A 122,327-nucleotide genomic window follows, 5' to 3' on the forward strand; every position below is an offset into this window, starting at 1 on the left:
TCGCAAAAGCCAGAGAAGATTCCAGATCAAAGCAAGGGAACATGTCTAAGGAGTAGGCAAAATTGGTCAATTAGGGTAAATTAGACTTTTATAAATTTGGTGATATGCTCCTCTAGAATTTGTCAGATCCAAGGGGTGATTTTGAAAGAACTGTGGTTTCAGACTATAAATGAATGTGACAGTCTTTAAGACAGAAATAATATTATAGCATGCTAATGTGGCAGGATCACAACGGACCTTCCTTCCAAGAGGGAGAACTTGGGATTTGACCGGGAATTTTAAAAAGGAGCAATAATGCAGTAGGAGAGAGTAGGAGAGTAGGAAACACAAAAAAATGTCTTTGTGTCTGGGGGTGGTGGTGGGGTTAGGAGTATTGATCTGTGAGAGCAAAGGAGAGCCACGCGAGACAGACCTGGAGGTTGGGAAAGTGCACAGATTTTCCCATGTTTTATGATGCACTCAAATACACAGAGCAAAGTTTTCTACAGATGCCTTTATTGACATTTTACCAAAGATCAAGAAAATGCCATTTACCCATATCCAGGAATGTTATTTTTTAACTCTCCCCATACATTCCATGAGTCCCTGCCTCCTGCTTGTCCTCCCACCAAAGGCCTCTTGTCATGGTGATGGAAGAAGGCAGAAAACAGGAGATGGTTGGAGAAAAGACCAATGTCATCAAGGAGGGAAACAAAAGACAATCTGGATATGTAATCAGCAGATTTAGAATTAAAACAGGATTAGAAAATTCTCTCTCTCTGAAAAAGAGGACAGTTTAATGGGGGTGTGGAATTGGCAGGGAGAGTTTGTACCATGACTGGAGACTCTGGAGCAGACACATACACAGCTTTTGGGAGATGAAGACTTTTCCTGGGAAGGACACGTTCACTTCTAGTAAAACGAAGCACAGGCCATTTCCATGTAATATTTGGGACGGTAGCTGAATCTGGTGCCTACATGCACAAAACAAGACAGTATCTGGCCCCAACCATAGGGCTGAACTTCGCCTCTGGCATGTGGTGCAAGTCAACACCTGAATGAGTGCATCATTAAAAGAACCTTGTCTCCTAAACAGCCCAGGCTCTGGAGACACAGGGAGGCCAATGGCTTAAATTCCTAGGGTTATGGGCTTATTTAGGAAGTTTGCATTTCAGCAACCCAATCAAGAGACTGCAAGACAAGGCAGTGGCTAAAAATATTTGGATCATCAACCAAACATTTTAGAGGGAATTCTGTTGACTTTTGTTAAGAGAAACGAAGGCTTTCTGTGGAACATGTGGCTATGGAGAGGAAAAAGGGAGTAACTTTTTGCCCTTTTGCTAAGCCACACAGAGCCCCGTGAGCTGCAGTGCCTCATGCGCGTTCAGAGTATCTCAGTGCAGTGATTTTTGTGCAGAAATTTCTTTGAATAATATTAGTTATCAACTATATAAACATTGTTGGCTTATCAGAATCCTGAATTTGTGGGGAAGACGTTTAAGACCCCAATCTTGTACCCTACGTGTGTATCCTCCTAACTGGAGCCCCCAGGTCTCAGGGAGAAGTCCCCAGAGGCCGGGAGGGTGTCACTGTTGCCATCAGGGCTCAAATACTGAAATTTAGGAACACATAAAGAATTCCTGTGAAAGAGAAGGAACGGAGCTAGGAAGATAGGGCCATTTGAGGAACATCAGTGTTGTCTAAGTACCTATTTGTGTGAACCAGCTCGCAGAAAGTGAGTGTTTCTGGTAGTCTTCAAAGAAGAAACGGGTGCTAATTTATAAGCAGTTGAAGCCAGGTGACCAGAACTTTAGGGCGTGCGGCCTTGCCTGAGGAGCAGGAGTGGCCAAAATCAGCATAAAATGTGCAAAGCGGGCTGTCATGTAATAATACCCTGCATAGGCAGAGAGGCCTTTGGTCAGCTCCTCAAGTCCTCCTAGACTTACGCTCCGTGCGCACCAGCCTCTGCCGCCAGCTGTGGCCCTGAACTTTGGACTCTTCTCTGGCCTAGCCCGCCCTTGGCTGGGGTGCTCGGGCCTGGCCCTAGCGGCGGGGCCGTCCAGGGTGGACTGAGTCTCCAGGACTCGGGGACCACCAGGCTCACCATGCAATGAAACTGTTTCTGGAGTTTTCCTGTCCCTGCTTTCCCTCCCGAGTCCCGGGCCAGGCTGCGTCCAGTGGGCACCGAGGACGCCCAGAATTGTTGGTAATCTGGGCGTAGGCCAGGCATGGGCTTGGAGGTCACCGGGTCCAGCAGAGGCAGCGGCCTCTGTGCCACGCATGCACACACACCTCTGTTCCGTGTGTCCACATACACACGTCTGTGCACACACCTGCTCTCCATACATGCACAGCCCCACACACAGTCAGCCCTTTATGTGCACAGACACTCGTGCACACAAGCGGCCCCTTCCCTCCGTGCATACAGGCGCGCACACAGCTGGCTGTCTCTCCTTTGTGAGAGAGAGCTCAAGCACACACCCGGCCCCGCTATTCGCACACACACTCCTGGACACACTAGTCCGTGCTCCCCCCTACACACATGCACACAGCCGGCACTCTCTGCTCCCTGCACACACATCCTGACACACCCGGCCCCCCACCTGCTGCCCCATGTGCACACACACTAGTGCACACACCAGTCCCCGCCCCCTCACATGCACACACACTAGTGCGCACACTACTCGCTCCCCTACGTGCACACACCAGTCGCCGCTCCCCCACGTGCACACACACTCGTGCACATAGCCGACCCCGCTCCCCCATGTACACACACACTCTTGCACACAGCCGGCCACCTCTCTCTCCAGACACACCGTCACAGACGCGCACAAACGCGGCCCCTTGGCCTCCGAGCGCACGCCGCGCGCGCTCACTGCCCGTCCCGGCGCAGGCCCCGGTTCCATCTCCGCACGCGCACGCGCACACGCGGACACGCGCGCACGGCCCCTCCCCGCCCTCCCAGGGCGCGCAGCACTGGCGGGAGGAGCGGGAGACCGAGGAGCTGCAGAAGAGGAGGAGGAGGGCGCCGAAGGCGCGAAAAGGCGCGCAGGCGCGCTGCGGGGCCCGCCGCCGCCCACGTCACCGCGCCGCGCGCACGTCACGCCGGCCCGACGCTCGGCCAGGGTGAGCCCCGCGTCCCGGCGCCGCTCGGCCCAGGGCAGGGACCCCGCCACGGCCGGGACCGCCCGGCCCGGCCCCCGCCCGCGCCTCCCTGCGCCGCCCCGCGCCCCGCACCGCGCCCTTTCCGCGTCCCCGCCCGCGCGGCCGGACCGGGCAGCCAGGTGCGGGCGGGCAGGGGATGCCGCGGGAGCCGCGGGCGGGGGCCGGGGGTGCGGGCGGGACCCCCGGCCACCCCATCCTGTGCCCCGGCCGCGTGTAGGCGCCGCGCGGCCCCGACCCGCGGTCTCCCGCGCCCTCCCGCGCCCCGCGCGCTCCTGTGCCTCGGGGACCCCGCGCGCTCGGCGCTGGTGGGGGCTCCCCAGGTGACCGCGGGGCGGGGGTCCCGGGCCTGGCCCTCCTGGCCGATAGCAGCGCCCGCGCCCCGCGCCGGAGGTGGGGCCAGGGCCAGGGTCGGCCGGAGCGCGCAGGGCGGGGGAGGGGATGCCGCCCCACGGCGGCCCGCGGGGACCCGGTTCCGGCGCGCGCGGGAGGCGCCTCGTGCGGAGGCGGCCCGAGGCCTAGTGACAGGCGCGCGGCGCGGACCCCGGAAGCCCACCTGTCAGAGTTACCGGTCAGCCAGGCGGGCGCCGCCGGGGTCTGGGGTGGACGCCGCGAGCCTGCACGTTGCGCCGGGACCCTGGGGCTGCGCCCAGGTGGGTGGTGGGGCCCCCCCTGCAGCGGCGGGAGGGAGGCGCTGCGCCCTGGCTGCCGGGGCTCAGCCCCACCCTCGGCCGCTGGGCGGGCCGTCGGGGACCTGGGGGTCGTGGTGGTGACCCTGCGGGCCCGCGGGCCACTTTTGCGCAGGGGGCATTTCCGTCTGACGAGGCGACTTAAAATCCTGAGTGTGGGAGTCGGTTTGGCCAGCTCCGCTCTCAGGATGGAGGGTGCCTTTGGGAAGGAAGGTCCACGTTTCCTTTGAGATGTGTTATTTTTTCAACTTCTTTTTTCATTCTTACTTATTTATTGTTTTTCCTTCCTTTTTTTTTTTTTTACCAGAAAAATCATTTTTCTTCTCTGGGAAGGTGAACATTTGTAGCATTTATTTCCCGGATCTGGTAACATGGCAAAAGATGTAAGTATGTTTGCTTCATGCTGCACACGAATGTTTGCCTCGCACTAAATTCTTTGTAGTTTTCTGCCTTTATTTCAGAATGACAACGCATAAGCTACAGTAGTGTTTATTTTCAGACTTTTAAAGCATCTGAAGCGGGATGAAGGTGAAAGATGGAAGGATCTGATCTCTGAAACTGCGCTCACCACCCCCAAGTTGTGGCCTTGGATACCACACTGTGCAGTTGGGTGGTGATGGGGTGGTGCCTTCTGACTTTCTCCTTATCTTTACCGACTGTGTTAATTGCTAATTTTGAATAAACTCCTTATTAAATTGAGGTGGAGGGTGTTGCAGCACCGCAGCGAATCCTCCATTTCTTGGGGGCTTCCACATAAGATCCTGGACGGGGGCCAGGCTTAGGTCTCAGACTGTAGCCACCTGCTGGCACCTGTCTTTCTATAGAGGAAGTTAATTCCACTTGGGTGGACCAAGAGCTAAGCAATTGTTTTGGCCACTTTTTTTTCTCAGAAGGGTGAGATTTGGTGGTTTATGAAATCTGGTAAGAAATGCTACTTAGCCTGCTTAATATTTGTCATGAAACTATAGAATATTTTGAATAATTTTTTAAACTTGTGTGGGGATCGAGGCTTTTAAGGCCAGAAATGTACTCTATTTTATTGGCGTGTGGTTCTTTACCATGCTTGGTAATGCTGGTCACTGAAGCAAGCTGGATTCCTTAGTGTTTCCCATCACGCATTGCTCTGTAACTGTGAGTGAAAGGGGTTGTTGATACAGCTGTAGCGAAAATGCATCCGGAGTGTGGAACCCTCTCCATCGACGCAGAGGTTTCAGTGGTCCCTGTGAGTCCTTGTGGGGCGTCTGCCCTCCCTGACCTGTGACCACCTACGTCACACGGTGTCCCTGGCTTCAAGCACTGGGATGTGCTTTAGAGAGGGCATATGAGCACACAGGTGGACCCAATGTGGGTTTTTGAAGTCATATCTGGGTGTGCTGCGAGGCTACTTTTATCCTATCCACTGTGCTTGTCCGTACCATGCCCTGACCTCATGCGTGCATGCACTCAGAATGCCAGATGTGGCCATGTGCTCAGCGCGCAGCCGTGTTCATTACGTCTCCTCACAGTGAGGAGCTGGGCCCAGGGCCTCGGTTAGAGCACGCTTCTGGTGTTGTGTGGTTTCCTGTGTGGTTTCCTCAAATGGTTCTCAAACACGCTTTGATACATAATGGGTGGTGTCACCGGGGCCCTCATTCATTCCCCCTTGATTTCATTGGCACTGTATGTGAACAGCATGTAGTGTGAGGCTGGGGGTCGGGGGCATACAGAAAGGTGATCCGACTCTGCGGGACTCCAAATGCTCTATCCAGTTTTGGCATTTGAGACGCGGCATTTGTCAGGGGCTGCATAGGCACAGGGCCTGGGGGCTTACCTTGCGCTCAGGGGTTATGATCTGAGTTGGGGGCTGGCGCTGGGAGGAGAATAGGATTCTATAGCTGGTGAGGCCTTCCCTGCTCAAAGTCTGGGAGTGGTCAGGAGTGCTGGGTCTGGCTGGAAAGGGAGATTGTGGACAAGTCAAGGAATTTGATGTTTTCTCTAGCTCTTTTTCTTTTGAGACAGAGTCTTGCGCTGTCTCCCAAGCTGGAGTGCAGTGGCGCGATCTTGGCCCACTGCAGCCTCTGCCTCCTGGATTTAAGCAATCCTCTCGTCTCAGCCTCCCAGGAAGCTAGGATTACAGGCGTGTGCCACCATGCCTGGCAAATTTTTTTGTGTTATTAGTAGAGATGGGGTTTCACCACGTTGGTCAGGCTGGTCTTGAACTCCTGACCTCAACAATCCACCCACCTTACAGGCGTGAGCCACAGTGCCCAGCCTAGCTAACTCTTTTAAGTAGAGGTGTGACATTTGAGTTTTGAAAAGATAATGTTGGCAGCTTTTGCAGAAGGGAACATAGATCACCAGTTAGGGTTTTTTTTTTTTTTTTGGAGACAGTTTTGCTCTTGTTGCCCAGGCTAGAGTACAATGGCGTGACCTCGGCTCACTGTGACCTTAGCCTCCCGGGTTCAAGCGATTCTCCTCCTCTGCCTCCCAAATAGCTGGGATTACAGGCGCACCACCACATCCAGCTAATTTTTTGTTAGTAGACATTGGGTTTCACCATGTTGGCCAGGCTGGTCTTGAACCCCTGACCACAGGTGATCCGCCCACCTCAGACTCCCAAAGTGCTGGGATTGCAGGCATGAGCCACTGTGTCCAGCCCACCAGTTAGGTTTTTAAAGCACTGGTACTGCAGTAAAACCATAGGTATGTGCCAAAAGCCCTTATTCGAGGGGAAAGCTGTGCCACTCCAGCTTCTCAGAGCCCTGGGGCCTCTGTAGAGGGCCATGAGGTGCCACAGGATGCAGGGAGCTGGAACTAGTCCCTGGTAGTCACCATGGAGGAGAAGAAACAAGGACACCCAAGACCTGAGACTGGAAAGTTCTGGAGAGAACACTAGAGAAAAACAACTCGGGAGCTTCCAACCTCAAGTAGGGCACAGGGAGACAAGCAGGTGGGAAAAGGCCACAAATGGCTCCATGTGAGTTAGGGGCAGAAAGAAGAGGATGAAGTCAGTCCTCTGGGGGTGTCATCTTTGAACAGCAGTTGAGAGGCAGTGAGTGTGAAGGTCTGTATAGCAAGGAGCTACACAGAAGGGAGGAGAGAGGTACTCTGAGAGTTTGCAGAGTGGGTAGGAAATGACTGAGGAGTGGTGAGGAGAGTGATCAGTGATGGTACAGTAGGTGCAGAGTGAGTGGTGGTGGACTTGATGGAGAGTGAGTGTGGTGGTGCTGGAGTGGGTGGAGAGTGAGTGAGTGGTGATGGTGTTGTAGGTGAAGAGTGAGTGGTGATGGTGTTGTAGGTGGAGAGTGAGTGGTGATGGTGTTGTAGGTGGAGAGTGAGTGGTGATGGTAGATTGGATGGAGAGTGAGTGTGGTAGACTGGAGGAGAGTGAGTGGTGATGGTGTTGTGGGTGGAGAGAGAGTGATGGTGATGGCGGAATGGGTGGTGAGTGAGTGGTGATGGTGTGACTAGAGAGTGAGTGGTGATGGTGGTAGGTTGGGGGAGAGAGAGTGTGGTGGTGGTGGAGTGGGTGGAGAGTGAGTGGTGATGGTGGAGTGGGTGGAGAGTGAGTGGTGATGGTGTTGTAGGTGGAGAGTGAGTGGTGATGGTGGTAGACTGGGGGAGAATAAGTGGTGATGATGGTGGAGTGGGTGGAGTGGAGAGTGAGTGGTGATTGTAGATTGGAGGGAGAGTGAGTCGTGATGGTGGAGTTGGTAGAGAGTGAGTGTGATTATGGTGTTGTGGGTGGAGAGTGAGTGTTGGTAGTGTTGTGAGTGGAGAGAGTGGTGATGGTGTTGTAGGTGGAGAGTGAGTGGTGATGGTGGAGCTGGTAGAGAGTGAGTGTGGTGATGGTATTGTGGGTGGAGAGTGAGTGGCGGTGCTGGAGTGGGTGATATAGGGTCACAGGAGGAGGAAACAGCCTGGAAGGTGGCTGCCTTTGATGTTCCTTGAGCGGGCGCAGCTGGAGAAATGGTGAGAAGGATTAGGTTTCTGCTCTCTTGCTCAGGGACTTGTTTTTTATTTTATTTTATTTATTTGAATTAAAATGGTAAATTCTAATGGAATATTTCTCTTTATACTCTGTTGAGTGGGAGAATGTGGAGAACAGGAGTCAGCTGTCCGATGGCGACCTGGCTGGCGCCGGGAACCTGAGGCCTGGTCTTGCCCAGCAGGAGTGCTGGCATAGCATGGGCCACTTACAGAAATTTATTATCAAGATTATGGGCTGCCCTTGGCAATTTGGGGAGGATTTCCTTGCTGTGGGGACTGTCTGTTTCCATGCCTGGCCCACCCAGTCTGTGATAGCCTCAGGTGCAGTCCGGTCTTAAGTTTGGAGACACTCGGGGAGGTCCATACAGACTTTGAGTTTTTGAACTGCCCTTGAAATGTCTCAGGCCCTCCCCCTCAGGGCCCAGAGAGGCTGTCCTCCCGTTCCTGAGCAGGGTGGCTGTGACCCGCGGATCTATGGGGTCACATGGCAGGTAATGGTGGTGCTCAGAACCGTCTTCAGATTTAGTCTTGGAAGACACTTTGGCGCCTCCTGTAGAGTCGGATAGGCCCTTGTCACGAGTCACTGCAGCTGCAGGGCCTCAAGTTGTTCTAGAGCTGGGCTGGCAGGGCCCTTGGCTGAGGGAGTATAGCCTGGCACTGGCATCTTGGCCTGCAGCCAAGTTTCCTGTCTGCCCAGGCAGCACGACCCTTGGGATCAGGCAGAGCTGTGCCTCTCCCCTCTTGACCTTGGAAGATCCTGCCCTCACACACGATTGTCCAGTGTCGTGAAGGTTTGTAAGTGGGAAGGCGGGCAGATGATGAATTCATCAGACATTACAGGGATGCTTTTGCTGTAAGACATTGGGGTGTAGCCAGTGTGGGGCTGTTTCTGGGGTCCTGTTTGTCTCTCCAAGCTCCTCCTGCTTTTGGTAAAGATGCAGAGAATCTGAACTTGGGTTGGGCGGGGACTCGGGCCTGGTCAGCTGCCTGTGCAGAGAAAGTGGCTGTGGACATCACTGCCCAGCATTCACTTGCCTTGGTTGTGAAAGCCGTTCTGTGGTGCCTGTTTGTGTCCTGTGAGTTTATGGAGAAATCCTGAAATTGAAAGCTGGGGACCAAAGAGAACTGTGTGCCTCTCACCATGGAGGCTTTTGAGTGATGCTGTCATGAGGCCCTGCTAATGTCAAGAGGGGACCAATGAGCTCCTCGAAGGGTCTACCACCAGGTGTCCTTTTACAGACTTGGACGATGAAGTTCAGGCCTGAAGAGGTGGACCTGATGCAGCAACAAACTGCTGTTTCCTTCAGTGTTTGAAGAAGTGAGTTCTGGGAACAGGATTCAGCAACTCAGGCCTTGTTTTGTCCTCATAAAGAAACAACTTTACATTTGAGGTTAAGAAGGTTGTCAGTTTAGCCCCCTCAGGTTTAAGTATTGAAGAAATCTGTGATGACATGCTTGTTTTTACAACAGTCTTTTCATATTTCAGGATTTTTTTTCCTACATAGGATGAGGTTAGATTAATTCTGAAGAGGTATTAAAAATTAGAAAATTATAGGTTAATTAAAAGTTTTGCCCCTGCCGGTTGCAGTGGCTCACACCTGTAATCCAGGAGGTGGGCAGATCATCTGAGGTCAGGAGTTCAAGAGCAGTCTGGCCAACGTGGCAAAACCCTGTCTCTACTAAACATATAAAAATTAGCCAGGCGTGGTGGTAGGCGCCTGTAATCCCAGCTACTCGGGAGTCTGAGAAGGAGAATTACTTGAACCCGGGAGGCGGAGGTTGCAGTGAGCCGAGATGACACCACCATTGCACTCCAGCCTGGGCAACAAGAGCAAGACTTCATCTCAAAAAAAAGAAAAGTTTTGCCCCTAAAACGTGCTTTGAAAGAGGTATTATAGGAACATCTGGTATAAAATTCGAAAGATAAAAAGAATATCTTTTTTTTTTTTTTTTTTTTTTTTGAGACGGAGTCTCGCTCTGTAGCCCAGGCTGGAGTGCAGTGGCCGGATCTCAGCTCACTGCAAGCTCCGCCTCCCGGGTTCACGCCATTCTCCAGCCTCAGCCTCCCGAGTAGCTGGGACTACAGGCGCCCGCCACCTCGCCCGGCTAGTTTTTTGTATTTCTTAGTAGAGTCGGGGTTTCACCGTGTTATCCAGGATGATCTCGATCTCCTGACCTCGTGATCCACCCGTCTCGGCCTCCCAAAGTGCTGAGATTACAGGCTTGAGCCACCGCGCCCGGCCAAAAAGAATATCTTAATCAGCTCTTTGTTAGCTTTTTACTTTTGGTATTTGGAAAAAATCTCTGGAGTTCATTGTGTAAGAATTAGAAACCTCACCTTTGGTGCACAGCTTAGTTTGCAGTAGAACTGTTAGGTGCTCTTCAGGGGATGTTAAAAACTTTTCACTCTTGGTATTTACATTAAAAACTATTTTGTTGTAGAACAATGAGAAAATCCAGATTTGCAGTTGATATTTAGCTTGACTTACAGTGTGGCTTTCTGCTGTTTGTCGTAAGGGACTAGATTTGTCAAGTTTTGCTCAGAGAGGAGGCCTAGCAGCAGTGGGTGGCTTAGACCACACGTGGGGATGGATCTGCAGGGGGAAGGGCGGTGTCAGCATTGGCTGAATTAGAGGCTGAATTAGATGACCCCTCATCCCCCAGTTGTCTTCTTACTCAGATGATTCTGGTTGTTCGGGTACTGGCCATGCACTGCTGTCTGTATCTTTGTGCGTGGTGCAGGCCTGGAAAAGCGTCCACCCTTTGCACTTTTTTCCCAGCTGGCTGAGATTCCCACAGCATCCTGACTCTGCTTCTGGGCTCCTGTGCAGACGCAGACTATGGCTTTTAAGTTGTTGCACAGGTCATGGGCTCTGTTCACATGTGCTGCAGGTCATTTTGAGACTCAAGGATGAAGAGTTGTATCTGCCTCTTCCTGTCAGTCTTTTGTGTGAATCCTGTTTTTTGTTTTGAGACGGAGTTTCACTCTTATTGCCCAGGCTGGAGTGCAATGGTGTGATCTTGGCTCACCGCAACCTCTGCCTCCTGGGTTCAAGCGATTCTCCTACCTCAGCCTCCCAAGTAGCTGGGATTACAGGCATGCGCCACCATACCCTGCTAAGTTTTTTTATTTTTAGTAGAGATGGGGTTTCTCCATGTTGGTCAGGCTGATCTCGAACTTCCGACCTTGGGTGATCCACCTGCCTCGGCCTCCCAGAGTGCTGGAATTACAGGCGTGAGCCACCACGCCCAGCCATAAATCCTGTTTTTCCATGGTCCAGTGTCTAAGAGATTCTGGTCTGATGAATGAAACCCTTGTGTGTCCTCTGTGGCTTTGAGATACAGTGTCTTTTAACACAGGTGCTTGCCCTGTGCACCCTGGTGTGCCATTCAATAACATCGCGTCACTGGGGTCTGAGGAAAAGAGGCAGTGTGATCTGCTCCAGTGGATGGGGAAGCAGGAAAGGGTCGGAAACCCGAATGGATCAGCCCAGAATCCAGCATTGCCAACGCGTCCCTGGCCCTCCCCTCCTGCCCAGGTGACAGGTGTGGTGTGTGCTGGTCCTCAGCCCTGCCCAGGAGACAGTTGTGGTGTGTGCAGGTCCTTAGCCTTGTCCAGGTGACAGATGTGGTGTACATGGGTCCTTAGCTGTGCCCAGGTGACAGGTGTGGTGTCTGTGGGTCCTCAGCTATGCCCAGGTGACAGGTATGCTGTGCGCTGGTCCTCAGCCCTTCCCTGGTGACAGGTGTGGTGTGTGCTGGTCCTCAGCCATGCCCAGGTGACAGGTGTGGTGTACACGGGTCCTTAGCTGTGCCCAGGTGACAGGTGTGTTGTGTGCTGGTTCTCAGCCCTTCCCTGGTGACAGGTGTGGTGTGTGCGGGTCCTCACCCTACCCAGGTGGCAGGTGTCCTGTGCGCTGGTCCTCAGCCATGCCCAGGTGACAGGTGTGGTGTGTGTGGGTCCTCACCCTGCCCAGGTGACTGATGTGGTGTGCGCAGGTCCTCAGCCGTGCCCAGGTGACAGGTGTCCTGTGCGCTGGTCCTCAGCTGTGCCCAGGCTTGGGCTGTGGGTGCCGCCCATTCCTAGTGGACATGGAATCCTTGTGTTACTGAGTGACCTGCCTGTGCCGGTTGCTGTACCAGCGAGCTTTTCTGTCGCAGTTGCTTTTTAATAGTATCCATTAAGTAGACTTTTCACAAGAAAAGAATATGACTTACTAAAAAAAGTTCGAGCAATATTTCTTCTGATTGTAAGAGTAATCTTAGTTGCAGAAAATTTAAAAAAATTCTAGGAAAGCAAAAAGAAGAAAAGTTATGTTCATATGTGAGCTGAACTGTTAGGATTTTATAGCGTATGCCTGTTGGATTCCTATTTAGCTGTGTGTGATAAAACAGCTTTTCCAAGATGGGAACGTACTGTACCTTCTGTTTCTAATCTTTTTACCTCAGTATATTGTCAGTGTTTTCTCTGGTCAGTTATTTTTTTCTACCATGTTTTTAGCAGCTATACGTTTATTTGGTACGTTGGGGAGTTGTAGATGGTCAGTTACTGAAAACGTGGATTAACCTGGGAAATAATTTTAAAAAGATGCTGTACCTAAACACTTCATTTTACATTCAAACAAATGTGCATCTGGTCCCCAAATCTCTTGCCTCTGGACTGAACTCCTCTTCTTGGAGAATGGGGCCACCCCTTCGAGCCACACCCAGCACCTTACCGGGTTTTGATTTCTGTAGATTGAGTGGAGAACGTAAAAGACATCTCAGGACACGGAGTGCAGCCTCCGGGGTTGTTTGCAGTTTTCCCAGGATGCTGATAACAGAGCCGCTGGTGTAAAGGGGTGTCTGGAATGAGCAAGGCTGAGTCTGAGACACATGCAGATCTGTCCAAAGAGTCCTTTCGGCCTGGCGCTGTATGGGAGAGGTGGCGGACTTAGGAGAGCTCTTCCTGCTGCTTGCATGTGCCTCAGTAGTTACCCACTGCCCTGTGGTTGGGGATTCTAGTGGTTTCCAGTTAAATCTTCTCAAATTTGCACAAATCCAGGATGAGTTTTAGGATGAACTGCTGGAGGTGAAATTGCCTGTGTGCGTGTATGTCTGCGAGTACAAATGGTCTTTGAGACGTGCTGTCAGGCTTTTTAGCTGCTGTGTAGTCATTTACTTCCCCTCCTCGAGAGTATTAATGGCTCGGAGTAATTTGTATGGGACTTACTTTAGACTGCTGTTTCTTTTGCCTTTAAGAAAAATCAGGGTTTGAATGAAAATATCTCATGTCACCACTGTTGATAGAATCCGAATTATATTTTGCAGGGAAGCAGGATGAAGAGGGAGATGACCGTGGTGGGAGTTCAGCCTCTGACTTTGTTTTCATGCCTGAGTTTGAGGTCATACCTCTTACCTAGTTATTGACTCTTGGAAGCCATTCCTGCTTTAGGGCATCCTTTGACTCCCGGAGTCGTTTTTAAGTTTAGAGGCCTTATCTGGAATGATGCAGCATGGAGGACAGATGTCTGCCTCAGCGTCATCCAGCTAGCCCGAATTGAGCTGTCTGTGGACGAGGGGTTCCTCTCGCTTTGGGAGACCCCGGGTGTCCCCTCCCCCAGCACGGCCAGGTTGGGGAGGAGGAGTCACACATTCAACAGCTCAGGGGGTGTGCAGCCACAGAACTGGAAACTCTGGTCTGTGGGCTCCGTGTCTGGGAGCTCTGCAGGCCGGCGGTGCAGTCGGCTAGCCACGATGACTTTTGCCTGGACTTAACCTCTTTTTTCTCTAACAAATGGAAAAGGAGTTCCCATTGGAGTGGCCGAACCAAATCCTGTTCTGGGGTGGAAGGGGATGAAGGTGGTCAGCATCGAGGGTGATGTTGATGCCCATTCGTGTCCTCAGTGTCTGTCCCATCCCAGGCCGTGGTTCCAGTGGCATTTATCACACGTGGATGCTGATCCTGGAAGCCATGCTTCGTGTTTTTGGGCATTGGTTCCCTGGAGCCCCGTTTTTGCTCACTGTTGAGACAGAAAGGCTGCTGGTGAGGAGGCTGTGCATCCCCTCACCCCAACCTGTCCTGAGCTTGCCTGACAGTGCCTCCTTGTGGGTGGGCATCAAACCCCGCACCTGAGTCTGCTGTGGCTCTGGTGCCTGCCCATGGTCAGGGTGGGTGTCCTGGGCCCTCCGGACACCCCGTCTGGCCAGGGTTGCTGCTCCGTGCTGACCCCAGGCCACCCTGGAGGAGTGTTTCTGAGAGTGCCAGTGGCTCACTCTGTCCTTGGATGACTTGGTTTTTGTTAAAATGGAAATTTAAATTCTTTCTAAAAGAGAAAAGAGTTTAATGTAAAAACTTTTCCAGAGGAGAAATTAGATGAACATATTGTTACTTTTAAAGTTAGCTGATACGATAAGTAAACAGATGAACGGAGATGGTCTCCACCTCCCACAGGCTGGCAGTATACTTGGTCGAGGGCTACGGGGCGGCTCTTCCCTGAGGCCCCAGGCCTGGACCCCGTCGCGCTGTCCGGCAGCGTGTGCTGCGTTTCCCTGGGGAGCATTTTCCTACCGGGCCTGTGTGACGTGTTGTGGAGGAAGCTGTGTGAGGCAGGGGTTCCAGGGGCCTGCACGGCTGGACCTTGCTAGCCCTGGGACCTCAGGTGGGGACTCCTGGCCTCTGTGTGCTCGCCTATCCCATGTGGGTGGCCAGCCACCCTCCCTAACAGGGCAGTGAGGGAGAAAGGAGGGCGTCAGCTGCTGGCCCCGTCCTGGCTGAACTTGGGTGGATGCAAAGGAGTGAACTTAAGGCTTTGACGAAATTAGGAGCACCTCATAGGCCTGGGCTCGGGGTCAGACCTTCTCCCAGCCACAAGGGACTGGTCTGATCAGAGCTGGAGGGACGGCCATTGCCGCGTGCCCAGTGTGAGGGCTCTGAGCTCAGGAGCCAGCAGCCAGGCACGCTGGGGACTCTGTGGCCCCTGCCTCTGACCCAGTGTTGCACAGAGGGGCCCTGGCTTGCCCTGGGCACTGTTGAGAATGATTGAGGGGGTGGCGGTTGGCCAGATACAGGAGAGGTGGAGTCTACGAGGGAGCAGGCCTCTCCTGCAGGCTGCGGCTTCCGGGAGGGCTGCGGGCATGAGGTGTTTGAACACAGCAGTGACTTCATAAGAAAAGAGAGCGGAGCTGCTGACATTTCAGGTGAGTCGTTGTCAAGAGTGTGGAATCCAACTGTGCTGGGAGCCACTTGCTGGTCCCTGGCCAAGTCCCTGTCTGGTCCCTCTACTCCCCACCACCCCAGCCCTGGAAAACCTCGCCTGCCAGGTTCATACTGCACGACCCAGTGCAGCCTGCCCCAAAGACAGCCGGAGGCAGGATGCAAGCACCTGTTTAACGGCTGTGGAACTCATGTATGGGTTTTCCAGGCGGTTTTGCATTTGTGCCTATTGTAGACAGGAGCATCTTTTGCTGTTTTTCTGCTGGAAAAGCAGGCTTTAGAGTGGTGGCTGAAAGTCTGATTATAGATCATATAGATTAGAGCAGCCTCTGCTGGGAGAGGGATGCTGGGTTCCTGCCTTCCAGGTGTCTGCTCGCGAGTGGATGGGCCCCACCCTCTGTGCTTGCTGGGGCTTCAGAATCCATTGGTTTCCTGAAGGTTCTGGTGCCCCCTGAAGCACAGCCCCACCTCCCCAACCTGCCCCTCCTGTGACTCGCGTTGTGTGTGAACTTACCTCCTTGCTCTTCAGCTTCCCTGCCTGGTGGCTCCAGGCTGTGCCCTGAGGACCTGGGGTTTGTGTTGCCCACTTGGGTGGAATCTGCACCCCCCTTTCCTCTTCATTTAAGTTGCGTGGGGCCGGGAGGAGGCGTTCTCTGCCCCTGCATGGCTTGCACTGTGGCTCTGGCTGCCGTCCGTCTGCCCGCTCGGGGATGCCAACTTCCTCTGACTCTTTCTTAGAGTGACATTGGGCCCCACCTTCGCCTGCAGCTCAGCACCTAGGCGTGCGGTTTTTCCCTTAATTTAGGGGATGAAATTGCTTTATTGCTTTGTTTAGTTATGACAATGGAAAGATTATTTAAAAACAGTGGTGCAGAAAGGTATCAGAAAGTAAGCAGCCATCTGAAATGACAGTCATGGGGGCTCTGCTGTTAAGGCTTTTTGGTGATTGTTTTTGGGGATAACCTAGATGTGTGTGTTGAAACACACATGTACAGTATGGAATTTTAAGTAAATGAACTCACGTTTTGTTCACTGCTAATTTTTACTCAACAGTTTGTCCTACGTTTTTTTTTTCACATCAGTAAATATAAGCAGAGATAATTCTAAAAAGTTTGTGGAACATTTCAGACACACACAAAAGAGAGAGATTGTGCTGCTGCCTCATCCCTGTCACGGACCTGGGTGACTCCCTGCCTGGCCAGGGTGATTATTAAGTAGTTATTAAATACTCTGACATGTGTCTCTGAGAGATAGTCATTCACTCTTATTGTCACATGGGCAGCATTTAGATTTCTCAAGTTGTCTCAAATTTGGAAAGTTTGTTTGTATTGGAGCCTCGCCCCCTTTCCGCAGCTGCTGGAGTCTGGTCTCGTCGATGCACCCTCACTTACTACACCCTGTTGATGCGCTGCCCTGGCTGAGTGTTCATCCTTCAAAACCTTACCCTCAACGGTGTTGGGGCCTTTGGGAGTGACTAGGATTGATTGAGGGCATGAGGGTGTAGCCCCTCTGCCCGTTGGATCAGCGTCCTTATAAGCCAGTCCCCAGGGCGAGCCTGCCCTTTTCCCGCCTTATGAGGCCCAAGGAGGAGGTGGTAGGTACAGCCTGGAAGCTGGCTCTGCCCTGACCTCCCACTTCCACCTCCAGGACTGCGAGAGAGAATCCTTGCACTTAGGGCTCCAGGACCGTGAGAGAGAACCCAGGACTGTGAGAGAGAACCCTTGCAGGTAGGATAGGGCTCCAGGATCACGAGAGAGAACCCAGGACTGTGAAAGAGAACCCTTGTACTTAGGGCTTCAGGACTGCCAGAGAGAATCCTTGTATGTAGGACTCCAGAACTGTGAGGGAGAACCCTTGCACTTAGGGCTTCAGGACTGCCAGAGAGAATCCTTGTATGTAGGACTCCAGAACCGTGAGGGAGAACCCTTGCACTTAGGGCTTCAGGACTGCGAGAGAATCCTTGTGCTTAGGGCTCCGGGACTACAAGATACAACCCTCACACGTAGGGCTCCAGGACTGCAAGGGAGAACCCTCACATGTAGGGCTCCAGGACTGCAAGTGAGAACCCAGAATCATGAGAGAGAATCCTTGCATGTAGGGCTCTGGACCATGAGAGAGAAGCTTTGCACATAGGGCTCCAGGACCGCGATAGAGAACCCAGGACCGTGAGAGAGAATCCTTGCCCGTAGGGCTCCAGGACTGCAAGAGAGAACCCAGAACCGTGAGACAGAATCCTTGCCCGTAGGGCTCCAGGACCATGAGAGAGAACCCTCGCACGTGGGGCTCCAGGACCGTGATAGAGAACCCAGTACCGTGAGAGAGAACCCTTGCATGTGGGGCTCCAAGACCGTGAGAGAGAACCCTTGCACGTAGGGCTCCAGGACCGTGAGAGAGAATCCAGTACCGTGAGAGAGAACCCTTGCACGTAGGGCTCCAGGACCATGAGAGAGAACCCAGTACCGTGAGAGAGAACCCTTGCATGTGGGGCTCCAAGACCATGAGAGAGAACCCTTGCACGTAGGGCTCCAGGACCGTGAGAGAGAACCCAGTACCGTGAGAGAGAACCCTCGCACGTGGGGCTCCAGGACCGTGATAGAGAACCCAGTACCGTGAGAGAGAACCCTTGCATGTGGGGCTCCAAGACCGTGAGAGAGAACCCTTGCACGTAGGGCTCCAGGACCGTGAGAGAGAGCCCTCACATGTAGGGCTGCAGGATTGTGAGAGAGAACCCAGAACCATGAGAGAGAATCCTTGCACATAGGGCTCCGGGACCATGACAGAGAACCTTCCCACGTAGGGCTCCAGGACCGCAATAGAGAACTCAGGACTGCAAGAGAGAACCCAGGACCCAGGACTGTGAGAGAAAATCCTTGCATGTAGGGCTCCAGGACCATGAGAGAAGGAACCCAGGACTGTGAGACGGAACCCTTCCACGTAGGGCTCCAGGACCGCGAGAGAGAACCCAGGACTGCAGGAGAGAACCTTTGGACCTACGGCTCCAGGACCGTGAGAGAGAACCCTCGCACGTAGGGCTCCTGGACCGCGCGAGAGAGCCCAGGACTGCGGGAGAGAACCTTTGGACCTACGGCTCCAGGACCGTGAGAGAGAACCCTCGCACGTAGGGCTGCAGGCTGTGGTGTTTGGTGGCGGAGTCTGAAAGGACTAAGACATGGCTCACATGTTTATTTGGGTTGCTTGCAGCACTTTGTCTTTATCTAAGCAGGTGTGTGATAAATGCACTGGCTGGGTTAGGCTTCCAAGTACCCTCCTAATGGGTTCTTGGAAGTACAGCTGCCCAGGTAGGGATTGAGGACTGGGCAGAGGACCTGGGCGCTGCCAGCCACGGCATCTCTGCCAGCCCAGGAGTGCACGTTTTTGTTTGCATTTCTCAGAGCACTACTGGGATAGCTGGAACGTCTTGTCTTACGTTTGTTAACAGCTTTGCGTCTTGTGTATTTTTCTATTAGGTGTTTGTCTTTTAATCAACTTCTGATTCTTATCCAAGAACAAAGTTTGAGTCTCCATTTCGGTAAAGTTTTTCTTTACCTTCAGAAAAATTAGGATGTTTGTGAAAATTTTAGTTTTGCAAATATATACCTTGCATGTAGATTTGATCTTAGGGGTTATATGTTTTTAAAATTTGTTATTATCAATGAGTGTTTTTATCCATTGTATTTTCTTTCTTTCTTCTTTTTTTTTTTTTGAAACAGTCTCGCTCTGTCATCCAGGCTTGAGTGCAGTGGCGCTATCTCGGCTCACTGCAAGCTCTGCCTCCTGGGTTCATGCCATTCACCTGCCTCAGCCTCCCGAGTAGCTGGTACTACAGGTGCCCGCCACCACGCCTGGCTAATTTTTTGTATTTTTTAGTAGAGACGGGGTTTCACCGTATTAGCCAAGATGGTCTCGATCTCCTGACCTTGTGATCTGCCCGTCTTGGCCTCCCAAAGTGCTGGGATTAGAGGTGTGAGCCATCATGCCTGGCCACCCATTGTATTTTCTAACTGGTTATTATTGCTTATAAAGGTCTGCTTTTTCTAGTATACTTTTTTCTTAATTTTTTTCATTTTTTTTCTATTTTTATTTTTTATTTCCATAGGTTTTTGGAGAACAGGTGGTATTTGGTTACATGAATAAGTTCTTTAGTGGTGATTTTTGAGATTTTGGTGCACCCATCACCCAAGCAGTGTACACTGAACCCAATTTGTAGTCTTTTATTCCTCACCCCCTTCCCACCCTTTCCCCCAAGTCCCCAAAGTCCATTGTATCATTCTTATGCCTTTGCATGCTCACAGCTTAACTCCCATTACTTTTGTTTTTATGTTTTCTTTACTCTGCTTGATATTTTCTAGCATTCTTATGACTTAAAAAAACTTTAGTGAGGCTGGGCGTGGTGGCTCATGCCTGTAATCCCAGCGCTTTGGGAGGCCGAGGCGGGTGGATCACGAGGTCAGGAGTTGAAGACCAGCCTGGCCAAGATGGTGAAACTCCGTCTACTAAACATACAAAAAATTAGCCAGATGTGGTGGCAGGCGCCTGTAATCCCAGCTACTCAGGAGGCTGAGGCAGGAGAATCGCTTGAACTCTGAGGTTGGAGGTTGCAGTGAGCTGAGATTGCGCCCCTGTACTCTAGCCTGGGTGACAGAGTGAGACTCTGTCTCAAAAAAAAAAAAAAAAAAACCTCAGTGAATAATAATATATAAAGTGCAAGAAAACCTAAAGAATGATAACATACCTACTATAAAATATACAGATGTGAAGTATACAGCTAAATGGATTTTAAACATCACACACACTATGTCACCACTGCCCAGATGGCAACACAGCCATCCAGGAGCCTCCCACATGCGCCTACGGCAGTCCCCCTGCCATGATTCTCCTCCTGTGCTGGAGTCCAGCAGTGAGAAGTCAGCTCTGCCGCCAGCCACAGTGCCTTGTGCTAAGGATACCGCTACCGCTGCAGATGCATTCTCAGGAACGGACGTTCGCTGTGTCCTGTTTTTGGCAGTTGTAGTTATGACCATCTATAGCTGTGAACATCTTGCATGGTCTTTGGCGCACGTCTGTGCGTGTCTGTGGAGGATTTGCATGGTTTGGCCCTGTGGGGTCGCTGAGCTGGGGGCAGACCCAAGGGGGCTTGCTCCTGTGCCCACAGCTGTTGGGCAGCAGGGCGTGATGGCTCCTGGGGTGCTGGGCGCCTGTGGCCTCCACCTGCATTCCTGGCGCCCGAGGGTGCTGTGTGTCGCTTCTGCTCCCGGGCTGCAGAAGGGCCTCTTTGTCTTGATGCGGAGTGGCGTCTCCAGTCCACGCGCAGGAGTTGGGCTGTCTGTCTGTCTCTTTGTTCTGACTTGCAGGGCTGCTTCTCTGCTCTGGGTGTGGTCCAGCCTCAGGTCTGCATGTTGCAGGCATGTCCTCCCTGGCTGCGGCACTCTTGATTTTTTTTTTTAAATGGCTCCCTTTGATGAGGAGACTTTCACTGCCCTTTTCTCTTTCCTTGGGTGCAAATGGTACAATTCTTTGGCCTTTTTAACATCATCGTGTTTGCTTCTTACGTTTTTCTTTATTTTCCCTCCTGCTACCTCTGCTCCAAACCGGATAGTTGATCTCACTGTCTAATGTGCAGTTATTGTATTTTCTGCTCTGGAACTTTCTTTTGGTTTCTTTTATAGGTTTTAGTTCTTTGCTAAAATGGTCAAACCTGAGTTTTAATTTCTTGAGCGTCTGATCAGTTACTCTGGTGATTTCACCCCCATCCCTGTGGGTCTGGCTCTCTAGTGATTTCACCCCCATCCCTGTGGGTCTGGCTCTCTGGTGATTTCACCCCCATCCCTGCGGGTCTGGCTCTCTGGTGATTTCACCCCCATCCCTGTGGGTCTGGCCCCGTGCTCTTGGTTTTTGGTCACGACTTGCCCTCTTGTCCTGTGGCCTGTTGGGCATTTATATCAGAGTCTGTGGAGGAAGTGCAGGGCCCTTCTCAGCAGCTGGGCCGCAGATGGTGGCGACGGATCCCTCGGGTCTTGGTGTCTGGGCTTCCTGCTGGGTGAGGGTCTGGCTCTTTGAGTTTCCAGGTCTTTCTTCTCAAGGTGTGGCCCTTGGGAGGTCCCAACCCCAGTATGGGGGCTTTGCTTGGAGCCTTCTTCCGGGGGGCCTCAGCACTGGCCCTGCCTGCCCTGGTCATGGGTTCTCTGATTGCATTAGACAGATTCAAAGGATTTAAACACATTTCTTTTTTTTTTTAATTAATTTATTTTTTTATTATACTTTAAGTTCTAGGGTACATGTGTACAATATGCAGGTTTGTTACGTATGTATACATGTGCCATGTTGGTGTGCTACACCCATTAACTCGTCATTACATTAGGTATATCTCCTGATGCTGTCCCTCCGCCCTCCCCCCACCCCACGACAGGCCCCGGTGTGTGATGTTCCCTTTCCTGTGTCCAAGTGATTGCATTGTTCAGTTCCCACCTATGAGGGAGAACATGCGGTGTTTGGTTTTCTGTTCTTGTGATAGTTTGCTGAGAATGATGGTTTCCAGCTGCATCCATGTCCCTACAAAGGACATGAACTCATCCTTTTTTATGGCTGCATAGTATTCCATGGTGTATATGTGCCACATTTGCTTAATCCAGTCTATCATTGATGGACATTTGGGTTGGTTCCAAGTCTTTGCTATTGTGAATAGTGCCGCAAAAAACATACGTGTGCATGTGTCTTTATAGCAGCATGATTTATACTCCTTTGGGTATATACCCAGTAATGGGATGGCTGGGCCAAGTGGTATTTCTAGTTCTAGATCCTTGAGGAATCGCCACACTGTCGTCCACAATGGTTGAACTAGTTTACAGTCCCACCAACAGTGTAAAAGTGTTCCTGTTTCTCCACATCCTCTCCAGCACCTGTTGTTTCCTGACTTTTTAATGATTGCCATTCTAACTGGTGTGAGATGGTATCTCATTGTGGTTTTGATTTGCATTTCTCTAATGGCGAGTGATGATGAGCATTTTTTCATGTGTCTGTTGGCTGCATAAAAGTCTTCTTTTGAGAAGTGTCTGTTCATATCCTTCGCCTACTTTTCGACGGGGTTGTTTGTTTTTTTCTTGTAAATTTGTTTGAGTTCTTTGTAGGTTCTGGATATTAGCCCTTTGTCAGATGAGTAGATTGCAAAAATTTTCTCCCATTCTGTAGGTTGCCTGTTCACCCTGATGGTAGTTTCTTTTGCTGTGCAGAAGCTCTTTAGTTTAATTAGATCCCATTTGTCAATTTTGGCTTTTGTTGCCATTGCTTTTGGTGTTTTAGACATGAAGTCCTTTCCCATGCCTATGTCCTGAATGGTATTGCCCAGGTTTTCCTCTAGGATTTTTATGTAAACACATTTCTTCTGTAATTGTTTCTGTAGCAGGCTTGATCTGAGGCTCCTGTCCTGCCATTTCCAGACACGGCAGCTCCTGTCCTGCTCTTCCCACTTGATGCTTTTACTCGGAGCGTGTTCGTGAGATGAGCCTTCACACTGTCCCAGATCTTCTTCAGACGCGAGGTTCTTTTCTGCCGCATCCCTGCTCTGTGGTGGCACCGTGTCCTCTTCCCGGACGTGGGGAGGTGTTGGCCTCTGTAGCTGAGAAAGGCTGGGCATGGCGGTCACCCAGCGTGTCCTGTCTGGACTTAGGATCTTGAACCAGCAGCGTCTGTTGCCTCCCAGTGCCTGTTAGAAGCCCAGGTCCCCTGTCCAGCCTGTCCCAGGTGGCCCTGGCCTGTGGTGCCCTGAGTTGGTCCCGGCAGGACCACTTTCAGATTAACTCGCCCGGCTGCTGGTGAGAACACGCTCCTTGTGGGCTGCTGATAGGAACACGCTCCTTGTGGGTTGTTGGTGGGGTTGTGTTCTTGTGCTTTGCCATTTGGACCCCAGTGTAGGGCAGCTCGCTGGTGGCTTCCTCAGGGTAAGCCAGCAAGGTCAGAGTCAGTCTCTTGAGGCAACCCTCACCCTCACCAGGCTCTGGTGCTTGGTGGGAGTAGGTCAGGGCAGCCCACGCAGGGTCCCCTGCAGGACCAGGGTACCAGAAGGAGTGGCTGGGGCTGCCAGAGGTTTTCCCTGAGCTCTGGGGTTGTGTTTGTTCCCAGGTGTGCTCTCCAGGGCCCAGGAGGGCTCCTGGGAGCTCCAGGCTGGGTCCCAGCCCCAGCCCCAGAGAAAGGTCTTGTGGCCAGGTGGGCGGAAGGTGCCAGCTGTTTGTGATGGGCAACCCAACAGCCAAAAGGAAGGAGCAGAGAGAGTTCTCTGCAGGAGTTAAGGGAGGAGCAGATGGAGTTACCCGCAGGAGTCAAGCGGGGAGCGTACGGAGTTACCCACAGGAGTTGAGGGAGGATCGGACGGAGTTACCCGCAGGAGTCGAGGGGGGAGCGGATGGAGTTCTCCGCAAAAGTTGAGGGAAGAGCAGATGGAGTTACCCGCAGGAGTTGAGGGAGGAGCGGACGGAGTTACCCGCAGGAGTCGAGTGGGGAGTGGACAGAGTTACCTGCAGGAGTTGAGGGAGGAGCAGATGGAGTTACCCACAGGAGTCGAGTGGGGAGCAGACGGAGTTACCCGCCTGAGTCGAGGGAGGAGCGGACGGAGTTCTCCGGAGGAGTTGAGGGAGGAGCGGACGGAGTTACCCGCAGGAGTTGAGGGGGGAGTGGATGGAGTTACCCGCAGGAGTTGAGGGAGGAGTGGACGGAGTTCTGCACAGAAGTTGAGGGAGGAGCAGACGGAGTTACCCGCAGGAGTCGGGGGGGAGTGGATGGAGTTACCTGCAGGAGTTGAGGGAGGAGCGGACGGAGTTACCCGCAGGAGTCGAGTGGGGAGCAGACGGAGTTACCCGCCTGAGTCGAGGGAGGAGTGGACGGAGTTCTCCTCAGGAGTCGAGGGGGGAGCGGACGGAGTTCTGCGCAGAAGTTGAGGGAGGAGCAGACGGAGTTACCCGCAGGAGTTGAGGGAGGAGCAGACGGAGTTACCCGCAGGAGTCGAGGGGGGAGTGGATGGAGTTACCCGCAGGAGTTGAGGGGGGAGCGGACGGAGTTACCCGCAGGAGTCGAGTGGGGAGCGGACGGAGTTCTGCGCAGAAGTTGAGGGAGGAGCAGACGGAGTTACCCGCAGGAGTTGAGGGAGGAGCGGACGGAGTTACCCGCAGGAGTCGAGTGGGGAGTGGATGGAGTTACCCGCAGGAGTTGAGGGAGGAGCGGATGGAGTTACCCGCAGGAGTCGAGTGGGGAGCAGACGGAGTTACCCGCCTGAGTTGAGGGAGGAGCGGACGGAGTTCTCCGCAGGAGTTGAGGGAGGAGCAGACGGAGTTACCCGCAGGAGTCGAGGGGGGAGCGGACGGAGTTCTGCGCAGAAGTTGAGGGAGGAGCAGACGGAGTTACCCCCAGGAGTTGAGGGAGGAGCGGATGGAGTTACCCGCAGGAGTTGAGGGGGGAGTGGACGGAGTTACCTGCAGGAGTGGAGGGAGGAGCAGATGGAGTTACCCACAGGAGTCAAGGGGGGAGCAGACGGAGTTACCTGCAGGAGTTGAGGGAGGAGCAGACGGAGTTCTCCGCACAAGTCAAGGGAGGAGCAGAGAGAGTTCTCTGCAGGAGTCCTGTGCTGGGACCAGGAGGGCCCTGGTAGCAGGCAGCCCATCCTGGCTGCTGTTTACAGAGTGGCCTCTTCCCTAGGTCTCTTCATTCATTACACAGTTTAATGTGCAGTGAAGTGTTTTCTGCCCTGGAGTCTGGCGTGGACCACTCCAGTCCTCAGGGGGATCCCTCAGTGCAGCTGGGTCACTTTCTTCTTGCCTCTGCTTACTTTTGAAATTAAGATTGTTTCTTGACACTTTTTTGGCTGTTGTGAAGGCAGAGCTGAGTGGCTGTGATAGAGACTGGATGACCCTCAAGCCTGAATCATTTGCTGGGTCCCCCCTGAGAAGTATGTGGCCCTGGTGTCCCTCTCTCCAGCCCTCCCCTGGGCCTGGCTTGTGAACCTGTGATGTCGGGACTGCAGGGCCCCTGCTGGGCCGTTTTCTTACCAGGCAAAATTCCTGCTTCACAGAGTTGATGCCAGGGCCGTCAAATCTTTTGTCTTCCCTGGGCCACATTGCAAGAAGAAGAATTGTCTTGGGCCACATAAAGTAGAATAACACTAACAATAGCTGAGCTAAAAAAACTCATAAAATTTGCAAATTTGTGTTGGGCTGCATTCAAAGGTGTCTCGGGCCACGTACAGCCTGCAGGCCACGGCTCAGATAAGCCTGGTTTACACTTTAGTGGGGAGCCGTTAGCAATGGAAATGGTAAATTGTTCAGTAGATTAGAAAGTACAGAGAAGAGCGGGGCAGAGAGGGGTGAGACGGTGCGGGGTCCGGCATGTGCCCCACCTGGCTGCTGTGTGCCACTGGCTGACCCCTCACTGGCTGTGTGGGGGAGCGTCCTCTTCACGCCCGCACACCCTCCTGGGTCTCTGGGGCTTGTGTGTCGAGTGTAGGGGAGCGTCCTCTTCACGCCCTTGCATCCTCCTGGGTCTCTAGGGCTTGTGTATCGCCAGGGAATTAGCCCCCTGGACACACCCTGGTGGGTGCTGGCTGGCAGGGAAGGAGGCGATGAGGGCCCGGGCAGCACCTCCATCCGGGCCAGGCGAGTGCAGCTCCAGGTTGTGAGAACCGTGGTCACCTGTGTGTTTTAAAGATGACGGCAGTGATAGGCCCCCTTTTAGGCCTGGAACGGAAGTTAGTCCCATTCGTAGACCCTGTCACAAAGTGGGCACTGGTGAGGTTTATTAAACGATGTCATCTTAAATAATTCTCGTTTTCAGTTGGTTCAGCTTTTTCTAGCAGCATGGCGTGTTTTGGGAACGTGTGTTTTGCTGTTATTGCTGCTACTCACAGTACGGTTTTATCTAATGTAAGACAAGAGAATAATCAACTGTTATCTCCATTAACTATAAACACAAATATAGTTGAACACAGTTTTTCTAATAGAAATTAAGGTTAGTTTTAGCCAAGGGGCACCTTTGCTGTTGGCTTATATGTGAATGTGTTTAGCACCTTGAGGTGTCCCTACTGGGAGGTAGGGCTGCATCTTGAGTATAAAGATTTAACAGGAAAATAAGTCCAGTGCACATGTCTTAAAATTTCAGCAGTATGTTAAACTAATAGCAATTTCAGCAGTATGTTAAACACAGGAAGCTGGGCCAGGCGTGGTAGCTTACGCCTGCTTGAGCCCAGGGGTTCGAGACCAGCCTGGGCAACATAATGAGACCTCGAAGAAATACTAGCCCGGCATGGGGTGCGTGCCTGTCCTAGCTGCTTCGGAGGCTGATGTGGGAGGATGGCTTGAGCCCAGAAGGTCAAGCCTGCAGTGAACTGAGGTCTTACCACTGCACCCCCGCATGGGTGACAGAGTAAGAGCCTGTCTCCAAAAAAAAAAGTCAAATGAAACCGTTTGTGTTTTGGTGCTTTTTATTGAGTTCCTGTGGGTCACAGCCCATGAGAAATGTAAGGAGGACCCACATGAGGGTCTTTCCTACAGCTCCTTACATACTCAAGCTGTTAGTTGTGGTTTTGTAGTATCTACTAAATATCAACCCATAGGAATGACTTCATATTAAACAATCACAGAGGCTATACTTGGGTGTGTCTTAGTCAGTTCTAAAGTGTCAGTGGAGACCCAGACTCACACCCACACTCCTCAAGACAGGACACAGGACAGGAGAGGCTGTGGCCTTGGATCCTGCGTGGCTCACGTGCGGTTGCTTATTCAGGTGCTGGCTTTGACATGGGAGCTAGCAAGGCCACAGCTGGCCCCTGGTCTGGAGAGTGGGGACTTGGGTGCCAAGGCCACTTTGCCATTGCCCAGCAGGCCAGTGTGCACCCGTGTGCATCCTGTTGACACGAACACTGAGCGGACCGACCCCGGCCGGTGTTCCTGTTAACAAGTCCCGTTTAGCAGCCAGCATTTATAGCCAGCCTGGGACCTGCCTGCCTGGCGGGACCCCGGTGGTTCTGTGTCCTAGGAGCCTCTCTTAGTTCCGGGCCAACCAGGACGGGTCGTTACCCCACATACAGGGTTCTCAGTGTTCACACGCTATGCTGGGGGTCTGGTGCTGTTGTCTCGGGCAGGAGCGGAGGCTGAGGGTCTGCATGTTTACGGCCCTGCGTGGGCCCTGTCCCGGGAGCGAGGTGGAGCCCACGTGGGGAGGTTGTGGTCTCCAGGTGGGCAGCAGCGAGTCATGAACCTCAAGCTCTTGGTAGGTTTTTGTCGGGATGTGGCTGGCTGAGCTTCCTCGTGGCTGCGTGCAGCCTCAGCGGGTGGCTGCGTGCAGCCTCAGCGGGGCATTGTGTTTGATGACAAATGGGATTTAAATCATGGCATCGTCACTGTCTTTTTCAGGGACAATGCTGCACTTAGTTCTTGTGACTCTTCCTGTTGTCAGCCAAGGGGGTCGTCATAACGATCTTCCCTGTCCTTGGGGGTCACCTTCCAGGAAGGGGGGTGTCAGAGAGTGAGTGCAGCTTTGAAAGGCTGATGCTGAGGGTGTGGCATGTGGGATCCCGTTCTTCAGACGACAGTGCCAGTGAGCTTTCCGTGTGGAGCTAAGTTTGCGCAGGGTTCAAGATCCCTTCGAAAATAAATTCAGTGACGACCTGGTTGATGAAAATAATCACTTTTTTTTAATGTTCTAGAGAAAACTCTTTAACTGCTGTGTTATCTATTGCTGTGAAACAGATGAATGTAGTGGCTTAAAACAATACGCTCTCTTACCCCCACACAATGGCTGTGGGCCCGGAGTTTGGGAGTGGCTCGGTTGGGTGCTTCTGTCCTGGAGTCTCACGCAGTTGCAGTTGAGACGTTGCCCAGCTCTGCAGACCTCAAGACCAAGGTCTGGGAGTTAGCAGGAGGAGCCCTCAGCACCACGACCACCTCAGGGCCTCTTGAGTATCCTCACACCATGGCACCAGCTTTCGCAAGAGGACAGGGAGTGACCTAGCTTCAGAAGTTGCCCCTTATTTCCATCCTCCTGGGGGTCGGGTCACAGAAGTCAGTTCAGGGAGAAAGTGGCGCAATGTTGAGTGTCCGCAGGGGATCCTGTGGGAAGGTGGTGCAGTGGTGGGTGTCCGCAGGGGAGCCGGTAGGAGATGGTGCGGTGGTGGGTGTCCGCAGGGGAGCCAGTAGGAGATGGTGCGGTGGTGGGTGTCCGCAGGGGATCCTGTGGGAAGGTGGTGCGGTGGTGAGTGTCCGCAGGGGAGCCGGTAGGAGATGGTGCGGTGGTGAGTGTCTGCATGGGATCCTGTTGGGAAGGCGGTGCGGTGGTGGGTGTCCGCAGGGGATCCTGTGGGAAGGTGGTGCGGTGGTGGGTGTCCGCAGGGGATCCTGTGGGAAGGTGTTGCGGTGGTGAGTGTCCGCAGGGGAGCCAGTAGGAGATGGTGCGGTGGTGAGTGTCTGCATGGGATCCTGTTGGGAAGGCGGTGCGGTGGGGAGTGTCTGCCGGGGAGCCCGTTGGAAAGGCGGTGTGGTGGTGGATATCTGCAGGAGGGCCCATTGGAAAGGCAGCACAGTGGTGGGTATTTGCAGGAGAGCTTGTCCTGGTTGCTTGGGCTGCCGTCACAAGAATACTGTGACCATGAATCGGGCAGCTTGGAAACAACAGGAATCGGCTGCTCACGGCTCGGGAGCCTAGGAGTCCACTATCGAGGCCCTGGTAGGTTTGGTGTCTGGTGAGAGCCGCTGCTTGGCTGGTAAGTAGCGTCTTCTTGCCGTGCCCTCACCTGGTGGAAGGGCCAGGGAGCCCCTTTATCAGGGCACAGATTCCATCTGGGAGGCTGTGCCTTCATGGCCCAGTCACTTCGAAATACCATCCCAAGCAGGATTAGGAGGGCCGCACATGAAGACGCCGCAGAGCCTTCCTGGAGGCTGTGTGCCCCAGCCCCGCCGTCAGCCACCTGCTCCCCCTCACGTCTCCCCAGTTCACCCTCCTCCAGTGCTGGTTTGTAGAACATTTGTGTGAGTTCTTCAGATGATCTGTGAACAGAGGCAGTCTAGGTGGTGGTTTTGTTTTCTAGTCTCCTTTATAGAAAGGAGAGTTTGCATTTCCCTTGTGATTTTGACACACATTGTATTATGAAATATTTTCAGTGTTTGTCAAACTCAGTGTGGAGTAAGCGCATCCCATCAAGATAGGCACTTACAGGCAGCCACAGGAACCCACTGTGTGGTTTCCTTTTAGGTCAGATTTCCTGTCTTACAGCCTCATGTTCCTAGTTGGAAATTAAGGTTGAGACTGTAGCCTCTGTAGCCAGGTGTGCGTTTGTTCTCCGCCAGCTCTGGAGAGGTCTGCTTAGAGGCCCTGCGGCCCCAGAAGTCGTGCCTCTGAGTCTGTGGTTCTTGGCTGCAGGTGGCTTTGCAGTGTCCGGGGATGATTCCGGTTGTCCCACGCGGGGTGAAGGCTGAGGATGCCACCAAACACCCTGCAGGGAGGCTGGCCCCTGGCAGAGCCGTGCAGGTGGCAGCGTCAGCACTGCTGCTGAGACAGCGCAGGGCGTCATTCATGGCCCCTGCCTCCTGGGCCCAGAGCTTCTCCAGGAGAAAGCTGAGGAAAGGGGCCAGCTGTGAGCTGCGGGTGCTTGCCAGGGATCTGGCGACACCTGAGCACGTGGCCGGTGGAACCAGCAGGCCGAGGCTGTGGATTTTGAAGTGCTATCAGCCGTTTCTACTTTCAGAAGCATGAGTTGCATAAAGAAGGGGAATGAAAGGGTTTTTCCTGGAGCAAAACGATGCTTGTGGCAGACCCAGTTGGACCCACAGATGATGCCACGCTTGTGTCGGCAGTGTGACTCCGGCCCACATGTGGGCCTTGTTCTCTCCTCACTGGCTGCCGTCACTGTGTGCTCCGCATCCGTGCAGTTACCCCAGAGCTTTATGTCACAACGTTGAGGCTGGTGGAGAAAGACTGGCCCCTTCACCCCATCTCAGTATTCCTGGAAGGGCCGCCTGGGTCCACAGCCTGGCCCGTTAACTCCCTGGGCAGCTGCTGGGGAGGAGGAAGCACTGCCCGGAAGGAGGGGCTGTGCTGGTGGGTGGCCGTGACGGGGCAGTGGTCTCTTGGACCTGGGTTTCCTGGGCGTGGGCTACTCAGGGATTGCTGAGTTCCTGTCCCAGCCGGGGCTGACCACCACGTCAATGGGGCAGAGTGAGAAACATCCAGGCCACCTGTGCCCCAGCCCCCGCGGCTGCCGAGGTCTCCCCGGGCAGGGCCAGTTGGCGTTCTTGCAGGGCCTGTGTTGGTGCACGTGAGGATGTTTTCTGTGAGCAGCGGCAGAACGTTTACGGACACGAGCGTCGTGGTGGCCGGGCCAGGCCCGTGTCTGAGTGCACGGTGGCCCTAGGGCTCCTCTGTTGAGGCCAGACTTGCCAGCGTTTCATGGAGGCCGCAGGCAGCCACTGCTCCTGGGGGTCTTCCACACGCCCTGCAGGCATGAGGAGGAGCAGCCCCCGCTCTGTCTCTGCCCATTGGACTGTCCCCACCAACAGAAAAAAGGTGCTGTGCCATCCTGCGCAGTGCGTGCCCTGCACCAGTCCCTGGCCCTACACTTCTTAGCAGGTGTTCATTTGTTCATCCTGGTGAGGGAGGGCGATAGACAGGGACAGTGGTACAAAACAGCTTCAGAGCCCAAACCATGGTTGCCACATGCCAGGGCTGGGAGCGCAGACGCCACGCAGGGGAAGTGGGCACAGCCCTGGCTGTGTAGCGGGGAGGGCAGTCGTCCTCCACAACTGGGACTTGCTCCATCAGACCCCTGGCAGGGCTTCCTCCAGCTCCACGTACCCGGGGCTGGAGCACGCTCCACTCCCACACAGACGCTCCACTCCCACACAGACGCTCCACTCCCACACAGATGCTGGAGCTGGGCTCAAGCCTGACCAGCCCTGACCGAGGCCCTTGCCTCCTGGCCTCACCCACTAGGCCTTAACCTCTTGGCTGTAACTTCCTGGCCTTACTCACCTGGCTGTTCTCTCCTGGCTGACCCACCTTGTGTTTAACTTCTCAGTCTTACCTAGTTTGCTTTCACCTCCTTGGTCATAGTCACCTGACCTTACCTACTTTGCTGTAGTGTTTTGACCTTCATCTCCTGTGGGTTCTGGCCCTCCATAGCCGCTTGGCCGTGTGTACCTGGCTCAACCACCTGTCCACACCCACTCGCCTTTTTCTAACTGGCCGTACCCTCCTGCCCTTTCTCTCCCAGGCTTAACGTCTCGGCCTTACCAACCTGGCCTGGATGGTATTGCCCTCATGGTGACCAGGACATCTGGCATCTCACACCTGTAACACACTAATGGGTGCCAGCACAAAGCCATGCACGCCGACCTTCAGGCACCATCGTTGACCATGGGTCATGCTTTTCCTGTCGTGCGTTTGCGCCGGCGTAGCCCTCCGCGGGCCCGTCTGGTGTCGTGCGTTTGCGCCGGCGTAGCCCTCTGCGGGCCTGTCTGGTGTCGTGCGTTTGTGCCGGCGTAGCCCTCTGCGGGCCTGTCTGGTGTCGTGCGTTTGTGCGGGCGTAGCCCTCTGCGGGCCTGTCTGGTGTCGTGCGTTTGCGCCGGCGTAGCCCTCTGCGGGCCTGTCTGGTGTCGTGCGTTTGTGCCGGCGTAGCCCTCTGCCGGCCTGTCTGGTGTCGTGCGTTTGCGCCGGCGTAGCCCTCTGCCGGCCTGTCTGGTGTCGTGCGTTTGCGCCGGCGTAGCCCTCTGCGGGCCTGTCTGGTGTCGTGCGTTTGCGCGGGCGTAGCCCTCTGCGGGCCTGTCTGGTGTCGTGCGTTTGCGCCGGCGTAGCCCTCTGCGGGCCTGTCTGGTGTCGTGCGTTTGCGCCGGCGTAGCCCTCTGCCGGCCTGTCTGGTGTCGTGCGTTTGCGCCGGCGTAGCCCTCTGCCGGCCTGTCTGGTGTCGTGCGTTTGCGCCGGCGTAGCCCTCTGCGGGCCTGTCTGGTGTCGTGCGTTTGTGCCGGCGTAGCCCTCTGCGGGCCTGTCTGGTGCTGCATCAGGTTGGTGGCCTCAGAGGCGCCTCCTGGGTGTGGTCAGGTTCTTGCCCCATGGCTCTTTTCCTTAGATTGCATCACAAGCTGTCTTTGGGCCCTGGGCGTGGTGGAGCCTGGATCCCAGCCCCTTGGTGTGGCCAGTGTGATGCAGCCCCTTCTGCACATCCCACCTCACCTGGCTCTGTGTGCAGGGGGTCACTGGGTCGTCCACCCACCGCCCAGCAAGTCCCACAGCCAAGGCTGGGATGGTGCCTGCTGCACAGCCAGACTCAGAAAGTGCGGTTGGACCCGGTTTGAACGTCTGTCGTTCCTGTCTTTTTTTTAGCCTCCTAGGACGTGAACTTGCCACCGTCCTCAAGCTTACGGGCAGCCCTGGCTTTCCTCATCTTCTGTGGGGAAGGGGGTTGTGAAGATGCCCAGGAAATTGTCCGGTGGTCTTGCAGGGGTCGTCTTGCTGGGCTTTTAGTCTTGGCTGCCTGGCTTGTACCTGGGCTGCCTCCCCATGTCCCCTGACTTACCTGGGTGGCACCATGGGGTCATGGCGTCTCCTTGTTCCCGTGGTGTTGTCTATAGAAGGGTGCATTCGAGTGCCTTTACTCTCAGTGAAGACAGCAACCCCCATCGCCACACCGCAGCCCCACTGCCTGAGGTGCGTGGCCTCCTCGGACCCTGGGTACTCAAGCGTGCTGCCATGTGTGTGCTCATGCTCAGGCTGCCATGCCTGGGCTGCCAGCACGCCACTCCCAGAGGCCGCCCCTCCAAGACCTCCTCTTGGGATGGCCTTTCCTTCGCAGAGCCCAGCCCCTGGGGACTGACATTTTGTTGGGACTAGGAAGAGAATGAAACATTTCATGACTTTTCTGGAGAAGCAGGATGAGGTTGACAATTCTGATAGGAGTCCCCCTTAATGTTTCTTGCTGTGTGGCTGTACCGTTAGGTGTGTGTTACTGCCGTATAGCTGGACCATTAGGTGTGTGCCCCTGCTGTGGCTATACCGTCACCTGTGTGCCCCTGCTGTGGCTGTGCCATCACACGTGTGTTCTTGCTGTGTGGCTATACTGTCACACGTGTGCCCCTCTGTATGGCTGTACCATCATGCATGTGTGTCCAGCTGTGTGGCTGCACCATCACGCGTGTGCCCCCGCTGTGTGGCTGCGCCATCACGCCTGTGCCCCTGCTGTGTGGCTGTACTCTTATCTGTGCCGCCTTTCGTTTAACATTCTATTGTGAACGTTTTCCTCATTACAGTCGTGATTTTTCAAGACTGTGTGGATTTTGTAAGTCGTGGCTAATTCCTGGTGGACGGTGCTGTTTTGGCCCTGCAGGTGCCATGGTGATAGCAACATTCCTTCTCCGGGCCTGGCGTTCTCCGGGGTGTTCCTGGAGTTGCTTAACTGTGGCCCTTCTGCCTTTTTACGACGTTATTTGATAGAACCCTTGAGGGTGGTTTTAGACACCCCTAGTTTTGTAGCCCTTTTAGCTGTTGTATTTATTATTGTTTTGTTGCTTTCTGCAGGCCGGTCTAATTGAAGCCAACGGAGAACTCAAGGTCTTCATAGACCAGAACCTTAGTCCCGGAAAAGGTAAGGGCACCTGTTCTGGACACACTTGTGTTGATGAATGCGTGAAGCTTCACGTGTTTATGAAGCTGTTGACGTTGAAGCCTCTTGCTAATGATGGCATCTCCTGCACGGGCACCTTTGTGCTCTGAGAATCCAGGAGGGTGGGCGTAGGGGCCTTCTAATATTTAGAACACAGCCTGCACACACACACCAGAAGCTTTGTGGATTTTGAATTCTAAGGTGTGTATACTATTTGCAAACATTTAGAAAAAGGTAGAATAATGTAAAGAAGAAATAAAGACAATTTGTTTTCCCGCCACCCAAAGATAATGACGTCTCAGCAGTGGTGTGGGCTCTTCCAGAAGCCAGACTCACCTGTGCTGTTTGAGGAAAGATGGGTGTACCATGGTGCACACCTCCTGCGAAGCAAGCACTTGCCACGTTTAACGCTTCGCATGTGTATTTTACTAGCTCTTGAGGAAAAGCCATTTTTCTTGTCTTGAGGAATCCAGGGGAGGAAGTCAGCTGGAGAGGTTGAAGCCGCCTCTTCCGGGTCCCACGGTTGGCAGTTTCCATTTTACACCTTGGAGTGGTGCTGTGGTTTACATTCATGAAGGTGTGTGTGCTCACCAGGTAAACTCCTTACCTGTGCTGGGTTAGGACACACCACTTAGAAGCTTTGATGTGCGGTGCTTGGCCCCTCGTGAGAGGTTGTGCTGTGTGGAGCTGGGAGTGCGTGCAGGGCGGTTCATTGTGGTTTGTTGTGATATTGCTGGGAGACAAGCTTGTGGAAGAGCTTGCTTTGTCCTCAGACGTTTCTGCCTGCAGAACCTAGTGGGCCCACTGAGTGCTCTGGTCGCGACATGCATGCACTTGGTTGCGTCAGCCCAGGGAGGAGCCTAGAGGCCTGGATGCGTTTCCGTTTTAGATTCCTAGAAGGAACTTTCTGATTTTTCTTTTCTTTTTTTTTTTTTGAGACGGAGTCTCGCTCTGTCTCCCAGGCTGGAGCGCAGTGGCCGGATCTCAGCTCACTGCAAGCTCCGCCTCCCGGGGTCCCACCATTCTCCTGCCTCAGCCTCCCGAGTAGCTGGGATTACAGGCGCCGCCACCTCGCCCGGCTAGTTTTTTGTATTTTTTAGTAGAGACGGGGTTTCACCGTGTTAGCCAGGATGGTCTCGAACTCCTGACCTCGTGATCCGCCCGTCTCGGCCTCCCAAAGTGCTGGGATTACAGGCTTGAGCCACCGCGCCCGGCCTTCTGATTTTTCTAATTATTCCCATATATAAAATGAGCTTTTTTTACTCTTAACATTGAGACCCTTGTAAGTGACCTCTCAGTGCTTGCCGTGGCTCTGGGGCGTGGGATTGTGGTGACCAGGCCACCAGCTCTCTGCTGAGGCTTGACCCTGCTGCCCGTCCCTTTCTGTCCAGTGCTGGTGCGGGTGCCCATGGTGCCATCTGCCTCCAACCCCTACGTGCTGCGGAGCCAGGTCCAGGTGTCTCCTTGGGGCCCGTCCCTAGGTCCTACTCTGGTCTCTTCCTTGGGAGAACTTGGCCTTGTGACCTGAGCCAGCCTGCAGCCTCCCCAGCCTCCTGCTGCCTGTGGGCCCTGCCAGAGGAAGGTGGTGGGACTGGCCCTGCTCTTCTGCTGACACAGGTCCTTCCCTGCTGCTTTTCTAGGAATAGGGAGCAAATCTGCGCAGCCCTTTTAGGATTATTTATGAGCTTTTTGTCTTGATCATTTGAGGATTCACAGATTGCTCGAGAGAAGTATAGTTTTAGTGTAACTAATTGAACACTTAAAAGTGCACAAGTTGCAGGCATGACATTTTCTGTTCAAGTGATAAAGCAGAAATAACAATGAAAAATTCACCATTTTCACCATTTTATGCTTGAAATGATGAAGTCTGTTACTATGGTGTTGAATTTGAATTCCTCTTGTTAGGTTACATGCAGTCAGCTTTCTTACCACATGTGGGCTGTCTCCTTTTCCATTCTTACTCACAAATCTGTGCTTAAATCTGTAACAGGTTTAATGGAGCTGAAGAGTTGAATTGCTGGGATTAGGAGGGAACATACTCTGGCATTTGTGGCATAGCTGAAAATGTTCTGGTTTTGACCCGGCTCGCGGCAGGGCCATGCGTTTCCCGTCTGCTTGCCCCACGTGCCCCGGCCCCTGATCCCCCCGAGGTGAGCCTTGGGATGGTCAGTTCTTTCCCCGGATCGTCGGCAGCGGCTCTTGGGCCTCCCCTCCCCTCACCTGGTGTTGATTCCACCACACACGTGGAGCTTTTGTTGTTGTTGTTGTTTTTGAGATGGAGTCTCACTCTGTCGCCCGGGCTGGAGTGCAGTGGTGTGATCTCGGCTCACTGCAACCTCCGCCTCCCGGATTCAAGTGATTCTCCTGCCTCAACCTCCTGAGTAGCTGGGATTACAGGTGCCCACCACCATATCCAGCTAATTTTGTGTTTTTAGTAGAGATGGGGTTTCACCATGTTGGTCAGGCTGGTCTCCAACTCCTGACCTCATGATCCGCTCGCCTCAGCCTCCCAAAGTGCTAGGATTACAGGCGTGAGCGACTGCACCTGGCCACACGTGGTTATTTTAAATTTGCTTTTGCGTCAGTGACATGTTCATGTTTTAAAGTTTTGAAGTATGAAAAGGTGCAGAGAGACCTGGCCACACGTGGTTATTTTAAATTTGCTTTTGCGTCAGTGACATGTTCATGTTTTAAAATTTTGAAGTGTGAAAAGGTGCAGAGAGGTTTCCTTCTTTCCTCTTCTGCCCAGCACGTTAGCACCAGTGTTCACTTCCGGTGTTTGTTCCAGAGAATTCTGTTTAACAAATAGAACAGTTTGTTGGTGTTTGCATGTGTCTGTGTCAATATGTGTGCATGAGTGCGCGTGAGGAACGTGTGTGTCACTGAGTGTGCATGTGAGGAGTGTGTGCATGAGTGTCAGTGTGTATGCGTGAATGAGTGTGTATGTGAGGAGTGCTTGTCGGTGCATTGTGCATGAGGAATGACTGCATGTCTGAGTGTGCATGAGTTGAGTATGTGTTGAGTGTGCATGTGTGTTGTGTGCATCAGTTGTGTGAGTACGTGAGTGTACCTGTGAGTTTGCGTGTGTGTGCATGCGTGTGAGTTGTGTGCATGTGTGTGCAAGTGAGTTGTATGTGTGAATTGTGAGGAGTGTGTGTGGAGTGCATGTGTTGTGAGTGTGCATGAGTTCACGTGAGTTGTCAGTTGTGTTCGTGCATTTGTGAGTCGAGGTGTGTTGTGTGCATGAGTTGTGTGCATGTGAGATGTGAGTATGTGAGTTGTGTGTGTGAGTTGTGCGTGAGTTGCATGTGAATTGTGTGCATGTGCACATGTGAGTTGGGTGTGAGTTGAGTGAGTTTTGTGTGTGGAGTGTTGTGTGTGTTGTGTTCTGTGCGTGTGCATGTGTGTATGTTGTGTGCGTGAATTGAATGAGTGTGTGTATGTGCGAGTTGAGTATGAGTTGTGTGAGTATGCGTGTATGTGCATGAGTTGAGTGTGAGTTCTGATTGTGCATGTGTGTGAGTTGTGTGTGTGAGCGTGCAGCCCTTGCTTCCGCAACAGACACCCGTCTTCACTAGTGGGCCCCCCTTGCCTCTAGTTTGGGAGGTGGGGCGGTCTAGGCAGGGTCCTCGGCGCCCTTAGATGGAGCCGTTGCGGGTGCTTTTTGAGTTGCCCTCGGTGGTGCAAGTGAGCAAGGCTCCGCCTTCCTCTGTCTGTGCCCTGCGAGCCCAGGGCATGGTCAGTAGCACTTCGAGGGCTGTGGAGCCCTTCCTTGAGTCAGATCTTAAGGCAGGACAGGAGCTGTCCCGGTGAGAGTGGATCAGGGGAAGGTAGAGGGGATGAGCCCAGCCGAGGCTCCTCGTGGGTCCCTGGCCCTGGTCCTCCCAGCTCCACTCCATGCCACAGCTGCCTGGGGCCACTGTGTCTCTTCCTGCTGCTGCCGTGGGGGGCCTGTGTCCAGGTCCCCACTGTGATTGTCAGTGTTCTCCAGAGCAACAGCCAGGGCGACAGGGAACCCAGGTGGGGACTCACGACAGGACCCAGCCTAGCCATAGTGGGGCCATCAGGGCGGAGCCTGCAGGGCGGTTGGTGATGAATTCTTTTTCTGGAAAAATGTAGGTTTTGCTCTAAAAGCCTTCAACGGGTTAGACGAGGCCCACCTGCATCGAGCACAATTTCCTTTGCTTAATGGCTCCTTTTCAAGGAGCTTAGCGGCAAGTTCTCAGCTGGCCTTTGGCTGAATAACGGGATAGAGCACCGTCAGGCTGACACGTAAAACTGACCACCACACCCTTCGAGGCTCAGAAAACTGCTTTCCACCCAGAGAAATGCACCAAACTCGAGACATTTTGCATCCACAGGCTCCCCAAGGATGAGAGTCCCAACGTGGAGGTTTTGACAATACATTTTACGTGGGCTATTTTAGTCGTGGCTGTTTGGTTTGCCTCTAATTGTTCCCTGAGAGCAAAATGCTGCTGTGAACATTTGCACACACACTTTGTGTGTCTGACAGTTCCGTGTCCTCACCACCATTTGGTGGTGTTGGGTTTTCAGGCTTTGTGTGTCGCAGGTGGGCTCTTACTCATATCATGCCTGTGGCCCCGCGGTACTGGTAGGAGCTTTCCCTCTGGCTTTGCCTGGTCCACCCTGCCCCCGTCCCAGCGTGACCTGGCCCCAGGGCTGCCTGCATCCTCCTCCCTGATGTGTGCAATCCTGTCTGACCTGCGCCTCGTCCTCAGGGAGGCCAGCCGGGAGGCCACAGCTGGCCTGGAAGTGTGCTTGTCTGTCTGTACCTCAGGGCTGCCTGTGCACCCCCTGTACTGAGGGGTGATCCAGGCTCACTGAGAATCTGCCCACACTGTTCCTGAGAGCGCAGATACGTGTGTAGGCCAGGTGCAGGGGCTCACACCAGAAATCTCAGTGCTGCAGTGGGAGGATTGCTTGAGGCCAGGAGTTCAAGACCAGCCTGGGCATCAACATGAGGCCCCATCTCTACAAAATAAAAAAAAAAAAAAGTAGCCAAGCATGGTGGCGCATGCCTATAGATAGTCGCAGCTACTTGGGAGGCTGAGGCAGGAGGATCACTTGAGCGTGGGAGGTCGAGGCTGCAGTGAGTTGTGATTGAGCCTCTGCACTCCAGCCTGGGCGACAGAGCCAGACCCCGTCTCAAATGAGTAGGCCGGGCACTGTGGCTCACGCCTGTTATCCCAGCACTTTGGGAGGCCGAGGCAGGTGGATCACCTGAGGTCAGGAGTTCAAGACCAGCCTAGCCAACATGGTGAAACTGCCTCTCCACTACAAATATAAAAATTACTGGGGCGCTGTGGTGCACGCCTGTAATCCCAGCTATTCAGGAGGCTGAGGCAGGAGAATCACTTGAACCCAGGAGGTGGAGGTTGCAGTGAACCAGGATCGCTCCACTGCCCTCTAGCCTGGGTGACAGAGTGAGACTCTGTCTCAAAAAAAAAAAAAAAAAAGAGTAAATGTATAAGTGTACATTTGAGTGTGTACTTTGGCAGCTGGTGCGTGGAGTGTCTGCGTCCTCCCCATGCTGTGTGGTGGCTCCTGTCTTTAGTCACTGGGGCCCTTCCAGTCGTGGCTTCGGCGACTGCGATGTGTTTGCTACCTTTGGTTATTTGCTGCCTTTTTCTCATAGTGTGCTCATGATTTTTAACATAGTGGGTCCGTGGAGAGCGCTCAGACACAGGTCATGGCTGTGCACGGTGCAGGTTCACCTTGTCTGCGGCGCCGGGCCCGGGTCCCTCGGTTGCTGCTCATATGGGAGTGCCCAGCACATGTGGGCGTTGGATTATACATGTCCTCTTAGCCCAGAATGACTGCTTCCGAAAGAGCATCTCCCTTTGTTGTGTCTTTACTTTCCTCCTGCTTCAGTCTCATGTCTGTCAGCTTTAGGGTTCTAAGTGGAGGAGGAAATTTATCAGTGATGTGTGGTCAGCAGCTTAGTGTTGCTTACGTAATTCCTTACTCGTGGTGACTGTCGCTTGTGAACTGTGCCCCCCCACCACCCCCCCACACACGCACTGATCTTTGTACAACTGTTAGGAAGGGGGTTATAGGAAGGGAGGGTATAACTTTTGGTTGGCCTCTTCAAACTGCCAGCCTCCTACAGAACTGTCAGGAGAGGCCATCCGCTTTTTCTCTCTTCGTATTTCTCTGTTTTTAGCCTGAAAGACATTAAAAACCCAGCCTCTGTTTTTAGCCCAGTAATGGCATTTCTGTGGCTGTAACCCTTGTTCCCAGGTGTGAGATGATGACTCTTGGATGCAGGGTAGCCTGCTGGAGCTCTGTGTGTTTGGACAGAGAGGTTCTTGGGAGTGACTTCAGCCATGCTGTGAACTTGGAGTAGTAACCGCGTGTTCTCAGGAGCAGGTCCTGCCGGGGGCCCAGCCACGTCAGGCACAGTAGGTGTGTGGTTTGTGCAGCTGAGGTCTCTGATAACTGCCAGAGGATAGGTTTTGTGTGGGAGTTGCCTCAGCCTGCGTTCTAGGAGCTCAGGTCTCCTGAGTCTGAATGGAGTCTGGGGAGAGCAATGTCTCCATTGGGCAGGTGCCTGGCTGTGGTCACTTAGGCAGGAGCTTCCTCCTCAGTGCTGACAACAGAGAAGAATGTTCTGTTGTGGCCAGTCAAGTGTGCACAAATGCTGCTTGCAAGCCAGCCACAGAGGCACTCCCCTGCGGAGCTACTTCCCTGCGGAGCCGCTCCCCTGCAGAGGGGCTGTGCTTGACCAGATGAGCAGATAAAACATCTCCAGCTTGGTGGGCAAAACAGTAACTCGTAGACCTCTGGCTCTGACAATGTAAAGATGTTAAAATTGTTTTTCAGAAAATACAAAACTTTATGGTTTCATAATTTATCTTAAGCCCTATAGATATTAATAGAATAGGACAAGTAATGATAAAAATGTGAGTACTGTATTTAGACTCCTTTTTCTGTTAATGGATTATAGCAACTTAGACCATATATATTCTTAACTAATTTTCTTCCCAAGAAAGGAATTCTCCATTTAAAATGCTGTATATAAAATGTTTTTAATTAGTTCTTTTGAAAAAGGCTATGTGTGCCTTTTACAGTTGAAACAATATTATTTCTGTAGAGTCAGCTTATGGGCCATGTCTTCATGTGACTCAGCTTGTCCCTGAAATGTTAGTCCTCCTCCCTCCCATGCATAGATTGTGTGGGTCAGTCTTACCAAGAAAATATGTGGAACACTCTACTTATATTGCCAGATTAAAACTAAATGATTGGCTGGGCACGGTGGCTCACACCTGTAGTCCCAGCACTTTGAGAGGCCAAGGCGGGTGGATGACTTGAACTCAGGAGTTCAAGACCAGTCTGTGCGATGCGGCGAAACCCTGTCTTTACAAAAAATAAGAAAATTCGCCGGGTGTGGTGGTGCGAGCCTGTAGTACCAGCTACTTGGGAGGTTGAGGTGGGAGGATCCCTTGAACCGGGAGGTGGAGGTTGCAGTGAACTGAGATTGTACCACCGCACTCCTGCCTGGGTGACAGAGTGAGACCCTGTCTCAAAAACAACAACAACTACTAATTGAAATAACATTCTACCCTGAGGTGGACAAAAAAGTGGCGGGGAGCGACAGCCTGGCTGCCACTGGTGCGTTTGGACTGGAATGACCGCCTGGGGAACTGGGCGGACTCTGGGACGGCGGCCGCTTGGACCCAGGCTTCGCTGGCGGCAGGCGTGCTGAGAAAAACACACAGCATGCGGTTCAGTAATAACAAACAGCATTTTCATATGACGTCTGTGTTCATATGACCACTTTATTACGATGGAATAGTGTAGCAGCGTTTGAGGAAATCAGCGTGATCTGTACGTGTGGGTAAGTCTGAACACAGTGTTGGCAGAATTGCAGAATGCGAGCCAGATAATATTTGTCTGTGTTTCAGAGGCGCACAAAAAACAATCGTTGTAGCCTTAGGTTCAGTTCCGCACATCCTGGAAAAGCATGAAAAATGAAGAGAGTGCGTCCCTGCAGGCCCTGGGCGCCGCACACGGGCAGCCTCGCGGGGAGGCTGAGGGTCCTGGGGACTCATTTTATTTCTGCTCCTTATGTCTCTACGAAACTTGAAGCAAGTACGATGATAACAGTGTATCTGAAGTGTACTGGAATAAAATTGTCGTGTTATTGTTTGTATTTGAAAAGTTTCTCAATGAATAGAAACAAGAAGCCCAGCCAGGCACATTGGCTCACACCTGTAATCCCAGCACTTTGGGAGGCCAAGACGGGTGGATCACCTTAAGTCACGCGTTCAAGACCAGCCTGGCCAACATGGTGAAACCCCATCTCTACTAAAAATACAAAAATTAGCCGGGCGTGGTGGCGGGTGCCTGTAGTCCCAGCTACTCAGGAGGCTGAGGCAGGAGAATCGCTGGAACCTGGGAGGCGTAGGTTGCAGTGAGCCGAGATGATGTCACTGCACTCCAGCCTGGGCAGCAGAGCAGGACTCCATCTCAAAAAAAAAAAAGAAAAAAAGAAAGAAAGAAACCCACCCACCCAGCTCTGGTCCCCAGACATCACTGCCCTTTCCAGCCTGTACTTCTGGGTGTGGGTCTGAGATGTATTCAGGGAGGGCCCTTGCTGCTCACTGGCCGGGTGGGCGTGCGAACTCAGCCCCTATCTCAAGGCCCTTCTGAAATGCTGCTCTGGGGCGGGGCAGGGGATACTCACCCTCAGCCTCAGGATTTCTTTCTTCTCCCTGTTACTGATGCACGTACCCTGCCCTCTGTCCTGCAGAGACTCAGCTGGTGACCCAGGGGTGCTGCTGGTTGATGTGTGCTGCTCAGAGGTTCTCTGTTGGTTTGTGTCTAGGCTGGGAGGGGCCCTCTGTGCTTGGCAAGCCCTCGGGCTCCAAAACCCTTTACCTGCAACTGGTGTGGGGGCTCAGACTCCAGGTGGACAACAGGAGCGAGTGGGGAAGCTCAGGGGCCCTGGACATCTGCCTGCATTCACTCATCCTGTGCTGGGTACCAGAGGAGGGACCCTCTTCCGTCTGTGTGTTTCTCCCCCTTCCTAGCTGTGAAAACCCTTAGCAACCCACCCCAGCCTCATGGTGCTGGCCTCTGGCCCAGAGAGAGAGACCTGGTTGGAAGGACAGATGGCGTAGACAGGCCAGCCAGCCGGCCTGTGGGCAGAGCAGATGGAGGGCAGGCCAGATGCCCCGAGGGTCTCAGCTACACTGCTGTCCCACAGCCCCACCACCCCCCGAATCCCCGAGTCCTACCCACACTCACTGCTGGGGCAGGAAAGGGGAGCCCCAGACTGGGACGCCCGAGTGCACGGTACCTGTGGTGCTGGTGGGCGGCGCTGTGGCCGGGCGCTGTGGTGCTGTGGCCGGGCCATGCAGGACGGAAAGAGCCGCCTGGCTGCTGATGGGGAGTGATGGTGCCACTGGCTTTTGTGAACTCAGAGGTCTGTTGCTTTCTCCACATTTATTGAAATTAGAGACTCGTTTGCAAATTTTAAAAGATGTTATCTTTGTAATGAATCAGCTAAATATTCTTGAAAGCTTACTATTTACTCATCTGTACATGAATCTGAAAAGTGTTTAATTATGTATTTTAAATCATTCCCTGCATAGTAGAATATTATGTTTGCTTTTAAAAAGTCTTTCTCTGGTAAGTATTACACAGTGTATATGTGCATCAAATCATCACTTGTACATTTTGAATATGTACAATCTTTACTTTTCAATTGAATATTCTAAAATAAAAATATCTTTCACATATATAAAACAATTAAAAAGTAAATATTTGCCCTTTCTTAGGATACACATCTTTATTTTTGGAAGAAAATTATCCCACAGCAGATCATCTTATTTTAGTTCCAGAAAAGAATTTTAAATATGTGTTGATATTGGTTGGTAAAAATACTAATATTTAACCCAGTTGAATCAAAAGGCAAATGTCTTTTTAATCACTTCCTAATAATCTGTCTTGGCCAACTTAGGTTATTAAGAGAAATTATTAAGTGTTCTTATATAGCAGCAAAATTCATTCTTTAGTATATTTTAAAGAAACGCATAAAAAGCAGTAGATGTTTTTAGAACGCATGGGTTGTAAAGGGCCCCAAAATGAAACCAGATCGCAAAGACGACGTATTCGAAAGTCTCACCAATGATTTGTGAGTCATTTTGGTGCTGACTGGTGGGAATGAAGGGAGATGCCTGTGGGGAAGTCCAGGGTCCTGCAGCTCCTCGGGCGGCTGTCGGGGGAGGCCCGAGGTCGGACGGGCAGCCGTCCGGGGAGGCCTGAGGTGTGGCGAGATTGGGAAGTTCTCCTTTCCTGATATTGTCATGACCCGCAAGTCTGTCTTTTCTTCACCTGAGGGTATCGCGCATTTTCAAATGTGGGGCCATCGGCTCAGCTCCGCCAGCCATGCCGCGGGGCACTGCGAGCCCCTTGCTCCTCCGTGTGGCCGCCTAACGCCCCTCCCGGGCTGTGCTGGCCACGCGGGCCTCCCACCTTGTTTCCCAGGGTGCTCGCTACCACCTAGTTTACAGGTTCCTCTGTTCTCTCTGCCTGCTGATGCCAGTTTTTGAACTTTATCATTACTGCTTCATTTTACTATTTTTGTGTAAATGTTCCAGGACTTTGTCCACTGCTGTGTCCCTAGGACCTTTTGCATTCCGCTGTTGGAGGAGAGAGGCCTCACGTCTCCTGCAGAGGGGTCCCCACTTGCTTCACCAGTGTTCTGAGGGCTCCTGTGTGTTTAGAGGCGCAGCCTCCACGGAAGGCACGCTCCTTCCTGGGAACAAATGTGGCTCTCCTTCCTAAGGAAAAGTGGATTATCAGATTTCCATGCTAGGTTTGCAACCTCATAGAGAAATGTTGGGATAAAAGTTCTACTTTTAAAATTCTGTTCCATAATTGTCACAGAATCACAGACTTTTCCAGGCCGTGGTCCCACCAGCACGTTCTGCAGACCTCACCGAGGGGCCAGAGCAGTGGGTGATCAGCCTGGGTCACCTGGGTCGCGTCAGCACGGCCCTGCAGCTCTCCCCTTACGGTTTTACGTTGGGAATTAAGCTTCATGGAGGTGTTTGCACTTGAGCCATGGATTTGAGACAGTACAAGTGGGGAAAGCTAAGCATCTCTAATTGGAAGCACCATCTTGCTGGACGGTCACTTTTAGCCTTAACTTAGAAAAGGAGTCTCGCCCTTGACCTGGTGTCTTTGTGTTGCAGGCGTGGTGTCCCTCGTGGCTGTTCACCCCTCCACCGTCAACCCGCTCGGGAAGCAGCTCTTGCCAAAAACCTTTGGACAGTCCAATGTCAACATTGCCCAGCAAGTGGTAAGGCTCCCGCAGGAGCGGCCAGTCGGGATCTTGGTGCGGGGTCGGGGTTGGGTGAGCCGTGTGGTTGGGGGTGTTCCCAGGCATGACTGGATTTGGACTCTGGTTGCAGCATAGGGCCTTCCCCTCGTCAGGGAGCCCATGGCCAGTGCTAGATTTTCCACGGCCCTCTGCAGCTGCCTGCGTGTTGTTGTGGGAGACATGATGGCATGCACAGCACTCCTGTGTGCCCCAGCCCACACCGTCCTTCCAGTAGCTGGAGGGTGGTGGGCGGGGCCCCAGCCCCAGCCAGAGGCACCTTCCTCTTAGTGTCAGAGCTCAAAGCTCTTCTTCTAACAAGGGCTTCTTACGTGATGTGGCCGAGCATTGGCCGTGGCCCTCCTGGCGACACCAGGCTGGGAAGCCAGGTAGGGGCAGGGCCCTGGCCGTGGCTGTGCCTTGGCCCCGGGGCAGTGACGGGGCAGATGCCGCTCGCTCAGCTGCGCACAGGAGAGGGGCGCATGGGCGTTGGGAAACGGCGCGTCCCCCTCCCCAGGCTGCTGCTGGCCAACTGATGCCGCGTCTCACAATGCTGTTTCCTGTCTCTGTCTACCCTCCGCGTTCTTGCCGGTGGCAGGCTATTGGAGACAAGGAGCCCGCACGGAATCCTGACCTCACCAGAAGTGGGGCCCCAGGCACTGGGTGGGCAGGTTTGGCTGTGACTGGAGCTGGTGGTGAGGGACACAGCAACCCCAAGGCTAGGCTGGGCTTCCAGTCCTTCCTCAGGGACTTGTTTATGGTGCCTGAGAGCTCCTTCCTGGTCCTGAGATGATGCTCTGGCCCCGCCTGGGCAGCTGTCCCAGCCCTGTTCCTGCCAGCCGTGGGCTTTGGTGATGCAGCACCTCTCGCACCCCAGCCTCCTGGTCCGCTCCAACCCCTCACCCTGCACTGCCTATGCTGTGGCCCTGTCCTCTTACAAGGATTGAACACCTCCGGGTGGGATGAGAACCTGTCCGTTCACCTATCCCCAGGTGTCTCTCAGGCATCCCCAGGTGTCCTCACGTGTCTCTCAGGCATCCCCAGGTGTCCTCACGTGTCTCTCAGGTGTCCCCAGGTATCCTCCCATGTCTCTCAGGCATCCCCAGGTGTCCCCAGGTGTCCTCATGTCTCTCAGGCATCCCCAGGTATCCTCCCATGTCTCTCAGGCATCCCCAGGTGTCCCCAGGTGTCCTCATGTCTCTCAGGCATCCCCAGGTATCCTCACGTGTCTCTCAGGCATCCCCAGGTGTCTCTCACGTGTCCCCAGGTGTCTCTCAGGCATCCCCAGGTGTCCTCACGTGTCTCTCAGGTGTCCCCAGGTGTCTCTCAGGTGTCCCCAGGTGTCTCTCAGGCATCCCCAGGTGTCCTCACATGTCTCTCAGGTGTCCCCAGGTGTCCTCATGTCTCTCAGGCATCCCCAGGTGTCCTCACGTGTCTCTCAGGTGTCCCCAGGTGTCTCTCAGGCATCCCCAGGTGTCCTCACGTGTCTCTCAGGTGTCCCCAGGTGTCTCTCAGGTGTCCCCAGGTGTCTCTCAGGCATCCCCAGGTGTCCTCACATGTCTCTCAGGTGTCCCCAGGCATCCTCAGGTGTCCCCAGCCCTGTAGAGAGCTCTCTGTACTGAGCTGTTTTCTGTTGTCTAGGGCATCTCCCTTTGGTCTAATCATGTTTTCTTTAGAGAACAATGACCACATACCAGGGATATTTTGGTCATTTTTGTACTTTAGTCTTTATTTTATATGCAGTCCTGCTATTTCCATTTATTTAAATACCCTTGAAATTCTCTGGACTCTTTAACAGATCTTAGGATATGAGTTTTAAGAGAGAGCGGCTTGTGGGTCACACCCTTGAGAGATGTGAGCGGGATTGCCTTCCCCGTGAGCCCCCGCACGCACCCCCTCCCCATGCGTGCTCCCCCGCACCCCGTGCGTGCTCCCACACAGCTGTCCTGAGTGAGCGGTTCCAGGTCCCACGCAGCTTTCACGGCCCCTTTCCTGCCAGTGGGAGGTGACAGAAACCTCGCTCTGCAGAAGTTTTGTGGCCATTGAAAGTAGCGGTTTGTGGAAGCTCTTCCATGTTATACGGCTGATATAACTGATCACGGCTGATCACGGCTTTTCAGTAAATGCCATTTTGATAAACGCTAAAAATTCAGTTTTTGTTTTGCTTTATAATTAGATTATAGATTTGACTATAAGTTGATTGGGAATTATAAGGTTGATTTTATAGGTGCTGTGTATCATAGCGGAGTTTATCTGGGTGATTAATTGTAGCACCACTTCCGTCTTGACTGCCGGTCTGAATACACTGGAGGAAAATGAATGAGAAGATTATCTTACTGATGTGCTTTAAACTTTGTCACTGAAAGTCTAGTTCCTGATTTAAATTCACCTGTTCGGGTGGAGCTTATCATTGCTGTTTTATGCTTTGCAAAATCTCAGTGATAGGAGTTAAAGCTGACAAATGGCAAATGTCTCTTAAACCTTTTTATATACCAGAGGTTTACAAAAACCGGGACTGGCTCCTTCTGATGCGAGGGGTGGAGCTCAGTCCAGGCATGTGAGTGAAAGCGGTGGGAGGTTCCTTCGGTCTCTGACCTTCACCAGCAGGCACAGGGCTTGTCAAGGTCAAGGTCTTTTGAGGTGCAAATGCTCGTGAAGCCTGCAGTGCTGCAAAGCATAGCTCACGCACAGGAAGGTGTGCGGGACGGATGCGCTCAGGCGGCAGGAGCAGCGGCCTGTGTGAGACCCCCGTGAGAAGCAGCCCCCACCCAGGCCTCTGTCCCAGAAGGTGGCCTCTGTGGTCGCAGTGGCCTTTCCTTTGCAGCTGCACCGCTGGCCATGTCTCTGGACACTGCAGTTAACCCTGGTCCATCTCTAGGACTCTGTGTCTGGTGGGGTCACGCTGCACAGAGGCGTTGTAATCTCAGTTTTTAGAGTGTGTGAAATTAAGGTGCAAAAAGTGTGCTCTTAGGGCAGAAGGAATTCCTTAAATCAGGAATCCCCAACCCCTGGGCCTGTTAGGAAGCTGGCTGCATAGCAGGAGGGGACTGCCTGAGCCCTGCCTCCTGTCGGATCAGCGGCATTAGGTTCTCGGTTCTCAGGAGCGCAAACCCCACTGTGAACAGCACATGCAGGATCCAGGCGGCACTCCTTATGAGAACCGAACGCCTGATGATCTGAGGTGGAGCAGTTTCTTCCCCAAACCACCCCCCACCCCGGTCTGTGGAAAAACTGTCTTCCACAAAACTGGTCCCTAGTACTGAAAAGGTAGGGGATCGCTGCTTTAAAACACCAGGGTTCGCTGTGGAGCCAGTGAGGGGGGCTCCTGGGGGAGGAGGACTGGTCTCAGGCAAGGTGGACCTCTGGCAGGTCCTCTACTGTGGGATGCTTACACCGCGTGCTCCATTTTCTAGCAACTGCTGGCATGGAAGCTGCAAAAGCTTTAGAATCAAACGGCTGTGTTTGAAGCCGTGTCATTTAGCTTCTCTGAAGCACAGCTTGGATTCCAGCCGTGAGCACAGTAGGAAGAGAAGACCCCTCGTGACCTGTGGGGCCCGGGTCACCTCCCCTGCTCCCCCACGAGAGGCGGGTGGGGGAGTCATGAGGGCAGAGCCCATCCTCCAGAGAAGCCACCGTTAAATCCAAGGAGTGGGTGTCCCTGGCACCTTGCAGCCCCGCCTGCCTCCTGCTCCCAGAGGGCTCCTGGATCTCCTGGAAAGCCCGGGTTGGAGTCAGACCCACTGCCTCCCAACTTTGGGCAGCACCCCTCATTGTGCTGTGACCACTTCTCCCTTCCAGGGTCTCTGCCCACCGCTCCAGCTAGTGTGGCCTCTGCTTCCGAAACCACCTCTCCTCTCCTAGGGGCCCAACTCTGAACTGTCCTTCCCGGCACTGACCCATCCACCCTCTGGCACCTCCTTGGTTGCTGTTTTCCCTGCGCTTTTGCCCACACACGCCCTCCAGGGCTTCAGTGTGTTGCTGTGGCTCCTGTGGTTGTTGAGTGTGGCTCCTGGTGTAGGGAAGTGAGGCTGGGAGCCTGCTCCATGTCTGTTGAATGGGAGGCCAGAAGGCATCCTGTGGCACAGGCGGCCGGCCGGAGTTCACCCGGCTTCCTGTGCACCAGGAAGGAAACGCACCTGTGCCAGGTCCGGGAGCGAAGCGTCTGAGTCTCATTCCTGGGAGGGCTGGCTCCAGGCCGCCCCTATGAAGCTGACTCAGCTCACAGGGCTGGTGAGCTGCAGGTGATGGGTGAAGAGCAGGGACAGTGCTGCGGAGACGCAGCGAGGGGAGCTGCCATGCAGGGCACGCAGAGGAAGGTGCCGGCACCCTCCCCCAGCACTGCATGGGCCTGATGATGTGGGGCCTTCCGCAGGGAGCAGTTAAAGCAGGAGAGTAGGAAGGGCTTCCTGTTAAGACCTGGCCTCCGTAACAACGCTTTCCCAGTGCACTGGCGGCTTGGTCTCAGGGTGCCCTGGGTGCTGAGTCCTGTCTTCCAGGAAAGGCTGTTGGTGAGCACCATTGAGCACCTGGTGTGCACCTGCCCTCTGGTTTTCTCTTCTTCCCTACTTACAGTGGGTTTGACCTGCGATTTTTTGACTTTAAGATGGTCCGAAAGCAACACGCATTCAGTGGAAACAGCTTCCAGTGTCCACACGACCATCCTGTTTTTCCCTTTGAGTGCGGTATCCAGTTCTGGGATACCCACACTCATCTAGAGTGGGCTTTATGTGAGATGCTTTGGCCCGACTGGGCTAATGTGCGTGATCTGAGCACATGTAAGGTAGACTGGCTAAGCCGTGATGTGCAGTAGGACAGGTGGATGACGTGCATTTCGACTTAGGGTGTTTTCAGCTCACGCGGGTTTATCGGGATGTTCCCCATTGTGAGTCAGAGCCACTCTTCGTGAGTCGGTTTGCTCCTGACTGGAGGACGGCGGCACAGTGATGGCATTTGTCTTGGGGCCAAGATCCAGTGCCTTGTGTGGTCCTGGGATTCCTGGGGAAGGGAGTAGACCCATGAGGTGGGTTAGAATTGTGTGTGGGATTCTCCAGTCCCCCGTACCTGTGCGTGTGGTATGCGCAGAGCCAGCCAGCACTGCCTGGTGTGGAGCTGGCGGGTTCTCAGTCTTACATCGGCTCCCGGAGAACGGCATCCGCTGAACTCAACGCAGGAAGCCGTGTGGGGCCAGTGTGCTTGCAGGCAACCGGGTCGCAGGGTCCTTTTGTCAGCTATTTCGATCTGCCACGTGGTGCAGTGCCCCAGCAGCGCGCGCACACACACACACACACACACACACGTATTAAACCAAACAAGCTTCACAGGACATTTATTCATGCCCAGGAGACTTATCTTTTGTATGGTTTCGTTTTGCAGCAAATTCACTAGTTTGATTTCGTGGCCTGCTAACGGGGTGATCCACAGAAGGCCGCACTCTGATGCGTCTCTGATCATCGGAGACATGAGTGTCAATGAAAAGATTGGTCCTGTTGAAATGCTTTTCTTCTCAGGAGCTGACAGGCGATCTGGCCTGGGGATACTTGGAAAGTGTCCCCTCAGCTGCTCCCAGGGCCACCGCAGGTGATGCATTTATCCCTGTAAGAAGGGGAGCTGGGGTGGCGGGCCCAGCTTAGAGCAGCTCAGGGCGTCGGCCGCATGAAGCACCCCCCGCCAGCATGCAGGTGTCCAGCTCCAATCCCTTTAGCGGAAGCCACATGCCCACACAAGCAGTTCAGTCGCTGAGGCACTTGGATTTGTGGTGAATTGAATGACTCAACATTTACTGAGAAATAGTGTTTCCAGTTTAGATAGAGTCATGCCACAAGATCTTTGAAGTCAGAGTTGTTTGCCTGTATGAGGGTGCCCGGGTTTTCACACTCAAACATTCATTGAGGAACCAAAGTGATAAGAACTTGTCAAAAGTCACACCAGCCAGCATGTCCCTTGAGGAAGAGATAGTTGTCGACACCTCGGGTGTGCTGTGGGGTGAGGTGGGTGGGTCAGCGTCCACACTGGCCTTGCCTCTCGTGGTTCCCCCGAGAGGGGCCCAGGTGTGTGAGCCCCAGGGGTGCGTGGAGCTCCCCACCTTCCGCCCCCAGTGCTGGTCGCCCTCCCTCCTTGCCTGACGTCATTGCAGGTGCAGGGGTCTCCCCGGACAGGGCCCCAGGGCACAGGGTTACCAGGTGATGGCTGTCACCCTGCCTGTGCTTTTGTCCTTCGAGAGCTATTTTGGTTTGTTTCAGGCCTCTTTTTAGTACCACGGAAGGATACAATTTCATCCTCATCCATATTGCTAAAAGGAAGTAAAAGGGTGAAGGGAAAAACAGAAGCGTGCCGAAGTGCCCTGTGTGGAATTCTGTGCCGCCCCCTTCGTTAAATGACCGTTAGCGCTTTGGGGGTCACGCTCTGCCCTGTCCTGTTCTTGCTTGCTTGGGTTGTTCACAGTTTCTTGTTGCTTTTGTCTAATTGGAGAAGATGCCTGTGACTGACAGGAGGAAGATGAGCCACAGTCAGAACAGGTGTGGTGATGCCGTCACCGTGTCAAAAGCGTCCACCGCCAGACGTTTTTCCTGCCCCGTCGTGGCTGCTCGCTGTGGTTAACAAAATTCCACAGTGGCTGTGGATAGCGAACAGTTGGTGGGCGTGGCACCCTCGCCGTGTGGGCGGGGACTGACTGTCTGAATTGTCTTTTTTGACTATAGGTAATTGGTACGCCTCAGAGACCGGCAGCGTCAAACACCCTGGTGGTAGGAAGCCCACACACCCCCAGCACTCACTTTGCCTCTCAGAACCAGCCTTCCGACTCCTCACCTTGGTCTGCCGGGTGAGCACTTCCCTCCGGACCCTTAGAGTTGTAGGATTGCTTGCGGTTCGCACCTCCACGTTCTCCTGGGCCACGTGCGTGACACAGTCGCACGGTGGGGCTCCCATGCGCATTGATGTCAGCCTCCGAATCACACTCACCCATCATCGTGCCCCGCACAGGTGTGCAGTCGAGGCGCACTGCCTCGGTCACGGAGAAGTCGGGCTGGGCACTGCCCACCCTGCTTTGTGTCTGGTGTAGTGGGTGCTCTTGGAAGGGCTGGCAGCTCTTGGCCAAGACGGGGAGAAGCTGGCCTTGTACTTGCCACAGGACCTTGGAGACTTTTCATCGTCTGTGCTGGGAGCACGCGGGATGGATTTCACCCACTGCCCCTGAATGCAGCCTCTACTGCCCCTGGGGTTACGGCCCCCGTGAGTGGTCCCACCAGAGTGGCTCCTTCCACTAAAGCAAGATCTGATGAGCTGTGTCTTTCCTTAAAAAAACACACATGCAAAGCTACAAAAACCTACCTGTGTCGGTGCCCAAAGCTTCACCAGCTGGGACCGCAGGTGACCTTTCCCGCCACGTGGGGACTGACCAGAGTGTAGAGTTGGGCTTTCCCTCTGTGTGAAGAACACTTAGTGGTTTGCACCTGTTGTCAAGCGGCTATCACAGCCCAAGCCGTATGAAATTATAGCCTGCTGAAATTTGTCCTAAAAATTCCCAAATGTACACTGAAATGTCCCATAGTTCCTGATTCTGGTTGCCCTCTTTAGAAAAGTGATGCCTGTGGCTCACACCTGTAATCCCAGCCCTGTGGGAGGCCGAGGCCGGCAGATCATGAGGTCAAGAGATTGAGACCATCCTGGCCAACATGCTGAAACCCTGTCTCTACTAAAAATACAAAAAAATTAGCCAGGTGTGGTGGCGGGCGGGCGCCTGTAATCCCAGCTACTTGGGAGGCTGAGGCAGGAGAATCGCTTGAACCCAGGAGGCGGAGGTTGCAGTGAGCCAAGATCGTGCCACCGCACTCCAGCCCACTACAGAGCGAGACTCCATCTCAAAAAAGAAAAAAAAAAAAAGAAGTGCTTGGTGTACTGATAGGCCTCTCATATGCTGAGTACTGATAGGCCTTCCATATGCTGATTCGGGTCCTGGGGACGCCTCCCGTTTTCCCTGACACTTGGAAGGACAGAGGTGCAGCCTGCCAGGGAGACACTCGCTTTCTGACCTGCAGGAGCACTGGGCCTGGGGGCTGGGGCTAGGTGGTCCTGGCCTGCTCACGTGTTGGATCTGCTGCGCCCGTGGGATGTGGCCCCTTTTTGTGCAGCTCATTAGAGCTCTCAGGTAAAAGCATTCCTCGATTCAGACTGATGCTCAGGAGGGCTGACGGTCGCTTCTTTTTTCCTTTGTATTTTGAAGGAAGCGCAACAGGAAAGGAGAGAAGAATGGCAAGGGCCTGCGGCATTTCTCCATGAAGGTCTGCGAGAAGGTGCAGAGGAAAGGGACCACTTCCTACAACGAAGTGGCGGACGAGCTGGTCGCGGAGTTCAGTGCTGCCGACAACCACATCTTACCAAACGAGTCAGTAAGTGTGTGCTGGGGGCCGAGAGGCCAGGGTAGCGGAACCAAGTGGTGTGGCACGTTTTACTCTTTTAATATTGGGAACAGTTAAAACCATACAGAAAATTCCAAGTACAGCATGACAGAATTTTTCCCAGTCCATTTGCTGGCATGATGCTCTGTCAGCGTCAGTGAGCGAGCACGTGGGCTGGCTCTGCACATCCAGCGGCCCAGAAATGCAGACGTGCCCTCCTCGCCAGCTGGGCTCGACACCCGAGGGCCCCCAGCTCCCCTCCTGGAACACACTGGGATTCGCACAGCCCTGTCTTGCCCTGCATCATCTGTAGGGTGGGAGTGCTCCCTGAGGACGTGTTGGGGTGACAGCTCTGTGAGCGGGGTGCCCCTTCAAGCCGGTGCACGTGGCCTACAGTTTAAGGTGGGATCCACAGGCTTTTTTGGATCATTTGGAAAATCCACTCCCTGTCATCCGCAGGCTTATGACCAGAAGAACATAAGACGGCGCGTCTACGATGCCTTAAACGTGCTGATGGCCATGAACATCATCTCCAAGGAGAAGAAGGAGATCAAGTGGATTGGTCTGCCCACCAACTCGGCTCAGGAATGTCAGAACTTAGAGGTGGCCCTTCAACCTTGATTTCCCTTCAAGTCTGTGTAGATGTGTTTGTTGTCCGTCACTCAGAAGGGTCTGGGCTCCATGCCCTTATGCTCTCTGTGTCCAGACGGCTGGCAGACGGTCATGCAGACGTCTCCCTGCGTTTCTCAGTCTCGGCTGTCAGGGGAGGGAGCATGGTTGGCCCAGACCCACTAGAGTGTGTTAAACTCTAGCACAGGTTAATTGTGAATCCTAGTTTGTGGGATTTTTGTTTTCTTTTTAGATACCATAGTTAAATCCAAGAAATGAGAGGAGAGGGGAAAAGGTATAGTTTAGAAATGGAAGAAAAACTCACCTGTATTTTGTGGCATCTGCTATGTCTAGATTTGTCCATATCCCTTCGATTACATTCAAGGTAAACATAGGTAACACTGAGGATGCGGGTTGTAAAATGCACTGTATGGAACAATCGTGATGATTCTCTACATGGGGGGTTTGTTTTTGAAGGTGGAAAGACAGAGGAGACTTGAAAGAATAAAACAGAAACAGTCTCAACTTCAAGAACTTATTCTACAGGTAAGAGAATACATATCTTTGGAGGCAGGGTAATTTTTATTTTACTAATTTAGTTTTATAACAGCAACATACTGCCTTGGGTTACGCTCCTGTGTGGCAAATTAAATGACTGCTTTAAGATTCTGAGTGTGAGTTCATCTCATAGGTGTTGAATGTGGGCCGTGTTCCCAGAGCGAGGTTGTGTATGTGTGTGCGTATGCATGCATGCGTGCGTGTGTGTGTGCATGTGTGTGTGCACCTGCGTCCATGTGCCTGTGTGTGTGCATGTGTGTGCATGCCTGCGTGTGTGCCTGCGTGTGTGTGCACGCATGTGTGTGCGTGCCTGCGTGTGTGTGCCTGCATCCATGTGCCTGTGTGTGTGCATGTGTATGTGTGTATCCCTCGTCACAGTGTCTAAACAGCCAAAAGACAGATGGAGGGATGACTTCATGCAAAAGCAGCATTTGAAAAATCCCCTCAGAGGTGCTTAACCCAAGGCCCAGGTGCCAGGCGAGGCATGTAAAACTGTGGTGGGCGCAATGCACCTGGGTCTTGACAGTGCTGATCAGGGCCCTGGAGCTGGCCTTCCCCACCTCCCACTGAGTGCTGAGGGTGGGCGGCACCCCTGGGGGCCCCGTGTCTGGTGTGGAGGGGGTCGTGTGCAAGGTGCTCAGTGCAGAGCTGACTGCTGCTCTGGCCGAGGTGTGCTCGAGCCCTCCCAGAGGGGATGGTGTGGCAGCCATGGTGATGGAGACTCGTGGGCGAGAGCTGCTCAGGGCCACAGAGTCTGTCAGGAGGGACAGTCCTGGTTGCCAGTGCCTTAGTACCTGCCTAACGGGGATAGACCCAGGGTGGCCGGGAGAGGAAGGGAATCTCCTGGCTCTACAATAATAGCAGAGAAGTTCTCTCCAAGTGGAACACTTGGTTTGGGGCCTGAGGCCCTGGCCCTGGGTTCAGCCTTGCAGGGCCCATTCCCCCAGAGGAGCACCCCTGCAACACACGGGCCCTTCCGCGTTCTACTTCCCAGGGTGGGCGAAGTCCACGGCATGGCACCCCTCCAAGGCTGTCACCCTGTAGGTGCCACGGGGGTGGGTGGCCTCAGAGGGGTGAAGGACAGCAAGAAATCGACTTCCAAAATTGGTGTTTTGTTGAGCACCCTTGCTGTGGTGGACGTTTTCATCACGGGCACAGATGACTGTGAGGTGTGAGCACTGTTCCCATGGAGGACACTTTTATCACGGGCCCGGATGGCTATGCGCCCGCTTTCCCTTAGTTCTTCCCTCAGGATCTCGTTTCCTGAGCGCTTTTGTCCCTGGGCTGCAGAGGTCAGCACCCAGCTGCTGGTGCTGGCCTTTTCAGATGTCCAGGCCAACTTCTCACTGTTGCCTGGGCGCAGGGAGGGCTGTGAGGACCCCTCGAGCACAGGGACTGTGTTCTCGTGCTGCCACGGGCCACCTGGCTCCTCCTTTTTTTAGCAAATTGCCTTCAAGAACCTGGTGCAGAGAAACCGGCATGCAGAGCAGCAGGCCAGCCGGCCGCCGCCACCCAACTCAGTCATCCACCTGCCCTTCATCATCGTCAACACCAGCAAGAAGACGGTCATCGACTGCAGCATCTCCAATGACAAGTAGGTTGTGGGCGGGGAGCCATTCTCTGGTCGCTTATCTCTTTTTGAGGGAGCTGACCCCTTTGGGATTGTCACGAGGACAAGTTTTAAATGTTGCACAAATAGCCGGGGTTTGCTGTCCATTGTGGGGTGGTGGGAGGCTGTGTCCCGGGAGCGTGTGCCTCAGGGCATGTCCTGGGAGAATGGACCTCGATTTGCCTCTCACCTCATTTACTGCGGAGTTTGTAAATTCTGTGAGGAGATGCTGATGACTGGGAATGTGGAGGCTGTGTGTGGCGGTCCGTGGGTCAGCTGTCCTGGCCCCACCGGTTACCGGCTCCACTGGGAGACCCTGTGTTTCTGACTGTGCCTTTCCCCTTCAGATTTGAGTATCTGTTTAATTTTGACAACACATTTGAAATCCACGATGACATAGAAGTGCTGAAGCGGATGGGCATGGCTTGTGGACTGGAGTCGGGGAGCTGCTCTGCCGAAGACCTTAAAATGGCCAGAAGTCTGGTCCCCAAGGCTCTAGAGCCGTACGTGACAGGTCAGCGATGCCCAGACAACCCGGCGTGGCTGTGTGAGGAATGGCTCCCAGCCTCGGATGGCGCCCTCCCCTCCCAGCTTGGGATGTGTCTTGCTGAGATTGGGCCCACGTGTGTAGGGCCAGGAGCAAAGACAAAGGGGCTATGAGGGGCATGGGGGCGGGGGTGTGGCTGGGGCGGGGTCCAGCCAGTGCCATCACCCACTGGATGTGGGGGCCTTGAGTCTGCAGGTGGCTGGTGTGGATTTCCCGTGTGGTTTGTATGAGGAGATGCTAAGTCAGGATTTTACCCTCCACGTAGGCCCAGAAGTAGAAGTTGACATTCTTTGAGAAGTGCAGTTGGATTGCTGATCCCACCCACTGATGGTAGCTGATTGGTCACTAGGGCAAAGTAACCAAGAAAAAGCGTTTCAGAGTCATTGGCGTCCTGCTCCGGAGGGCCGGGAGCACAGGAGCTTTTGTTGAAGGAACTTTTTTTCTGTTCTGGTGAATTCTTTCCGTGGGGCCGTAGGGTCCCAGCCACTGACAGCAGAATGGCTTTAAGGTGAGAAATTGTGAAAGTGCCATATCTGCTGATCCTTCTCTTGTCAGGCTAAACTTGGGGTGTGGATTTATTCCCCGAGAGGGTCAGAGATTCCTCCCTGAGCTCCTAAACCACTCCAGATCTTGTGAAAATCTGGCTGGTCCATGTTGTCAGGTGACAGTGGGCTCCGGCCGCCCACGTGGGCTGAGCCCTGACCCCGGCCTCTGTCCTGTGCTTCGTGGAACCGCCAGGATGGGCTGTGGGAAGAGGGTTTCAGCTCGACACTTCATTCTGTTCTGTTTCACGATGGGTGTGATACTGATGCAGAAGCACACGTGTGCCGTTTGTAAGTCAGTGTGTGCAGGTATTTATTGCAAGGCTCTCTGTGCCTTTTTAGAGAAGACAGGCTTATGTGACTGCACAGGGATGTCCTGCTCCGTGGCACAGTGCAGAAAATACTGGAGAAGTGAAGGATATCTGGAAGCTTTTCCAGCCGTCTGTCCTGTGGCGCTGCGTGTCATTTTGTTGGTGGCCTGTGCGTCTTGTGTTGTTTCTGTTTCATGACCATTCGCTTATTTTCTTTCCCTTTTCAGAAATGGCTCAGGGAACTGTTGGAGGCGTGTTCATCACGACGGCAGGTTCCACGTCTAACGGCACAAGGTTCTCTGCCAGGTGACAGTGGTTGAGGGTGTGGGAGAGGCATCGTCTAGGCCTCCCCCAGGGTCCAGGGGCCAAGGCAGGGCAGCCGTCTCGTGTGGCCATCAGGTCCGAGGCTGCTCCAATGTGGCTTGTCTGTCCAGGCAGTGGGGCCCTGCTGGCTTTCCCTGTGTGGCTTTCCCTGCTTGTCTCAGTTGGTTTTTGCTCACTAAAAACTAAAAGTAATACATGGTGGTGGATTTTTTCAAAGTATCACCTAATAAATAAAGTAGGAACGAAAACCACCCAAACCCTCCTGTCCCGGGCAGCCCAAGTAACAGCAAGTATTTCTAGGTTTTTTTCTCCCATTTTTCAGAACACATCTGCAGTCACAGTGCACGTCTTTTTCAGAACGGTCACAGTGCATGTATTTTTCAGAACGCATCTGCGGTCACAGCACACATATTTTGTTCCGTGCATTTTTCAGCTTACATTTTATTGTATTAATATATATAGTTTCTATGCTATTAAAGGGCCTTTATTTAAATAAATTTGTATTTAATCTATAACCTGCAATCCCATAGAGTAGAATGATGTCCCTAGGTATTGATCTTAGTGCTTCAAAGATAAATATACCTTTTATGGTAAATATTAACAAAACAATTATTTTATTAACTATTATATTGCATTGTGATACAATATATAGTATTACTTTATATTATAATCTTAATAAAATCTTTCATTAGAAATATAAGAACTTAGTAACCTATGGGTCTGGATAACAGGGCTCGACATAGTGAGTTGCAGTGCGCTTGAGCCTGCGTTGGGATGTGCTGTAGCCATGAGATGTAACAGGTGTGTCAGGCACGTGTAGCTTCCTGGCCAGCTCTGGAGGTGCAAAGCCAGCCTCTGCCAGCCTTAGCCTCCTCACCTGTAAGGTGAGACTGGTGATTGATGAGTTACTGATCTGTGGCAAGGATCAGTGAGATGGTGATGGAAGAAAGGACTTTGGTGACAAGCTTTTGACAGGCCGATTCTTGTAGCTATGTGTGAACGTGTAGGGGTCCGTCTGTAAACACGTTTAACATGTTTAATGCTGGTTCTTCCATGAGGTGGGATACGGGTATTTTTAGGACTTTTATCATCATATAATCTTTTTATGGATGTGATTCTTCAGACTCGTCAGTTTTTCATAACAATAGAAACGAAGCTATTACCAAATACCAATTTTCATAGTGGCATGATAGGACATATTATAAAAGTACCTCATGAAAGGACATCTAGGTAGTTCCCAGTTATAAGAAAAACTACAGTGTGCAGCTTTATGGCTGAATTTCTCACCATTCTGACTTGTTTCCAAGATACGGAATTACTTCATCAAAAGGCACATTGACTGATTTTTATTGTAGTGTTTTAAATACCATTAAAATGTATTAAAATATGTACATATGGGTTTATGTTAATTGAAAAACATTTTTAAATGTTAGGAATGTTGTGAGCTCTGGTTGGTGGTAGGTTTTTGTGGTGCTGCCAACCCTCTGGGTTCTCAGTCCATGCTGCCAGATTCGACCCATACTCTGGACTTCATCCGGTCCTGCCCCAGGCTCTCTTTTTTCCTGTTGCTGGTTATGAGTGAAAGTCCTGGAGGGAGGGGTCTAATGGTTTTACAGTTTGTTCCCTCTGGGGCACTGCTCCTGATGGAATGATGAGTGAGGGAGAGGCAGCGTGTGACTGCTCGGCCTCCTGTTTCTGTTGTTATGGATGCCAGGAGACAGGGCTAGAAGAGAACCAGACAGGGATGGAGTGAGTGCCAGAGCGCTGGTGTGCTCTACTGCAGACACTCACAACCTTCCAGTTCTGTTTGTGTGAATGACAAAACCCACACCTGTGGGGCACTGCCTGTCCTTTGGCCACAGGCCCTCAGGCGAGGGGAGGCTGAGTGGGCTGCCCTGCACTGACCACCCCTCATCCGCCTCCTGCCTTGCAGTGACCTGACCAACGGCGCAGATGGGATGCTGGCCACAAGCTCCAATGGGTCTCAGTACAGCGGCTCCAGGGTGGAGACCCCGGTGTCCTACGTCGGGGAGGACGATGAGGAGGACGATGACTTCAATGAGAATGACGAGGACGACTGATGTCCTCCCCACTTCAAATTCAGCTTCAGGAAAACGTTTAGGAAAAGAAACTTTTTTTTTAATGTGGGTTTTCTGTTCCTTTTGGCCTACTCCCAAGAAGATATTGGTAAGCTATTGAATTTAGATATGCACCTCTAATAAGCAAGGATTGTTTCCCGTAGGATTAGGATGTGCTGTGGATGTGTGTTTTGATACCAGTGTGCTGATGCAGAGCGTTTATTTACTTTTTAGGATTTTGTGTTTTCATTTGCTATTTTTCTTTAAGTGCAGAGTTCATTTTTGCCCCTGAAAAGTTTTTGCTGAGTTTGCTGAAGAAATTGTATTTCATCCACATCCATGAAAATAAAACACCCTCCTGTTGTGGACGGTGAGCACCTGATGCCGCTTATTTGCCGTGAGTTTGGACGGCGCCCCTGATGCCACTTATTTGCCGTGAGTTTGGACGGCGCCCCCTGATGCCACTTATTTGCCATGAGTTTGGACAGCGCCCCTGCTGGCGGATAGCGAGACTGTGGAGTTTGTTCAGTGGTACGGTGTCCAAGCAAACAGCAGAATTCGACTTTCTAAACAGCCCTAAGCAAACAGCAGAATTCGACTTTTTAAACAATAAACACCATCAACCTTATTGACTTTATTGTCCCTTAAATTATATTGACTGTTGTGATTCCATCAAGTTTATACACTCTTTTCTCTCCCTATTTTGCAGCAACAAATTGCGAAGTGCTTTTGTTTGTTTGTTTTTGTTTGGTTAAAGCTTATTGCCACGCTGGTGCGGCTATGGAGACTGTCTGGAAGGCTTGGAATGGTTTATTGCTTATGGTAAAATTTGCCTGATTTCTTACAGGCAGTGTTTGGAAACCTTTTATTATATAGTTGTTTACATACTTATAAGTCTATCATTTAAAGACATCTACTGAAACAAATGTATTTGTTTCATAAGCATCTTCCTGTAATCTATTATAAAATTGAAATTAAATATAGAGAATGTTTTAACAATTTTTTAACTCAAAATTTGTCAATCATTTTTAATAGTTCTTTTTTTATAAAAAGAAAAAGGAATTTAAGGACAGGCAGTAGTCTCTTTTAAAATTTATTCACAAAACCCATTAACTGCACAGTTGCTATTAGCTGCCTGTTCTAAAACGATAGTCTTTTTATTGAAACACAAATAAACTTTTCTGTAATATTTTATGGAATATAAAGAGACTTTAATTGTTTGACTTGTTTAACTTGGCACTGTTAGTTTTTATTAATAAAACGCGCATGGGCATTTTAAACAAGCTGTGTTTCTCTAATTCAGGATTATTATCTAGAAATTTGTCTGTCTTGTTGGTTTTACTTTATACTTGAGTGAGAAAGTAGGTTGTTAGGCCCAGACGCCTTAGGCCTGGGTGGTCCCTGTGGGTGTGAACCCCTTCCCCACCAAATGTTGTCTGAGGCACATCCTCTGGGAGCTTACCCTGAAGGTGGAAGGTGGCCAAGGGTGAAGGTCTTGGTGGACACAGGGCAAAGAGGCACCTTCCTTTTTGGTGCCTGTGGTGCAGAGAAAGATAAGCCAAGTTCCTTGGCCCTTTTTCACAATGAAAATTGAGACAAAATTTAAAAGTTTGACTTTGAGAACAAGAATAAAATTGAGAGGATTCTGGGAAGATGGCGGAATAGGAAGCACCAGGAATCTGGCTCCCCAGGTAGACGTCTACCTTGCGGGCAGGATCTGCCTGATGCAGCTGTTCTGTAACTGGAATCTACTGAAGGCTGAAAACTTTCAAGGGAGGCTTGGTCAGCACATTGCAGTTAATTTTGGTCCATTTCAGCTTTCTACCCCAACCCCTGTTCCTTCATTTTTCTCTTACCCCTTTTGGAAGCCAGACATTGAAGACTAGGATGTACAAAATCAACTGTATATACGGGGCTGCCCAGGGAGAGGCTCAGAAAAGACCCGAGAAGACCTTATGTTTACACCTCAGGCTGAACCACGGCACAGGTATAGCCTCGAGCTGTCAAAGAAACAATAAACACAGCAATAACAAAAATGGCAAATCCCGGGGAACAGGAGACCTCTTTTCAGAGTTTTACCACAGTAATAGATTCAGATGTCCAGTTTTCAACAAACAGTGACAAGGCATACCAACAAATAGCAAAGTATGGCCCATTTAAAGGGAAAAAAACTGTCCTTGGAAAGGATCTGCTGGCAGGCAAACTAGACAAATACTTTTAAACAACTGTGTCAAAGATGCTCACGGAAGCCAAAGAATATGTGCAGAAAGTCAAGAGAATGATAATAGAACCAAATGCAAGGATCATAATGAGACAGACAATCTGAAAAACCAAAAAGAAATTCTGTAGCTGAAAAGTACAGTAACAAATGAAAAATTCATCAGAGTGATTCAAAGGCAGAAGTAGCAAATTTGAAGACAGAACAATGGAAATAACTAAGTCTGAGGAGCAAAAAGAGAAAAGATTGAAGTGAACAGAGCCTATGGGGCCCGCGGGACACCCATCAGGCTGACCAGTGCACATGTTGTGAGGTCTGTGAAGGAGAAGAGAAAGAAAGGGGCAGAGAGAATATTTGAAGATAATAATGACTGAAAATGCAACAAGTTTAATAAAAGATATGAATATAAACATCCAAGATGCACCGTGAACTCCAAGTAAGATGAACTCAGAGATCCACACCGAGACACATTATAATTAAGCTTTCAGAAGACAGAGAAGATCTTTAAAGCAGCAGAGTAGGAGCAACTCATCACATACAAGTGGCCCCCATTAAAATTATCCACAGAGTTTTCATCAGAAACTGGAGGCCATGGCCGGGCGCGGTGGCTCAAGCCTGTAATCCCAGCACTTTGGGAGGCCGAGACGGGCGGATCACGAGGTCAGGAGATCGAGACCATCCTGGCTAATATGGTGAAACCCCGTCTCTACTAAAAATACAAAAAAACTAGCCGGGCGAGGTGGTGGGCGCCTGTAGTCCCAGCTACTCGGGAGGCTGAGGCAGGAGAATGGCGTAAACCCGGGAGGCGGAGCTTGCAGTGAGCTGAGATCCGGCCACTGCACTCCAGCCTGGGCGACAAAGCGAGACTCCGTCTCAAAAAAAAAAAAAAAAAAAAGAAACTGGAGGCCACAAAGCAGTGGGCCAGTATATTCAAACTGCTAAAAGAAAAACAATAAATTGGGTACCAGGAATCCTACAGCTGACAAAACTGTCCTTCAGTTAAGACAAGGTGAGGGCAAAATTAAGACATTCCCAGATAAACAAAAGCTGAGGAAATGTGCTGCCGCTAGACCTGCCCTGCAAGAAATGCTTAAGGGAGTCCTGCAGGGTGGAATAAAAGAATGGTAGACAACAGCTTGAAGCCAAACGAAGAATTCAAGATCTCAATAAAGGTAAATATATGGGCCATTGTAAAAGCTAGTATTGTAAGAATAGGTTGTAACTCCATTTTTTTGTTTTTTACAGGATTAAGAGACTAATGTATTTAAAAGAAGTATTTGTTTTTGAACACACAATGTACTAAGAGGTAATTTTGTGGTATCAGCAACCTAAAGGGGTGGGAACAGAGCTTTAAAGGAGAACTGTTTATGCTATTGAAGGTAAGCTGGTACAAATTCATATTAAAGTGTTACAACTTTAGGATGTTAAATGTAACCACCACAAAGAAAATCACTATAGAATTTACAGAAAAGGAAATGAGAAATGAATGTAAACTTTAGCTACAAGAAGCCAACTTAACATAAAAGAAGACAGTGATACAAGAAATGAGAGGCAAGAAGAGCTAAAAAGCTATAGGGCATATGGAAAAATATATGCCATATAGCAAAATAACAAGTCTTTATCAGTAATTACTTTAAATGTAAATGGATTAAATTCTCCTATCAAAAGACTGATAGAGTGGATAAAAACGTGATCAACCTACATGCTGTCTTCAAAGTACTCACTTTAGATCCAGAGATGAATAGGTGAAAGTGAAAGCATAGAAAAAGATATTCTGTGTAAATAGTCTCCAGAAGAGAGCAGTAATACCAAAGTAGACTAAATTTTTAAAATTACAAAAGACAAAGGACATTATATATTAATAAAAGCTTCAGTACAGTGAGAACATAAAACAATTAAAAACATTTACACACCTAATGACAGACCATCAAGATTCATGAAGCAAAAACTAACAGAATTGAAGTGAGAAATAGCTCTTTAATTATAGTTGGAGATTTCAATATAGCACTCTCAATCAGACAGAAAAACCAGGAAATAGAGTATACAGTAAGCCAACTAGATCTCAGACATGAATATACAGAACACCCACCCAACTACAGCATGCACACTCTTCCCAGGTTTCCATGGGACATTTTTCTAGGTACAAATTCAGTCTCAGTAGATTTAATAAGATAGATAACATGCCAAGTATCTTTTCAGACCACAGGAGATGAAGTCAGAAATCAGTAACAAGTAAAACTGGAAAATTAACAAAATTATGTAAATTAACCAACGCACTCCTAAACAATGAAAGAAGAACCAGGGGAGATTTTACAAAATACTTAGAGGACAATGAAAATGCCAAAACTTAAATGTGGCAAAAGCAGTGATAATGGAGATTTATAGCTATAAACGCTTACATTAAAAAACAAGAAAGATCTCAAAATCAATGGCCTAACTTTATAAGTTCAGGCATTAGAAAAAAATCTAAACCCATAGCAAGTAGAGGGAAGACAATTTAACAAAAATTAGAGCAAAGCTAAAATTAGAGAACAGAAAAACAATGGAGAAAATCAAGAAACTGAAAAGTGTGTTTACATCAATAAAACCAACAAATCTTTAGTTAGGTATACTAAGAAAGATTGACATTACTAAAATCAGAAATTAAAATGGGAACATTTCTACTGGCTCTACAGAAATAAAAAGGATTATGAGAGAATAATAGGAACAATTATATGTCAACATAAAAAACCTAGATGAAATGGACAAATTCCTAGAAATAAAACCTACCCAGATTTAATAAAAATAAGTAAAAATCTGAATAGACCTTTGACTAGTAAGGAGATTGAATCAGTACTTTAAAATCTTTCTCTGGACCTAGTGTCTTCTCTGGTGAATTCTGCCAAACATTTGAAGAATAACTACCAGTCCTCAAGCTTTTCCAAAAAATTGACGAGGTGGGAACACATTCTCATTCATTCTGTGAAGCCATTACTACCCCGATATCAAAGCCAAAGACACCACAAGCACAAAACACCAAGATGCCTGAGGAGCAGTGATGCAGAAATCCTCAACAAAATACTGGCAACGTATTTAAAAGATTATACAACGTAAATACTAGCAGCGTCTTTAGAAGATTACACAGCATGACCTAGTGGGATTTATTTTTAGAATGCAAAGATATTTTGACATAAGAAAATTGATCATTGTAATACACACATAAACAGAATGAAAGCAAAAATCATGATCATCTCAATGTTGTTTTAAAAGCTTTTTTTTTTTAAATTAGGGATGGAGTCTTGCTCTGTCATCCAGGGTGGAGTACAGTGGCCTGATCATAGCTCATTGCAGCCTGAAACTCCTGGGCTCAAGCTCCTACCTTATGCTCCCAAGTAGCTGGAACTACAGGTGTGTGTCACCATGCCAGGCTAATTTTTTGATTTGTTATCTTTTTGCACAGATAGGGTCTCTGTGTTACCCAGGCTGGTTTTGAACTCCTGGCTCAAGTTATCGTCCCACCTTGGCCCCCCAAAATGCTTGGATTACAGGTGTGAGCCACTGTGTTCAGCTGTAATCATCACAAGTGATGTACAAAAAGTATTTTATAAAATTCAACATCCTGGCCGGGCGTGGTGGCTCAAGCCTGTAATCCCAGCACTTTGGGAGGCCGAGACGGGTGGATCACGAGGTCAGGAGATCGAGACCATCCTGGCTAACACGGTGAAACCCCGTCACTACTAAAAAATACAAAAAACTAGCCGGGCGAGGTGGCGGGCGCCTGTAGTCCCAGCTACTCGGGAGGCTGAGGCAGGAGAAGGGCGGGAACCCGGGAGGCGGAGCTTGCAGTGAGCTGAGATCCGGCCACTGCACTCCAGCCTGGGCGACAGAGCGAGACTCCGTCTCAAAAAATAAAAAATAAAAAATAAAAAATTCAACATCCTGTTATGGCAAAAGGAACAAACTAGGAATAGAAGGAAACTACTTCAATATAGTTAATGCCATATATGAAAAACTCAAAAGAGAACAAACATCAAGGTGAAAGACTAAAAGCTTTTCCTGTGAGATAAGGACAAGGCAGAGATGCCCACCCTGGCCTTTTCTATTCAACATAGTACTGGAAGTTCTAGCGAAGCAGTTATATGAGAAAAATAAATACAAGGCATTTGTATTTGAAAGGAAGAAGTAAAACTATCTCCATTTGTTGATATGATCTTATATGCAGGAAATCTGAAAGAATCCACTAAAAAACAGAACTAATAAGCAAGGCTATAGGTTGTAAAGTAAATATGAAAGTCATTTGTGTTTCTGTACACTAACAATGAAAATCTGAAAAGGGAATTAAGAAAAAATCCCATTTACAATAGCATCAAAATAATGAAATACTTAGGAATTAACTTGGAGGACATGAAAGACCTACAGAATGAAAATGACAAGACATTGCTAAGAAGAATTAACAAATGGAAACGCACCCCATGGCTATGTATTGGAACACAGTATTGTTAAGATGTCAACACTACCCAACTTAATCTGTAGATTACATGCAATCCCTGTCAAAGTCCCAATGATTTGTTTTTCAGAAATAAATCTCATCCTAAAATTCATACAGAATTTCTCAAGTGACCTCAGATAGCCCCAACAATCTTGAAGAGCAAAGCTGGAGGACTCATACTTCTGGTTTCAAAACTACAAATCTATAATAATCAAAACAGAGCAGTATTGACATAAAGAAAGACCTACAGACTAAATGAATAGAATAGAGAGCCCTGCCAAACACCCTCACATACTTGGTCAAGTGATTTTTTTGACAAGGGAGCCAAGACCATGCAATGGGGAAAGGGTGGTCTTTTCACAAATGGTATTGGGAAAACTGATTTTCCATGTGCAAAAAAAATGAACCTGAGATCTGAATGTGAGGCTTAAGACCGTCAAACTCTCTGAAGAAAACAAGAGTGGCCGAGCGCAGTGGCTCACTCCTGTAATCCCAGCACTTTGGGGGCCGAGGCAGGTGGATCACTTGAGGTCAGGAGTTTGAGACCAGCCTGGCCAACGTGCTTGAAGCCAAAGGAAGAAATCAAGATCTCAGTAAAGGTAAATATGTGGGCACCTATAAAAGCTAGTATTGTAAGAGGTGAGTATTGTCAAGCTAGTACTGTAAAAGCTAGGTGAAACTCCGTCTCTACTACAAATACAAAAAACTAGCCCAGTGAGATGGCGCGCACCTGTAATCCCAGCTACTCGGGAGGCTGAGGCAGGAGAATCGCTTGAATCCGGGAGGCAGAGGTTGCAGTGAGTTGAGATCGTGCCATTGCACTCCAGCCTGGGTGACAGAGCGAGACTCTGCCTCAAAAAACAAAAGAAGAAAACAGAGCAGAAGCTTCATGGCATTGGATTTGGCAGTGATTTTTTTGGATATGACACCAAAGGCACAGGGAAAAATAGACAATGTGGACTTTATGAAAATAGAAACCCTTCTTGCATCAGAAGACAGTGTCAACATAGAAAGACAATGCACAGAATGGGAGAAAATGTGCACAGCCCCTGTATCTGGTAGGTAATTAATATCCAGGATATATAGAGAACTCTTAAAACTCAACAACCAACCAAACTGATTTAAAAACAGGCAAGGGCTTGAATAGGCATTTCTCCAAAGAAAAGTCTATGAATGGCTTGTAAGAACATGAAAGGGGCTCAATGTCACTATCATGAAGGCAACATAGATTAACCTATAAAATAGAAAATAAACATTGGCGAGGATGTGGAGAAGGCAGAGAGCCCTGTTACACTGTTGGTGGGGGTGTAAAGAGCCACAGCCACTATGGAAAACCAAATGTCTGTTCTTCACAGAATTAAAAACAGAATTACCCTATGCCCGGCAATTCTGCTTAGGGTATATACCCAGAGACATTTGTACACCCACGTCTACACGTACCACTATTTAGGATAGCTGAACAGCAGAGGCACCCAAAGTGTCCATCCATGGATGAGTGGACAAGCAAAGTGTGGTTTGTACAGACAGCGAAATCTTAAATCTTTGGAAGGAAATCCTGTCATGCTACAACATGGATGCCCCTCGAGGACGTTATACTATGTGAAATATGCCAGTCATAAAATACTTATATGAGGTACTTAGAGTCTTTGAATCATAGAGACAGGAAGTTGAACGGTTGCCAGGAGCTGAGGGAGGGGGTGGGGAATAAGTGTTGAATGGGACCGACCTTCTCTTTGGAAGGATGGAGAGGCCTGGAGGTGGATGGCAGTGGTGGCTGCAGGACCCTGTGAATGTGCCCAACACCACCAAACTGTGCATTAAAAGTGGTTAAGATGGTAAATTTTATGTTATGTGTATTTTGCCACAAAAAAAATTGGAAAGACATAGAAGGTATGAAGGAGAGCTAAGTGTTTTGAGTTGGCTAAATCACTGAAAATTCCAATAAAAGACTAGTTTTAGAAGAGTCATTTTTTCCTAATCTTGAATTACATTAAGCATCTCAAGGGTTGTGGAACTTAATAAAACAGCGGGCAGTCGTGCCTCAGAGCGCTCCGTCTGGGTGCATGTGCAGCCAGCACCTGCTGGTGCACCGTGGCTTCCCGCAGCGAGCTTCCTGTGCCTGTGGTTCCCTCCAAGCCTTGGGGCTGAAACTAGGACTGGTGATTCTGAAGGGTGGCGCGGGAGCAGCCCCCGGCTTCATCAGGAAGGGGCTCTGATCGGGCACAGGGGTGCCCTGTGGGTGGGATTGCTGGAGCCCAGGAGTTCAAGGCCAGCCTGGGCAGCATAGAGAGACCCTGCCTCTAAAGAAAGAAGGGGGCTTTGGTGTCCATGGAGAGTCTGGGGAGGGAGGTGGAGGCTAGGGTTCTGTGAGGGCCTGGAGATGGGGGCTCTGGTTGGCCCTGGGACACGTGGCAGGCGTGTTGGGTTCCAGCTGGGTGGACTTTGACAGTCGGGTGGGATGAACTCTCATGGCCCCACCGTCACTTTGAGGTGGTGTCACCTCTGACCTTCAGCATGGCATGACCTTACTGAGGTGACCCAGGTGTCCCACATATTAGCCTGAGTGTTGGTATTGGGAAAACTGATTTTCCATGTGCCAAAAAATGAACCTGAGATCTGAATGTGAGGCTTAAGACCGTCGAGGGCTGCGTTCATTGGAATATTCTGGTGTCACCGCCCACTTCGTTTCTGTGCCTGGCAGCGCTGTTTTACTCCTGGTTGGGAGCATGACCGCCTCCCGGTTCAGCTTCCTCCCGTGTCCCCAGTGAGCGGGGCGGCTGTCCTCGAGGACCCCGGGCTCGCAGACAACCTTGCTGGCACGGCCGCCCTTTCCCGCACTGCCTCGGGTCAGTCAAGGACTTGTCTTCTGCCTTCCGGGTTCCTGAAAGAGCGCTCCACTGACTTCTCAAAGGCAAAATTAAAACTCAGATTAAGTCTTTGGCGCGTAGCCCCTAATTTCCTTCCCTCTCTGTGAATCTTCACTGCCCAGCATAATGGAGCGTCCTGGGCTCAGGACCTGATTCCACAAGCTCCCACGCCTCCTGCAGGTACCTCGTCTTCCGCACTGGTGTTGCGCCACCGGCCACCGCCGCCCTGGGCCTCAGTCGTCCCGCCCTGCGCCTCAGACGTCCCGCCCTGCGCCTCAGACGTCCCGCCCTGCGCCTCAGTCGTCCCGCCCTGCGCCTCAGACGTCCCGCCCTCCGCCTCAGACGTCCCCGCATCCGCCTCAGACGTCCCGCCCTGCGCCTCAGACGTCCCGCCCTGCGCCTCAGACGTCCCGCCCTGCGCCTCAGTCGTCCCGCCCTCCGCCTCAGACGTCCCGCCCTCCGCCTCAGACGTCCAGCCGCAGCTGTGCTTCCACCTTGTCTCCAGCTTGAGGGGCAGCCAGCGGCGTCAGCTGCACACAAGCCCCTCCCTCCAAGAAGCACAGACTGTGAGTGTGGCCACGTGTCCCATGAGGTAAACTCACGTCTGTGCCGAGACCTTTGCCAGCAGTTTTTACCGATGGAGTAAGCAGTGGAGATGCTGGGTACAGCGCCTTCCGTCCGTAAATTGATTTCGTTAACCTTACAACGTATCTGCAAGGTTTGTAATCTTTCTTCAGACACCGTTTTTCTTGAATTTTGTATCTACTGGGGGTCGATAGATTTCCACGTGTCAGTCGCTGTGCTTGGGGCCCTTTGGGCACTAACAGCCACGCTACTGAGCGTGTGGAACTGGGACCCAGGCCACACATCGCCGTCTGGGTGAGCAGCCCGTGGCCTTCAGTGGTGGAACTTGGACCCAGGGTGCACACCGCCGTCTGGGTGAGAAGCCCGTGGCCTTCGGTGGTGGAACTGGGGCCCAGGCCGCACAACACCACTTGGGTGAGCAACCGTGGCCTTCAGTGGTGAAACTAGGTCCCAGGCCTCACACCGCCGTCTGGGTGAGCAGCCCGTGGCCTTCAGCAAGAGCAGGTTTGCTTGTTTGGGAGAATGTTCTCATTTCAGTTTTCTGAAAGGGTTAGAGTTGCTAACTGGAAGAGAGACTTGTTCTTGGTGAACGAGAAGTGTATTTGTAACTAATTGGGTTTTAAACTCCATCAGGTTGCCAACACCCTCACTCCCCACTGTTTGCCTCCCGGAGCTGTGAGCATCCTTAGGTGACAAACCCACACCAACATGGTTTTTGTAATTTCCCTGACTTGCAATTGAGACTTTTAGAATGAGATTTTTAAGGAAGTGTTTGGTTTAATTTTTCTCCCATATCAGGAAACACATGATTTTTTTTTTCATACAATAAGAGTAACTTTAATGTATTTTATGTTTACAACATAGGAATTGCAATTTTAAAAGCAAGAATTCAGAATGTCATTAGTGTAAGCCGTGTTTCATATCAGTGCATTAATAGTTGTTGTATTAATGTGGGCAGTTCATATTGAAGTGTAGAAAAATAAATTATAATAAGAAAGTGATGTCTACACAGGAGAAGACGAATTGTTTTTACAACCTGGTAAATTAGAGTTGCTGCCTTGGCGTTCCCATGTTAGCTGGACATTCTTATAGTAGCAAATTCCATTTAAAAACTGTAAGAATTCAAGAAGGAAGAACTGATACTCGCGAGCAGGCCCTTCACTGTGGGCACTTCTCTGGAGTTCCCACACTGACAACACTGTTGCTGCTCTAAACCACTTTGGGTATGATTTGGCAGGGAGCTGAGGAGCAAGGGAAGCCCAACCATGAGGGCGTCCATGAGCGACACCGCAGGCTGTGCCCAGGACCCCTGCGCAAACCATTTCACTTCTCAATCTTGAGTTTGAACTCCACTTTCCCTTCATACGGGTCGTGAGGATTGTCGAAGGTCACGTGCTCTGCCATGACCTTGCACACAATGGCGACCTCAGCGTTCCAGGGGACATTGAGGAGCTTCGCGGCCACCAGAGGGTTGCTGTAGTGAGGCTGAAGTGGGAGTGAGGAAAGGACAGGTGTTTCAAAAATCTCTGAAGTTAAGGAGAGAAAACTAAGCAAGGGAAGTGTCAACAGTCAGGTTGGTGCAGAGGAGCAGCTCGTTTGTGTAAGACTGGTCGTGACCGAATGCATGCCCTGGAATTTGCTGAGATAACATCCCCTCATGTAAGAATGGAGAGCAACGGTCTTTAGGGGACAGACAATACCAGGAGTAAATTCAGCTACAAACTCTTATGATGATGAACATAAAAATGAAACAGGAAAAGCACGTGACGTGGAGGAAAGTCTCTGAAGTGGATATGCAGTTGTTTTAGAGGATCTGGGAAGTAGAAAAATTAGGCTGGGCACAGTGGCTCATGCCTGTAATCCTAGCACTTTGGGAGGCTGAGGCAGGCTGAGTGCTTCAGCCCAGGAGTTCAAGACCACCCTGGGCAACATACTGAGACCCTTTTCTCTACAAAAAATACAAAAATTAGCTGGGCATGGTGTTGTGTGCCTGTGGTCCCAGCTACTCCAGAGGCTGAGGCAGGAGGATCACTTGAGCCCAGGAGGTTGAGGCTGTAGTGAGCTAAGATTGCACCGCTGCAATCCACCCTGGATGACAGAGCAAGATTCTGTCTCCAAAAAAAAAAAAAAAAGGTAGAACAATTAGAGTTGTATTTTCATGTTGTATGAAAGGAATGTTTCCAAGTAGATACAAGAACCTGGGCTTGGGAAACACGCAGACTGTTCACTTTTGTTTCATTTTTATACATGAAGGTGCTTATTGCTTTCCTTTGGCCAAGTGTGAGAGGGAAGTGTGAAAGGAAGGAACCTACCTGGGCTTTTTTCCCATAATAAGGGAAGTAGTGCAGACTGAAGGTGCCGTTGGGAGGGTAGTACTCGACCTGCAGCGGCTGGCCGAGCTCGCGGGGCTGGTCCTGGGGAGGAGAGGCCACTGTCTGAGTCTGGTGGGAGCTGGTGTGTGCCCACATCTGTGTGTTGCATTTGTGTGCATGTGTGCACATGTGCACTGTGTAGGTGCTTGCATAAATGCTTTATTGCATAATTAGCATAAATCAGATGCAATCTTTATACTCAGTGTTGAGATCTCAGCAAGGATATGATTTGTTAGCATGCAAAATGCCCAGTGACCCCTCAATGTGTGCTTCTAACAACTTGAAGTGTTGGAAGGATGATGTAGGTGGGTGAAGCTGGGAGTCTGCTTGCTTGTCCACACTCGAGGATGGCCACTGTTCAGTGGCATGTGCTGCTTTGCCACAACTGGGTTACAAGTTGGTGTGAGAGGGACAAGTGAACACATGTTTTTGTGAGATTGGGGCCCTCTCATTTCAGAAGCACAGACTTGCTCAGTGGGTAGCTCAGGGTCATCAACAAACAGCTGAAGGGTGCTTTGGATCTGTTAGAATCTCAGGAGCCACGGTGTGGCCCAAATAAATTGAAAAAGGAAAAGCAAACCCCCGTAGCCCACACGGAAAGTGGAGGCTTCGAGGGAAGTGAGGTTCCCTCAGACACCCGAGTGGGAAGGCTCCACGCAGTAATGGAACCATGCTGTGAAACCTTTGCCTTTGGGTGTAATGGTGGAAGCAAACCTTAGAAAACATTTAATTTAAAAAATTTAGTTTTAAAAAATGTTGACTTAAAAAGCGGAATTAGCCTGAGATCAATGCCAACTCTTAGCAGTCTGTATACTAAACACAAACAACTGTAGCTGCTGGCAAGCTGGAATATTTTTGTAAAGAAGCACATAAAAAGAACAGAACTGGTAGATGTACATTGGTCTTTCCACATGGCCACCAAGCATTTTGAAACGTGCTGGTGATATGCTACTCAGATGCGTTTGGAAGCAAAATGATGAGAAAACAGCATCGTGTTTCCCTTGCTGGGTTTTTAACCCCCATGGTGGAACTCGCTGTGCTGATGGTTCGGTGGTGTTTACATCTGGCTTACGGGGCCGAGGCCTACATTCCTGGAGAGAACCAGGTGGGCCATGCCCAGCGTGAACCAGCACGACCCTGACAAGCTCCTTTCCTGGGGCAGCCCTGCCCACCGTGCGGCCATACTCACCAGGAAGGCGCAGTCCACTCTGGGGGCCGAGCCGTTGCTGGGGAGGAACTTGACAATCTAGAAGGGAAAAGCTTGAGTGTGTCTGCTCCCCACCCCCACCACCATGTGAGGTGCAGCAGCACCCACCCGTGGAGCTGGGACCTGGCCAGCCCCAGCCTGGGCTTTCTGACCAGGACTGAGAAGGACCCTTGGTCTGGTTTGCGGCTTCCCTTGGAGGAATCCCCATAGGTGTCACTAACTCATCACTTGGAGCCACAGCCCTCCCCCAACCCACCCATTAGCAGGCCGCTTGGCCCAGGCTTCAGGAGGTGGCTGGCAGGTGGCAGAGCTAGGGCGGGGTGGTCTTAGCTCTCGAACTGTGTCCAGGTCTGCGGTGGAGTGCTGAAACAGAACACGGGCTGGCCTGCCTCACAGCAGGGCTGGGTCCGCCCACTGCTCTGCACAGCCATTCTGGAAAACTCTCTCTGGTCCACCTGTGCCTTCAGCCTCCTTCCTCACACCTCTTCCCTGGGCTTCTCCAGCCCCAGCCATCCCCTGCTGTGCTCCAAGGGTGGCAGCTGCCATGAGACGGGCACAGTGGCCACCACGCCCTGCTGGGACCCCCGTCACAGCCCCTCCATGCCAGCAGTGCTGAGACCCTGGCTGACAGAGGGACCCGTGAGGTGTGGAGGGCACAAGTGTACAGCCTGTTAAGTGGGAAACGAACAGCGCAGCTGCCCAGAGGCCTAGCACAGAGCTGCTGATTGGTCCATGGAGCGGTGGCCCCAAGCCCTCTGCCTGGCCAGGATCTGCCCTGCTCAAGCCTGGCTCAGGGGTCACCTCCCCATACCCCTCGAGGGGCCCCTGGTCCCATGTTGGAAGCCTCTGCTTTAGAAGGTGCTAAACCCCTCCCAGTCCTGACTCCAGAACTTGAGACCCGTTTACCTGGCCCTGGCATCTCTGGCCGCCCTGAAGGGGGCCCTGGCCTCACAGAGACCCCTGTTCACGTGTTTCCATGTGTTTTAGAGGACCAGCTATGTGCTGGTGTCTGACGAGTGGTTTTAAATTTGTGTCTAAGAGCCAAATGGGACAGGTGTGTGCCAAACCAAGGTACAGGGTGGTGAGGCCGGAGTCCTTGTCCCCGCTTGGGCAAGCCCCAGTCGGGACACATGTGCTCCTTGTGGTGGGGATGAGTGAGAGGCCCTGACCGCACTGTTGTAGTGGCGCCGGAAGGAGACCCTCAGTACTCACCCTGTTCATTTTAATAATAAAACACGGCTTTCCTTCTTCAAAGCCGAAGTTGGGATCCGCCAGGCCTGAGCAGTTCTGCAGCATATCTGCCATGAACTTGCAGGAGAACTTGGTGTGGTTGGGAGCGGAGAAACTCTCCTGGAAGAAGTACTGCTCGGAGGTGCAGTTGATGCTGTCCTCCTGGGCTGCTGGAGAGTAGCCTGCAGATGGATGCACCTGCCAGCCCTGTCCTGCTCTGGCCCTGATGCCCGGCTGCCCCCCGGGAAGGCCTTGAGCCCTGAGTGCCAGTTTCTCATAAAAAAAGTCGCAGCTGTGGAGATGTTTCACACTTTACCTGCTAGGAAGGTGTGGAGAGTCTGTGTGAGGTCTGCCCAGGTTCTGTTATCAGAGACGTTGTAGACAATTTCCAGGCCTTTCTCCCCGTAAATATCCGGCCTTAAGGTTACCCCTGGAGAGAGAGACCTTTGTGTTTAGTGTCTCCAAATGCTCACCACTTTTAAGCCATCAGTTCTGAAGTGGCTGAGGATACGCCCGAGGCTGTGGCCCAACCCTGGAGCCTCCTCGGAGTAAACTTGTCTGCAGCACAGGAAGGAAGGACCCCCAGGACAGCATGGTTAGAATGTGGCCCGGGGCCCTCCTGGGAGTTGCCCCGGCTCTGCCTGGGGTGTGAGAGGCCCTGAAACCTGGCTGGCTGCTGTGGTGGGGTTGGCGGGGGGTGGTGGCTGGCTCTTTCCACTGGGTGCCTGCTCTGTTAGGTGATGACTAATCCAGAGGCTGCAGCTGGGTTTCTATGTAAAATTGTATTTGAACACACATTAGAAAAGTCTTCACTGGTTTTGGTTAAGAACAAAAGTGGTCTAACAACATGTTAATTGTAAAACTGAATATCAGGATGCACACAGCGGGGAGTTAAACCCAGAACCGTCGACTTTCCCAACGTGAACTGTCAAATGTGCGTCCTTTACACACTCTCCTGTTTCTGTGGAAACACAGAAGATGCAGAAACGTGTGTTTGCTTCAGGTCCTTAGGACCAGCCCACCATCCACACGCCACTCGCTTCCCAGTGGCCACGCACGCTACACACTTCCACTTCCCATGCGATTGGGAGCCTCTTTTTCTGTCATTTTGCGTCAACTCACCTCATTCTTTCCATAAATGCGGTTTCATTGTGTGAAGCCTGCAGTTTGCTTAGCCGATCCCCTGTGGATGCTGCTGGCTTTATATTTGAGGCTAGGTGTTGCTGTTTTGTGGATGTTGTTAGAATAACATCTATACATGGTTTAAAACAAAAGCCTTCAGCAGGGTCTAAGGGAAAGGGAGGTTCTGCACTTGCTCTGCACACTGACGGGGACGTCTGTCCTGTGGCCTCTGACAACTCGGATGCCTATTCCTCTGTTTTTGCACCCTGCTGATGTGTAGGTGACCAGCGGGCTCTTTTCTGCTGGTCTCCCAGGTGTGCGCCTTGGAAACCGTTTCCTGTACCTCCTTGCAGAAACATTCCATGTGCATATCCGAGCGTAGGAAGTAAGTGGATGGAAAAACTTGTCTCTATAACAAAACCCTTCTGTTTCATAATTAAAACTAAAGCCAAAGTCAGATTTTATAATTTGGGGTCATTTTCCTCATGGAAAGAAACTAAGGGGCCACTTAGGCCTTGGGGCTGCTCTTAAAGCTAGTTCGGGGGCTGGGGGCCGGCCTCGGGGGCACCTGCTGGGGTGTGTGGCTCACCCTGGGGCTGCCGGGCTGGCCTCTCTGGGCTTCATTTCTGGGAAAGGCACGGGTCCCCCTGGGCATCTCCAGAGCCCAGGAGGCAGCAGCCTAGCCTGTCACATGGCATGGGGGCAGCATCTCCGGCACTTACCTGGTGACCGTAGCTGGTCTTGGTAGTCGGGTGTGTACGGGTCAACCGTCTGCATCAGCACGTAGAGGCACAGGGCGAAGAGCCCAGTCATCACCACGTAGAAGGCCACGTAGTACAGGCTGATCCACACTGCGACACAAGGCAGGCACAAAATTTACCACGTCGGCCATTTTAACACGCACAATTCGATGGCCTTGAGCGCGTCCATGATGTAGTGTGACCATCTTCCCTACCTAGTTCCAGAACATTCTCTTCCCCTAAAACAGAAACCCCGTCCCCACCGTCGCTGCACTCCCCTCCCAGCCCTGCACCACCGGCCACGTTCTGCCTCTGCGTTTGCCTGTCTCGATGTCCACGTAGGCAGAATCCTGCGACCTGAGGCCCTTGCACCCAGCTGACTTCACTCCAGCTGCTGTTCGAGATGTGTCCAAGGCTGCGCCACCATCCCAGCTCCAGCAGGAGCCAAGGGCCCTCTGAGAGGGGAGTTCTGGTTCTCCCCATCACAGAAAGGGAAACTGAGGCAGAGAGGTGAGGTCCTGCCCATGGTGACCTGTAGTGTGGCCTGGAAGCGCATGGCCGGCCCTGCTTCCACAAGGACATCAGGAAGAGGAAGGGAGGCCCTGGAGATGGCTCTTCTCAGAAGCAGGGGTATCCACGGGCACTGGCCACTCAGGGTGTGGCTTCATCTCATCTGCTTCTGAGACCCTCCTGTGAGCTTCCCCTCAGAATCAGAGCCTAACGGAGGTCACCGTCCCCGCGGCCATGGGCGGCTCCTGGACACAGGCGGCTCCTGGATGCTGTCTTGTCTCTGTAAATTCGCCTGTGTGGATCGCCGCAGGCATTTGCACGGAGACACCGCCAGGAAGAGGACGGCTGTGTGTTTGCCACGGCTTTTCTCTTTCTGGGAAGAGTCTGTAATGAACTGGGCCTCCTCCTCCTCTCCGGTGATGTGACATGGATTCTGCTTAGTGAGCTGTTCTCCAGTGACCCAAAACACAACCAAAGAGCGGGACCAAGTCAGAGAGAAGCAAGGGAGCGTGGGGCCAAGAGGCCGGAGCTCTGAGCTGTGATGAGAGGCTGTGGCCTGCGGACCGTGTGTCCTTTTCTGGGGGGGCCCCTCCTGTGAGCTGAGACAGCGCAGGTCTCTGAGCCAGGTCCCTTCAGCACCGGCTGGGCTCAGGGCTGGGTCTTGCTCACCTGGCATCCACTTTGAGTCCCTCCTTTCCCTGCCGGGCGTCCCTGGTAGCAGCATTCTCGTGTGGCGGGGGCCTGTGGCCACCAGCAGCTTGGCTTCAGTCTCCAGTTTTGGGTTTCCAGCTTCAGCAACGTGGGACCAGTGGTGGTGGAGAGGATTCTTCTCTCACTGGATCATGCCTGGCACCTCCCTGGTGCTGGCCCTGCAGGTCTCTGCCTCAGTGTTCTCAGGTCACTCCTGCTGTGGCTTCTATTTGACTTGGCCGCCTGCCCCCCAGGGACCTACGCCGTGAAGGCAGAGGTCTCCGTTTCCCCGCTGCGGGTCCTGTGGGTCTACCCTGAGGCCTGTGGTGCACAGTGGAGACGTGGGCAGTGCGTGTCTCCCCAGTGGCTGCCGACCCGCTTCATGGCGATTCTCAGCTCCACCAGGTGGCTCAGCCCTGCCTCCCAGCTAGGAGCCCGAGGTTGGCCAGGCTGGGCCCAGGCTCAAGTGGGCTGTGCGTCCTGGACTTCCTGGGCCCCCGCTTGCACCACGGTGTTCAGGGCACACTGCAGTGCACAGGGGAGGGGTTGGGAGGTGAGAGTCCCATTCCCACCAGCTCCCGGGGCCGGCCAGATGCTGCTCACTCTGCTTCTCTCACACCTGCACCTGTCCTCCCATTAGTAAACATAACGTGTCCTATTCCTTTTGTTTTTGTCATTTCACTTGAATTGTGTTTTCCCGGGGCCCTAAGACTTTCTTATACTTAAACAGAGGCCACGTCTACCAACCGGGCAGTGAGACCATTCCGGAAGGTTCTCTGTGGTCCTGCAGCCAGGAGGCGGCACGTGGGAGTCTTAGCATCTAGAATGGCTCAGAAGATGGGGCTTCCAAGGGCCTGGCCGGCAGCCCCCGGCCCAGTCCCCACCTTCAGCTCCCTCCCCAACCTGGTCTCCTGCTCTGCTGCCCCGCCTGGCCCAGGAGGCCCTTCCGCCTCCACCCCCGCCCCCGGTCCCTTCGTCTTCAAGAACGGGGTATTTGTTCTACTTCAAATGCACTGTGGCTCCAGTGGGCTCTGGTGCCCCTTGATACTGCGGAGCCTCCAGTGAGGACCGCGGCCTTCACCAGCACTGTGGTGAGTGTGAGGGGCTTGGCAGTGTGTCGCGGGTGTTCCTGCTACCTCTCAGCTACACGTACAGGTGGGACAGGCCTGGGGCTCTGCATTCCCACCTCGGCGCTGGGACCCCCAGAGCCAGGTACCATGGGGACTGAGGAGGGCCCAACCTTCCCTGGGAGCCAGGGCCAGCACCTGGCCAGACAGTGCAGCTGCATCTGAGGCTCAGGGGTCACCGGGGGAGGTGGGAGCGGGCAGGTGCTTCCTCCAGACTCTCCCGTGAGGGGTGAGGGCATTTCCCGGAACGGGTGTGGTAGTCCTGATGTAGAGGCAGATGCTTCCACCGCCTGTGTGGCCTTGGAGGCCCAGGCATCTGCTTTCCTCCCAGGAGGGCCAGGCCGCCCGCACCTCTGCGCAGCCACAGGGACAGGACCCTGCAGGGCGGACCTCACACAAGGCACAGGTGCTACAGGCTGAGGCAGGCCTGGTTTACTCCCCACCTCCGCATCTGGACGCCAGCAGGTGTCCCAGAAAGAGGGGCTGGCAGCTGCATCTCGGCAGAGCCCCGTATTCAGGTTATTGAGTGAATCTGTGTGACCAAGGAATCGCCATGACCACCTTTCACATTCTTTTAAAAATGATTCACTGGAAACATACTTTTAAAATGCTGTTGTCAGGCATATGGCTGGAATTTGGGGCCAGTCTGTGGATGCCCTCCACTGGCGTTCTGCAGTCGGGGCTCCAGGTCAACTCAGCCTTCAGGATGCTCTGGGGACCCTCACTTTCCCTGGGAGGCCAGTGAGGCCCTGGCCAAAGCCCATCCATGCCATCCGGGCAGCATCTGGGTCTCATTGTCAGGGGCCCTCTGCTCCCCTCCTCCTGAGCTCACCTGGAGGCCACGTTCTCAGAGCAGCCCCCTCCATGCACCCAACCGGCCCACCCCCTTCACGTACCCCACCGGGACAGGGTGCGGCCCAGCATCTGCCCCGTGTCCGGATTCCAGCAGTAGTGCTGGAACTCCTCCATGCGCTGTCCGCATGTCTTCTTCTCCTGCAGCGCCGCCATCGTCCCTGGCCTGGGAGCCTCCCGCCTGCTCCTTGCACCCCCTACGCCCTGACTGAGACCAGACACCCGCCTCGGCTTTATAGTTTCCTCTGCCAGAGGTCAAAGGCATGGCAGGCGAAGGATTCCAGGGAGAGTCCAGGGCCGAGTTATCAGCGCTGGCCATCGCCTCACCAAACACCAGGGGCCCAGTGCAGCCTGGCTATTGCCCCTGGGGTGGGCCAGGCCTGCGTTCCTCACCCCGCTGCTCTTGGGACGCCCTTGGCTTCAGCTTTGTCTGCTCTGATTGCAGTGAGGGCACGTTCCCGGGTGAGCAGCACTCACAGGCCCTGCCCCTTCCCTCCTCTCCTTCAGGAGAGAGATCGAGGTCAAAGCAGAGCCGGCCTGAACCCACTGTGTCCACGACCTTGGGCTGAGCCTGCTGGGGCCGCATCCCTGGCCTGGGAGGGTGTGAGGCAGGCGAGTGAGGGGTGATCGGCTCCCTGGGTCCCCAGCTGCGGCCGGCCCGATTCTGGGTCGCCCAGTGGAAGGGTGAGCCTGGCAGCTGGAGCTGGGTCAGCAGGGAACACAGGGGTCCCCGGGGGCTCCTCTGTCTCCCAGATTCACTCAGAGCAGCAATATCCTCTTAGATCCCCAGAGGGCAGTGGCATGGAGGGCCCTTTAGGATTTTTTGTCTCTATGGAGGAATTCATAAATATAAGCCCTTAAATCTAGAGGACCCTGAAATGAAGTGCACAGGAGCCCTGAGCATCTGCTGAACACAGATTCAGCCCAGCGAGTCCTGGGGGCCCCACACTGCATTTCTAACAGTGCTGGTGGGAGGGAGTAAGGCAAGGTCCAGGTGGGGAGTGCTCAGCCTAGGCAGCACCTCGGGGTCACCGGGGGGTCTGGGCAGTGCATTGGGGTCACAGGGCCGGGGCAGGGACCATGAAGTCATTACTGGCCACTTCCGCCCGGGGATTCTGCCTGAGCCCCTCGCCCATGGGGCCGAGCACCAGGACATGGAGGGCTCCCAGGCAGTCTTGTTGTGCGGGGCACTACAGAATCCCGGCTTGGAGGTTCGCTGTTGGAGACGGGGGTCCTGGATGTCGGATGCCATTGCTGCCTGCTGGCTGCAGCGCCCATCTCTGCAGGGGGTGACGGGAATGCAGGGCAAATGGAACGTGCTCAGAGGCCTTCTGACAAATATGAATCGAAGTCAACTGAAATGATGAGCCCTGTGCGTCCAGAATTACATGCAGAGTTTCCCACACTGTCACCTCTAGGCCGTCCCTTTCAGGGACCCGTGTAACCAAATTCATTTCTTAGAAGAAAGAAAAACCCTGAAGGCATTATGCTGCTTTAATTTTTTAGGATAATTTAGAGTTTGCAAAATAATTGCCCTAAAATTCAAATGGAATGACATCATTTTAACCTGGATTCGTATAATTTCTTTTCTTTTTTTTAATTTCTAATTTTTATTTCTTTTATTTTTTGGTAAAGATGGGGTCTCCCTATGTTGCCCAGACTGGTTAGAACTCTTGAGTTCAAGGGATCCTCCCAAAGTGTTAGGATTACAGGTGTGAGTCACTGCACCCAGCCATAATTTCTTAATGGACCCATCCTACGCATTTTCTTTAACATTGTACTCATTTCTGACTTTGGAATGTTAGGGCAATAAAAACACAGGGTCTGGCAGTAGACCACAGTCTAATCATTCACAGCCTGTGGCCCTGGGACCCCAGAGTGCCAGGGGTCTGACAACACCGGTATGCAGCAGCTGCTGTCTGTGAAGTATATAGATGCTCTTGAAATGAACAAAGTGTGAATTCTTTCTAAGCATCTTTGAATTTAGTCTTCCTAATGTAGTCTCTGAATTTCCAGAAGCAGGTACATGTGCTGAACTGTACACGTTATCAGAATGACCTTCTTCTGGACACATGCGTGTAGGGAGGACGGCCAGAGACCTTGGTAGAGGGCAGTTTCCCCAGAGCTTGCTCTGAAAACATAGAACTAGGTGCTCCATACAAATTGGGTGCCAGACAATGAGGGGGGCCCAGAATCCCACCCACATCTGGTAGCCACTGGTCACCCCTCTCTCCCCCCACCTGAGTGGTGTCAGACACAGCCTAGTGGAAAGTTAGGACTGTGGCCACCACACGGTGACAAGGCCACCACCCACTGTGGTGTCGGTGGAGACCATATGGAGAGCCAGGACTCCTACCCACCCACCCACAGTCCTCAGGAGCCCACGCAAAGGTTTCCAGTGGGAAACCTACACTTCTAGCCCCACATGGTGTTAAGCTGAAGCCTCTCCCTTCTGCTGCTGAAGTGGGGTCAGAGAAAGCCAATAAAAAGAGGAGGATTAAGTAATATGAAAACATCTGGGTTTCAGTAGATAACCACTCATCACACAAAGAATGAGGAAGATTTTAAGATGCATTAATACAAAGCTGGGTGTTTTGGCTCATGCCTGTTATCCCAGAGCATTGGGAGGCTGGGGTGAGAGGATCATTTCAGACCAGGAGCTCCAGACCAGCCCGGGCATCTCTGCTAAAAAAATTTAAAAATTCTAAAAATGAATTAAAAAAGACAATATATGCCAACATCAAGGTGACAGAGATGTTAGAATTAGCTGCCAAAAATTTTAAAACAGCCATGATAAAAATGCTTGAGTAGCAATTACAAACAAGCCTGAAACAAATGAAAAATTAGAAAGCTGCAAAATATGGAAAGCAAACTGATAGAACTAAAAGTAGAAATAAACAAATCCACAATTATAGTTGGAGATCTCAATACTCCTCTCTTAACAATTGATAGAATAACCAAATAGAAAATTAGCATGGATATAGAAGAACTCAACATCATCAAACCAACAGGATGTCATTGACATTCGTAGAATACTCAACAGAGAATACATGTACTTTTTAAGTCCCTATGAAATATGTATCAAGATAGGCCATACCTTGGGCCATAAAGGAAGTCTTAGCAAATTTAAAGAATTTAAATCATACAGAGTGTTCTCCAATCAAAATGGAATCAAATTAGATATTAATAACAAAGATAACAGAAAAACCTCCAAATATGAAAACTGAACAACATCCTTCTAGTACTCATGAGTCAAAAAGGAAGTTTCAAGGGAAATTTTAAAAATACATGGAACTGAATGAAGAAAAAATACAACATATAAAAACTCAAGGGACATAGCTAAAGCAGTATTAAGAGGAAAATTTATAGCACTAAAAATGCATATTTTAGAAAAGAAGACAAGTCTCAAAAAAACCTAAGCTCTCATCTCACAAACCTAGAAAAAGAAAAGCAAGTAAAACAAAGCAAAAGCGAGCAAGCAAACCACAACAACAACAACAAAAAAACAAGCAGAAGGAAGAAATTAAAAGATAAGAACAGAAACTGATGAACTTGAAAATGCAAAAGCAATCGAGAGTACTGGTTCTTTGAAAATATAAATAAAATTAATAAATCTGTAGCTAGAGAGAAGGCTGAGATAACTGATAGCAGGAATAAAATAGGAGCTATCACTACAGACCCTGCAAATATCAAAAAGATAAGGAAGGAAATACTACACGCAATTCTACATACATAAACTTTACAACTTAGATAATGGTCTGCTTCATCAAAAATCACAACTCACCCAATTTCTAATAGATAATGTAAATAGCCTGTAACTATTAAGAAAATTGAATTAATTATTTAAAATCTCCCAATAAAGAAACCTTTAGGCCCAGATGATTTCATGGGATAATGCTACCAAACATTTAATAAAGAATTAACACCAATTCCTCACCATATTTTGGAAAATAGAAGAAGAGGAAATATTTTCCAACTCATAAGACCAGTGTTACCTTTATACCAAAATCAGACAAGGATAGTTCAAAAAAAAGAACACTACAGATCAGTATCCCTCATGAATATAGATGCAAAAACCATAAACAAAATATTGGTAAATTAAATCCAACGAAGTATGAAAAGCAAACGCCATGACCAAGTGGGATGTATTCCAGGAATACAAGGCTAGTTCAGGATTCAAAACCCAATCAGTGTGATCCACCACATTACCAAGCTGAAGAAAAACCACACAATCATATCAATCAGTGTAGAAAAAGCATTTGATGAAATTCAGCTTCCATGTGACAAAAGCTCTCAGCAAACCAAGAGTAGAAGGAAGCCTGTTCAACTTGATTAAAAGCACTGACAAAAAACCCACAGCTAACAGTATGCCCAATGGTGAAAGATGAAACGTTTTTTTACCCCAAGACCGAGAACAAGGCTCCCTCATTTTTATCCAACATTGTACTGGAAGTTCTAGCTAGAGCAATGAACAAGAAGAGGACATAAAAAGCATGAATGTCAGAAAGGAAGAAATAAAACTGTCCTTATTTGCAGATAACATGAATGCTTATGTAGAAAATCGCAAAGAATCCATAACAAAACTCCTACAGCTCATAAGGGAGTTTAGCAAGGTCTCAGGATATGAGATGAGGGCGAAGAAATCCACTGTACGTCTATATAGTAGCAATAGGCATATGGATACCAAAATTAAAAACACAATACCATTTATGATTGCTCAACACCAAGAGGAATATTTAGGTGCTAATCTAACACGACATGTACAGGACTTGCATGCTGAAACCCATGTAATAGTGATGAAAGAAATAGAGTTTGAATAAATGGAGACACACACCATGTTTATAGTGTGGAAGACTCAACATAACAAAGAGATCAGTCTCCCCAGATTGATATATGGGTGCAACATAATTCCTATCAAAATCCAGGCACAATGTTTTTGGTAGATACATACAAGATTATTCTAAAATTTATATACAAAAGCAAAGGAACTAGAATAAGTAAATATTTTCTTGCATATTTTGAACATAGCATTTTTTTAAACATTTTTTGAAAAATTTTTTGAAAAACAAGAATAAGATGGGAAGACTCAGTCTACTGAATTTCAAAGCTTATTATGTAGCTATGGTACTCAGGATTGTAGGGTATGGTCAGAGGGAGACACATAGATCAATGGAACAGAAGAGAAAATCCAGAGGTAGACCCACACAATATGTGCAACTGATTTCTGACAAAGGTGCAAAAGGAATTCAATGAAGCAAAAATAGCCTTTTCAACAAACAGTGCTGGAGCTACTGGATATCCATTGGCCAAAGTGGGAGGAAAAAGACCCTCAACCTCTTAAACCTTCTACAAAAATTAACCCAAAGTAGATATGAACATAAATGTAAATTGTAAAACTATAAAACTTTTTTTCTTGAGAAAATCTTCAAGATCTGGGGCTGGACAACACCAAAAGCACAATCCATAATATTTATATTCAACAAAATTGAAAACTTCTGCTCTGTGAAAGCCCATATAGAAAGGAGGCAAAGACAAGCTGTCAGTGGGAGAGGATATTCAAAAACCGTGTGTCTGACAAAGGACTAGTATCTGATATTGATAGAATCTCAAGACTCAGGAAAGCAAACAATCCAGTTGTTACATGGTCAAAAGATGTGAAGAGACATGTCACCCAAAAGCACACACAGGTGGCAATCCACACATGGAAAGGTGTTCGACCACCATTAGGGAAATGTAAGTTACAACCGTAAGGGAATACCCCACACCTACCAGGAGAGCCAAGATAAAAGACCGTGGCAGCGCTAAACTCTGGGGAGGATCCTGAGGAAGGAGCTGCTCCCCCATGGCTGGTGGGAATGTAAAATGGCATGGCCACTCCAGAAAACAGCTTGCCAGTTTCTTCGAAACTAAATGTGCAATTACTGTGTGCCCCAGCAACCAGCAACGACACTTTTGGGCATTGACCCCAGAGAAATAGAAACATATTCACACAAAGGCCTACACAGATGTTTGTAGCAGCTTTATAGCTAAACACAGGAGATGACCCAGGGGTCCTTCAACCGGTGAACGGCGAAACAGACCGTGACACCCTCTGTGGAGCACAACTCAGAGACGAGCAGGAGGGCATGGCTAACACCTGGAGAACGGTGCAGAGTGAGAAACGCAGATCCTGAAAAGCTACGTAGTGTCTGACTCCATTCATATAACGTTCTTGGAGAAGTCGTGGTTGCCGGGCGTTGAGGAGGGCGGGCTGGAGGAACGTGGGTGCATCTGCAAGTGGCACAGGAGGGTCCCGTGGATGGAGGCGGCCTTTGTCTCAACTGTATGGATGTCAATATCTTTGCTACTTGGCAAGAGTCATCATTACAGGAGACGGAGTTAAGGATACACAGGATCTCTCTGGATTGTTTCTTAACACTGCATGTAAATCCACAACTATCACAGAATAAAGAGTTTAAAAAGGGATTTCCAGGGCCAAATGAATTTGGGGAACGACATACTTTACTTCTCTTTGAGAACCATGTTCACCCTGAAATCACTGAATAAGCTCTGTGATGGGCATGTTTAACATATTTTTAACTTTGTTTATTTAACATATTTAACTTTATTTCACCGAACGCTTCCCAACATGAGTGCAGGTGGAACAGCCCCCAGTCCAACAGGAAGCCGTCCTCCTCAGACCCCGCATCTCTGCAGCATCAGCACCACCTGTGAGCTTGTTACAGGTGCACAGTCTTGGACCGCCCAGCCACTAAAGCAGAATCTTTATTCCAGCAAGGTCTCCGGGCGATTCGTGTGTGTAGCTGTTTGAGGCATGGCCTAGGATAGGCCGGGAGACATCAGCAGAGACGGCTTCACTTCACAAAGCACCACAGTTGCCCCACTGAGTGAGCAGGCAGGAAGGAGTTAATGTGATTGGCCCAAGGTCACCGCTGTGAAGGGCAGGGCTGGGCCCGTGCAGGGCTCCTGGCGGACGATGGGATATCACTCACCTCAAATATTTACTCGTGATCCACCTGCCAAAGCCCTCGGGAGGCCGTGGGGACATCAGCTCAGTCCGCAGGCCCTCTCTTCAGCCTCCTTGGTCGCTACAGAGGACCCTGCCAGGTGCAGCCCCAGCGCCCTCCCACAGGTGCCTCTTCTCCCACGTGGAACGGGGTGGGCTGACATTCTCAACCTCTCCACACTCTGGCATTCTTCCTTTCTGTGACCCTTTGCTTCCTCCCTGTGTGAGCTGGAACCAATCCCCTGCTAACTTCCTCCTCGTTCTTCTCTAAACATTTATTGAGTACCTACTGTGTGCTGGAATAAGGCAGGGCCATGCCCTCATGAAGCTGACACTCCTATTTGCGTAACCATCCCCAGGTGTGTCCCAGGTGTGTCTGAAGTGTGCCCAAGCTGTCTCAGGTGTGCCCCAGCTGCATCCCAGGTGTGCCCCAGTTGCATCCCAGGTGTGCCCCAGTTGCATTCCATGTGTGCCCCAGGTGTGCACTAGCTGTCCCAGTTGTGTCTCAGGTGTGCCACAGTTGTATACCAGGTGTGCCCCAGCTGTCTCAGGTGTGCCCCAGCTGCATCCCAGGTGTGCCCCAGGTGTGCACCAGCTGTCCCAGGTGTGTCTCAGGTATGCCACAGTTGTATCCCAGGTGTGCCTCAACTGTCTCAGGTGTGCCTCAGCTGTCTTAGGTGTGTCTTAGGTGCATCCCAGGTGCATCCCAGGTGTGCCCCAACTATCTCCAGTGTGTCTCAGCTGTGCCCCAGGTGTGTCCTAGGTGTGCCTCAGCTGTCTCAGGTGTGCCCCAGGCATATCCCAGGTGTGCCCCAGCTGTCCCAGGTGTGTCCTACGTGTGCACCAGCTGTATCCCAGGTGGATCTCAGGTGTGCCCCAGGTGTGTCTCAGATGGGTCCCAAGTGTTCCTCAGCTGCATTTCAGGTGTCTCAGGTGTGCCCCAGGTACAGCCCAGGTGTATCCTAGGTGTGCCCCAGCTGTCTCAGGTGTGCCCCAGGCATATCCCAGGTGTGCCTCAGCAGTCCCAGGTGTATCCTACATGTGCACCAGCTGTATCTCAGGTGTGCCCCAGATGTGTCCCGGGTGTGTCTCAGGTGGATTCTGGGTGTGTCCCAGGTGTGCCCCAGCTGTCCCAGGTGTGTCTCAGATGTGCCCCAGGTGTGCCACAGCTGTGTTCCAGGTGTGTCTCAAGTGGATTCCGGGTGTGCACCAGGTGTTCCCAGGTGTGTCTCAGCTGTTCCAGGTATGTCCCAGATGTGCCCCAGGTGTGCCACAGCTGTGTCCCACATGTGTCTCAGGTGGATTCTGGGTGTTCCTTAGGTGTGTCTCAGGTGTGCCCCAGGTGTGCCCCAGGTGTGTCCCAGATGTGCCCCAGCTGTACCCCAGCTGTCCCAGGTGTGTCCTAGGTATGTCCCAGGTGTGCCCCAGGTGTGCCACAGCTGTGCCCCAGGTGTGTCTCAGGTGTGCCCCAGCTGTATTCCACATACGGCCCTCTGAGTGGAGCCTTGGTTTGGTGTAGCTCCGAGGATCTTCTGCTCCCTGGTCCTGGTGTCACCAGCAACTGTCTCTTGACAGTCCTGCCTTGCTTGCAAACCCCAGGTGAGAAGAAGAAAAATAATTGGGAACTGACCCCTCAGTAAGCACTGGTGGTCTCACCTACAGACCCCCAGGAAGCTGGTCATTGTGGGCTTTTTTCCTCTAAATTCCTATTATCAGGTGGTTTTCTTCTCACTTGCTATTTTCTTAAAAATAAAAATGAAATATAGTAGGGAAAAACAGCCTTTGTAAATTATGGTTTCTCCTGGCACCACCCTCTCCTGTCGGGCCCACATCCCAAGGAAAGAGCAGGCTTGAGCCTGGCTGCTGAGGCCATGGGGTGGACGAGGCGGTTCAGAACAGAGCTCTGAGTGCCTCTCCAGCCGGGGGCCCCAGAAGCCTGGGAGTTATTTGTCCGTCTCGGGAAAAGCGAGGCGGCCCCTTGGAGGAAAGGGCCGGGCAGAATGAGCTAATCGGATTCCAAGCAGCTCAGGGGATTGTCTTTTTCTAGCACCTTCTCGCCACTCCTAAGCGTCCTCCGTGACCCCAGCTGAGATTTAGCCTGGTGCTGTGTCAGCCCTGGGCTCCCAGGGGCTTCCCAGTGGTCCCTAGGCACCCTCAACACGGCCAGGGCATCTCCCTCGTCCAGCGAGGGCAGGGACGGGCCACAGGCCAAGGGCAGCGGTCGGGCCTGCTCTGCTGTGAGCACCGCCGGCTTGGCCTCGGCCGATGGGCCCTCACTCCTGAAGCGGGCAGGAAGCCAGCTCCGGGATGGATTTCGGGTCCTTGGAGACCGTGGTGGCCAACTCTGCCTTCATCGCCGCCCGAGGCAGCTTTGACGGCAGCAGCTCCCAACCCTCCCGGGATAAGAAGTACCTGGCCAAGCTCAAGCTGCCCCCGCTGTCCAAGTGTGAGTACCTCCGTGACAGCCTCAGCCTGGAATTTGAGAGCGTGTGCTTGGAGCAGCCCATCGGCAAGAAGCTCTTTCAGCAGTTCCTGCAATCAGCAGAGCAGCACGTGCCAGCCCTGGAGCTCTGGAAAGACATCGAGGACTATGACACAGCAGACAACGACCTCCAGCCACAGAAGGCCCAGACCATCCTGGCCCAGTACCTGGACCCCCAGGCCAAACTCTTCTGCAGCTTCCTGGATGAGGGGATGGTGGTGAAGTTTAAGGAGGGGCCCGTGGAGAGCCAGGACGGGCTCTTCCAGCCCCTGCTGCAGGCCACCCTGGCACACCTGGGCCAAGCCCCCTTCCAGGAGTACCTGGGCAGCCTGTACTTCCTGAGGTTCCTGCAGTGGAAGTGGCTGGAAGCCCAGCCCATGGGGGAGGACTGGTTCCTGGACTTCAGGGTGCTGGGGAAAGGGGGTTTTGGGGAGGTGTCGGCCTGCCAGATGAAGGCGACCGGCAAGCTGTATGCCTGCAAGAAGCTGAACAAGAAGCGACTGAAGAAGAGGAAGGGCTACCAGGTGAGCAGCGCGGCCCAGCCAACAGGGATGGGGCAGCAGGGTGCAGAGGGCCCCCAAGTCGCTGTCGGGCTCCGTGGCCCTTAACAGCTGGTGCCTCGCCAGCCTTGCCATGTGGGCGCCCTGCGGCCGTGCAGTCACGGGCAGTTCCAGTCCATGTGCAGAAGTCCCTCCTCGGAGAGGGACCTCCACATTTTTGGGTGGGGACATCCCTCCTCGGAGAGGGACCTCCACATTTTTGGGTGGGGACGTCCCTCCTCGGAGAGGGACCTCCACATTTTTGGGTGGGGACATGCCACCTTTGCTCGTCAGCTTTTCACCAACCACAGACTAGCCTCAAGTGTGGGGGAAAGAGGACCTCTCAGGGGAGGCTGAAGAGGGCAGGGTCTCCGGATTCTTTGCCATGGCCGTGGAAGACTTTCCAGGGACCTGGCTCCTCTGATGGCAGTGAATGCAGGAGGAAGTGAGGCAGGACGGAGGCAGCCTCACTCCGATGACACTTTCTGTGAGGAGAAGCCTGGCGTGACACCGGATGCAGGAACTATTCCCCTGACTGCGCTGTTCTTGGGGGTGGGAGTGAGCGACGGGCACGCAGGCCACGCTAAGTTTCATCCGCTCTGCCCACTGGCGTCAGACTGTGCATCTGGGGCAGGATCAGCAGAAGCTGCTTACAGGTCTTAAGGGTGAGAGGCAGCGGCTGCACCGGGTGTGGACGTGATCTCCCGAGCCAGCCCCCTGCACTTCGGCTCCACGCAGCTCCTGGCCCCTCTCCCACCGTGCAGCTGTGTTGAGGGCACAGGAAACTCTTAGGGTTAAGCAGCAGCCGCTGTGCACCCTGGCTCTGCAGGGCCTCAACCCTTAGTGAAGGTGAAATACCAGGTGGTCATGGCGCTGGGCAGAGGCCCTGGAATATCCGTGTGTTCTTGCCGTGGAACTCGGGGTGGGTAACTATGCCACGTGGTTGTAGCAGTAATTTTTTAAAATTAGCTTTCTTGACATCTAATTCCCACACCATGCCATTCACATCTAACTGTAAATTTAACCCAACAGTCAGCCTCTTCTCCTGACTTCCATCACCTAACTGAACTCCATACTGACATCAACTGAACACCTCCCCCAGTGTGAATGCACAGAAAGGGGCCTCCGACGTCAGGAATTCCCTCTTCAAAGAGGGGTGTGCTGTCCTTATCCAGACACTTACAAACTCATTCAGTGGAGCATTGTGAGGTTTTAAAATAAAGACAAAACGAAGCAGAGTGGTGAGGTGGTTTGGGAGGTGCTGGTCTGTGATCCCAGCCCACAGGGGCCTAGACAGCAGGGAGGGCTGTGGCTGCAGGATTGCTGGGCAGGCAGGGCTGGCGGGGTCCTCACCCATGTTGCTCAGCCGTGGGGCTTGAGCCTCCCCTTGCCAGAGGCTGGCCCGGAAGACCAGAAGTCCCCTGTGTGAAGGAATTCACACGTCTGGTTTTCTGAAATGGGGGTACAGACATGTTTTGAAGTCATTTGCAATTGCTCCGTGAAAGGCGCATTTAAAGCGTGTTTGCGACTAGTGGCTGTGTGTGCAGTGGGCGTGGCCGTGTGCACACGGTCTCTACAATGCACTGGTCCCTTTCCTATTCAAAGCCATCACATACTCATCATCTCACTTTTCAGGGTGCTATGGTGGAGAAGAAGATTCTGATGAAAGTGCACAGCAGGTTCATTGTGTCTCTGGCCTATGCATTTGAAACCAAAGCTGACCTCTGTCTGGTGATGACCATCATGAACGGAGGCGACATCAGGTAAGGGCTGGTCCAGAGGGCGCCAGGGGACCCTGCTGTCCCACTGGGTCAGGGTTTCCGGCGGCGGGGGGCCCGATGGGGCTGCTTCCTGTGTGTAGAGCCATGGTGGCCCGAGGCCTGCCCTCGAGGGAAAGCCTTGCACCCATAACCGTCCCCTTCTCGCTGTCGGTAGGCGCCGGTTCCTGAAACAATACACCCTGGACCCACATTGGTGCAGGAGCCTGGGAGGCGCCCAACCTGACAGCCAGGGCACCTCCTTGTGTGTGGCCCTGGTGTGGGTGTGGGGGGCATGTGGTGCTGTGGGGGACACATGATGCAGTGCAGGGGCCTCTGCAGGGCTGAGGGCCTTGCACCAGGAGAGTAAATGAAGATGAAGTTCACCAGCGCCCGCCCATTCCTGGGGCTGACGCTGGAGCTGGAGACAAGATCAGGCCAGCTGGGGCCATGGCCTTCCTGCTTTCTGGCAGAGAGGAGGTGGTGCTGCCTCCACAAAGTCCTGGCCCCGGATCCATCACCGAGGCAGGCCCCAGGCCCGTGTGGGAGATCAGATCACAGGCTCGCTTGGTACCTGGGCCGCTTAGCCATTGCTTGGTTCTGTTTCCTGGTCTATAAAATGGGAAGAGATAATATCTAAGTTGAAAGATTGTTTGGCCAGGCGCGGTGGCTCAAGCCTGTAATCCCAGCACTTTGGGAGGCCAAGACAGGTGGATCACAAGGTCAGGAGATCGAGACCATCCTAGCTAATGCGGTGAAACCCCGTCTCTACTAAAAAAATACAAAAAAACTAGCTGGGCGAGGTGGCGGGCGCCTGTAGTCCCAGCTACTCGGGAGGCTGAGGCAGGAGAATGGCGTGAACCCGGGAGGTGGAGCTTACAGTGAGCCGAGATCCTGCCACTGAATTCCAGCCTGGGCAACAGAGCAAGACTCCGTCTCAAAAAAAAAAAAAAAAGAAAAAAAAAAAGAAAGATTGTTGGAAGATTAACAGTGTCTGATACCCCTAAGGTTGGGGATGGGCAGGGGCCATGGCTGTGGTTGGCAGCACCATGCCCCATTCTCACCTGCTTTTAATTTCCAAGGAAACTCCTTCAGGTGAGGCTGGTGGCCCATTTTTCAGATGAGGAATGTGAGTCCAGACTAAGTCACCATGCCAGGTGCCCAGGCGGAGGGGAGGGGGCGCCGGGAAGCACACACACGGGGGTGCCCAGGCAGAGGGGAGGGGGCGCTGGGAAGCTTAGTCACAGGGGTGCCCAGGGAGGGCCTGGTGGCTCCGGCCGCCTCATGATCCACCTGGCTCCAGGGCCTCCTCTCCTGTTTCCTGCGACTATACTCCTGGTGCCACCTAGTTTAAATAGTTTATTTTATTTGTTAGGTTTTGCTTCTCTGCAAAACCTGTCCACGGAAAACATAAGAAATGATGTTTTATGGGGGAGGAAAGAGGCTGAGAAGAAACACCTTGCTGCAAATCCTTCACGAGTCTGATGAACTCGGGGCCTGCGGAGCTCCATCCCGCCTCAGCCTGGCCTCTTCCTGAGACGGTCTGGGCTGTTTTCCAGCACCTGCAGCCCACGCCAGGAAGCATGGGGACAGGAGACACACGTGGACGGCACTTTCTCCCCGTTAGCCGTTGGGGTTCGGGGTCCCTGAGCTGCTAACGCCGCCAGCCACCATGGCCTCGGGGTCTCCTCTGCAGGGACGCTGGGGGGCCAGGCCTCAAAACGACCAGAACGCTGGCTGGTTCTGAGGTCCCCGCTCTGTCTTTCCATGATTTTACTCCCCATTAAACCCGGGGCACATGGCTCCCGCGTGTCTGCCCCCAGGTACCACATCTACAACGTGAATGAGGAGAATCCCGGCTTCCCGGAGCCGCGTGCCGTCTTCTACACGGCGCAGATCATCTGCGGCCTGGAGCACCTGCACCAGCGGCGGATCGTCTACCGTGACCTCAAGCCTGAGAATGTGCTGCTGGACAACGACGGTAGGCAGCGCCCGCGGCGGTGAGGGATGGGGGCTCCGAGGACGGCGGGGCGCAGCTTCCCTGGAGGTCTCTGCACAACCTCACGAGGGTTGACAGCTGCGTGGACAGCGGGGGTGTCATTGGGCACCAGGAGTCACGGGAGTGAGTGCAGGGGTCTGCGGTGCAGAACTAGCTGGGAATGGTGAGTCTGCTAGGCCCAGTCCCCACCTTCCTTCTGCCTGAATGAGGCATCACACAGGGATTCTTCTCAGAAATAAACACAAGGGTTTAGGCTCCCGACGCTGGCAGGTCAGGCAAGTGCGAGACACGCACCAGGGCCCAAGAGAGTGTGGGGGGCTGGGATGGGAGGATCCCGGTGGGCAACACCCACGCCTAGCTGCAACACGACCGGCCCTCTTCCCTACACCCTGCGCCCTTCACCGTCAGCCAGGGAGCCGCTGTCATGTGCATGGTGTGTGCTGTGTACGTGTATGTGGTTTGTGGGGTGTGTGTTGTGTGTGAGGTATGTGTGTGGCATATGGTGTGTATGTGTGGTGTGTGATTGTGTGGTATGTCTGGTGTGTGTGGTGTAAGTCTGGGGTGCTGGGGCCTCGTGGTCACTTGGTATGTGTATGTGTGGTGCGAGATATCTGGTGTGGTACGTGGTATGTGTGGTATTGTGTGTGGCGTGTGTGTGTGTGGTATCTGTATGATGTGGTATGTGGTATGTCTGGTATTGTGTGTGGTATGTGTGGTATTGTGTGTGGCACGTGTGTGTGAGGTGTGTATGTAGTCTTTGGTTGTTGGTGTGTGCTGTGTGTGTGGTCTGTGGAATGTGGTGTGTGTGGTATGTGAGTGTGCAGTGAGTGTGGTGTGTCTGAGACCATGTGGGTTGTGTGTGGTGTGTCTGTGAGTTTGGCTGGGGAGGGGAGGATCATGGGCACTGGGTGGTGCTTATGGCTGTTTGGTGTGTGTGTATGTTTGTGGTGTGGTCATGGGGTGTGTGTGTGGGGTGTGTGTGTATGTGTTTGTGGTGTGGTGGTGGGGTGTGTGCATGTGAGTCTGGCTAGGGAGGGGAGGCTTCTGGGCTCTGGGACCTCATGGCTGCCTGGTATGTCTGTGTGTGGTGTGTGTCTGTGATATGTGTGTGTGTGGTGTGGTATGTGTGGTATGGTCTATGTGGTCTGCGTGTGGTATGGTATGTATAGTGTAGTAGTGGTGTGTCTGTGTGGTATGGTGTGGGTGTGTGGTGTGATCTGTGTAGTGTGTGTGGTGTGTAGTGTGTGTGTGGTGTGATCTGTGTGTGTGTGGTGTCCATGGTGTGTGTTGTGATCTGTGTGGTGTGTGGTGTTCGTGGTGTGTGTGTGTGTGGTGTCTGTGGTGTGATCTGTGTGGTGTGTGTGGTGTAGTGTGTGTTGTGTGTGTGCGTTTGTGTGAAGGTGGCTCTGGGCTCACTGGTACCTGTGCAGCCAGGGGTGACTCCACTGTGTCTGCCTCTCAGGCAATGTCCGGATCTCTGACCTTGGGCTGGCTGTGGAGCTGCTGGATGGGCAGAGCAAGACCAAGGGCTATGCAGGGACCCCAGGTAAGGGTCTGAGCACAGCTGGGGAGGCTCTGTGCATGTGTGCATCCCTGTGTACATGTGTGTCTGTGTGCACATGCATGTACGTGTGAGTTTGTGTATATATGTGTGTGTGCACATCATGTACATGTGAGTTTGTGTGTATATGTGTGTCTGCACATCATGTACATGTGAGTTTGTGTATATATGTGTGTGCACATCACATATATGTGAGTTTGTGTATATATGTGTGCCTGTGTGCACATCACGTACATGTGAGTTTGTTATATATGTGTGTGTACATCACGTACATGTGAGTTTGCGTATATATGTGTGTCTGTGTACACATCACGTACATGTGAGTTCGTGTATATATGTGTGTGTGCACATCACGTGCATGTGAGTTTGTGTATATATGTGTGTGTACATCACGTACATATGAGTTTGTGTATATATGTGTGTCTGTGCACATCATGTACTTGTGAGTTTGTGTATATGTGTGTGTCTGTGTGCATATCATGTACATGTGAGTTCGTGTGTATATGTGTGTGTGCACATCACGTACATGTGAGTTTGTGTATATATGTCTGTGTGCACATCACGTGCATGTGAGTTTGTGTATATATGTGTGTGCACATCACGTACATGTGAGTTTGTGTATATATGTGTGTCTGTGTGCACATGGGCGTCTGTGTGTGCCTGTGTCTGAGGGTGTCTGTGTGGTTGTGCATTTATGTGTATGTGAGTGTTGTGAACCCTGAAAATCGGAGGCAGGTACCAGTTAATTTAGAAAGTTTATTTTGCTGAGGTTGAGGACACGAGTCCATGATGGCCTCAGGAAGTCCTGACGACCGCGGCACGGTTTGGTTTTACACATTTTAGGGAGCCAGGAGACATCAGTCAGCATACGTAAGATGAACACTGGTTCTGTCTGGAAAGGCGGGGACAACTTGAAGTGGGGAGGGGGCTTCCAGGTCATAGGAAGATAAGAGACAAATGGCTACATTCTTTTGAGTTTCTGATTAGTCTCTCTAGAGAGGCGGTCAGATACGCATTTATCTCAGTGAGCAGAGGGCCACTTTGAATAGAACGGGAGGCGCGTTTGCCATAAGCAGCTCCCAGCTTGACTTTTCCCTTTAGTTTAGTGATTTTGGGTCCCGAGATATTTTTCTTTTACAGTGTGCATGTGTGTCTGTGTGTGCATGCCTGCGTCTCTGTGCACATGTGTGTGTGTCTGTGTGTCTGTGTGCATGTGTGCCTGTGTGTGCATGCTTGCATCTCTGTGCACACACGTGTCTGTGTGTCTGTGTGTCTGTGTGTATGTGTGCCTGTGTGTGCATGCCTGCGTCTCTGTGCACAAACGTGTCTGTGTGTCTGTGTGTCTGTGTGCATGTGTGCCTGTGTGTGCATGCTTGCATCTCTGTGCACACACGTCTGTGTGTCTGTGTGTCTGTGTGCATGTGTGCCTGTGTGTGCATGCCTGCGTCTCTGTGCACACACGTGTCTGTGTGTGCATGCCTGCGTCTGTGCACACACGTGTGTCTGTGTGTGCATGCCCATGTCTCTGTGCACACGCATGTGTCTGTGTGCCTGTGTGCCTGTATGTGCATGCATGCGTCTTTGTGCACATATGTGTGTCTGTGTGCATGTGTTCCTGTGTGTGCATGCCTGGGTCTTTGTGCACACATGTGTGTCTGCTGTGTGCCTGCATGTGTATGTCTTTGTGCATACGTGTGTGTGTGCATGTGTGCCTGTACATGCCTGTGTGTGCACACACGTGTCCGTGTGCCTGTGTGCCTGTATGTGTATGCCTGTGTCTTTGTGCACACATGTGTGCATGTGTGCCTTGTGTGCATGCCTGCATCTCTGTGCACACATGTGTGTCCATGTGCCTGTGTGTGAGTGCACATGCATGGTGCATCCTGCTGCCTCCCCCATCCCGTCTCATCTCCTCTCACCTCCCCCCAGGCAGGGAGGCTCGCAACACCTGCGGAGGAGAGGAGACCCCCGCAGTCAAGCAGAGCGGGGTCCGTGTTCCGGGCCCAGCACCTGCTGGCGTGTGGCCTGTGTGCTTTGCTTAACCTCTGAGCCTCCTGCTAGCACTCGGTGCACAGGCTTGCTGAGGAGACCTCACACGCCACGTGCCTGGCGCCTGTGCACAGCAGCCACACTGTGAATTTCAGCTCTTCCTCCCTCCTCCGCAGTCTTGAGGGTCTGCGTGTCGAGGCTCACTCCTGCTGGGATTTCCAGAGATCGTCCCTTCCCCGGGGTTGCTGTGGCTCTGGGGAGGCGGTGCTGTCGCCTGGTGGGGTTTGTGTGCGGTGGTGTTTCGGATCCTCGCATGTGGCTGCTTAGGCACTGGGTGTGTTTGTGCCGTGGCCAAGGTGGGGACATCCTTGCTGCAGCTGGACTTAGGGGAAGGTGCACCTCGGGATGGGGGCTAAGGACTGTGTCCCCACACTTCTGAAGAGGGGCAGTTCTGTGCTCACACCTCTCACGGCTGGGTTGCAATCTGGATGCGGGATTCAGTAGCCACTGAGTGCTTAGGGCTCTGTGAAAGGCACCCAGTGGTCGAAGGTCTGAGAACTTTCTGGAAGGCAGCTCACCCTGGGGGATCCCATGGCTCAAGGAAGCCTCGGGTGGCACCTGTTCTTCGTGAGATGATCCAAGCCTCTTTCTGGGTCTGTAGAAACGGTGGGCACTGTGGCCCTCAAGTCTTTGGGATCCTCGCCAAGCCTGGGTGTGACCGCGTGGGTGGAAGCCCCCTCACACGTTTTGGGGAGATCCAGGTGCACTCCGAGGCCGGGACTTGAAGAGTTAACCTCACGGATGGAAAGGGCCCAGCTTTGAGGCCGAGTGTGATGGCCCGGCTGGCCGCCAGGGGGCCCCCTGCCTTCGCTGGTGCCCGTTCCTCAGAGCCCCAGGTGCACACAGCAGGGCTGGGCTCAGGCTGTGACCCCAGCACAGTGACCTGGAGATGCTGACGTCAGGGTGCAGGCTGGGAGGCCGGTGCCAGTTCAGCAAAGCCGCAGAGTCTGTGTCCTTCTTCCTGGCACTCTCGCACCCTCCCACACAGCCCCCCACGCAGAGAGAGATACCACAGCCATCAGGAGTCTGTCCGGGGACTCCCCCTTGCCAGTGCTGTGCCAGCCCAGGGGCGTGCACAGGGTGGGGCCGGTCATGCCCGGTCCTCAGTTTGAGTTCAGGGGCAGGAGAATTTGTGAACAGAGCAGATAGAGCTGGCTCCCTCACGCTTTCTGTCAATATTTACTGGCCGCTGCGTGGCTGCAGGTCCCTCAGGAGGCCTGGGGCACAAACAGGTGCGCCGTCTGGGCTGCGTCATGGGGTCAGGCCAGGAGGGCTGGGGGGCTCCTTGGCCCAGGAACTGACAGGAGCCTGCGGTCTGGCGGGCCTTGCTTGTGCCTGGTCTGGAGCTAAGAAGGCTCTGGGTGGGTCTAGAGGCTGTGATCATGTGAGCAGTTCCTCCCCGGGGTCTGGGCAGAATTCTGACATCAGTGTAATCCTGGACCAGCAGGGCATATTCAGGGCCTATGGCTCTGTGGAGGAGGGTTCCTGCGACTCTTTTGGGGAAAAAGGATTCTGTGGCCACATCAGCCTGGCCCTCAGACACAGTAAAGGACCAGGAAGGACCTTGACCCAGAAATGTCAGAACTGACCAGCCCCAGCAGCCCCCACGCCCCAGCCTGCGGCCCCTCTGCCCAGTCCCAGGACGTCCGTCATGGGGCCATCTAACGGGCCTGTCCACCACTGTGTGCTGGGCTGGCCTCGCCTGGGTGGCAGCTGGGGAGCTGACATAGCTCACACAGGCCCCACGTGCCACACAGAGCTGGCTCAGGGGCCAGGCAGGTGTCTGAACCTATCCTGGAGTCTGACTCACCAGACCAGACGTCTACCAAAGACCCTGTTTGGTGAGCATGTAGCCATCTGGAGGGAGTCCCCAGAGCTCATGGCTACGGCCACTGGAGACAAGAGGGCAGAGCACTCAGGGAGGCAGCCCACAGTCTGTGGACTGGCTTGTGGGTTGTGGACTGTGGGATGTAGGGTGTGGGCTGTGGGCTGTGGCCTGTGGACCATGGACCGTGGCCTGTGGGCTGTGGACTGTGGGCTGTGGACAGTGGCCTATGGGCTGTGGGGTGTGGGCTGTGGCCTTAGACAAGTTGCTGCACATCCCCATCGTGACTACCCATGGCGATGAGGAGTACCCATGCGATGAGGAGTACCCATGCGATGAGGAGTACCCATGCGATGAGGAGTACCCATGGCGATGAGGAGTACCCATGCGATGAGGAGTACCCATGCGATGAGGAGTACCCATGGCGATGAGGAGTACCCATGACGATTAGGAGTACCCATGCGATGAGGAGTACCCACGGCGATGAGGAGTACCCATGTGATGAGGAGTACCCATGCGATGAGGAGTACCCATGGTGATGAGGAGTACCCATGTGATGAGGAGTACCCATGGCGAGCTCATGGCATATAGTGGACTGCTGTGCCTGGCACTCAGGGCAGGCTGGAGCAAGTGCTGTGCTCATCACCATGGTGGCATCGCAGCGGGGCCTGGAGGGTCTGTGGCCATCACTCAGAGATGCCCTGGCTCCGTGGAACAGGCATAGGGCTGGACCATGGAAGTGCCTGAGCTGAGGCAGGCGGGGTCTGCGGTTTCCACCCTGGAAGGGAAGCTTGCTCACAAGGAGAGGGAAACCTCAGTGTGTGGCTGTGGCCTTGAACCTCATCTCTGTGAAGAAGGAGGGATACCATGGAGAGGGTGGAAGGGCCGGGGAGGGCACAGCCTGGCTGGCAGGGTCTGCAGGGAGCCACAAAAGGTGGACAAGGCCAGGTAGGTGAGCAAGCCTCAGCCAGAGGTGGGGAGGAGAGGAGAGGACCCTGTGCCAGCCTGAGCAGCGCGGGGGTGCCTGAAGGCCACAGTCCACACTGGATTCCGTCTTCTCTGTGAGGAGGAGCTGGGAAGGGTTTGAGAGGTGCTTGGCTGCCTCAGAGTCAGGCCACGGTGAGGGGAGGCGCCTCAGGGTCAGGCCACGGTGAGGGGAGGCGCCTCAGGGTCAGGCCACGGTGAGGGAGGCGCCTCAGGGTCAGGCCACGGTGAGGGGAGGTGCCTTTTAGGGTGCAGAAGACTCGAGCTGAGACTGTGGGACCAGGCGGAGAACTCGGCTTCAGTGAACTAGACATACGTGAGCCTGGCGTGGCTTCCAGGCAGGAACCTAGAGCAGGGGTGTTTGTGAGTGTGGAAGTGCGGAGCCTAGAGATCTGCCTCGACGTTAAGACACCAGCAGACGAGCGAGCAAGGCTGCCGGCTCCATTGCTCCCTGATCCCTGGCAGAGCCAGAGCACAGAGTGAGGAGTGGAAAGTGTGTTTGGAATTTAGTGAAGTGTCAGGAAGCGGACACTCAGATATTCTCGTGGGCTGGACACACATGTGATGTGCTTTCCCTCCTGAAGTACCGGGATGGGGGCAGTGAAGGAATCTCGCTAAAAGCACAAACCCACGTGCTCAAAGGAGGGTGTGAGTGGCAGCGTCATGGCAGCTGAAAGACTGACGATGGGTGAGGGGAGCCAGCAGCTGACACGAGGAAGCAGAATGCTAAGCTGCTACCAGAGCCCCCTGAAGCAGCACGGAACTGTCAGTGCCCAGTGCCTGGTGTCTGTGCAGAGGTGGCTTTGGCGGATGAATGACTTCGTGAGAGCAGCTGCACCCAGAGCCATCCCTCCATCCCGAGACAGCCCCCGTGGCTGCACCCAGACCTGTCCCTCCATCCCGAGACAGCCCCCGTGGCTGCACCCAGACCCGTCCCTCCATCCCAAGACAGCCCTCGTGGCTGCACCCAGACCCATCCCTCCATCCCGAGACAGCCCCCGTGGCTGCACCCAGACCCATCCCTTTATCCCAAGACAGCCCCCGTGGCTGCACCCAGACCCGTCCCTCCATCCCGAGACAGCCCTCGTGGCTGCACCCAGACCCGTCCCTCCATCCCAAGACAGCCCTCGTGGCTGCACCCAGACCCGTCCCTCCATCCCGAGACAGCCCCCGTGGCTGCACCCAGACCCATCCCTCCATCCCGAGACAGTCCCTGCAGCTAAGGGCCTTCTTGGCAGACAACTGGGGCTGCCTCTCTGGAGAGGACACACCCATAGCACTCCTGGGACACCGGACAACTGGAGAACAGGCTGACAGCTGAGGAAGAGGAGAGTGACGGATAGCTGGGGCTCCCCAGTCCTCCTCTGAACTTGGTTCCCAGAATGTGGTGGACCTGCCTTGGCATGATCTGACCAGCTCAAGAGGAAAATCCAAAAGAGATTGATTTTGGATTCTCCCCAGTAAGAGTCCAGGAAGGCTGCCTCAGTGCAGCTACAGTCAACAAGTCCCGCCCTGGGCCCAGCACTGGAGTGGGCATGGGACATTTTTGGTTGTCACAGCCTGGGGGTGCTGCTGTCACCCCGTGGGCAGAGTCTGGGGTGCTGCTCGGCACCTGGTAACGCACAAGGCAGCCCCTCCACAAAGGATATTCTGGTCCCAAATGTGGAGAGTGCTGAGGCCCCGGGGGATGCATCCTCAGAGCATCAGTCCCGCGATTGCCACAGTGCGTGCCCACCATGGAGGTGACCGCCTCTGAACCCGCAATGTCCCTTGCTGGCAGGTTTCATGGCCCCCGAGCTCCTGCAGGGCGAAGAGTATGACTTCTCCGTGGACTACTTTGCCCTGGGGGTCACCCTGTATGAGATGATTGCGGCCAGAGGACCCTTCCGAGCCCGTGGAGAGAAGGTAGGAGGTGGCCAGCAGGTGTCTCTGCAGCCACCCTGGTGCCCTGGCTCTCACTGGGGACAGGGCAGCGATGGGGTCTGTTACTGGGGCAGACCTGGGAGTTGTTCTGTGGGCCCTGGGGTGGGGAGGTCACAGATTCACGTCCTGGGGTCTCGCTCCTGGTCCGTGCTGTTCTGTCTCGATGAGTGACGCCCCCAGCCCCTGAGGCCTGCAGGTGGAAGGGCTGAGGGATTCCAAGTCACCCTGTGCCCCAGGGCAGGCAGACCCTCCCACCGGAGAGCACACCACCACTCAGCCTCTGAGGGCCCTGCTGGGTCGGTCCCTCTGGGGCAGGCCGGAGAAGGGAGGGTGACTTACCCACTGTGGCCCCAGACCCTGGGCAGCAGGACAAACCACCTTCATGGGGTGCAGCTTCATCCCCTGGGGACTGGCGAGGCCGGGGCTCCTGGGGACACGGGAGTGGGCCCCCCCTCCCTGGACGGTCTTATCCCTCGCTGTTGCAGCACAAGCTCCCCTTCTCCCCAGACGCCAAGAACCCCACGGTGGGCCCAGCACTGCTCTGAGCTGCTGGGTCTCCTCTGAGCACCCCCTGGGCTGTCTCGGCTCCTAGGTCACCAGAACTGCAAATAGAGATAACGTTGGGAGGTGCCAGTCCCTTATTCGAGACAAGTGGAGCAAAGCTGGCTTTTCCCCAGTGAGGCTGACTCAGAGCTCAGGGCTGGGGCTTCCTCTCGTTGGACCGAGGGAGTGGCCGCACAGAGCCAGAAGGCTGCCATCTCAGAGTCCCATTGGGCTGGAGGGGTGTGGCTCTTCCCTGGTCACCCATCGCCCGCTCGATGCCACCTGGGCCATGCCCACCCGTCTCCCTCCTGACTTCCCTGGACGTGTGACCCATCCCACCAAGACAGGTTTTGCAGCAGAGTCGTCCCGGGACACTAGCACGCCCGTGGCCACTCTGCATCTGTAGGACGTGGCACAGGCGTGGGCTGCCAGGGCAAGGGGATGTCTATGGGAGGGGCATCGATGGCCTGATCCAGGGGCCTTGGGGGCTGAGCAGCACCATTCACACTGTGCCCACCGGTGGGGCCTCTGGTGGGGAAGTGAGACCTTGGCAGAGCTCCTGAAGACCACAAAGCCACCGAGGCTTCTGTCCACCACGGCGGAGTGAAAACGGAGGCTGCTCCCCAGCTGGGCCCACGCTGGCCTTCAGTTTCCTGTCACTCCTCCTTCCTCGGTGGGTGCGGCTGTGCTGGGGGTGGGTCAGACAGAGTCCCTAAAATGCACAGCACCCACCTGTGGCTCCTGGGAACTTCGCCTTTAGGATTCCATTCCTGAGACTGGAGCCTCAAATGTTGCTGTGCTGGGGAGGGGCACAAGGCCTCACGGGTCCTCCACCCATGTGGGTGAGCAGTGGCTCTTCTGGGAGGAGCTGTGGTCTGGTCTGACTGCCCAAGAGAGGCGGGTCCGGCAGGGCTAAGGCGACGCATATCCCTGCAGGTGGAGAACAAGGAACTGAAGCAGCGGATCATCTCAGAGCCTGTGAAGTACCCGGACAAGTTCAGCCAGGCCAGCAAGGACTTCTGCGAGGCGCTGCTGGAGAAGGACCCGGAGAAGCGCCTGGGGTTCAGAGACGAGACCTGCGACAAGCTCCGCACCCACTTCCTCTTCAAAGACCTTAACTGGAGGCAGCTGGAGGCCGGTACTGTTGGACGCCTCAGCCCCGGGGAGAGCGGGGGTCTGGGCTGTGTGGCCACCGGGTCCAGCCTGTGAGAGTCAGCAGGGAGGAGTGCCTGAGACCCCTGAGGCTCTCCCTCTGCCCCCAGCAAGGCCCCCAGTCCTCCACTCATCCTCCCGGCCCCAGGACAAGCCGATGGAGCTGGCATCAGGCCAAAGGGCTCTGGGTGCGATAGGGGGCAGGAAACATGCTGGCTGCACTGGGACCTCGAGACCCAAACCTTCCGCCACGTCCCCGGGTGCTGGAGGGAGCCCGCGATCAAACAGAAGCCGGCAGCTCAGGCTGTCTGCCAGGGAGAAAGTCATCCATCCCCAGCACTTGCTTGTCAAGTGGATGTGGAAGATACTATGTGTGTGCATGTGCGTGTGCATGTGTGCGTGTGCATGTGTGTGCATGTGTGTGTGTATGTACATGTGTGTGAGCATGTGTGCATATGTGCATGTGTGTGCGTGTGTGTGTGCATGTGCATGTGAGCGTGTGCGTGCGTGTGTGTGTGCATGTATGTGTGTTCGTGCACTTGTGCATCTGAGACACAGCCATGCCCTCTAGAACCCTGTGGTCAGGTGGAAGGGTCAGTCCACGTGCAGTGTGACTAACTTAGGACAGGGCCACGGGTGACTAGAGAGCAGGAGATCCCCCAAATGAGAAGTCGCTTTCGTATATTGGCATCACAGCAATGACTGCCGGACAGGTGCCCTGGGCAGGCCCAGCAAGGCAAGGATGACTGAGGTCAGGGAGCCCAAGGGGGCTCCAAGGGGTCACAGGACGAGGAGGGGACCCTTGAGAGGAGGGGTCCACCCACCCACTGGGGATGTTGATGTCTGTGACTGGCTGTGCCTGGCCATCGGGGCCGTGGTGCGTCAGGGAGGGACGCTGGTTTGGGAGGAAGCTGCCAAGTTCACTGGAGCAAGTGCTGAAGCACCTGGGGTCTGGGGTCTGCAGAGTGTGCAGGGGAAGCCCTGGTGGGGACAGGGCCCCAGGGGAAGGGGTGTTTGGGAGGAGACGGCTTCATGATGAGGCCCTAGGGGAGGCTCCCAAGGAGGCAGACGCGAGCGCCAGGCCCTTTCACGAGAAGGCTCCAGAATGGGCCCTGGGATCCCGGGCTGCTTCCGCCGCCACTCAAGCCCCAGCTGTGTGGTCTCAGGGAAACCAGGGGCCGTCCAGGCACACCGGGCTTTCTCTATCCGCCTCGGGGACACTTCCCCAAGGAAGAGCTGCCCCAGGCCTTTGTGCATCTCAGAGCCACGGCGGGAGGGGCTTTTTGGCTAAACGGCGCTTCTTTCCCCGCGCGAGGTGCCTGCCTCTGTGTTTTCTGTCTCCCACAGGGATGCTGATACCCCCTTTCATCCCAGACTCCAAAACTGTCTACGCGAAGGATATTCAGGACGTGGGTGCCTTTTCCACTGTCAAAGGTGTGGCCTTTGACAAAACAGACACAGAATTCTTTCAGGAATTCGCCACGGGCAACTGCCCCATCCCCTGGCAGGAGGAGATGATCGAGACGGGCGTCTTCGGAGAGCTGAACGTGTGGCGCTCAGACGGCCAGATGCCAGATGACATGAAGGGCGTCTCCGGGGGCTCTGGCTCCTCGTCCAAGTCAGGAATGTGTCTGGTTTCCTAGGTGACGCCCCAGAGTCCACGTGGAGGAAAAGGACCCACAGGGCTCGGTGGGGGCCGCCTGCCTCCGTGGTGCCAGCCTGGGGTCCACCAGCAAGGGGACACGCGGTTCCCTCCACCCAGGTCCCCATCACGCCGTCTCCTTGCGGCCCAAGGAGGAGAAAGCCTGTGTCGGCCTGAGCCGCCAGACGCACACCTGGTGCCGTGAGCCCCCGACCGCATAGTTCGCTCCTTTCGCTCCATTTCACTGAGAAGACATAAGATACTCTCCAGAGGGAGTAAGCCAAAAATCTACAAACTCTCAGGGAGCCTCCGGCACTGGCGAGTGACCAACTGTGCGGTCAGGGGCAGAGACTCGGCTTGGGCCTCCCAAGACCTTATCCATCGGCTTCCCAGAGCCACGTTCCTCAGTGGGAGTGCACTGTGGCCAGGTGAGGGGTTGGTGAACCCTGGCCACAACCCCGGGCCCCACTGGGGAGGGCCGGACATCAGCCCCCACAGGTCCCTCTGTGCAGGCTCCTGCCTCCCAGGGTGCCCGGGCCCTGTGCTGGTGGCCTGCATGCCACGTGGTCTCCTGCACGCCAGGGTGCCGTGGTCCGCATCTGCCAGGCGCAGGCTTTGTTGGGCTGTTGGGAGGAGGGGAGTGGGTGTGGGGTTTGGGGGTCTCAGTGCATCTCGGGGTCTCCTCATCTCAGTGTCCAGCTGATGGTAGCTGGTGCAAAGTTCCCACCCCTGAGCTGGGGGCTGCAAATGTTTTCTGTCTTGACACTGAGCCCCGGAAGCACCCCTGCTGCTATTGGTGGGCAGAGCCGGGACCGTGTGCTCTCTGACCCCTCCCCCGACCAGGGCTGGTCCGGCTCATCTCCCAGGGGACACTTCAGGCCACGAGCCTTGTGCACAGGGACAGAGCTCCTTGCTGCAACCCCTCTCTGTGTTCCCAGCAGCAGTAGCACTGGAGTCCTAAAGCCACAGCCGGGAAAACAGTCATGGCCCACCCTCTCCTACAGCCCGGCCCCACCCACAATGCCCCTGGCATTTCCAACTGCACTTTGAACACCGAAGGCTCCCCGAGTGCTTTGTGTGTTTTAACTGCAAGAAGCGAGTTCCGCTGCAACTGCCTCCAGGACACACTCCCTCCTGAGGGCCGGCGGTGCTGGCCTGGGTTCCGTGGCCTCAGTGGAGGGCTCAGAGGGAGTCCATCCAAGCCACGGGGGAGGAGTGGTGATGCGGGGCCTGAGGACTCCTTTCCAGAGAGGGTCTCTGAGCTCCTCTTAGGAAAGAACTTCCTTTGAGCCCCGGCCACTGTTGTACCAGTGGGAGAAGGAGCCTGATCCCGCCACATGTGGTCACAGGGAGAGAAGACGGTGGGACGTCCCTGTGAGCCTTGGGGTGGAGCTGGTGGTAGAAATAAGCCCTGTCTACTCTCATTTGGCGAGACGGACTGTGGCGAGTGGCTGATGATGTGATTGATGGAGACAGGGTGGCTTGGGAAGGCCCCACTTGGGGGTGTCATGTCCTGCAGGGAGTGGAAGAGATGGGTCCTCTGTAGCCTGGACTGGGGGGTCTCACAATGTCTCCCAGAAGCGGCAGAGACAACTGCCTGAGAGTCAGCGCTGCGGTGGGCAGGGCCTGTGCCCTCACAGTCCCCAGGCTGCCAGGTCATCCTTTTCTTGTTGGGGAGAAGAGGACCCTGGCAATCCACAATTTTGGAGATTTGCTGACTGCAGCCAAAATGGGGACCCAACTCCCTCCTATGTGGTTTTAGATCTTCTGGAGGGAAGATAGGCCACAGCCCAGGGTTAGGAGCATGTCTTCCCATAGATCCTAAGTCAGCTGTGCCCCAGGGTGAGGAGCACGTCTTCCCACAGATCCTAAGTCAGCTTCGCTGCAGGGTTAGGAGCACGTCTTCCCACAGAACCCCAACAGAACTCCACGTCGGCTGGTTTTGTGGAGACTTTCACGTGTCCTGTCCAGGTGCCTCGTGCACCTGCAGACTGTTCTTGGGAAGCAAACCTGGACTGCAGAATAAACCTCCCAGCCTCCTCCTGTCCTGGCTCTGAGAGTCTGACACTTCTGAGACCTGAGATGTTCATGAGAAGCTCTGGGGTGTCCAGTGCTTTTTTACCTAAAGCTGCCCATCCAGGTGCACCTGAACAGGCCCAGGCAGGCCCAGGAGGAGGCCCGTGGGAAGCTGCCGGACAGATTTCCGTGTCCACTCTTTCTCCTTCCTTCCTTCCTCCCTTCCTCCCTCCCTCCCTCCCTCCCTTCTTCCTTCTTCCCTCCCCTCCCCTCCCCTCCCCTTTTCCTTTCTCTTTCTTTTCTTTTCTTTTCTTTTTGAGACAGGGTCTCTCTCTGTCACCCAGGCTGGAATGCAGTGGCACAATATCAGCTCACTGCAACTTCTGCCTCCCGGGTTCAAGCGATTCTCCTGCCTCAGCCTCCCAAGTAGCTGGGACTACAGGCGCCCGCCACAACACCCGGCTAATTTTTTGTATTTTTAGTAGAGGTGGGGTTTCACCGTGTTAGCCAGGATGGTCTTGATCGCCTGACCTCGTGATCCACCCACCTCAGCCTCCCAAAGTGCTGGGATTACAGGCGTGAGCCACCATGCTTGGCTACACCCAGCTAATTTTTGTATTTTTAGTAGAGATGGGGTTTCACCGTGCTGGCCAGGCTGATCTTGAACTCCTGACCTCAGGCGATCTGCCTGCCTCAGCCCTCCTGTTTTGTTTTCTAGAATGTTACACATTTATTAGGTAATGGCTATCAATCTGACTTCACTACACTCTGGAACATGAAAGACTCCACTTCTGACTTTTTAAACCCATTTTAACCTGCCTTGCATTCCTATGACCCTGGACAGGTGAGCAATCTCATCCCGGCTTTACTGGGATCGGGGGCTTGGAGGAGCTGTGAGTGGTCACGGCGGTGGAGGGGAGCCTGGCTTCCGTGCCGGAGAGGAGCCCCGTGGCCCCCAGGCCCACCAAAAAGACCCTCTGCCTGTCTCAGGGCTGGGTTGCCAGACACGATACAAGACATCCCAATGAATTTGAATTTGAGATAAATATGGAATCATTTTTTAGTGTAAGTCTATCCCATGCAGTGTGTGGGACATACTTGTCCTAAAAAATGCTTCATCATTTTTCTGAAATTCAGATTTAATGGGATGTTCTGCAGTTTTCTTTTGGTTAACTCTGGCAAGCCTGTTGCAGATTATATATTTATCTGTAAGATCAGCAGTGGTTCCACTGCACAGGCAACCTGTTTGGTTAAAACCACAAAAGCAGCTTCGTTTTTGGCTTCTGCCATCTCTTGGGTCAGCTGAGTGGTGTTTTCACCCCTTGATGAAACTCAGGCTGGCCCCATGCGTTCATACAAGGCATTCGAAAGCCCTGTTGTCACTTTATTTTTTATTTATTTATTTTGAGACGGAGTCTCACTCTGTCGCCCAGGCTGGAGTGCAGTGGCGTAATCTTGGCTCACTGCAAGCTCCGCCTCCAGGTTCACGCCATTCTCCTGCCTCAGCCTCCCGAGTAGCCGGGGTACAGGCGCCCGCCACCACGCCTGGCTAATTTTTTGTATTTTTTAGTAGAGACGGGGTTTTAACATGTTAGCCAGGATGGTCTTGATCTCCTGACCTCATGATCCACTGGCCTTGGCCTTCCAAAGTGCTGGGATTACAGGCGTGAGCCACGGTGCCCGGCCTATTGTCACTTTATTTTTAAAAACTTCTAGGCCGGGCGTGGTGGCTCAAGCCTGTAATCCCAGCACTTTGGGAGGCCGAGACGGGCGGATCACGAGGTCAGGAGATCGAGACCATCCTGGCTAACACAGTGAAACCCCGTCTCTACTAAAAAATACAAAAAAAAAAAAAAAAAAAAACTAGCCAGGCGAGGTGGCGGGCGCCTGTAGTCCCAGCTACTCGGGAGGCTGAGGCAGGAGAATGGCGTAAACCCGGGAGGCGGAGCTTGCAGTGAGCCGAGATCCGGCCACTGCGCTCCAGCCTGGGCGACAGAGCAAGACTCTGTCTCAAAAAAAAAAACAAACAAAAAAAAAAACAAAAAAAAACTTCTAAAGCTTCGTGTCCTATGGAGAAAATACATCACAAATGCTGAGTCAATGATCCCACAGAGACACCCCGGGGGACCCCGCTCAGTTCCGGGGCTCAGAAACTGCGGCCCCCGCCCGTGGCTCCCCACCCAGGCAGCAGCAGCCTCCCCTCAGGGGCTCAGTGCGTGTGGCCCTGTGACGGTCACAGCTCCACATGTGATGAGCTTTGGGGCCTCTACCCACAGGGCTGCAGTGTCTGACGGAGGCGGTGCCCGTGTCTCATGCCCACCTGCCGGCAGAGCCGCCCTGCTCCCCGTGGCCAGCCTCGGCCTCTGGCTCTGCAGGGCTGAGCTGGGATGAAGGAAGGCATCCAGGGCCATTCTTGCCTGCCTGGTGCTGCTGCACGTGGCTCGGTGCCCTCCATGTGGATGCCTCTGTGGACTCTTCATCTGGGCCGTCTGTTGAGGGCAGTCTTGGGGTTTCAGGTCCCTGAATCTGGGCAAATACTCTCCTCAGCGGGGTCAACCCCCTGCTGCCCTCCCTGGGCTCTCTCTTGGTGCTGCCTGGACCAGCAACGCCCCACTCTGCTGCCCAGGCAGCCATCTGGCCGGTCTGGGTTTGTAATCTCCCTGGGGGTCAGCAAAGGGTGGGGCCGCACATCAAGAGGCCGAGGCATCTGGGCATCTGGCTGCAGTGAGGCAGGCATAGGCGCACCCTCTGCAGAGAAGCCCTCAGCTTCAATCCTCTTATCCTTAACGTGGGCCACGGCCAGTGCGCCTAGAAGCCCATGGGAATCCCTGCAAGATGGCTCTGTCTCATCTGCGGAGGCGGCTGATGCGATTGGCTCATGCTGGGGCCAAAAACATGGCAAGAAACATCCCACTGTCAACCTCCTGGGCAAGCGTGTGCACCTGCAGCTCAGGGCCAGCCCACCGCACTGCCTTAGTGACGCTGCAGCCAGGGGAGCCGTGGGCCACCAGGGGGCTGAGGAGCAATGCCACATGACCTTTCCTTTTGTAAAAAACAAAACCTGCAATTTGTATTCAAATAAAAAAGTAAAAATAAAAGTTAATAAGGAAGAGTGGACTCCCTGGATTGTGACATGATTTCCAAGTCACATTCTTTCCTTCAAAATTACACACAGGTGCACATGTGCACACACACCTCTACACACATACAGGCGTGTGACATGCCTTCATTTTCATCTCCATATGGCTGGCAGATGCCAACATTGCCGGTCAGGGCGGAGTCCCCGGTGTCCGCACTTGCTCACGCATCCTCCTTGTTGCAGTGAGCACCGGGAGCTTCCCCCACCACTCACGCTGGCTCAGGGCTGTCCTGCGGGAGCTGCCTGCTTTCCCTCTGCCTCTGGTCTCCTCCCCTGGAGGAGAAATGGCTGGAGCTGCAGGCACCTCTCGCGTCCCCTCTGTGCTGTGGTGGTGCTGGGCACTCCATCCACACCTGCCCGATTGAGGGGGTAGATATTTCCTTAAGGGCTTCGGCCTTGAATGACCTGATGTTTCTTGTAAATCAGATTTACATTTCCATTCTTCCCCACAAACTTGTTCAACCATGTGCAAGGCCTTGTACAAGTTGTCAGATAAAGAGGGCCCTGGATAAGAGGGAGGCCTCTGAAGAACTGGGGCTATGTGGACATTTCACAATGCTGTGTTCATATTCGTCCTAGCGGTATTCCTGTAATGACAAAAAAAAAAAATACAATTTTCTGATGGGCCTTGAAATGCATCCCAAGCCCACAAAGCTGCTGCCTGGATAAAATCTTCTGTCCTGTAGGTAAATTAAGAGAAGAAAAGAGAAACAATTCCATCTACATGTCTGTGTGTTCAACCATATGTTCACCATTTCCAGTGTCTTTTATTTCTTCCTGTGGATCCCAGTTGCCCTCCAGTGGGTCCAGGGCGAACTGAGCAGGAGGGCCCCAGTCCCAGGTCCTAAGAATGCCAGCCCCGTGCCTCCTGAGCCCCTGTGCGAGCACCCTCCGTGTCCCTCCCTGGGCACCTGCTCGTTTCATCCCAGCCGCAGGACTCTAGCCTGGGGGATTTCCCTTTAGTATTTCTTGTATTATATTCTTGTCTACTGGAAATATCTCCTCTCAGTTTTTGTCCATTTTGGAATTTCTTCATTTGCCTTCATTTCTGAAGGATAGTTTAGCTGGGTACTGGATTCTTACATAACAGCTCTGAGACACTGAGGCACTGAACCTGTGGTTCCCCTGCCTCCAGTGCCCTTTGTTTCTGAAGGATAGTTTAGGTGGGTATTGAATGCTTACTTGACAGCTCTGAGAGATCTCGGCACTGAGTTCTGCTGTCTCCGGCATCTTTCATTTCTGAAGGGAAGTTGACCATCAGTCATGCTGCTGCTCCTCAGCTAGATGAGTGGGTTTCTCTTGCTATTTTCAAGATTTTTTTTCTCCATCTTCAGCCTTGAACAGTTTGACTACAGTGTGCCTAGGTGTGGTCTACTTGAATTTATCTTACTTGGGATTACAATATCTGCTGATAATGGAAGCTGATTATAACTTTTCATTGTGGCTATTTCTTTTTTTCCCATTTCAAAAATCTTTTTCTTTTAAAAGCAACAAAAAACGACCATTTCCATAGTCTAGAGACAATCATATACATTAAAATAAGTCATTCTTTGAAAGATAATATTAACATTCCCCACATAGTTGACATTTTTCTCTAATGACTATACTGTTATACTGGCATTTTCTTTTCTTTTTTTTTTTTTTTTTTTTGAGATGGTGTCTCGCTCTGTCACCCAGCTTGGAGTGTCGTTGCACAATCTCAGCTCACTGCAACCCCCGCTTCCTGGATTCAAGTGATTTTCCTGTCTCAGCCTCCCGAGTAGCTGGGACTACAGGCATACGCCACCGTGCCTGGCTAATTTTTGTATTTTTAGTAGAGACGGGGTTTCACCATGTTGGTCAGGCTGGTCTTGAACTCCTGGCCTCAAATGATTCACCCACCTCAGCCTCCCAAAGTGCAGGGATTACAGGCATGGGGAGCCACTGTGTCTGGCTGGCATTTTCTTATAATGTGTTATTTTAAAGCTTTATTTTTGCCAACATTGTAAAGTTAACCAGCATGAGCTAATTAATGAGCTCAATTTAATCTTCCTTTCCCTCCACATTTTAACTGCCCATCCAGTTTTTCGGAGTTAATTCCTAGGCTGTAAGACCTCTCAGAATTTAGAAAATGTTTTTCTTGTCAGCATTAGAATTATTTGCCTATTTATTCTAACCATCTGCTTTCTCTAGTAATACTTCTATAGCACATTCATGCAGTTTATGCTTTGGGAATTTGAGGAAAAAGCTTCATAATTACAAAAAAACGTGATTTTGTGAGGCTATTTCAAAACCGTGACGAGTTGTCACTTACAGAGGCAGAGCTGTCACGGGCAGCAGCTAAAATTTCATTCAGGGGCACCTCTGCGAAATGTCAGGCAAACATGAGGTTAGAGATTTGGGGCTGCATCAGCCCCCACGACCCTGCCTTCTCGCCACCCTGACTTTGCACCCCAGGGCAGCCGGACACTCTGGGCAGAAGCCCCTCGGATGGGATGGGGTAGTGAGGCCTGGGGAAGCTGTGACGCCAGCCCATAGTCTCCAGAACCAGTTGACAGGGTGGCTGGGGAGAGGGGGTTCCCCAGACTCAAACGATCTGGAGAAAAGCAGGGCAGACTCTTGCAGCGGCCCCTCCCATGAGGGCCGGCGAGGGAAGGAAGCCAGGGCTTCCTAGGGGAGGCCGTGGAGCTCAGCGTGGACGGAGGAGAGGCCGTGGAGCTCAGCGCGGACGGAGGAGAGGCCGTGGAGCTCAGCGCAGATGAGGGGAGGCCGTGGAGCTCAGCGTGGATGAGGAGAGGCCATGGAGCTCAGTGTGGATGTGCCTACGGGGCCAGCTGGTGTCTAGGGGGGGCTGTGCCAGAGATGGCCGTGCAGGACATGTGGGGCCAGTTCTGATAACTCCAGCACGGGCTGCAGGCTCAGCACTTCTTATTTTATTCCTTTACTGAACTATTTGTTATATGGTCAGAGTGGTGGTTCTTTCTTTATTCCTGTCTGCAGTCTGTGGGTTTGCTGAGTGTGTAATTCCCTCAACGTGAGCTCCCCCACAGTGAGTCCTCGAAAAGCGGGCGGTCTCTGGCTGGGGCCCATCGTGGTTTTTTCACAATGGGGTCCATCCCTCTGCAAGTGTTTAGACACATAAATGAGCCTCAGCTGCAAATGAAACGTACAGATTACAGGCGTTATGCCAGTCCACGGAAGAGCAGTTTTGAAAGAAAACCTCAATCTGATAACATGAAATTACAAATAAATGTGAGATTGACTCTCGGTTTCTATCTAGGCAATTTAAAATGGAGATAAGAAGGCTTCATTTGATTTTTGAAAAACCAAACCCCAATCCCCCAATTACAGTAATGAAACGTTCTTCCAAGTTCAACCTTTTTATTTCCAAGACAAATGGGCTGAAGGCTGAATGTTACCAAGGGTGAGGCGTCCTGCTGGGGTTTGAGGACGACAGCGTGGAGAGCGATGGACCTGGCGTTCTCCCGCTGGCCTTGTGGGGGTGACGGGCTGAGCCTCAGCTCTAGACCGGTCACGTGGGTCCCAGGAGCCCCACTGCCATCCCGGCCCGTCAGCATCCAATAGGCACTGTGTGCTTGGAGGCGAACTGTCCGGCGGGTCTGGTTTCCCAGCCACAAAGGGCGTGGCTCTCTCCCTTCCCCGGGGTGACGCAGAGGCTGCTGCACTCTGCACTTTAGAGAAATGCCACCTAGAACCGGAGGCGCTGGCGAGCCGCCGTTGCCCAGCTCAGGGCTGCGAGAGGGTGGGCTTCAGGCTTCCCGGGGGGTGTAATTCTGCCTTTCCTGCCGGGAGCCCCCGAGAGGTCCCAGGTCACACGGTGACAGAGGCCTTCTAGCAAAGTGCAAGGAGCGTGTTTAATTTTAAAAAATTCATGCCTCTGGGGGCACCTCCTGTCTCCTTCCTGCCCTCACCCCACACCTGTACAGATAGGCGGGGCAGCCCCTCCAGCTCCCCCATGGCCCGGCTTACGTTATTCATCCCCTGCTGCGTTTCACGGACAGATAGGCGGGGCAGCCCCTCCAGCTCCCCCATGGCCCGGCTTACATTATTCATCCCCTGCTGCGTTTCACGGGTGTTTGGTTACAGGAAGGATCACGTTTTGCTGCCAGCGCTACCGATCCAGGTAGGCCACGTGCACACGCAGGTGCCTCAGCAACGACTCCCACCCGGCTGGGGCCAGGATGCGGAGGCTCTGAGCAAGCGGGAGGAACTGGAACCGAGCCTCACGGGTCATGTAATTGTCACCTGCTTAGAGCCCACGTCATTGTCTGAGTCTTGTTGACGCACATCTGCTGTATTCCCAGCAGTCAGGCCCCCGCGGGGCCCCCGTATCCTCTGCCCGGGGGCTGTGGTGGGCATGGATGGGAGAGGACCAGGCGTCCCTGTGGCCCTGGCCCAGCAGGTGCTGGTCGGAGTTTGGCAGTTTGGCGCGTTGGTCCTCCTGCGGCTTTTGTTCAGGGGGTGCCTCCCGCGAGAACTGGGGAGAAGGTCCCTGCCCTCAACGAGCTTCTTTTGAACTCAGTAGTGCCTTGGCCACCGCCACCCCCAATTCCTTCTGTCCTGCTTTCATGCAAAAAAGGCACAACTTTTGATTCTTAGAACTCCAGGGGACACCCATTCCTTTGGCAGGCCCCAGCAGCTCCTTCCCCGCACAGGGCTGCATGGTTGGGGAGGCCCCTCTCCCCAGGTGGAATCGGGGCTAATCGCCTGCCCTGGGTGGCCTGATCAGGTGAGTCTGGAATCTTCCTGATCATTGTTCTGGAGGCTGCATGTACCTTCTTCCTCTACTTCCTCTCCCGTTCCAGTGGGGGCCGGTGGAATCGGGGGCTCCAGGGAGGGTCCATGAGGGAGCTTCAGGCAGGTCTTTCTGTTTTGGTTTCTCCAAAGTCTAAACCCTAAGGAGAAAGAAGCAGGGAAAGAGGAAGAAGGGGATTCACAGGCCTGGGCAGAAAACTAGGAAGGGCTTCCCTGGGGAGGACAGGACCGAGAGAGGGTGGCCGAGCCGGAGCAGGTGATCTCGGTGGCTCCCCAGCCAGGCCTCGCTGCAGACTTGGGGGTACAAGCACCGGGCCACACAGCACACCCACCCTCACTGTGGCCGGAAGGTCAGAGGCATGCTGGCTGTGAAAGGCTGCCTGAGCCCCACAGTGGATACTGTGGCAAGTGTGGACCAATGGCCGATGCCTCAGCCCCACCCACTCCAGCCACCATGACACTGCGTAGCCTGGACCCGGGCCAGTCCCTGTATGAGCATGTGTGCTTGGTGGCGTGTGTGTGCAGTCCTTGTGTGTGTGAGTGTGTGCATACCTGTGTGGGGGTGCCTGTGTGTGTGAGGGAGGCCCACGAGGTTGGCAGGCAGATGAGGGTGGGGGTGGGGTGGGAGGAGAGGTGCTGTGCCCTGGAGACCAGCCTTGGGAGGGTGGGAGGAGACGCACTGTGCCCTGGTGTCTGGGGCCTGGGCCTGCCCCTCCTGTTGCTTGGGGTGGGTTCTGGGACAGGGCGTCTTCCTGGTGCTCGTGCTGGGGAATCTACTGTGGGCTGCAGGAGGAAGAGGAGCTGCGAGGAGGTGTTGCCAGGGCCAAGATTAGGGTTAGGGTTAGGGTTTGCCCCAGAGCCTCCTGGAATTCTGCCCGCTCAGCGCCATCCTCCAAGGCCTGACAAATGCAGCCTCTGCCTGGAACCACCGTAGACCCCCCAGGGAGTGGCTCACCAGCTGCTCCTCCCCGCCCCCCGGGGAGTGGTTTCACCCACTGCTCCTCCCCATCACCCCAAACTCACCCGCTGCTCACCCCCACCACCCCCCGCGGGCCTGGCTACTTAGAGAACCACCTCGGGAGCTTCAAACATCCACCCCCTCCAGAGACTGATGTGCGAGGTCTGGCCTGTGTCCTGGGTCTTTAGCAGCCCCTGGGGGACCCTCAGGTGAGGCCACAGTTGCCAACCCCCTGCCTGATGTGCTGATCGGTCAGTGAGTTCCTGGTCTGCAAACGGGCCAGCCACATCCTGGGCTTCCCCGTGAATTCTCCAGCAGGGCGGCCGTGAGGTGGGATGCTGTCACCGCTGTCCGCTTTGTCTCCTCATCGTCTGTTCCATTTCTCTTGCTTCTTACTGTAACTGTGGATTCTTACAGGGCAGAACTGCACGAGTCGTCTTTGCACCTTGTCTAGCATCCTGCATGTAAGGAAATCCAACACATGTGTGTTGGTTGAGTGAAAGATTAACTTGAAAGTGTACATTCAGGTAAATGCACGCTTTCCCACTTGGAAGATGTGGTTATGTTTTGAATCAGACTTAGCTGGTTTATATCTTGTTTCTCCCATTAGCCACCTATTTGACATTGAAAAAAGTTACTGAATTCTGTGTGCTTCTGTTTCATCATCTGTGAAATGGGTGCCACATGGCAAGGCTGAGATGAGGCAGAATGTGAAAGTGGCAGCCACAGGGTGAGGCATACAGTAGGTGCTCCATCCATGCTCGTCCCGTCTCCCAGACCAGCCACAGGGTGAGGCATACAGTAGGTGCTCCATCCATGCTCGTCCCGTCTCCCAGACCAGCCACAGGGTGAGACATACAGTAGACGCTCCATCCACACCCGTCCCATCTCCCAGACCAGCCACTGCATGAGGCATACAGTAGGCGCTCCATCCACGCTCGTCCCGCCTCCCAGACCCCGATTTGCCTGAAGCATTCTGAAGGGTGTGGGAAACTTAGGAGTCTGTGTTGTTTCTGGGGCAACAGTGGGGCTGTGAAAGGAAAATAAAATCTGGGGACTCCAATTCACTGCCAAGGGAAACCCTTAAAGCTAGAAGCTGAGCCCCGTGAGGAGCAGCCTTTCCTTGTGTTCCTGAGCAGGGAGCTGCCCAGCAAAGGCTCAGTTCTCCACCGGCAGCTGCTCTATGTCCCCTGGCCTTGTGCAAAGTCCGACTTTCTGAGCCCAGGACGAATGCATCATTCACCATTGTCCTGCCTGTTCCTTCCTCCTGCAACACGTGGGTTCAGTCAGGCAACCAAACCTCCCTCTTTCTCCTCCAGCCTGCATTTCCCCTTTAAAGTATCGAAACCCTCAAAATCATCTTGGAGAAAGGCACAGAGCTGTCTCCCGGGCATGCCCTTAACCTTGCAAATGAACTTAATGGATTGAGGCCTGTGTGTCATGCTTTCTGGTTTACAGGACCCATGTTGGTGTGGAGGAAGTCAAGGTAGGAAACCTCGGGTTCTTTCAAAATTGTCCTCTAAGCAGGAAGGAATCTGGAACTGGGAAGGACAGCAGGCATGTTTTCTAGCAGTTCTAACGAATTATCTTCTTACTGTCAATAACAATTTATCTAGTCTCTAATTATCTTCAGTCCAGCGGAAGACAGATTTCCTCATCTCCTAACTGCCTCTTGGAAGAGCTAAAGTAAGTTAAATTTTAAAAATACCCTGATCCCAGGCGACTGCCCCTGCTGAGCTGATCTCGGCTTGCAGGAGAGGCGCTGTGGGCCACCAGCTTGCGCCCTGCGGCGGGAGGGGCTCCAGTGGCCGGATTCTAGCCGGTGTCCCTGCCCTGCAGTTAAGCACAGGGGCTTTGGGGGTCTGTCATGCGCCACAACAATCAACCTCCTGGAGCCTCAGTTTCTCGTCTTTGAAGGGGAATCATACCGAGATTGTTCAGGGATGGCTTCGGTTTCCGTTACTGAAGCTAAGGCCTGAGGTCCCGGCTCTCAGCACGTTTTGCTCATGTAGCCCTCGAAGAATTTTCAGAAATGTGCCCATGTCAGGTTTGCATCTAAAATCCTTTTGGTTTGGTCGGAAAGGGCACATTTCTGGTGACGCAGCAGCACTCTCTCGGGATCTGCGGGCGAGGTCCTTCCGCCCGGGGTTCGTGGCAGCACAGGCCGTGTGTGTGAGCCTGGCCAGTGCCTGGGTCTGCCCCGGCTCTGCCACTGCCTGCTGTGTGACCTGGGACTGCTCACGCCACTGCCCCGAGCCTTGGCTTCCTCATCTTACACGGCGGTGGCGAGAGCCCCTGACGCAAGGCTGTGGCGAGTTTGAACCGGGCGCTTGGAGCAAGGCTTGGCCGGGGTTCACCAAACAGACAAAGGCAACCTGGCTGGGGAGCCAGTCCTTACTTTCAAAGCAGTTGGCAGAACCGGTCTGGCTTCTGTCAGAACTGTTAGGATGTCGGGAGGTGCCCAGTGACGACCCCTCCCTCTGGGTCCTCCTGCCCTGGCCGCTGGGCGTGGATGAGGAGAAGGCTGGGCCCTGTGCGAACCTCCTGGGCACAGAATCCACCGGGCACAGAATCTGTGACTCCCCCCCTACCCCGGAGCCCGGCCTTGCCCCGTGCTGTGTGACTGCTTCTGTGTTCGGGGCCCGAGGGTCACGCAGGGAGAGCTGCACCTCAGGGAGGCTGGGCTGGGGACAGGGTTGGCCCCTCTTGGTGGCAGTCGGGTGGGAAGGGGACACAGTGGAGCCAGGGCCCTGGACTCAGCCAGATCTACTTTGTGAGAGACTGCATCTGGCAATCAGAGATCTGGAAGTGACTCCCTTAAGCAATTGCACCACCGCAGCCACCTGGAAAATCTTCGCACGCCCCCAGCGTGGAGTGTCCGAGACGCCGCAGCCCTCAAGGTACTGTTGTGCGTCAAAGCCTAACACACACACGCTTATCCCCTTACAGCTCTGGGGGCCCAAGTGCAAAACGGGGCTCATGTGGGGAAGCCGAGTGCTCTGTAACTCCCGTGTCTCAGCTCCCTTGTGCGGCCCCTGGAGGCAGACGTGGGAGGAATGCCGCAGCCTCGGAGAACCAGGTCTGGCCTTCCTGGTGCCGGTCCCAGGGTCCTGAGGCCTGGTTTCCACAGTCACACTGCAGAGACGGGTCCTTGCGAGGTGCCTTCTGTGTGCAGGGACAAGGTTTCTCCTCTGCCCCAGGCTTCAGTGGGGAGTGTCCAGGGGGCCAGAGCCCCCAGATGTTACTGCTGTGCTGGTCACCCCTCTGGTCTCTCCCTTGGCGTGGACAGACCCCCCGGTGCATCTCTGGTCTTTCCCTTGGCATGGACAGACCCCCCGGTGCATCTCTGGTCTCTCCCTTGGCATGGACAGACCCCCCGGTGCATCTGGACTTCTCGGCGGGCAACTGCTATTTACAGACACGGAAGGTTTTACATGACCTGCCTTTTCTGTGTTTTCTCATTCTTTGCAAACCCACTGTTTTTCAGCTCCGAGAATTGCTTTCCAGACGTGCTGGCTCTGTGGCTGAGGAAGCAGTTTCGTGAAGGTCTTTTCTGTGCTGATGTTTAGCTTTACCGAGATTTTGTTGCTTATCACACAATTCACCATTGAAGTGTCCTGGGCTGATCAGATGCCGACGTCTCTAAAGGAAATTCTCAGAAGATCTCCGGGGAAAAGCACAAATAATTTACAGAATTAGAAAGCAAAGGATTTGTAAGACATCGCCAGGAATTCTGTTACCAGTTAGGACTGGTCACCTCCAAACTTAGATACAATGAACTTATTTACTTCTTCCTAGGAAATTTATTTGGGGGATTTTTTACGTGGTCTGAAGAGGGCAGTTCTTGGCCACGATGATGATGTCAGTGGCAGACGTTGCCTTCTGGCAACTCCAGATCCTGGCTGACTTTGCCTAGCTCTGCCCGGCCTGGTGTTGCAGGAAATATGCTAATTCCAGGCATGGAAGCTGGGAGTGCATCTGGTTTGGGGAGACTTTGTCTTTCTAAGAGGCTCTCAGTGCTGTTGACGGTGCACATTTGACCTTTCAGACTTGGAGAAATCAGATTGCAGAAATTTTGCAGAGCACCTGAGCAGAATCAATCTGGCGTGAGACACACACACACAATCAGGCGCATCCACCCCTCCCACAGGCACTCACACAGTCATGTGCACCTACCCACACACGTGTAGTCAAGCACACACAGTCATGCACACACACCCGCACATACACACGTGCACACACAGACACACACACACACAGTAGGGGCCCTGAACAGGCATCCTTAGCCTTTCTGCTCTGAGCTCTGCCTCATCAGAACCTGCTGCCATAACTGAGCCAAGTGAACTCCCGCAGCAGGAGCCTCCCCGGGTGTGGCAGGGGAGCGCCCGCCACCGAGACTCTGCTGCTGTGCTTGGGGGAGTTGTGCCTTTTCTCTGCTTTTCTTTCTTTCTGTATTTCCAGGAAATCATGACATTAAAAATGACTGTTTTTCTTATGACGAATATTCATTGTAGGATATTTAGTGAAAATTCACACAATAAAAACTGTGATTCGTTTGTGCTCTCTAAGTTTCTGGGTTTCCTCGCATTTTTCTGGCAGCTTCTATTCTCTCCGGGTGCCTCCGATGCACACATCTCGGCTCCCAGGACGATCTTCCTGCCTGGTGCGGCTGCCTCCTCCACGCCACCCCTCATTACCCGTGGTCTAGGGAGACTACAGCAGTTCCCGCTCCACGCTGCCCAAACAGCTGCTAAATATCTGCTGAAGTAAGAGGAAAAGCTTCGTTATCTTTGGTTATCGCTTTGTTCACCTTCCAGCCTCCCTGTAGTGAGGGTCCTGTCCTGACACAGTGATCCCTGTGGCAAATTCGATTTTCCCCAAATGACCACATCAGCTTTCCACTTCCCGCACACAGGAGAGCCTCTTCCTTCTTCCTTTGAATTTCCTCACAGGGCTGCTGAGCTGACACAGCGTGAAGCTGAGGCTGGGTTGCGGAAGGTGCCACAGACTCCACCTGGGTTTCTCTCCTGTTTGACGTTCCTGGGAGCCCAGCCCCCATGTTGTGAGGAAGCCCACGTCACCTGGAGAAGTCACAGGCACAGCCACAGTCAGCCACAGCCACAGTCAGCCAGGTGCCAGTCCTGGGAGCCACCCTAGCTAACCGTGAGTGGAGCAGAGGCAGGGTGTCCACTCCAAGCCTTGCCCAAATTTCAACTTCAACTAAATAAATGTGTTTTTTTAAGCCGCTGAATTATGGGTTCATTTGTCCCACTGTCGTAGGAACCAGAACGACCTCCAAGGACCTGTCCCACTGTAAAGACTGACAATCTTATGACTTCTGTCTCCTGGACTCCTCCCAAGTCTGAACACCTTCCCAACGCCCATAGGTCGCAGCGTATCTTGGGCAACCCCATCCACTGCCCCATCAAGCCGGCACCTGGCCTGTCTCTTGTTTCCTGGAGCTTGCTCAGAGATAACAGATTCATCCGATCCTCCAGGAAGGGCCGGAGTGGCCTGGCTCCCTGCCCTCCAGCTCTTAGCTCTGCGTCGCTCCTCGCGGGAGCCCTCCCTGCGACATCTCCCGCTGCCTCTCAGCGCTGAGCTTAACACGGTGGTGTCACCTGGGAGGGCTGAGTCTTTCTGTCTCTTCTCCACCAGCCTCTGAGCTCCATCAGGGCCCCATGGCAGTAATCGCTCCTGTCCTTCCATAGCCCAGCGCCAAGCCTAGCCCTGCTCTGGGCCTGGACAGTGCTCAGGACAGGACAGTGTGGGAGCCAGCCCCTGGCCCTGACCCTGGCCCTCAGAGCCAGTGCTGTTGCTTCCCTACCTCACTGGATGTTGCAGGAATGGGTTAGAGATCTGAGGACTGCGGAGAGTTAGGGGTGAGGGGAGAATGAACCAGTCATGGGGGCCCCCGGTATCTCTGAGCGAGCAGAGGAGGAAGGTGGCGCTGGCAGGAAGGACAGGTGCTGGCTGTGGGTTCCAGCCACTTCCGAGGTGCAGACCTGGGGAGAGGAGGCAGGTGGGGCCTGCTCAGGGAGCCCCCGAAGAAGTTCTGACTTGGCTGTGCTC

The 122,327-nt window shown here is 53.0% G+C and overlaps 4 protein-coding genes and 1 long non-coding RNA gene across 34 annotated transcripts; 4 read left to right on the forward strand and 1 right to left on the reverse strand.

The window, feature by feature from the left end:
• Nucleotides 1-3,072: 3,072 nt before the first annotated feature.
• Nucleotides 3,073-61,217, forward strand: TFDP1 (transcription factor Dp-1). Of its 30 annotated transcripts, none has more exons than XM_074021526.1 (12): nucleotides 3,073-3,105; nucleotides 4,138-4,213; nucleotides 33,532-33,598; nucleotides 44,839-44,945; nucleotides 51,662-51,783; nucleotides 53,185-53,350; nucleotides 53,819-53,962; nucleotides 54,446-54,514; nucleotides 55,969-56,120; nucleotides 56,483-56,649; nucleotides 57,763-57,841; nucleotides 59,793-61,217. In XM_074021526.1, the coding sequence occupies exons 2-12, from the start codon at nucleotides 4,202-4,204 to the stop codon at nucleotides 59,938-59,940; spliced, it is 1,233 nt and encodes a 410-aa protein (XP_073877627.1). In that variant the 5' UTR covers nucleotides 3,073-3,105; nucleotides 4,138-4,201; the 3' UTR covers nucleotides 59,941-61,217. The 30 variants fall into 30 exon arrangements, with proteins under 30 accessions (XP_073877627.1, XP_073877630.1, XP_073877632.1 ...); XM_074021529.1 differs by having other exon boundaries at nucleotides 57,763-57,829; XM_065533522.2 differs by having other exon boundaries at nucleotides 3,087-3,263.
• Nucleotides 61,218-71,289: 10,072 nt separating this feature from the next.
• Nucleotides 71,290-80,131, reverse strand: ATP4B (ATPase H+/K+ transporting subunit beta). Its single transcript, XM_005586320.5, has 7 exons — nucleotides 79,970-80,131; nucleotides 76,729-76,857; nucleotides 75,201-75,314; nucleotides 74,867-75,066; nucleotides 73,637-73,693; nucleotides 72,388-72,489; nucleotides 71,290-71,560 (listed from the first exon to the last, which is right to left on the reverse strand). The coding sequence occupies exons 1-7, from the start codon at nucleotides 80,079-80,081 to the stop codon at nucleotides 71,399-71,401; spliced, it is 876 nt and encodes a 291-aa protein (XP_005586377.1). The 5' UTR covers nucleotides 80,082-80,131; the 3' UTR covers nucleotides 71,290-71,398.
• Nucleotides 80,132-89,067: 8,936 nt separating this feature from the next.
• Nucleotides 89,068-105,674, forward strand: GRK1 (G protein-coupled receptor kinase 1). Its single transcript, XM_005586319.4, has 7 exons — nucleotides 89,068-89,937; nucleotides 91,588-91,715; nucleotides 93,533-93,690; nucleotides 95,171-95,254; nucleotides 101,908-102,032; nucleotides 103,530-103,731; nucleotides 105,093-105,674. The coding sequence occupies exons 1-7, from the start codon at nucleotides 89,239-89,241 to the stop codon at nucleotides 105,386-105,388; spliced, it is 1,692 nt and encodes a 563-aa protein (XP_005586376.3). The 5' UTR covers nucleotides 89,068-89,238; the 3' UTR covers nucleotides 105,389-105,674.
• LOC135968158 (uncharacterized) lies at nucleotides 90,594-91,181 on the forward strand. Its single transcript, XR_010582697.1, has 2 exons — nucleotides 90,594-90,874; nucleotides 90,985-91,181. It is a non-coding gene; the product is annotated as an uncharacterized lncRNA (long non-coding RNA).
• An 11,944-nt stretch (nucleotides 105,675-117,618) lies between the features above and the next one.
• Nucleotides 117,619-120,819, forward strand: LOC102132474 (uncharacterized). The gene is made up of 2 exons (XM_015439574.4): nucleotides 117,619-119,155; nucleotides 119,743-120,819. The coding sequence occupies exons 1-2, from the start codon at nucleotides 118,296-118,298 to the stop codon at nucleotides 119,822-119,824; spliced, it is 942 nt and encodes a 313-aa protein (XP_015295060.3). The 5' UTR covers nucleotides 117,619-118,295; the 3' UTR covers nucleotides 119,825-120,819.
• The last annotated feature ends 1,508 nt before the right edge of the window (nucleotides 120,820-122,327 follow it).

Source organism: Macaca fascicularis, chromosome 17 (assembly GCF_037993035.2).
Source record: "Macaca fascicularis isolate 582-1 chromosome 17, T2T-MFA8v1.1".
Taxonomy (NCBI): domain Eukaryota; kingdom Metazoa; phylum Chordata; class Mammalia; order Primates; family Cercopithecidae; genus Macaca; species Macaca fascicularis.

Coding starts and splice junctions, on each gene's coding strand:
- TFDP1 (XM_074021526.1), top strand. Junction 44,946..51,661: donor TCAACATTGCCCAGCAAGTG/GTAAGGCTCCCG, acceptor TTTTGACTATAG/GTAATTGGTACGCCTCAGAG. Junction 53,351..53,818: donor ACATCTTACCAAACGAGTCA/GTAAGTGTGTGC, acceptor TGTCATCCGCAG/GCTTATGACCAGAAGAACAT.
- ATP4B (XM_005586320.5), bottom strand. CDS start 80,081: ATGGCGGCGCTGCAGGAGAAGAAGACATGCGGACAGCGCATGGAGGAG. Junction 75,067..75,200: donor TCTCCACACCTTCCTAGCAG/GTAAAGTGTGAA, acceptor ATCCATCTGCAG/GCTACTCTCCAGCAGCCCAG. Junction 72,490..73,636: donor GAGTGGACTGCGCCTTCCTG/GTGAGTATGGCC, acceptor TCTCCTCCCCAG/GACCAGCCCCGCGAGCTCGG.
- GRK1 (XM_005586319.4), top strand. CDS start 89,239: ATGGATTTCGGGTCCTTGGAGACCGTGGTGGCCAACTCTGCCTTCATC. Junction 93,691..95,170: donor TGTGCTGCTGGACAACGACG/GTAGGCAGCGCC, acceptor TCTGCCTCTCAG/GCAATGTCCGGATCTCTGAC. Junction 102,033..103,529: donor TCCGAGCCCGTGGAGAGAAG/GTAGGAGGTGGC, acceptor ATATCCCTGCAG/GTGGAGAACAAGGAACTGAA.
- LOC102132474 (XM_015439574.4), top strand. CDS start 118,296: ATGTCAGGTTTGCATCTAAAATCCTTTTGGTTTGGTCGGAAAGGGCAC. Junction 119,156..119,742: donor GAGACGCCGCAGCCCTCAAG/GTACTGTTGTGC, acceptor ACTGTTTTTCAG/CTCCGAGAATTGCTTTCCAG.